This window comes from Meleagris gallopavo, chromosome 14 (genome assembly GCF_905368555.1).
Source record: "Meleagris gallopavo chromosome 14, MGAL_WU_HG_1.1, whole genome shotgun sequence".
Lineage (NCBI taxonomy): Eukaryota > Metazoa > Chordata > Aves > Galliformes > Phasianidae > Meleagris > Meleagris gallopavo.
The window spans coordinates 15336371-15480549 of record NC_139417.1 but is presented as its reverse complement, the minus strand read 5'-3'; the positions used below and the strand labels follow the sequence as shown (position 1 = coordinate 15480549).

Genomic DNA, 144179 nt, shown 5'->3' with positions numbered 1-144179 from the left:
GTGCAGATAAACTTACTCCACTCATCCTTCAAAGGCAGACCCTGGGGGTAAACAGATTGAAACAAGACGAATTCTTGTTCAGTCCAAACACTGAAGGTTGCTTAGTTAAGAGATCACTTTGATATAATTTTTTTTTTTTTTAAGTCTGGGTCTTTTTTTTTTTTTTTGTCTGAGTTTTGTTTTTAAAGTTACTTTGGAGCTTACGAAAGTCACAGCATCACCCTCGCCAACTGCAAACCTTCCAAAAACACCCGGCACCAGGGCAATGAACTTTGGCTTCCTGCATCACCCTGCCCACGCCTGTCGGAGCTAACCTGCAGCCATCCCCAGGCAGCCAGAGAGAGCTCAGCCCTTTGTCTTCCTGCTAGAAAAGCAAGAACATTTGTTATAGTCACAGTGCCAACTCCAGTTCATGGTTCAAATTAGCTAAAGTTTGTTATTTTACACTTTAAGTAGGAGCTGCAACAAACTGCTCACCGGCAGTCCCAGCAATAGTATACAAGCCCCTCTAGGATCCCTTGGAAGAGCTCCTGATGAGTTCACCAATGTTTGTACATTAACCTCTGGGTGAAAAGCCAGCCAGAGGGATGTGAGAACTGCTCCGAGCCCTCCAGAGCATGACATAAAATGATGCAAGTGTGGAAGCTAAGAGAGAAAATGTTGTGCGAGCCCAGAAAAATAATAAAACATTTAAATCCTTAATTGTTTTTCTTGAAGATTTATCCAAAATTGAGCTCTCCTTAAGCTTGTGAGTTTGCAGAGCATTGTCAATAAATTAGATCATGCACACAAGGCAGGGATTTCAAGCCAAAAAGCTCCAGCCGTGAGTCGCTTAATAGCAACACTCCCCAGAAAAACGACTGGAGATGAAGCACAAGATATGTATTAATTATCAATGGTCTAATAGAAAATTTAATGAAGACAAGTATCTTCTTGCACTTTATCCATGATAACCATGATAGTACGTCAGCGAAATGCATACCTTACAATGTGGCGGTGAAATGTCAAGTCTGAGGCCATTATAGCAATTCACCACAATAATGGCTAGCCAATGTATGGACTTGTAGCACTTAATCAAAGTAATGACATTCATCCACAATTATTTATGTTATGGTAACAAAGAGCTGCCAAATGCAAAACAAATGATATGAGGACTTGCAAGTGAATTCCTTCCCGTAAATTCTACTAAGGTTATGCTTAAAGGCCCTCAGGATGGGAGTCTGTATAAATTCAGAGCGTTATCACCGGTGTTGTTATTGTGCCACATTTTACTGCCTATAAGTCGTGAACCCAGTGGTCTAGCAGGGATGGGCTCTTCAGCCAACAGAGTTGTCATGAGACCATTGGAAATGGCCCTGATGTACAATCAGGAAATGTCTGGAGAATTTTATGGAGGGAAAAGAAATGTAAAAGAAGACCTTTGCTTACTTCTGCTTATCAAGGAGAATGCAGAGCTAGTTATATCAACACTTATATGTGTATTTAAAGTACACGAGCAGCCCCCACTTACCACAAAGGGCTTTGGATTGCAGCCATTATAATTGCCAACCATGATTCTCTATTAAATGCAATACTTTTCTTTTAGGGGCATTTATGTGGGTGTTTGTATAAAAACACTGTCAAAAACTAAGAACACCAGTAAATATAAAATGGCAGCATTCAGGTTCAAATGCAATGAACTAATTTATTCTTTTCAACAGTACATCCAACTGTTTTTCAGCACTCACAGATGTCACTGGAACAACTTGAATACAAAAAAAAAAAAACCAAAAAAAAAAAACCAAACAGCCTAAGAACAATATCCTGCACAGAGCAGCTAATATTAATTGCTTTAAAAATGCCCTCTATTAAGCTAAATAATAGCCAAATCTCACTACAGTAAATGCACCCTTATATGATTAAGTATAATTTAACAGAAATATGATTGCATAGTAGAAAACATGAAAATGTTGAAAATGAAGACTTCCCTCCCCCCCCCAGTATATGAATCTCCAAAGAAACACCCAGAAGAGGAAAACAGCCATTAGCCAGTCACTCAGCCACAGAGGCCAAAACTGTGATTGCACTTAACTCTACCACTCTAAGTGAACGTGTTCCCAAGAAAGGAGGCTGCTGGGCTCTCACCACAGGCTCTGGCCACCCTCAATGACCAGGTTGTGACCCGTCATGTAGTCTGAAGCTTCAGAGGCCAAGTAGACAACAGCAGCCTGCAGGTCGGTGACCCGTGCCAGCCTGGCAGCGGGGATGTCTGCCAGCCAGCGTTGCACCAATGGTCGCAGCTCCGGGGAGTGGATGAGCGGCGTGTCCACGATGCCTCTGTGAATAGAACACACGATGTGGATTTAGGAATTTGTTGGTCCAAGTGGAAAGGCAGTACAAGGTGTTAATTCAGAAGGAAAGCCATGGGGAGTAGCATGAAGAGTCTTGGCATTGACTGAAGTTCATAATGCAAACTTCAGCAGCACTGTTTTCCGACTGCCTTCCACTACCACTGGGCAGGCTTAGAGAATTTATTTTAAAAGGAGAACACACACACGCTGTCATCTTAGCTAACAGCAAGACTCCCTAACTTTCGGGTTACTCATCATCAACTCCAATTTACATTTTCTTATAGAAGACAACATGGCATTCAAATCAAAAGTGCCTCCAACCAGGTCTGTCGCTACACTTGGGAACTGCTGTCCTTATTCTGATTTCTCTTTTTGCAGCATGATGTTACACAGCATGTTCATATCCTGCCCAGAAACTGAAAACAGCCCAACTTCCCACACATCGAATACAAGGAAAGCAAATGCCAGCACCTTTCTCAGCCCTGAACTCTTTCCACGCAAAAAAGGAGAGACACATCACAGTGCAATCCCATCAAACAAATACCCCGGCAAAGCATGTACCTGTCTTGCCTGCTTTACATTAATGAGAGACAACACTGTTTATTAAAACTCTGCTAAGTTCATTTTCTCTGGGTGCCCTAAAAATGAGTGATGCTCTGGAAAGCACAATGCAGGGTGAATGTTTGGCTGGCTTTTATGACTTTAACTATGACTGATTTGTCATACTCCTCCTTAACAACATATTTGTATTTTGTGAAATGTATAATTTTTTCAGCCCCTGAACAAATATATTTACATAACTGTGTCTAACGAGAAATTACATTTAACTTCTCAGAAATGACAATAACTAAAACCTGAACTGCCAATTCCACTTCATTAGTGTGGTAGAAATGCATTCCAAATGTTAATAAAAATTCCAACATGCTGATAAATTAGCGCTTCTAAGGAGCATGTGACACCTTGGTTAACATATTCAACCTCAATTATATTTCTCTTCAGCACCCTGTTATCTGGAACCTTTGCTGGCAATCAGAGGTGCTGTTTTTCAGCGGCCAATTTTCTAGATAATGTAGCTTATCAACACTGTGGGTAAACTTGCCAATGAAATCAGGCTGCACTGAACCACACACACGCTAATTGCATCTCTTTTTTATGCATATTTACAGACTGTCACTTCAAAGAAATCAGTGGCCCATTGAGGCAGCCAGTTAGCTGGAAGAATTGCCTCTTGCAAATGAAAATTAGCAAACAAGCTAGTGATAAATATGAAATGAACAAAGTATAAAAATACCCGTTTTGTTCTGAAACTTCATCGGCATCCCAATTTATACTTCCAAGGAAATTATTTTTTGAGACACGCTGGATTCTGGGTATGAGATTTACCTTTTGTTTTAAATGAAGGCTGAAATCTTCTATTTACTCTGTTACAAAGTGGAACTAATTCAGACTTTCCTCCAAACATTTCTGCTTTCATTAATCAGGCAGGATTTAAAGATCAGCTTTATTTTTTATTGTAATTGACAATAAACACTACAGCAGTTCAGAAGCACTGAGCAACGCAGCTTGGTTAGGCTCCGGTGGTATAATAATATCAAACGCATTCCAGCATAGGGCTGCAGATTTTACTTCTTTCCCCTAAGCACAGCTCCTAGTCTCTCCCCTTGCTCACCCAAGCTCCTCAAGAACTGGTTTTCTTCAGAGAGCGCCATGCTTTGAGCAGCAGATGTGGAATACATCGCACTCCGTCCCCCCGCGTGCCTCTCACTGCACTCACAAAACCACCCACATAATCATTCTGGCTTTACACTATCAGACATCAAATTTAAATCCTTATAATTCTGTTGCTTTTTTTTTTTAGTTTTAGCCCAAAGGGAATGCAGATTAGGAAATACGGCATACATTCCTCCAGTACAGCAGATTTCACTAAAAGAGGACGTATTTCAATGTTCGGAAAAACCATCCTTGGTCTGATTTCAGCCAAGGGCTGCACCTCTTGGTTGACCTTTCCCTAAGCTCACATTGAATAGTAAAAATTTTGATGTGTGACAAAACTTCATTACAAATTTTTTTGTTCCATAAATGAGAAAAAAATGTAGCACAAAACTTAAAGTTGCAAACACACATACTGATGGCACTATAAATATTAGGCATGTCATTGATACTACACATCTTCTGGGAAAGCTTTGGTGCCAAGTTGGGCAATTTAATGTTGTTGAACCCTTTTAGGCAGATTTTAGTTGGCTTCTAACCAGTTCCAGCAAAGACAACTGCCAATGCATTAATTCCCTACCTCATCTCGTATGCAGTGCTGAGCCTATCAGTACTTTCTGTTGCATGTCAATGTAGTATCAAACTGCTAGTTCCTTAACATTAGACATGAGCATCAATATTTAATTATTGATACACAGGACAATTTGAGACATTAGAAGAAAGAAGAAAAAAAAAAAACAATTGCCTAAAACATTTCCACTTCGAGAGACACATTAGGAAAAATACCATTTACCAGATACTTAACTGGAATTGTTACGTGCGTTCAATCCCCAAATGAGAGCAAAAAGAGATTCCATCTGTGTGTAACTTGATTTCTTTCAGATGAGTTATTAATTTGAATGAGTTAAGTACACTCCACTTAATCAGGAAGTGTTTAATCAAGAGATCCACTTAATTGGGACATCTCCCAAGGAATTAGATTTAAGTCCAAAGATACTTACCAGCAATGACTGCTGCTTAATGGGGATGGTAATGCCTCTTAATTGGGATGCCTTGAGATGATTCTGGGTTGCTCATTCTCCTGCCATTCCTTCCCCCAAATTTGGGGAGACCCCTATCTGCTTTCTCGCATCTTGTTCGCAGAAGCTGAAAGCATCCTGTTCACACAGTGCCCATTGGTCAAGCATGCTGGCTGCAAAATGAGGCATCCCAACACCATGCGTGCTGAGAACCAAGGTCCCCAAAGTTCCCTGCTTCATCACACCCACCTAACTTGAAGTATCTGCAGGGACCAGAAAAGAGGCAAGCACATGCACCATGAGCAGCTCCCCATTTACTCATGGTCCCCTCTGTGGCCCAAACTGCATGTCTCTTTTGATGAAGTCCAGCACTTTTATTTTGCCTGGCACCAGCTGTGCAATAAGCTAGGAAGCAACAGAATAGACAATGGCCAAGGGACTAAGCACAGAGATTCTTGCTCTGCATGAAACAAGAGGCAAAGTCATAGAATCATAGAATGGCCTGGCTTGAAAAAGACTACAATGACCATCTAGTTCCAACCCCCTGCTATGTGCAGGGTCGTCAACCACCAGGCCAGGCTGCCCAGAGCCACATCCAACTTTGCCTTGAATGCCTCCAGGGATGGGGCATCCATCAGGTTCCTTGGATCCCATGTGATCCAAGGAGCCTCAGTCACTTTCTCCCCATGGGCTTGAGACTTGCCTGGCCAGTGAGAAGAGGATCTTCAATTTTATAAATGTAGTAAATTATGCTAAGGACTCTGCCATAACATTTTATGCATTGATAACTTTTATGCATTGGTCTGCATAAGTTTTATGCACTCGTTAAGAAATTAAGTTGATAAAAAGTGACCAGATAGGAAGAGGAAAAAAGGCCAAAAGGTTTGCATGGTGAAATAATGTTCAAGGCCAGACTGGAGTGCATGGAGCTTCAGGCAGATGTGTGCTGTGAATGCCTTAAAGCATTAAAGAAATCAAGTGTGGGGAGAGCAAAGGACTTAAGGGCACACCTACGTATTTTACTTCTCCAGAGATTATCCAGAGCGAATCTTCCATCACAGCTTCTATCCAGCTCTTGTGCTTCTCGTAGCCCTCAAAATATCTCAAAATGTTGTGCATTACACTGGACATCCACACTCAGATAGACTTGTGCATTTGGAACTTCTTCCTTGCTTTTAGCAAGGGGGATCTGAGCAGTACAAATCACCCTGACCCAGAGCTCCACATGTGTCTGGACAGGAGCGGCTCAACCAAAGCTTTGAAGTAAAACTCTTCAAGGATCTGGGAGCCTTTCAGTCCACGTCCCCAGCTGCATTGGAGAGAAAGAGCTGGAGACATTCAGTACAGCAGAAACCTTTGTCCTTTCTGTGCCCTTCCTGGCTATTACTTTGCAAAGAAAAAGCCCGCTTGCTATCATAGGATTTTGAGCTCAGAGTTAGAGTTAAAGACACGATGATAAAACTGCAACCTCATTTTGGCTTATAAAGTAGAAAAAGAGAAGCATGACTCTCTTTTCCCAATGCTTTGACAACTGCCTTTAAAAGCATAACTTCTTCAAATAAGAATGTAAGTTTCCAACTTACACAAAACAATGAGTTTTGATCATTCAGTGGAGACTTTTAAAATTTATGTAAACCCCTTAAGAATAGGTAATTCCTCCTCTAAGAGCCTTCTCACCTGTCATCACAGTAAATGTGGCATACTATCCCATCTCTGTTGGTAACGATTACCTGTGCATTTGCAGGCACAGTTCCTGCCAGGTCCTGCTGGGCTTCCCTAATTCCCTTCATCTCCCCTGGCTCACAAAAGCCTGTGTAAATTCAGCAGACCTAGTTGTGAGAATGCTATAGCAGAGCTATTAGTACTGGCATGGGGAAAATCCTACTACCAAGTAAGATGCTGTTTAAAGAATCCATGGATCACATCAAGCAAAGGCTGGAGTCACTGCTATAATTAGTAATAAATAATCATAAGGAAGACAGCTAGCACAAGGAAGTGGAGAGTCAAACTGACAGTAAAAACACGGGCACTTGCCATTGAGCTCTGTGTTTTTTTTTCTCTTCCACTTTGTGGATTAAAATATGTAATTTGTTTTTCCTAATTTGACATACATTATAACTTCATTATTACAATTTAACTCCTGGGTTAAAATCCTGCCCTTCTTACTTACTCTGATTGACTTCAACGGTCTACGGAATTTGACCGCTTCCAATTAGTGCTATCCACTTGGGTTTCTGCTTAGCACTATCATGCACTGTTAATTGTTTAATAAAACGACTCTGTTGGTCATGACTGCGAGAAACAGGGAAAGAAAAGATGGCAAGAAAACTTTGCTCTGTGAATAAAAACCGTAAAATAAAACATGCAGCTTTAAGCCTCCAAAAATAAGGAAAATGTAATTTGTAATAAATATAGATATATATTTACAAAATTACACCTGGCCTCCTGCAACTGTCAGAGCTGAACACTATCTCAATTACAGCGCTGCAATGTGGCATTTTAAGTGCCTATATATTTGTCTCAAGCAAAAAGGGGAAAGAAGTATTGTCTATTAAGTGTCAAAAGCCTTTTCTTTAACCGCGGAAGGCTTGGACAGACTAAGGAAATATTTCATCTGGAAGAGAAATGCTAAAAACTACCCTTCACATTATTGGAAAACCTATTATCAAATGCTAAAACCTCTTCTTAAATCCCTGAGTATACACAGCAACAGAGCAGGCTCGGTTATAAGTATTTAAACCTTTGTTAGGGAAAAGACAACATAAAAAGGGATGCAATCCACCTACTAATTAGAAACTTTATTTTCCAAGATACTGCTCATTTGAGCTTTTTAGAACATTTCATTCCCTTTGTACATTCAGAATGAGACTACATTTTACTTACGGGGAAATGCAGTTGACTTTTACTCCTCTGTCAATCCACTCCGTTCCTAACGTCTGCGTTAATTTTACGACCCCGGCTTTGGAGGCATTATACGCCAACTGCTTCTGCGGGTGCGGAACTGGAAGAGATTCAGAAATAGGAAAATATTTATTCTCCTCAAATTAAGGCGTGCAGGGAAGTTGAAGCGCCGTTCCCTGCCTTGAGATGAATTCTTTGGTGGTTTCCCTGATACCAGGCAGGGAGCAACAAGAGTTTAGCCATCACACAGCAAAACTAAATCTGTGTTTGGTCACCTCACATTTTTGCTTCAGCATCTGGGAGAAATGGAGAAAAAAAAGAAATGAACTCAAAACATTCTGTATTTTGGCAAAGCCAAAAGCAGTGTGTTAAGCATATATGCAAGTGTTTGACTTTTTCCAAGAGGGATAAATAATCACATTGATGTTTTCACGTTTACGTTTTATACACATGTATATTTTATGGAAAATATGCATACACTGCAATACTGATATAAAACCATACCACATGATATAATACACATGCATTACAGATTTGCATATAACATACCATATTATACATCTCCCTGGAACAAATTATTCACCTTAATTTTTAAATTATCCACAGTCTGAAGCAAACACATTATCTAATCAGTGTTTGTGTGGATGTGAGCACAGGTGCGTCCCAAAAATCCTGAACACCCACCACTTTCAGAATCTGAAGCTTCTGAAGATGTTTCAGGGATGTCACATGTCAGTCATGGAGGGAAGATGATCGGCTTGCTAATTACAATGTTCAGGCTTGTTAGTGCGGTGTGCTTGGTGGCTCTGCCCCTCTGCCAGCTCTCGTGCTTGCAGTGTTCCCAGAAAGCTGCTTAAGGACAAATCCACAGTGGGTTTAAAGTGCCTTAAACCCATCAGAACCAACCTGAGTCAGTGTGGCTGCTGGGATTTCCACCTGTACATTGTCCCTCTGAGGACTTTTATCTGACCTGCTGGCTATCATGATCTCCTTAAACAAATTTGGTGCAAGGCACTGATGTCATTATGGGACATCAAAGGGTACTTTGTGGAAGTGGGGAAAATCAGTGCTGAATGTCAGTAACCATGCAACAAGCATTGGTGACTTGTACAGTTAGGCAGCTCTGCATCCTGGAAGCCTCTGGTGAAACTCACAACACATGGATAGAAGCACATGGAGTCACTGGCAGTTGACATTACATTGGCCTAACTCATGAAGCTTTGTCGAATTTATGAAGGTGGTGAATAAGTTCCAAACCACCACTGTCTATGGTACCCCAACATCTTCACGACTACTTTTTGTGAAAACAATTATTTTCAAGCGTGTTGATTTCACGAAAAGAACACAGCGACAGAGTTAACCAAGCTCTGAAACAGTGAAGAACCCTGCTGCAAAGTGCTGAGCAAGCCAGTAAGCACCTTTGCCTTGAATCTCAGAACCGTAAAATCATTACAGTTGGAAAGATCATCCAGTCCAACCATCAGCCCCTTCCCAATAACCATGGCCCTCAGTGCCACATATCCCCTTTTCTTGAACACCTCCAGGGACAGTGACTCCACCACCTCTGTGGGCAGCCTGTGCCAATGCCTCACTAAACACAGAATATCTACAAACAGAGATATCTGCAGCATCTACAAATGGAGATAGATATCTACGAATGGATTTGAAGAACATAAAAAATTGTGGCAAGAATTAGTGTTTCCTTTTGCTGCACATGCTGAGGGTATGCTGAGAATTGGGCCTTTTTAGAATTAAAACTATTTGACACTGTCCCCTTTGCCAGCATTTCTTTTGCCCTAATTTTTTGTTCTGTACCAAATGACTCCCATTCCAACCTGCAGAACCCTGCTGCTTTCCATGTCCCCATCACCCCAACAGACACAGTGCTCTGTGTGGGCTCTCGAGCAGGAGTGGTACCTAATTTCCTGATTAATTGCCGCACATCAGCTCCAAGTTATGTACAACTTCGGTAGTTAACCTCACAACCTCCCCAAAGCAGCTCATTGCTAAACTTTCCAAACACGTCTGTCTGTGATAAATCACTGGAAGTTTGCTCAGAGGATAAGAGTTTTGGCACTGTCTCTGCACCTCTTGCCCACACGGGTGAGAGCAGTGGTTACCAGCAATCAGCATTCTGACTTGCGGTGGGGGTGTCAGGATTTACAAGGCTCTCTCCATGTCAGTGCTTTTGTTCATAGGAATGGCTAAAGAAGGTAACCAAGACGGGATATTCTTTTCCTGAGACACACAAAAACTTTGTTGAGCATCAGTACCACCTCCTCCATTCCCTAAGCCACATTTTTGGGTAATGCTTCATAGAGCCACGTATCTTCAACCCTCCAAACCAGAGCCAGTGAATGAAGCCATGCTTCTAGCGGTGTCATCAGGATATCTGAGTTCACAAGGCCTGCATGAAGGGAGAACTCTCACTCCTGTTTCGCATGGAGAAGGCAGGAGGCAAACAGATAAAAATGCTGCCAACATCAGCCACATTACATTTTAAACATCTGACACAATGCTTTTGCTACCTTGTTCAGTGCATAAGGCTTCTCGCCTGACCTTGAGGCAGCCATGTAATGTTAATGAGAAGCGCACACAGAGAGAAGAACAGATCACTTCCCACTAAAGATATTTGCTGTAAAAATTAGAGCTGAGTTCCACCTGTACAAATGGCAGAGCTGCAGCAGCCTCCTCTCTGCTGCTGAAGCATACGTCTGGAATAATTCCAGTCAAACATCAGAATCAACATGCACATATGCAAAATGTATGCAGCCTATCTTCAGTTAATTAAAATTGATTCTGAGCAGTGTATCTGGAAAATAAAAATCACAAACAAAAACCTTTCTATCCTACGAAGAGTCTCCTCATTTTCCTCTATCTCTCAGGAAGGACTCAACCTACAAAAAAAAAAAATATCCCCTAACTATTTCTAGAAACATTTCATACTATGCCAGTTGGCCAACATACTTAAATAACCAACCAACCAACATATTTATTTAACATTCAGCAGATGGACATGATATGAACATCGTGGTTTTCAGTTGTAGTTTTATAACTACTAGATTTTTCTCATGCCAAGATCCAAACAGGTTCAGAAGGTAAACACATCCCTTTGTCTCCTAACTTCTGGCCTACCCATGTCCACGTGCATTAACTTTCAGTGACATTTAAACAGGATGCACAATGCCCCTTTTGGGCTGCACTCAGAGCTGCACTTCATGAGGGTACCTGAAGTCGAAAGCTTTGCAGTCTTTTCAAATCTACTTTTGTTTCAGGAGGTTTTGTTACTCTACAAAGCTGGGGCAGGGGTATGGTGCCTGCGCTTGAGCATAAGTGAAACAGCTGGTAAAGACACTTGACAAAAATTAACAACAATATTATGAATGCACTTTTGAAGAAACATTTAAAGTTACTACGCAATAAACAGAACAGAATGTCACAGAAAGTCAAACTGGGCACTGTAAAAATAAATGTTATTCCCAAGGAAAATAAAAAGACTGCATATTTATGTAACGTTCAGCAGATGGACATGATATTAATACAGGGGTTTTCAGTTGTACTTTTATAGCTACTAGATTTTCTTGCCTAACTTGGCAACCCAAGGCACCATTTGATTTTTGGATTTGGACAATACTGCAACAGATGTCCAGACCAATAAAATAAATTCCTAAAGGGCTATGCTTAATTTGTGTAATTGATCAATTTTTGTTACATGGGCCTCAGTTCACCAGCATGTAACTGCCTTCCAGATTAGCTCAGCAGTAGGGATTTCATTCCATATGTTACAATGGTTTATTGGTGCTTTTGACGACGCTGCTGAATCAGCAGCGTTGGTGGAGACACCTGTTGGCAATGACAATGAAATATAACCACGGTACCGTGGCAAAGAGTGGCACAATAGCTTTTGGGTGTCTTGTAAACATCAGCAGGGCACCACTTTCTGCACTAAAATGCATTTTCCTGAAATTAGTGGGGAATGCACCAGCACCTGTCCCATGCCACCACTGCATCAGGCACAGGGGTGACTCCGCCTCTTCTATAAAAAGCAATAAGTGCTCTAAAACATAGAGGACAGATAAATGTTGAAAAATGATATCAATAAAAATTTTGTAGTACATTTCCTCTAATACAAAATGTCAGTGATTTACTCCTTCCCAATACAGGTTTAATTGATTCAAATAGCATCGGTAGTAATTAAAATATGGATTCTGAAGCACAACTGTTAGCTCTCATCACTCACCTATTAAACTTGCCATAGATGCTGTGTTAATTATCTTCCCATATCCTTGATTCAGCATAATGCGGCCTGCAGCCTGTGACAGAAATTAAAGGAAAGACCAGTGACCCTTTTTGTGATTGTGCTAATAATGACATGATAATAAATTAGTCTTCACTTTTCAGAAGAGTGTATGCTCTCACACATTTTTTTAAGCACTCAATATAAAAACTTGGTATAAAAACGGCTGATGCAGGAAAAATTCCATTGCCATTTTGGACCCACTTTGCTTTTGGCAATTTTTGTTTCTTTTTTTTTTTTTTAAATCGCTGATGCTGGCAATGGCCCCAAAGCTTTCTGCTCTTCAGAAAATGTCAAATAATCACCCTCCCAGAATCAGGCCATTCTTAAGCACCTGAGCTGGAACAACCAATAATGACCAGCTGTTCTGAAAATATTGACCAAAATCTGTAAGTTGATTAATCCCATGAAGTTAACCCCATTATGATGACATTAACAATAAAATGGTGTTAAATCTTGGTAAATTAAACACTAAGAACATTGCTGTCCATTTGCATATCAAACCTGTACAGCATTCCACACTCACTTGGCAGCACAAAAATAGTCCTCGTAAATTGACATTGAAAGTTTTGTCCCATTCTTCTAGTGAAGTATCTTCACTTGCAGAATTCATATTGATTCCAGCATTGTTGCATGCAATGTCAATCGTACCCCATCGAGCTACAATGGTATCAACAATCCTTTGCACATCCTCGGGTTTGCTCACATCTGCTGCAAGGGCAATGCTTTTAATCCCTGAATTAAAACAGGGGTGACGAAGTCAGTATGGGAATTCAGAGAGAGAAAAAACATCAGTTTTATGATTATTTATTAATTCATCTCCGTGCACTATATATCTGTACTTTATATGTATGTATGTATTACATATATATTCCCCACTTTAATTTGCTGCTACACAAACCATAGCCAGTTGTGCATTTGTTACTGCAATGAAATTTAAGTTGCTGACTGGAGTTGGTTTGCCTGTTGGTAGCCAACATAAAACAGATTGAAAGCAGAGCTCAGCGTTCCAGCAGGACGAAGCTGAGAACACTGCACCATCTTCTGTCCAAACACTCAACTGCAGCTTCCCAGCAGGGGAGAAACTCCAGCACTTCCTGGGTGCTGGGGGCCAGAAAGAGCAACTCTGGAACAAGATAAAGCAGTGGGTTCCTTCTTTTGCTCAAATGCAAATACATACATATATATTATACAACACATCTCCGGATGCTACAGAAAGTCAACCAATTTGACCAAAAAAGTATTTTCTTGTTGAACTGCGGTGTGAGGTCGGCATGGAGCTTCAGAGAAAACTAGCCCAGTTTTAGGTGGGAGCTAACTGGAAATACCTGCAGGCTCACAGGTGTGGTGGTCGTGGTACCAAGCCTTACTTGCTACAAATCACACTGTCAGAGTAAGCAGCACAAACATTCTTAAGGGAAAAGATTTGCTGGATATGAAATTATGTAAAAGTTGTGCTTTCCTTTCCTAGAAAAATAATCCAGATGTTGACTATTGCTCCAGTGCTGATTTGTAATTAGCTTCATTTAATTTAATACCAAATTCTGTTTTAAATATCCTTATTATTAAGCCACTGTAACAAGGTTATTGCAAACCGCTGGACTGGGGAAAGATTGTGTGTTATAAGCAGTTCTCCTAGAAAGCAAGAGGAAAAGGTGATTCCTACTGCAGCCAGGAAGGGCTGCCTCATTATTTGCAGTGCTGATTGTCCATGGATGTTTGAGACTATTTGATTGGTACCATACCCATTGTTCATGGACATTTGAGACCATTTGATCAATACCATATGCATACTTCAGCATTCAAGATGTATCTAATCTCCCAGATGATGCTTCATACCTCACTGAATGCTCAGAATCCAGTCTCCAAAGGGCTATGGACACTGCTGTACTATTCCCTCTTGAACATGTACAGAGTTGAGATCCCTCCTCAAAAAAACTTCAAGTATTTCTGAGCAGAAGAGAAGGCTCTCCCAAACAAAGTGTTAAGATGGAGGCAAAGCAATAACAGCCCTGTGACAACCTCCCCATGGAGGGAGCCACCTACAAAAAGAATGCATACTCTGCCACGAAACAAGCCCTCTTATTTTATATCACAGTTTTTATGATAAACATGCTGGAAGAATAAGAATATCTGAACAGCCCACTTTGCTCCTCCTAATTGTTATTGAGACTTAGAGGAAACTGCCATGGTCTTTCTTATTCAATTTACAGACAAAATGGGTGTAACCAAGGGCAACAGAACGAGGCTCTTCACCTGCCCTCCAACTCTCACCCCATTTACAGCTTCATCCTACATGATAGTTCACAAAAACAAGACAAAGGGTGCCATGAGTGTCTAGAGAAGAATTAGTGAAGGCACGCTCATTTCAAACAGTCCCACACTTGACCTTAATCAGCTGATATCTCTGCACTCTGACAGAAGAAAATAAACAGCTTCTTTCTCTCCGCTGATATCCAAACCATCTGATTAAATAAATAAACAAAATAAACAGTGGGAAAATAGCTTAAATCTGTAGTATCAACCAGAAGCAAGAAACACACGGCCCTGCAGCTACACGCATGATGGTATAAAAGCACCTCTTCAGTCTTCAGTTTGTCTTTGTGAAGCTGGTGGGGGCGGTTTTGTGACGAAAGGAGCAGAAGAGGAGCCCCAGTGTGCCTAATCTGCCCTTCTGCAGGGAAGCCCCTCTGCCAGGGGGCTCCATCTCTTGGCTCTCAGCATAAATGGAAGTAATACCTTGCATACAGACAAGAAGATCAGAGGTGACATTGTGGGGAAGGCATTTGCATAGTTTACAGTGAAAATGCACATTTTAAAAATCCCATCAGATTAATTCTTCCCTTAAGGTGGAGGAAGCGGTTCCCCCTGAAGACAGAGGAGTATGTATGGGAAGGTAACCCTTAGGAGTTTTTGGTTCTGTTTCATCATTTTTGGTTCTTCTGTCAGGATCCATTAGCAACAGTTGAAAAAGGTATTCACTCAGGATGTAAAAACAAAGACCCCTGTAGCCAAGGGAGATACACCCGAGATGTCTAACAAAGCTAAAACTGAGATCACAGAGTTTCTGATGTTTAAAATCCATCATGAAATGATGGCACCATCCCGGAAGACAGCAAAGGGCTCCTTGGTATAAGAAGCAAAGTGGATTTAAGAAAGCTAAGTAAAATGTTTTGAATAAGTATTCAGTGTGGGGATGACTTGGGGCGCTGTGTTTCCAACTTTGAGAAAGAGATCCACAAACAAAGAGTGGGGGGAAAAAAAAATCACAGCTCCTTTGTGTCTATTATAGCAGGAAAAATATGTATTAGTACTACAAGTATTGCTTTAATTTACACATATGAATATTGTGAGAGTAAAGCTAGCTGAACCTTTTTGTCAAAATTTATTTCCAACAGAGCACGTTGCTTCTTTGAAGCCAAAGTGTTTCATGGAAATATATTGATTTCAACAAAAGTTTTCAAGGAAAAGCTTCTGAGGTCCAAGCTAGGCACTCTAGTTACCTCTGGAGAGAAAGAGATTGAAAATCTGACCTTTCCAGATCCTTTCCAAGAATGGGCATTTGGATATAATTCCCTTTCACAAAAGCATTACAAAGTTTGGGTTTTGTTCCAACAAGGAATGACAATAAATTTGAAACCTCAAAAACCCTCACGAGATGGAATAGATGTGCCCTGACCAACTGCACTGGTCAAGTTGACAGAGAGTATCTGACCTTGAAAGACAAAGATATGTGAAGACTGAAAAGTGAGATTTTCTTTATTTTAGACTGCAATAATATTTGCAGTGCCTCATGACCCCTCCAACTGCATCACATAACCCCTTCACCACATCCACCTTCTTTGGGCTTGCAACCCACCAGCAAAGGAGCAGAGATAGGACAGCCATTGAAGGACGAATGATCAAACTCCTACTGAAAGTGCCGTGGAGAAAAGTTAAGTTCATTTTCAAATGGACCACTGGCATCCAAAGTCTCATGTCTCTATCAACTATCTCATTTATTTCTGAATAGCTCTGCTTGATATGCAGGATCTCACTGTAAAAAAATATCCAAAAGGCAAGTTAACTTGTAGGGCACAGCTATTGTGTGCCAGGACCATATGGCTTCAGAGCATAAGAAAATAAAAAGCTTCAGGGAAAGAGGGACTAGATGATTTAAGAATTTGTAATAGGAACTGGAGACGCTCTAGTCTGTGTCATTGTTAAGGGATCAGAACAGCAATCAAAGCTTTAACCATTGCACCAATCCTCACTGCAAAGTGTCCTATGCTTACTAAAGCTGGCATTGTACAGACTGGGATCTGTTGTTTCAAGCATCCTCTGCAAAGGCTCAGGATGGTGTCAAAACCTGAAATGAACCATCCCTTGCCCCTTCCCTAGGAAAAAGCTGATAGATGCAGAATGATGAGTAATAGAAATGTATCTGCAAGGGCATGTTTTGCTGGATAATACAGTTTCCAGTTGCACAAACACAGTTTTCATGAATATTTTCCATTTGGCAAAAAAAGCTTTACAGATCTTAAGGCAGAGTGGAGATTTTAATGGGCAGATCATCCACTGGTGATCAAACCCTTTCTGAAACCAGAGTGGACACAAATTCTGTTGTCTGTGTCCAATTGGGACTGTGAAAATTTCCTCGGCAACATTCCATCTTCAGAGGCGATGAAGTAGTGAACTTTGAAGAAAGCTTGGTTGTAATCCCACAAATGGAATTATAAAATGAGTAACACTTCCTTTCTTTTCTCATTAAAATTATATTTCCAGTTTTCTTTTTCCCCTTTGCAAGTTAGCATGACTCTAGGGGGAAATTCAATTTTATGTTACATTTTGTGTTTTTACTGCTAAAATAGAAGTGCCTTCTAGAGGATTTTACCTCTTATTTCGGACTTTAGTTATTATGTCTACTAATATTCTGTTCCTTGTCTGACCTCATATTCATGTTTGAAAGAACTATAGATGGAAGTTTTCAACAATGACTGCCCCAGTTTGAGGACAGTGCCATGCTTACCTTTGAGGTTGAGCTCACACGCCACTGCTTCTGCCTTTGCAAGGACCAGGTCCACCACAGCCACTTTAGCACCAGCTTCTCCCAGCGCGTGAGCAAAGGCCCTCCCGATTCCCTGTCCACCGCCGGTGACATAGGCCACCTTGTCATCCAAACGCAGCCGGTCAAGGATGCGGTTCTTGTTATAACCCCAGAAAACATCATCCCTTATCACTTCTTTCTAAAATAAAGACAGATACACATAGCACAATCTGGGGCAAAGCTCAGTACCAGAACTGCTGTGATGGGCTCTGCCTGTGAGGATGAGGTGAGAACGTGTACAGGGATCCATGTCTTCTTGACCCATTAGTTAATGCAAAGATATGATTAATTAAAGCCAAAAAAAAAAAAAAAAATCCTTACCCCTACTGATATTATTCTCAACAGGAACACCAAGGTGCAAGGCAATGCAGCAGAAGGGCTATGTTTGGGAAGATGCATTGACCACTCCGAATACACGAGAGTAGGGCACAATCCTTCCTGGCCCAGCTTCCCATGGGAGATTATAGAATCATAGAACAGCTTGGGTTGGAAGAAACCTTAAGGATCATCAAGTTCCAACTCTCCTGCCACAGGCAAGGCCACCAACCTCAAGGTCTGGTACTAGACCAGGATACCCAGGACCCCATCCAACCTGGCCTAGAACACCTTCAGGGATGGAGCAAGCATAGCCTCTCTGGACAGCCTGTTCCAGCACCTCACCACTTCCACTGTGAAGAACAATGACATGAGCAGGTATGACCTCTCAGAAAAGACCTGATTAAGTCTTCCAGCTATTTCACTCCCAGGACCAAGTCCTGCCCTCCAGTTCAGCTGCCTCCCGGAAAAAGGAGGCTGAGAGCATGTTTCCAAAGGCAGGATTTGGCTCAAATGCTGTGCAGTCAAAATATCTTCACAGGGCTGGTGCGCAAATAAAGATATCAGCCAATAACTTTAACCAAGCTGTCATCTGATCAGCTGCCATACATCATTTTCCCCTGGCTGGAATCACAATGGAAAATACAAGATGTTTAAAATATTGGTTTTGAAATGCCAGGAATTACTAGTGGATATAGCTTTGGGAGCAGTCAGAAACTGCCAAACAATCAAGACATTTGGGTCTGGATTTACAGAATTGGGCGATTACAATTCCAGATGGGAATTTCATTATAGCTGGATGATGCCCATTATATAAAATGGAATTCCTACAAAAAAAGATAAAATCACCATCTTTTCCATAGGACAAGCTAAATCTGTATGGCGCTAGCAGCACAGCAGAGCATAAGTCTGGGCCCTCAGCAGCAAAACCCTGCTCTTATCACTGTTCTCAGCAAAGTAAAAACTTTCCCAGAAATGTTCACAGAAGAGAAAACACACACCTTTGATTCAATCACTGCATCTGGTGGTACAGGGCTCCTTCGAATGATGCTCAGCCCGCTTTGCACAGGTAAAATTATCTGCAGACATAATGCATAAACAGTTAAGGAAAGTCTTTCCTTCATTAGGCCAGAGCAGTTTTTCTCCTACTGTTATTCTTTAGCTAAAATTCCTTCCAACCCAAATATGTCAGGCATCTATATTTGCTCACATTCTGCTCCCAAACTCCCAACTTCCACAAATGCCAGGAAAAAAAAAAAAAAAGTAATTTTGCCTCTCCATTTCTTAAATGAGTGTCAGCTGCTGAGATCTCTGGGTTTCCACTGCTTGGCTAATGCCGTTATGAAGATATTCCAGAATCATTCTCAGAATTTAGCAAACCATAACAGCTTCACTTCAATGAACACCTCAGTGTTCATCACTATTCACAGGAACCCATAGGTGAATTTCAGTGGGTTTTGACAACTGCCTCTGATACTGTTATAACACTTCAGTGAAAGATGCTCTCAGTGCTGGAGGTTCAACACCGGGATCAAACTATTAAAAAATTAAATACAGAAACAACATGCTGTTTACACTCATTAAATGGCTAATGATAATATTCAGGGCATGGAAAGCCACTGTGAGTCTTTCCCTCTTCTACAAAGAAAAGTCATTGCTCTTGATATTTGATGGTTGAGTTGATGATAGAATAATAGGGTATGATGGAGGCACCTCTAGAGGCTCTCTGTCCTGCAGATAGACAAGGATCTTGAGCTTATGGGGCACAAAGCCCAAATCCTGTATTATGGCAATTGAGAGGAGGCTCTTAGAAGAGTGGGTACATGAGAGTAAGCCTTGTATGCTGGTGCCACTGTGCTGGGGTAGCATTGGTAACAAATGCATTGAAAGCCTCGCTGACTCCTGTTATGCTGTCAATGCCTTGTAGCCTCCAGAGGCTTTAAGCAGAGTGGTGGTTCCTTGGTTATGCTGTAGAGCTGATTATTCACTTCTAAGTGCTCAAATTTAACTTGCCTTTAACACTGGAGATGATGTAGACAGAGAGTAGGGACTTTTGCTGAATATAGAAACTCAGGAAAAGTGAACTATAATAAAACTTGGGTTCGTTTCAGGTTCCTTGAATAATGACACCAACAAAAGAGATTCTGATGAGTACTTTGCAAAATCCATAGATACAGTACCACAGGCAGCCTAACCAATTGCATTGTACCAACCTGCTCAACACGAGGATCTGAATTAATCACTGTATTTAATTTTCTGACAGCTAGTACATTTTCCTCAGATATGTTCTCCAGGTAGACTTGTCCTTTCATGAGTGTATTCTCTACACAGATCATTCCATCCATTCTCAGCAAGTGGTTATCCATGACAAAGCTGTAGTAGTTAACAGCATTCCTTTGATCAGCATCAATAAAGACTATATCAAAGTGCTCATCCTCAGCATGTAATGCCTGGAAAAAAAATGAGGATGGAGAAAACACTAATTATTTACCTGCTGTCTGAATACCAGTTTCAACTTACCATTTAAATGTCCTTTATATAAAAAACTCAAATATGAAGAACTCTGGACTTTTTTATTTTTTATATAAAAACTTTTTTTTTTGGGGGGGGGAAAGGGGGGGCTGAAATTACTTCTGGAGATCTTGGGAGTTTTCCATGCTTCACAAAGAATTCTTCAGCAGCCCCAGTGCCCAGATCTCTGAACCTCTCACAGACAATCAGGATATAACAGATGATTGCTCATCCCAGCTTGTCTAGTTGAGAATCACAGCAGAAACACCTGCACGTTGAGTCAAAGGGGACTGAACCATCAAGGTAAGGGAGAAGACTCACATCAAACCCTGTGGCAGCTGAGCTGCTGCAATAAGCTCTCTCTTCTCAAAAGAGTCACTATTCACAAACCAGAGTGGCAATTGTAACAGTCTTTGGGAAAAAGACATAAGGCTGATCCTGGGAATTGCAAACTAGCGAGTCCCACTTCAATAACAGGCAAATGGTTGAAATCCCAATTAATAATAGAATTATAAAGCACATAAAAGAACAGGTCATGGTAGAGATAAAGCAGCATAGCTCCTGTGAAGGAAAATGATGTTTCTTTAATCTAAAAAAATGCTTTGGGTGGCTCAGCAACAGAGGATAAAAGAGAACTGGCTTCTATCATCTAATTGGATTTTCAGAAATGTGGCACACCTTCCCTCCAAGCAAGCTGCTGATGATAATGTATAAAAGTGTTGATGGATGACCAGATGGGAGCCTTTACAGCCTTCTCCTGTGGCAGTTAATGCACTCGCTGCCCAAGAGCCTGCTATGGAATATTTCAGATTCCATCTGGGACTATTTAACTGCATCTGTGTGCGTTGCAATGAAACAACGGCTCATCCACCTATCTCAGGCAAGCATAAATGCTTTCATGTCTTGGCATTTCAAGTGAAAAGAGGAACAATTATGTTTTCCAGAACTCACTGTTTCTACCACAACTTTTAACAGCAGTCCTTGAGTCCAGATTTCCCTTTTGTGTTTGGAGACACTGTGTACAATGAGTGATGAGTGATCCCCTGAGATGTATGAGAGAAAGCATCAAAACAAATGGCAATGAAATATTTGAAAATCTAATTTGTTTTCAGGAGTGAGGTTGATAGCTCCAAACACAGATTTCAGGAACCTTTCAGAAGCAGAGAGCACACTGTTCTGATGAGAAAATAGCAGGGAGTGGATCACTGAAGCTCTGAATTATTCTATTTTACAAACTGGTGTCATTGTGAGCTTGTTAGTGGTTAAGAAATAAAGCTCGTTTCCCTCTTGGGCGATACTGGTGGAAAGCAGCAGAGACATTTTTGATATGGGGAAGAACATCTTATATCAAACCACAACTCAGCCAGTCTTCCCAATGTCACTGCTTCAGGAGGGGTCAGAGGATTGAAGCTGGGAGGAGGAGTCTGTTGGAAAGAAAGATTAGAGGTCTCATTCTCCAGAGAGAAGAGCCAAAGCAAATTCAAGCAATTACCATGACTTATCACTACTTTCTGACTTGTAACCTTCCTGGGTGGAGGAGGTGGGGGGCAGGTTTTCAGAAGCAGATGTGGCAATCTCTAAACATATGCTACTACTGCTTTGTGCTATGGCTCCCTAATGAAAAAGAATCTCACTTCTATGCAATGGCTTCATTAGGTCCATATGGAGTTGCATAGCTCCTAAGATATTTGTTGGACTTCTTGTTTCAACCCTCTTTCTGTGCTGCCTACTTGCTGACAGCTTATCCCTTTCTTATCTACCTTCTCATGCAGACAAACCATCCTTCAGCATCTCCTCTTTCAGCCCAGGAGGGCCCCTGTGCTCAGTGTGCATCTAGCACAAGCCTGGGTTATCCTTGCACTGCTGGAGGGTGTTTCACTTCACTTTGAGTCCTGAAGAAACAGCCTCAAATTTCTCTTGTCACCTTCCATTTCCTCCAAATCAAACCCTTGGCAGTCTCCTACTCTAATTACATTCTTTGTGTGTTGCAGAGCTTTACAAGACACTAACATGTGTTGTGACAACTTGGGAGTGGATTTTAGATGCTGAGATTTAGGCAAATAGGTCCCATTTTGTCTAGCCTAAGTTATACCACACAGCTTGCATGTGCATCCCCAACTATCCTGTTTCATACACCCCAAACATGTATGGAAAAGTCAGATGTCTAAGGCAGCTGAAGCAGAACTAGACACTTACATAGGAATGCCTGAAAGGCTCCCTTGGAGTTCACACTGGGTCCAAGTGCAGAGCTTCAAGCTTGAAGCAGCTTGATGGAGAGAGCAGGAGAGCTCACTGCTACCCCTCTCAAAATGGGACTGACCACCTTTTTCTTCTCTGTGGGACTGAGCAGATCGTGCCTGCTCCTGCCTGGGACCTCACAGCATGTCAGAGGTCCCTTTGTCCTTTGCTAAGAGAGAGGCAGAGCCCAAACATCTCCAACTGTAAGGAAAGCTGAGATCCAGAAGGAAATAATCTGCCTGCAAAATATCCTGCTGAAACTAATTTCCTGAATGTTTACAGTGCAATCCCTGCTCCTTGCTACAGAGGCATCATAGATGGTAACAGATGGCAAAAAGAAGTGTCTTAATTCAGAGCAAACTTGGCTAAAATTAATGCTTTTGCTTACAGTGAATCATTAACTTCCTTTCAGATTGGAAAAGAAGGGAAAAAAAGGAACTTGTAGCACTGCATTGCACAGAAGAGATGTACCAAGAGCCAGCACAAGAAGGGCACAGCAACACTGTTGACAGATACAGCAAAAGATCAAGGAGAGGACATCCTGAATAAAAACATGAATGAATCTTCTGCCAGACTGAAAGAAAACCCGATTGCAGCTCAGATCAGATACAACATGCTCTCATAAGGCACATACAAACTCAATCAGACACAAACGACTGTCCAGTTCCTTTGAAATGGATCACAGTCAGCATATTTGTAATAAAGACGTACTCAAAACTTATTACCTTCCCTACGCTGTGTTCTTGACCTAAATGCAATAGCAATCCATCCTTAGAGTACACAGAATACATGAAGAAGTACAGCTTCCCTTTAAAACACCATTAGAATATTTTACTGTATGTGGACATACACTCTTGTTACTCCTAAATGCTATTCTATTGAGTACAGTTTATATTCACCGGCAAAGCTAAATCTCTGGGGAAGCCAGAGAGGGAATGCAATTTCTAGTAATAACAGCTCACAACAGTGAATACTATCCACTTATCCCCACAATTTCCAGCTATTTTGGACTCCTTTCTGAATTAACCTTTCATATCAAAAGGAGCAATTCTGCACACTAGAGACTCCGACACAATTTCATGCATAATTTATTCACTCAGTTCAACATTAAACGCAGAGTCCTTGACTTTGTCAAGGTGGATTCTGTTGGCAGACTTCACAAGCAGCAAAACAGGAGAAATGAGATCTGCAGCTCAACCTCTTCACCTATTCTGTCTGGTAAAAGGAGGGAAGAAAGGAAAAAAGAAACCCCCGGCATGCTTACACAATGCCTTGCAATCAGCAGAATCTGCTGCAAACACAGTGCTATTTTCTGTGTTGTGCTTTCGATTTTAAAGTGGAAGGATCGAAATCATGGATGGGAATAATTTGCTGGTAGTTTGCATTCCCCACGGGCTTAATCCTGCTTTCACTGTTCCACCAGATGTCTACTGGGAATTAAAGGGAGCTGTTTGGGAGGGATCAGACCCTTTGCTAACAGCTGATGCAAAGCAAGGCATGTTGCTTAGGCACAGCACTTCAGATTTAAGCAGCTTGTTGGGAAAAGATTTTAAACACTGGTTCAGCACATGCTGGCCCCACTACCTGCAGTTGGGATCAGATCTCTTTAATCTCTCCGTGCCTTTTGGCAGCATTACCCATTTCTGCTTTATTTCTGCTTTCTCTCCCATCTAAGCTGGTCTTCTCTAGGGGGAAAGCAGAGCACTACTCACAGCCTGAGCCTCTTCCATGTGTTCCCACAATGGTGGCCCTGCACCAGACAGATCCCAATGACCACAGCACATCAAGGCCCCAGAGAGGCCACCAAAAGTGTCCCTTCATCATTTGCAATCATTGTCACCAGAGCCCTAGAGGCCAAGTAAAACAATTCTGATTATCGTGGTGCCAATGATAAAATATCTGTCAGATTAAGCAACACAAGTTCAGAGGCCAGTGTGGAAATCCTTCCAGAGAAAAACATCTCAGTGCAGAGATCTCACCAGCCAAACATGAGCATCTCAAGAGATGTTGGAAGCCCCAAGAACCTGTAGAACTGGGGTCAGAACTTGCCTGTGCTTTGCAATAAGAGGCTATAAAATCAATTGCAACATCGTGTGTTAAGGATTTAATTTTCATGTCTTTGCTCCCTTCTTTAATCTCTACACAGCATGTACTCTGCCTGCCTCTAGATATTTCAATTCAGTCACAGTAAGTCAGTTGCACAGAATGGGCACTAGAGAGCAACAGCAATTCAATTAATTTCACACTCACTGCAGGGAGCTGGGATTTTAAATGCTGCACATTGCAGGTGATCTGTAACATTTCATTTATTCATATACTTGGCAAAGCTCTTTGTTTCTTTCTTATCAAACTTGGAGGTCATGAAAGCCAGAGGTTAGGGAGCTCCTGGCTATCTCATTTTGGAAAAAAAAATTAAGATACTTGTTAATGGAAATAAAGTTACAATCAGGCTCACAATGACACGTCCAGATTGAAGATGGAAACATCTCAAATTGGTTTGCAATAATGATAGAAATGCCTTGTATTTAATGAACCTGGCGTTGGCTTCTCATGTTGGCTCTCTGGACCTGCAGCAATGCCATGGAGATCCATAAAATAGAATTAAATATGAAACTCCTCCAGCTTGCTAGGATCCACAAGATTCTCTTGTTCTTGGGACAAAGTCACTACTCAGAATGAAACACATTTATCGAATGTGTCTGTACATCTTAAGCTTATCACATTGCTCTGGAAGTGAAAAACCCAGGGTCTAACTCCTCGTGGTGTTATCACCGGGAGGAAAACAATGACGGGCTGTGGGTGATTTACAGACATCTGCAGGACTTTCCCACTGTTGTGAGCACTGGGGCACCTCCAGCAGTGCACAGTTATGTTTGGAATTAGAGACCCCAATCCAATGAGCACCCAAGTCAAATACAACTCTGCCACCAAAGCCTACATACCTAAATTTAAAGGATTCCTCTGGTCAAAAACCTGTAGTATTTTGGTGAAGAAGGAAAACAAGCTATTTCGTGTGACAGAGCCTCACCGTGCATTATCGTGAATAAGAAATAACTCCAGTGCAAGGTTGTGTTCACATATTAGCGAATGAATTAGGGTCACCATTCAGAATCTTGTGGGCAGGAAATAGGACAGGCTGACCCTGCCCAAACCTCCTTAATCTGCTCTGAACAAGAGCTCCCAAATTCCCCTTCCAACAGACTTTACCTCCAACGTGTCTGCTATCGGTCCCACTCGCATGCTTATCTTTTTACCATCTGAAGAATAATCAAATGCTTCTTGGCTGTTCACTCCGAGATACGGCACTTCTGCACATGCAAAGATTTTGCCATCATCTGGCAATTCTTCTGCGATAGCAAGGATACTGTAACCTTTAAGCTTGCCAATTAATAAAATCTTCCTGGCTCTGATCAGATGAATAAACATCGTAAAAATGTGGCCTGTGGAAAGAAAAGAGTGAAAATATAAAAATAAAATTCTAAGAAAGACAGTTCTTTGTTCACGATGAAAATTAGATGTACCTTTTAAGTGATCATTAAAATAAAATCACATCTTAAAACACTTTCAGATAAGGGTTTAACAACAGAATTGTTCCAAATTTTATCTAAAAAGCAGCAAAAAGACAACAGAATAGAGGGACTAGTTTGAAATGTAGAACCTTTATCATCAATGCTGCTATTGTTCAAGTGCTTGTTAAATAGTGCTTGAAATATTGCATATTTTAACATTCCCCCCATATGAAAATGGCTTTAAGATGTCTCCATATTCTTTCTGGAACCCGGTTAAAAAAAATCACTATATTACCTTGCATTTGCTCTTAGAGTCATTATCCCTAGACAGCACCATCATTTAAGAAATTTATCATCAGTGGTGTCCTTCGAACAATGTATTAGTGTAATACATTATAAGAGTACTTCACTGTGATGATGTATTGCTCAAAGGATGGGAACATCTGGGAAGAATGAATCTAGGAATAGATTTAGTGTAATAAGCTTTATATGAGAATCTAAGCCTGAGTATTGCTATTTGAAAAGGTGAAGTGCTTGGCCACAGACCACCTTCACCACTAAAGCACATAACACCCTAGCAGGCACCACCAAAACAAAACCAAGGCTTTCCCTCTCCCTGCAGTGAGGACAACCATCTCCTTGCTGCTCTGTAAGGGATGGGGACAGCATCATGAAGTAGAGAGGACAGAGAGCACTCATGAGCGTATGTATGAGCATATATGAATGAGCACAAAGGTATGGGGTGGGGAAGGGACAAAATTCATACAAAAGGAAGGTTGGCACTGACAGGAAGATCCTCTTTCTCTTTTTAAGAAATTTTCAAATTTTCTGAACTTTTTCTCTGGCTTTCATCCTATCCCCACTCAAAACAGACTAGAACATGAGGAACTTTGTTTACACTGATCAGGAGCCATTTTATCATTTTGTTTGATCAACTTGCCATTCAAACAGCCAGAAATGTCCTTCTGGAGTGGCTTAACTCTGGCTTTGGTTCCTCCAGCATCTCCTGAGACGTGGGCAGGTGACACTTTTCTGGAAAAAGAAAGACATTTCAATGTTATGGTGGCAACCAAAATCTGAATATCTCACAGAGAATAAAAGAAACAAAAGGAATTCCTGGAGAAAAAGTACCTCTGCTTATGAGCGTGCAAAAGCAGCACAGAGACACCACAAATATCACTGAATTAAAATCCTAGGGGAGCCTGGCTCTGTAATAAGCAAAAGAGATTGGCCATGACTCCTGGCCTTTCTGTGTTGGGTTGGGAAGAGGGGGCTGTGTGTCCAAGGAAGAACACACTCCAAGAAGAGCACTGGGTTCAAACCCAAATCTTTCCCATTGGTACCAAGCAAATGCCTACTGTCTGTTTCAGAGTAAACTGCTCCAGTTTCCAAGGCCAGTTTTTGTTTGATGGTGTGTTTATTTTCCAGCTGAAAAAAAGATTTCATTTCAGAATGGGGCAAGAGAAGTAGAACCTTAAGTTTTCTGCAAGTGAAAAGAAAAATCCTTTCCTCCCAAACTGCTAAGAGAACAGGACACCTCCAGACACTATTTCACAGAACCCAAGTCTGAGAGAAGTCTGGATAAAGCGAGATACTGCCTATTGCAGAGGGAAATAAACAGATGACTGGAAAAAGTCCATAGCCTGAAGACAGATTAGATTACCGTATCTGAAGAAAGCAACCACCAGAAATGGCTGGTGATACTTCTGCAGGCCAGAATTTAGAGTCATTTGAGCTTTTTTATCCCTCCCTCTTCTCCTCCCACCACTCACCAGTAAAATGAGAAAGAATTCATAACCCGTGTCAGCCACACTCAGATAATCCAAGTCTTAAAGAGTAGAACATTTCATATAACCTCTTTTCTGCCCCTCACAAATGCTTTAACAACTTTAATAAGATAATGTATAGCTATTATCATACAGCAAGCGTAAGTCAAACAACTATCAGCTATTATTTCAGCAACAGAACGAACACTCAGTGTTCCCATAATCCACAGCCTGGAACAGTTTACACATTGTCAATTTAAGACAGAACTGGCTTTTTCCACATATCAAAATCTACACTGATAAATGGGAATTTTTCAGCAGACCCCGCATGATTGGGTAACATACTGAAAAAAAGGAAAAAAAAGAATAATGAGGGCTTCAGTTGCACTTCTGAATTAATGATACCTTAAATTAGTTTAATTAATTAGTTTAGTTAGCAGAGTTACTTAGTTAGCAGATTAATTAGTGTTTGTTGAGCGCTGGAGATAAAAGCTGCATTTAAAAGCTGTTATTATAGGGGGAGTCGGAGATTGTGACGCAGGTTTTCGTCATATTTTATTTATCCAAACACTGGTTCGATCCAGGGTTTTCTTGAGTTTTTCAGCCAGCCCTATCTGGAGGCTGGCTTACTTATTTTTCCAAGAATATGGTGCAGTACAGACATTGCCATAGTTAGCAGCAATCAGGTAAAATAACTCACACAATTTACAGCTAGACTTCTTGTTCTCACCTCCTCTCCTCAAGGCCATGGGTGCACTCAGACACACACGTCAGTGCAAGTGTCATGATATATTCGGACACAGTCAATTCTCATTCTCCTCCTTTCCTCTGCTATCCACATTTATGGCACATTTTGAACAGAGAATCTAGAAACATATTCAGAAAATCAGAGAAGAAAAGCACAAAGCTACAAAAGGGGATCCATACCTCTTCGAAGTTGCCATTGTAACCAAATAAGGGTCCAGTCCAAGGGCAACAACAAGAGCTTTCTGTAAGTAATTCTTGAGTTGTTCAGGTACACGAGAATCATTGAGGGCTATTTCTTGGGCTTTAAGAAGGTTCTCTGCAATGCTTCCCATCGGGGTTTCTGAAATGGAAAAGAAAAGAAAGAACACTGAAAACTATTCAAATCAGCAGACATTTAGACCAAAAATCATACATAGTACAGGTTTTTGAACAAATATGGAAACAGCCATGGAAAGTTTCTCAAACTGAAAAGAATACATACTTCTAATTCACTTCTCTTTGGCTCCTGGTGAGCTGTGATAACATGGAGTGAGATGCAGTTCTGAAAAATTCCCCATTCCTCAAGTGTCAGAGCACGTGTGGGGTTATGAAAGCACCGGTGAGAGCAGCTCTGAGGCACATGGCAAACCAGCTGTATGCACACCCGGGGTGGAGAAATTGCCCCCGGCAGGATTTTATTCTCTGTGGCAGAAAAGCTGCTGAAAACAAAGTGATGCAGGCCAGAGCCACCATCAAGGACATGTTTCCTCAGGAGGACTGGCCCGGACCAGCCCAGCAGCTGTGGGGCCATCCACGACACGTACCTCTGACTTCTCTCTTCTCCATTTCTTTACTATTTACCCGAAATGCCACCCTGGATGTACTCATCAAACATCGGGTCTCACTGGTGTCCTACCTGCTGCCATTGCCTTGCTGACGATCTGGTGTTAGCTTCTAGCCAGATGGTAGCAGGACAGAAGAATGTCATTTTATTTTTTTAATATCTTTTCTATCTGAGGGCTTCAGGGGAAAAATCTGAGGTGGATACATGGAGCAACTCCACCTTCTCAACCAGAGACATGAGGATAGTCAGGTCTTCTCATTAAGGATGGAACAACATTGAGTGTCTCCTACTTCATGTCTTTGGAAATGGGGAAAGGTCTCAACCTCCACAAAGGGCTGCTTCTCAGAGCAGGGCATCTCAGCTTTCTGTAGATATTAAGAGAACAACACTGTCTTTTGGGACAACTTCACTTGTTTTCATTACTCAAGCTACAAACAACAGGAATGCAGACCAGGAAAATAAATAACACATGTTCATTTTACACGGGCATTGTCCTAATGGAGAAGACTTGGAGGTCACCTATACAGCACCATACTCCTGGCAGCAGCCCAGCCTTACACAGAAGAAAAGCAGATTTTGAGTAGATAGAGCAGCCCCTGATTTACAGCTCACGTTGGTATCTCACCATCAGGGGCAGCTCGCTCCTCTTTCAGCAATTTCTAAATTAATGGTCAGTACAGAAGTAACCACTGCTTTCCCGGACCTTGCTAGTTTGTTGGCTTCAGCAAACCCCCCACAGCCCAGCTATGTGCTGTGTGACAACGCAGTGTCTTTCTGCAACATTTTCACCACCTCCAGGCTCCTGCCACGTGTTTGCAAGATGCTGGGTGTCAGGAGCTGCCTTCTCCATCAGCTCCCTGCCAAGCACTCTGAGGCTTTCTGCTAATTTAGCGGAAAAAACACGTGTTTATAATCCATGTCAGATTTCAGCAATCAACATGTTTCACTCCTCGATGAGTAACAGAAAAGGATGCGCTGTCACTCAGGGAGGGGGAAAAGATTTACCTCCAGCTGTTTTGTAACCTGTGTTGTAACACCAACTGCAAGCATCACGAAGTGCTCCCAGACAGCAGCAACATGCAGTACATGCCAAAATCAACTCCACACCAAGGATTATACAATCTTTTCAAGAAGTGCTGCCTTTTTTTTTTTTTCACAGCCCTGGTGATGCTTAGGGCCAACAGCAGAGGTCAGAATTGCCTTCGTTTATGCAAGGGCCTGACAAGCTGGAGCAGAGCCTGGGGCTGGCTGCTCTCAGGACTCTGAGCAATAAGGTGAAGGAAAATTTATGCAACTGCATTTTTTCCTGTGTAACTCCAGGGAAAGCCCTTCTGTTTTAGTGCACAGCTTTGCAGCTGGACCATCGTAAGCACTAAGTTATATCGCCTGGTTTCTTACCCGCGGTTCTATCTATGCACAGACATCTTCCCAACCTAATTGTGCATCTTCTTTTCATGAATATAGGGAATAAAATCTTCTACTCTACAGGTGAAACCAAACCTTTCCAGGATGAGTTTAGATGGCGTTTACTTGGATGGGGGGAACTCAACCAGGAAAGAGGAGGATGTTGTACTGTTTGCAGGGAGCTGCCCAGTAAAAAGCATGGAATGGTGACGAACATGCAAAAAATGAGTCTGAATTTGATAAAAGCCAAGCAAAGATGCTGCATCCAGAGATGTGAGACTGAGTATTTCCCATTTGGGGCCATCCTTCCAGACTTCACATTGATTGTGCAGCCCCAGTGTTGATTGGGAAGAGCTCTGCTCCTGGCCATGCGGAGCACAAGCACCCCAGGTGCCTTTGGTAGGAGCTGCCTGGCATTGAACACCTGCAAATCTGATAAAACCTTGGACGTGGAAGCCTCATATAATCTTCCCAAGCAATTGCAGCTGTTATATTTACCAGTTCATCTCAGGCATCAATAAAGCTTATCGCAACACTCACCACTTTCTCTTAGTGTATGATTACAGTAAGAGCTTACAGTAGGGATTCTCAGGAGTCGCTGACAGAGGATATGCAAAGTATACCTTTATTTTTGTACATAACAAAGGATGCCGTGTGGCAGTGGGAAGCCATACACACTAACAGCCGGTTCCAAAGCCTGAGGGAGTCTAAGGGAGCCCTTCGACAGCTTCAAGGAGCTTCAAATCTGTCTGTGTTCGGAGCAGCCCAAGTTCCCACGAGTTGGTTTTAGAAAATGGCCAAAAGAGGCAGCAAATATCTCACTGCATGTGCCATGCCCAGCATACTCAGTTACCAGAGCTAGCACAAAGGCAGAAAACACACTGGTATAAAACAAGCATCTCAATCCATCCAAAATTACAGCCAGATGTCCTCTTGGCACTGCAATGTCTACTCTCCAACTCACCATGCTCTCATTTCCTCATTCCTTTTTCCCAGTTCAGACCTTTTCCTCCCACTTCAGGTCCACGAAGACCTCCCTCACAGCTCCAAACACTTCTCCCCACACATGCCTTTCTCTATTCCTTTCTGCCAAGCCACAGAGCCTGGGAGGCAGTCCTGGAGCCAGGTTTGACACATCCCATGGTGTCCCCTCCTGGCACACCTCCTCTCCTGGCGGAACCCAGCCAGTCTCCTGAACTCTTCTTCTCACTCAAGGCACCAAAACCCTTTTGTACACCTAGCCCAGCTGTCATCCTGGCTGTCATGTGGCACTCATGCCAGTTTTGCTTGTTAGGTGAAAATCTCTCCCTGCCGGAGAAATCAGAAAGCACCCATGGACCACCTTAGTCACCAGTTTGCAAACACTTAGGAGCAGCTAAAGGCTAAAGCATGCACGGAGGGCTGCAAGCCCCAAGCAGGAAGGTTACCTGCAAGACGCTGCATGTTGCTTCTTGTCCCTCAATGTGGCAGGTTGAGGTTCCTGGTGAGTGGTTGAGCTTCTTGTTGCAATGCAGCTCTGCCTCACGTTGGGCTGCTCCCGGCCAGCTGTGAGATCCAACGGCGTCTGACACTGGAGAAAGGGGGAAAAAAAAGGCAACTTTCAGTGCCTGTGCTTTATGTAACAGCAGTGTTCACATCCGGACCTGGGGAAGCTGCTGGTTCTCAAGGAGATAATCAGCAATTTCATAATATAGCATAGACATGCCCCAGCTAAGCCATCAGGTGTGGAACTGCAAATGCCCCAGGACTTTGAACCCCTGCTTATTTCAAGTTGCCCATAGAGGAGGTTACCCCACACAGCACCCTGTGCATCTCCTGCCTGGGAGAAACACAACTCACATCCAAGTTTGTCCCGTGAGCCAAAGCTGCTACAGCTGGGGTGGCACATGGAGGTGGCAGCCTTTGGCCACAACAAACAGGATGAACTTGGAAAATATGTTTGTCACCTTCTGAAATGAAATACAAGTCATTTAGATGCCCCCTAAACAGATTTAAAAAATATAAACGGAAAATAAGTGAATGCTCAGGACAAAAGAGTAGAAGAAAAGCAAATAAAAGAAGTCCCAATAGTCAGTAGATTGCTATTAATCAAAACAAATAAACAAGATGTAGAGGGCAGATCTCCTTGCATGCCTAAGATTATTCCAGTTTATAATTTAGTAAACAACAAACTGCATTAAACCTGCAGCCTCTGTAGAAAGAGATGCAAATTGTGTTTGTATTGGGAGTTAAAATTTCAGATGAGTATTTGATAAACAGGCTAAGAGCTCTAACATGCCACCTATTCCTCCCTCCACTAGCTTTGGAGGTGACTTTGAGCATGGTGTTTCTGTTCTGGTGGACTCTGTTCTCCTATTCCATAAAATGGGGATAACATCTTATCCCTTCTGTGAAGTGCTTTGCCACCTGCAGATGAAGCCAGCAGAGAGCTCCATGTTAGGTGGTATTCCCTCCATGGAGCAGCAGTGCACGACTTTAGGGGACTTTGTTCTTGCATCTCTTTCCCAAACTGAACTTTGATTTAAATCTAGGTTCCTTGATGAGTTTGGCTGCCATTAAGCCTTCAAAGCAACAAGACCTAGCTTTTGCTCAGCAGCAAGAAGAACAATATTTCCCAACCTCTGCTTTTACACCTGTTATCAATTTTCCTGGGTTTTCTTTCTGCTTTCAGAGGACAGCTTTCTGAGAAATAGCCGAGGAGAAGGCAAAGATGAGTCTGTACTTCCAGGCCTTGCTGGTGAAATCACGCCAGGGACCCATCCCCTGGAGCCCTCCGCACAGCACCCCTATGCCTTTGGGTTGGGGCAGTAGGCTCTGCCCATCAGTTTAGGAGGAGATCTGGCATCCTCTGAACACAGCTGAGTGAAAACTGCAGCATGAGTCCAGCAGATCAGGAGAAGGTTCTGTAACTCAGACCTAATTTTTCCCTTTGTGGGAAAAGTTCAGTACATTAGAGTCCCAGGGAAGCTGGGCAAATGAATCAAAACTCTGCTCATCCCCCAAACAGCCCTTCTGGGATCAAACAGCCTCTGATTGCTTTTTGGAACCTATAATTATATCTGAAAACAACAACAACAAAAAAACTCTTTTCATTGCTTAATGCAAAGCTGGGAATGGAAGCTCAAAGCAGCCAGTGTCGAATCCATCCTTGAGCTCCACTCCCATCTCCCTCTCATAAGAGCAGGTCAGAGCCCCAGAGTCTCCATGCAAAAGGAAAGAAGTTCCTTAACAGCACTGAAGATCACAGAATTTGCTTTCATAACATCGAATTTGCTGTAAGGCATCATGTTAGGTATTAATCCACAGTCTCCCATTGTACTCCTTAGGCATTATAAAACTAGCTGATTATACAACCCCATCCCAGAGCCTGCACGTGTCTTCGGATGCTCCTCACACTCCTAACTCACATCTCAGATTAGATAATCTTTGTTTTATAATTGCTCTCCATGCCACCTCCCTTTCCAACATCTGGTCACCTGGAGACTTTAAAAAGCACCTCAAAGACACCAAGCTACATGAGATCTCCTAGCAGAGGTTTGACTTTCCTAGAAACATGCCGTTGTCAGAAGAGGGTTTTGTGCCGATGGCTGCGGCCGCAGCGCCCGAGGAGCCCCAGCAGACAGACTTCCAACTGGTGCGAGTCAAGAGCACGTGGTGCCGGGTCAAGAAAGGAGAAACCCTTTCTGATCTTGAGGACGAGATCATTCTTTCCGAAGCAAAAATGTAAGTATAGGAGCTCACATTGCTCCCAGTACATTGGTGATAGGGCTGGACGGCTCTGGCTGTACAAAGTGTTTCCCTAATGGGATGCACCTCAGTTGAGCTATCCTTCAACAAGGGAATGTTCAGCTGCAAATTCTCTGCTGTTTTCATACAGCTGAGGGGCTGTGATTGGTGTTGGTTGTGCCATCCAAAGCCAATTCCGCCAACTAACATCCAAAATTGCCAGGTCTCTTAAGGGTCACATGCTAGAGATGAATGCAGGTGCAGCAAAATTACAAACTGAAGACATACATTTGTGCATTAAAATGAGCACAATAATACTTTCAGTAATATTGTGTTTTAAAAGGTCAGAAGAATTTTTTGGAAGGAATAAATCCACAGTGCTTTTCTTTAACATTTAAAAGAGTTAGTGCCAGATTCAGAAGTTTTGTGTTAAAGAAAGCAGAGAAGTGCCCCTGAGACCTGTAAGAGGATGCTCAGGCATGTGGAAAGAAATCAGGCATGTAGAGAAACCTGATTATCCAATGAGTCATCCATTCATTCAGAAAACAAATTGAAGTTTCACAGAAACTTTCAATTTTTCTCCAGCTGCAGATGAAGAGTCTCATAAAATACACTTCACCGTTTCTTTTTTGCTATTATTAAGTAACTCTCAAGTCGCTTTCTTTCCCTGTCTAGGAGCACTTCCTTTTTCTATCATGTTTGTTTTGAGAAACATCAATTCACTCTTACCAATATATGGTAGAGATACTGCTTTCGTGGAGGTTTGTGTGTGGATGTGTGAAGGCAGATGGGAGTAAGTCAACTCTTACCATCAAAATCTACCAGGAAGACGAGGTTTCCTTGATAAAATCTTTGAAAAAACATTGAGAATCACTTCTCCTTTCCCTTCTGGGAAACTGAAATTATTGGTCTGGGGTTTTCTGGTGTTTTGTTGACAAATGAGAACTGGAAGGGAAATTTCTTATTTCTTCAACACTTATGGTTCTGTTTTGTCATTGTCACATGGAATTTCATCCATCTGACTTTTCACTTAAATATGATGAGGTTTATCCATCTTGCGGCCCCACGATTGTGCAGTGCACAGACAGAGATGCCACATGTTCCCCACCTTTGGTTACCTCCTTAAACCAGTTCAGACATGCAGGGTATAAAAGAGAAATACAATGATTGCAATCTATGTTTTCTCATCCTTGCCAGAGGTGAATGTGTCTCTGAAGGTGGGATTTCCTGGACAGTTGAAGCTCCCATCTATTTCTGCTACAAAGTGGTAGAAACACACAACATTCTGGATCCCTCTAACACTACTCTTCTCTGGGGTCACACCACTGACACCCAGCAACTCGAGCTAACCACTAATGGCAAAAGGAGGCTGAGGCGCTTTATCGTCATAGATGAAGTCGTGGATGAACTTTATGGCTCCAAAGTCCGGCGTTACTTTGAAGAGAACAACGTGCAGCACAAAATCCTCGCCCTGCCTACCACAGAAGAAACGAAATCCATGGACCTGGTCTTGAACATCCTGCAAGAAGTACAGAACTTCAGCATTGACAGGCGAACAGAGCCCATCATTGCCATTGGAGGAGGTGTTTGCCTGGACATTGTGGGGTTAGCTGCTTCCCTCTATAGAAGACGCACCCCTTACATCCGCGTCCCAACCACCCTCCTCTCCTACGTTGATGCCAGCGTGGGAGCAAAGAATGGAGTGAACTTCCTCCAGTGCAAGAACAAGCTTGGGGGCTACACCCCCCCAGTAGCTAGCTTTCTGGATAGATCCTTCATTCAGAGCATTCCCCGGCGACACATCTCCAATGGCCTTGGCGAAATCTTAAAGGTATGAACTCCTGCAACTGCAGCTTTTAATCCTGAAATAATGGTAAGATATTTGTCAGCATCTACAGCATTATTTAGGCAGCCTCGTGGACTCCAAGGTGGGCCACCAAGTCTGCAATGGTACTTGTAACTCTCTGTATATGTATCTATATAGTATATTTATATATCCATATAGCTATATATCTACATAGCTATATGCATCTACACAGTTACAGCCACTAAATTTGCTAACTTTTTCCTTTACACACAATGTAAACAAACTCCCAAACTCAAAGCCTGACAGACAAAAGGCACAGCCAGGTAAGAAAGAGACTGACCCATAGCACATTTAAATGAACTGCTCGCAAACGATTTGAGGCTCATTATTCTGGGGATTAATAATCTGCAAGATCATGCGCACCTACCTCGAGGGGTATGATGATTGGGGCCAATCAATCTCCTATGAAACAAATTCTACTTCTAAAATTACCTGGGAAGTGCGCTGTAAATGGTTTTATGCCTGAAGAGCTTGGAAAACTTTTGATGAAGCTGCTCAAGTGTATTAGAATAAAAGCTCATCAGTAGTATTCTTCTGTGTTTGCACCGTGGGAACTTCCTGAGGATATCTGGAAACTTTTGGCAGGCACTGGGAAACCCAGTTTCCAATGCAGGAGGGCTGTAATGGCAGTCAGAAAGGGACCAAAAAAAATCCTTTCTGAATCCTCATATTCTGTATATTCCAGTAGTTTCCCAACTTTTCTTCCCTAAAGAGTAGAATTTGCCCTTGTGCCAAATGCACAGGTATTTCTTTGCCAACATGCAATTACATACAATTACATACAATTGTACTTCACTCTATTGAAACACTCTATTGTCAGCAGCACATACAAGGATCACGTAGTTGTTTATGATTACCTCTTCTGTTCTTTAATCTAGATGGCACTCATGAAGCACAAAGGGCTGTTTGACCTGCTCAAGAGCCATGGCAAATACCTGCTGGACACCAAGTTCCAGTCTTACAGTGGCTCTGCCAACCGTGGGGACGCTGCACTGCAGACCACCAGGATTGCCATTGAAACCATGCTGGAGGAGCTGGCTCCCAACCTTTGGGAAGATGACCTGGACAGACTGGTGGATTTTGGTCACCTTATAAGCCCAGAGCTGGAAATGGTGAGTGACAAGCTTCATGCTGCATTACCTCATTAAAAAAAAAAAAAAAAAAAAAAGTCATATTCAAACAGCAACATGAAAACTTGGTGTAAATGTAGCTCAGCCAAACACAATAACTGCATAAACAACTGAAGAGCACCCAATACAACCAGCCTGGTCCTGCTGGTCCCTGGCTCAGGGAATGCATTTTGCTGCCCCATTTCCCCCAGAGCCCAGCTGTGTTTCTTATTTAGGAAGTTGCTATTGCTTTCTTGCCAAGCATTTACCAAGGCACAGAGGTGACCAGGTTTCAGAGGATCCATTAGAAACCACTAGCACTAACTATAGGAGTGCAAAGGCACAGAGACCACAGCCCATATTGCTGGGGGGAAAATTGCCGCTGAGAAATGAGTGGGGAGATCCAGCGCTTATGCAAAATTCAGAGCTCTTCTCTCCATCCTATTGTGCACTTCATCAGTAATTTGAACAGGAGGAGAATTGGATCCTGGATCCCTGTGGGAGATATAACATGCCATTAATCACATGTAAAAGAGACCATCCTTTGCAAACCATAAATCACAAAGTACTGACCCCCAGCATACACACGCTACTACAGCTCGGAGCTGAAAGTTAATTTTCATGGGTTCTTTAGGAAATAAGTAGTTATTCATATACTTGGCAACCTAACCCTTTTCTCCCACCTCCCCTTTGCTCCATTTCAGAGGGTTTTGCCATCGCTGATGCACGGAGAAGCCGTGACCATTGACATGGCATTCATGACGTACGTGGCCCACATGCGGGGGCTGATCACGGCGGATGAGAAGGAGCAGATCATCCAGTGTATGCGGGGCCTGGAGCTGCCCGTGTGGCACGGTGCCTGCAGCTGGGCCCTCATCCAGGCGGCGCTGAGGGAGCGCCTGCAGCACGGAGGGGGGCAGCCCCGCATGCCGCTGCCCACCGGCCTCGGCGTGGCAGGTACAAAGCGTGGGGATGTGCTGAAGAGGTGTTTGTGGTGCTTCCTTAGCATCTCAGCAATCCTGCTGGGAGGCTGAGCCCTCCTGCGTGGGTCTTAAGAATGGACCAAGAGCCAGTGGGTCACATCATGGCAGCCTGCAGCTCCCTCATAAGGGCAGGCGCTGATCTCTGCTCTCTCTGGTTGGGTGTTAGGGAAAGGTGGGCACGGCCGAAGCTCAGGGAGTGCTGGGACATCTCTCTCAGCCATAGGGTTTGAGTATGGAACCAGGAGCTGGATGGGCACTGACCGGTTCTGCTTTGCAAACCAACAGCCTAGACACAGTGCTAGGACAGGCAAACCATCAGAGTCATACAAGGAAAAAGACCCTTCATTATACTTGAAAATAGTTGTTAAGTTGTCCTCGCTGAAAGGAATTTAATATATCTAGAACTAATTCTGGAAAACAAAATATTTGTTCAGCAACTCAGGTGAGATATTCTTACCTATAAAACGTTAAAAAAAATCTTAATGCAGAAGCAATGCATAGGACCAGGCTGCAGCCTTACATCCATACCCAGAATATTTCCACTAACCTCAGCCTCTGAGCACTCGCAAGAAACCAGGCTCTTATAAACTGCTCAGAGGAGCTGCCCTCCTCCTAGCGAATTATCATGAACAAGCAGGAGAAGCTTCCCTGGACACCCAGCTAACTCCAGGCTTTGTTTTACAGAGATATTCAATGACATCAGCGAGGAGACGCTGAAAGGTGCCTACAAGCTGTGGGTTAAGGACTGCAGGACGGTGCTGGAAGAGGGGACAGCCAACCTGTGAGCGCTGCACAGCTGTGCTCAGCATCCTGCCTGCTCCCGGAGCTGCTCAACACCATGGGTGGGTAGGCAGGGCTGAATTTAAGGCAGAATGAATACAGCAGCATGAATTCCTGCAGAATTACGAAAGCCTCTGAGCTCTCTGAAGCAAGTATATCAGCCTAGTTTGCCTACTGTGATTGCTGTAGTTGGAAAGAAATTTGTTAGAGCTGTGTTGTGCTCACAAAGGGATCACAATGCCCATGCTGTAGTTCTTAGCAGCCTTGTGTCTCCTTTGGTAGGAAGTGGGACTTGTTCCCTTCATTGGTTAATCCATGGCCTTGTCCAGCACTGTCCCACTGCTGCCCGTTGGGCCCTGCAGTCAATAGGCGTAGCTGGCTGTTAGACCATAGAAAAGAAGCAGAATATTATGAAGTCACCAAATAAAATTCCCATGCCATATCAAACTGGGGTGCATCCCTCAGAATTTGGCATTCTGAGTTCATTTTCTTGGCACATTCAAAATTGCAAAAGCCAGAAATAACAGTGGGCTTTTCCCACTGCAGGTGGGAAGGATCACTGGGGGCAGCCAAGAGAAGTCAGGGGACACCCAGTAAGTTTGTCACCTCCGAGCAGCCTCAGTACCACATCAAGGGTCCTGGCAGGCACAGGACAGGCAATGTATCACATGCTGATTGTGGAAAATGTAAAGGCAATGTCATCCTTCTCTCTGGAGGTTGAATCAAAAGAATCACAATCCACAAACAGCCTCTGAATTATTTACAGCATTATTGTTTGTTTCTTTCTTTCTATCTTATCAGTTTGTGCTGATGTACTGGATTCTGTTTTGCTGAAGCAATAAAAGCTATTAATACTGGACAACTTTTAGAATAATGATTCCATTGCTGCATGCAACACGTGTGTGTATGTGTGCACATGCTCAAGAGACAGATTGATGAACATCCACTCCATCACTCATTGTGAACATTTAGAGACCCAAAGGCACTCCGGCCCCATGGGAGGCCAACTCTGCACAGCCCAACAGGAAGGAACCCAAAGATCCACAACTTACATTCCCACCAGAAGCCCAACAGCTAAGGGCCATTTGATGCTGGTGATGGGGACACAGCTTTGGGTCACTGCCAGCTGTCCCCACACACAGGCCCTCAGGAACGGGTATGTATGTAACACATCACAGGAGCCAGAGCTCAATTAAGACTGAAAAAAACAACACCAATTATTATTTTATCCTCCTCCTCCTTCAGGTGACAGAATACAATCAACCTCTGACATGCTTGGTTGCTTAGCAGCAGACAGCCACATTTTTAATTACATACTAAAATATGCTAAAGAACATAAAAAGGCTGTGTGACTAATACATGTGTATCAAGAAAGGCATGTGACAGCAACTAAATTGCTTCAGCATCTGATAAAGAGTGCCTCTGCCAGGCTTGTCTCTGAAAGATCAGGGGAAGGAGGCAGAAAATATTATTAATAAAGCAGGAGCTTTTTAAAATACACCTCATTGCATGGAATATATTTGTGCGTGCACACGCACGTCTAGTATGGATTCATTTATTTTCATTTATTCAGTTTTAATTCCTGCTTTTCAAATTGAACTATCATCATTAAACCTAGAAACATCTTATTTTCCCATTACCTTCTATGGTGCATTGCTTCAAGATGCAGAAAGTCATGCGGGACCCAGCTGCACTCTGCCCAACGCAAGTTCTTTGTAGAGCTGTTTGCACAACATTGCATCAGTGGGGGGAGAGCCTTTGGGGATCCTTTACTATGTGCATGTTCTGAAGCCACTTCTGTCCCATCTGTCTGTTCTGCAAAGCTTCTCAGCTGTTCTCAGGGCTCTGATACTTGTTAATGACCAACTGTACAACAGTTATTACTTGTGACTATCAATAGCAGTGTTCAACATACTTACGTAGAACAGGGATCAGGCCAGGGGTCTGGAACAGATGCAGAAAGAATCTGGCTAAATGTATTTAAATTGGCTGAGCAAACATCTCCGAGCACAGCAGCAGCTGCAGGAGATGCTGTGGGTCTGCAGGCACTGAGGTGCAGCCAGCATCATTACTGAGCTCTGAGCCCACTGAAGGAAGCTGCCCTCATTAAATCTGTACACCCACTGTTCCCACTGCTTTAATGAACGGCCAACGCTCCATCCAAATAGGACAGGGGGGACACCAAGTCCCTTGGGAGGAAAGCATGACATGGGGATGAGCACTGCATGGTCCAGCCCTGCAGTTCAGCATCTCAATGCCCACAGCTGGTCTTCCCTGCAAGACAGACCCTACCTGTGCTGGCAATGCTGGCAACCTCCATCCATTGTCATCTCCTGTACAGAATTTTTCAGTCTTGTCCAAAGGAAATAAAAGGCTCCTAACAAGCACTGATGCCATCTTTCACTGGAATAGACCGACCAACATCTTACAGCTATTAACCTAGCCAAGTTTTCTTCCTATTCCTCTCGTGGTCCTGCAATCCAGCCACAATGCATAAAGATAGCAGAGCTGCTCCCACCACCACCAGCAAGAAATGAACTCCCAAAATGCTGACAGAGTTGATCCCACGCAAGCCAAAATATACCAAACCATTCCAACTTAACCTAGAAAAAGCCATCCTGTGTTTCTAACAACCAAACTGACCGTTGCAGAACTACACGACCACATCCTAACAGCAAACTGAACTTCTAAAGGGGCAGCCCTACAAAGCCTGTTGGAAGCACTCACAACATCTAACTCAAATACCCTCTGCAAAGAGTGTGCAGCACTTTTCTGCTTCTTCCTAGCAAAGTCAGGTGGATCGATTTGTTTGCAGATTAAACTAACTTAACAAGCATTTTGTGTACCCCAATAGACTGGATTTTCAAGAGGCCAATTTCAAAAGTTCTGTTCATTTTGTTGTAATTATTTCAGGCTCGAAAGCCCTGAGACAACACATTAACTACACCTGCTGCTACATACAGCAATGTCCACAGAGAAGGCGAGGACTGCATGGTGTGAGCACAGCCTGTGGAGGAACAGGACTGGGATGAATGAGAGCAACATCTGCAACAGGAAAGTGATGAGGGTGGAAGACAAAACAAATGTCATCTCCTCATCAGCGCTGGCTGTAGCTCTAGGCATGATCCAGGAGGTTTTGGGGGCGAGCAGCAGTCAGGCTGCACAGGACTCCTGCAGGGGATGTGGCCCAGCAGCAGTGACAGTGGGACAGCTGTGGGTGTCCCAAGGCATTGCCAAGCCCGTGCCTGGCATGTGGAGGTGGTGGTCTGGGCAGATGGCCCCTTGGGGTATGAGGCCAAAGAGCCCAGTGAAGGAGACAGACAGAATGACACAGGTCCACATTTTGTTCTTTACACTGGGCCATAATTTTGGGTCAATCTGGTAGACAGGTTTTAGAGTTAAACGTTGCTTTCTAGCATGTATTTCCCAAGCGGGATCTGTTCCACAGCTCCAGCCCCTGGTGCTACAGCAATACACACACAACTGGACAGCCCTGGTGCAGCCAGATCTGCGGGGTGACATTGGGCACATGGAGACACTCACTGCCAGGCCATGGACACAGGAGCATGGCTGGGACTTCGAACGCACAAAGAAATCAACAAGGTTCACTTACACAGAAAACGAGTGGCTTACACAGACGTATGTGAAAAACCAAATGCTTTAATCCATCTATCAAGAACAACAGTTCAAATTATTTCATTGGATACATTAATATTGATCCATAATTTACAGTGCTATGGACCATACACAAATTATTGCTGCAGTCAACAGCAGATGAATATCAACATTACAGTACCAAGCATTATAGCAAGAGGCAGTAATTAATGTCACTTCTTCAAGAAATATAGGTATTTATACTATTATCAACATCAGCTTCCCCCCCAGTGCATTTTATGTCAAACAAATATAAACGTAAGTGCATTATTTTGTGCTTTGTGCTTTCCTTGCGTACCTTTTTTGCTTTTACAGGTTGTAAGAGTTAAATATTGCTTTCTAGGCCAAAAGCAGAAAGGAAGAACTCCACGGTGCTCTGCACGTTCCTGGTGGTAGCATAGCTTTGGCAAAGTGAGAACTGGTCAGCACCCCAACCCCTAGGGCCCAGTGTCACACACAATGTCATCAGAGAGGCAGAGGGACAACAACTGTCCATCTTGCTCCATCTCTGCCTCTAATTGCTGTCTCTGCCCTCTGTTTGGTATCCCCTGTAAAATATCACAGTCATACACATCCCACAATGCACAGAAGGGGAATAACATCACCAAGTACCCAAGAGGTCTGCATCTCCTGGAGATGCCCCCACTGCACAAGGAACGTGTCTCCACTCAAAAATGAGAAAACTCAGAGGGCTGCAGCCTACAGGAACGGGTGGGGGAACAACAAACTGTCACAGTTGAGTTGTGTGTTACCCCAGAGCAACACAGCACACAGAACGCGTGGTCCCACTGCTGCAGTCACTGTCACTTTTAGCAAGAAACACAGCTCTTGATACAACAGCTTGGAGTCCTAACTCACCTCCACACAGCACAGAGCCAAAAATTCAGAAGTCAGGGCTGCCACTGAGTACCAGTGGTTTCATGTAAGCATGAAGAGTATTTGTATACCACAGTTTAGACTTCAGTTTCTGAATGACCAGCATAGACATCAAACTAAAAGCCTTATTCAATATACTCAGTGGTTTTCAGTTTCTACACCCATGGGAGCACACCCTGATTTCACTGCATAACACTACAGAACTGCCCCATTTTAAGGTACCCTTTACCAACAGGAAAGGTAATGCAGCCCTGTGTTACAGCCACAATCATGTCATGTCACAGCCCTGATCTTCTTCACCTGCCACCATTAGCAAACAGCAACACCAGAAGTTCATACCTGCACACTCAGCCTGGAGCTGCAGAAACAGAGCACCTCCTGCCCTGAGTACCCAGATGGATGTAGCACATCCTCTCCGGGCCAGAGCTTCACCCACCAAAGGAAAGACACAGTTCCAAAAACTGTCTGGGGCGAGGCATCGTTATCACATAACTCCAGTTCCTCCTTCAAAAAAGCCACAGCCCAGCAGCTGCATCCAGGCTAATGCAGGGACAGAGCAACCCCAAAGCACTATCACAGAAAGCTGCAACCCTGCCGAGCCCCACGACCGCTGCTGCCAGCACCAGGAGTCACGGGGCCGGGCACTCCAAGGATGCCTTTGTAGGAAAAATGCTCATCTGAGAGCTCGGGGAGCCCCAGCACAGCTACAGAACTCCCCAGCTACAGTGCTGCCCCATCCCTGTCAATTCACATTGAAGTTCTGAACACTGCAACCGTTGTGACCACGGTTTCCTTACAGAGCCTGCCAAACTGGCACTCAAGTCATTAACTGTTCTGCTATGTTGTTTTAGGTTTTTTTTTATTTTATTCTCTATCATTTCCAGTGTAGCACAAAGGAGAATGGGAAGCTCTTGTTTTCTACACATAGGCACCACGCCATACTTCAACCTCCTACAAACAACACCCTTTGCTCTCTCCTATGTCACACTTCAGTCAGTGCTAGTCGGGGAAGACTACAACTAGAGTTTAAGGCACTTCATTCTGAATGAGATATGCTTGCCTGCCACTTGCAAGTCATTTGTAGGCTGCTATTGAGAAATCCATTCAACCAGTTTAGCTCCTAACACCATATGTCATCTCTGTAAAACATCTAGGCTTGATATAATACAAGTATAACTACTGTTATTGCATAGGACTACACTTGAGTAGATAATGCACCAAACTACTTTTACAACATTGTTGCATGTTAAAAATTAATAACATTGTTATCAAGTAACAGTTATTTGCAGATACAGTAATTTACTCTTTTTTTTTGTTTTTGTTTTTTGTCGTTGTTTTTGTGTTTTTTTTTTTTTAATGTCAGCGCCAGTGCTGAAATAAAACACAAATTACTATGACGGGTATATCTACTACATAGTTATGTTTCCAAGCATATTACTACTTCTTCTGTATCACTAAAAATAAATACGTAAGTTCAGTTTCTCTACAAGTTTTGTTTATTACCTAATCTACATTTGAACTCTACCTTAAACGTGTTTAAAAACATTTTCAAAGTGAGACTGTAATATACAAAATATTTTCAAAATCTCTCTTAAAACACAGAACCCTGCATAAAAGCTTCCTTTCAAGTGTTTACAAAGAACGCAGAAAACTTCCAATGAGTTTTTAAAATGTCAAAAAAAGAAATGTTGCAATATTAAGAGGCAAATTCTTACAAAGGAAATACAAATATATTTAAAACGAAAGGCTGAAGGTAACTGAGGAACCCATGCAAATCAGAATAAACTGTACAATGCAATTTAAAAAAAAACAAAGCCAATTAGATATGTACAACGTAATGTGCCCAGCTGTTAAAACCTATCAATTATTATCGTCCAAAGAGTGCATACCAACCCATAGTGCTCCTTTCTTGGTTTACTGGTGGCAAGTCATCAATGCCTGTTATAAAACAAAACTAAAATCTAAAAGAAAGTCGTACCATGATCAAAAGGAAAACCCAAATCAGCTCAGAGTAAAATCAAAGAGCACTCTGAGGAAGAGACTCACATCTCCCTGTAATTTCTATTTCATTTTCAGCAAGAGCTTTTTATATCACCATCAACACAAAGAGGATTTCTTAACACTTTTGTTATTTCTTGTATTCCGAATAGAACAGAGTGGTTTGCTTTTTTTCTTCCCTAAATACTTGTCTATAAGGATCAAAGTTTGAGAGACACTGTATCTTTAAGGCAGCACTATTAAATCAATACAATTACAAATTGGACTTCTTTTTTGGTATCTTTACATTCTGTAACTTTACATTTTGTCTCCACGTAAATAGGTTGCATTTACAATTCTATGACTCTCCTTCCCCCCGAACAGAAGCAGACTCGTCATTTGTAATTCTATTGCTTTGAGTAGATTTGACCAGTTCAAAAGTTCTCGGCGAATCCAGTTCACAGATACTGTACATATGCTGTACAATATAATCGGAGGCATTGGTAGTTTTAAAATAGAATATACAAGTTTCTTCACAAAAATTCTAAAAAAAATCCTATATATATAATATATACACACACGCACACACTGGGCTACTGATGAAGCACAAGAAAAAAAAATCAAAAAATTTCTACAAAAGGCAAAATATTTAATCTACTGATCAAGAACCAAAGCAGTTTATGAAAGGTGTGCCAAGTATTTGCTAACAAGCATGATCAGTGTCCTCCATGCTCACACTGCTCCGCCTGCTACTCGTTTTTGATGCACCAGGAGACACAGAAGAAAGCAGTGGGTCGGTTACTCCTACAGGGGAGAGGGTATCGTCCATCAAGATATCTTCCAGTTTGGATCCCATTTTTGCAGGAACACTGTAAGTGCCAGTTGGTTCAGTCACATTTCCGAGGTTGTCACTGAAGGTGATGGTACCATCAGTGAGATCAAGGGTGGTAGTGCAAGACAGGTCTGTGTGGTGCGGCATGAGGTCTTGGTTGCAGTTGTCCAGCACAGGTTCTTGTTTGATGACCCTGTTGACCATATCAGGGGAGCAAAGGCCTGTGGATGGAACAAGGGACAGTCCATGTGCCCGAGCTTGCATCTCAAGTTCCTGGGAAAGAGGATAAAAAGGGAAATTAACAATCTGAAAGCAAGATCTGTCATCTGATGATCTCGTGTAACCTGACCTACAGTTTTCTTTTGTTGGACACAAACTGCTTCCTCCTTTTCTGATAGTAGCAAACATCTGCACCTTGCATACTCTTACCCTGCAGATTTTCATCCAAATAATATTCTCCTGAAGAGGTGGATGAATACTACTGAATACAGGTCCTTCACAGTTCTCAGAATCCACCTCAACGCCCTGCAGAACAGATGCATTCCCCTCAGGCCCCTTCTAAAACCAGCATCATGCTTTAGAAGCTTGACACTGGAAGAGCTGAAAAAAAACTGAAATAGCAGAAACAGAGGCTACGTGCTTTTTAAAAGTTGTATAGGAAAGTAGAGTTTGTCCATATGAGGTGGCTACTTCCAGCTGCAACACTGCAATGCACGCTTCTCACTCTGAAGCTCTCGTAAAGGGGAAAGTGAAGAGGTCAGCCAGAACTGAGCAATATTACTCCTGCACTAAAAATATACAGGAAAGTCATAGGAAGGCTTTGGAGTTCACACAAAGTTTCAAAGAACCCTGCTTGTAAAAGGCTTCAAGCCCACTCTCCTATTTCATCACAGATGCATTTGACTGAAGGCAGGTAATGAAACAAGTAAGTGCCCTTTTTCAAATATGGCAGTAAGAGAGATGTTTTGCTTCTATTTATGCATTACGTTAAGCAGTCACAATCACTGCTGTGATTGCCCTGTTCCTGGATATTCTTATCACTGAGGCTGATTAACAGCCCTTTCCATTTCCACACTAAGACAACAAGCTTGTAATGGCATGCTGTAGGATCAGAGAAGGTAGAAGCAGCAGCAATTCCACCAGATAATGTGCCAAAATCAGAGTACACAGGAGCTCTTTATTCCACAGTCAATCACAATCAACACAAAAAGGGAAAATACAGACTTCAGGTTATTTGCTGGAAGATATATTTCCCATTATTCAAGGGTTAGGTTTTTTTTTTTTTAAATATTATTTTGATTGAAGAAGGAACCAGAGCACATGGGTAAAGGAAAAGAAGATGAAAGATGCTTAAAAAGTGATCTGACTTAGCCCTGCAGAAGAAGGGCCCATGTTTTTTATCTTCTCACTCGAGCAAACAGACTGCTCAGTGAAGTACAAAAGCTGTGCTGAAGCTCATGCCAGGCTGTTCTATTTTTAAAGCTGTTTGCTGCCACATTTGACTCTCAGGTATTTCTAGCTTCGTTATCTGCTTTGTGGATTAGCTGTGGCTCAGGGCTCTCCTGTAGCAAGCCTGGCACACAGCAACCTGCCTGCAGAGGGCTTCAGCTGTTTGTTTGGTGTGCTTGATTTGTGTGTGCATGACTTGTATTTTTTACTTTTGAAAACTAATGGATCCTGCTTTACTTCCTAAAAATCCTGCGGCCATCTCAGCACTGGTTACCACGAATTAGAATTGTGGCTCTCCATAGCCCAAATTCCTACTAACAAGCTTCAGTCACAACTATTTGCAGCCGCCCACTACAACACCAAGAGAATTGGCAAATTATTTATCAGCAAACCTGTATTCTGAGCAGCAGGTGCCTGTTGGCATGTTCCAATTTCTTCTGTCTGTTCTCAAGTTCCTTTGTGCGTTGCTGTTCTCTTTGCAGCTTACGGATGTAGTCCACTGATGCTTTTAGAATAGTTCCCTTATTCCATCGCATATCCCTTTGAAATCAACACAAAAGGAAAAGCTAAGACTCTCAGGGAGACTTCATGTGGAAGTCAGTGCCTTCATACCAGCAGCTAGGATTACACCCCACGTTATATAATATTCCTGCCAAGCTGATGAATGCAGAAGGCTTTTGAAATGCGCTAGAGGGGGCCAGAGCACAGCTCTTGCAAGGCAAATCGCAGTGAGCACAGTCCCAGATGAAGGATGCAGAGCCCGAGCACTGCTCAAGAGGTTTGGGCTTCCCATAGCCTGTGCCCTCTGCTCTGGGAACAGCACTGCACAGAGGGATGAAGTCCTGAGCTCCTTCCCCTTTTCTCTGTGCAACAACAGCAAAAAAAAAAAAAAAAAGCCACAATACACCACTCAAGAAAATCATACTGCTTGCTCTATGGGTGATTGCCTGATTTCAGCTGGGTAATTAAAAGACTGCAAGGGTTCTTGCATTCATAAAGGCACATTTATGTGCCTTATGAGCTGGTGCTTCTGTAGAAAGAGTCATGAGGTCCTCGAGCTTGCAGTAATCCTTCTGGCAGCACTGTATCACAGCTGTGTTATAGCAGGGAGAAAAAAGTCCAACACAGCAGAGAATTTGGGAGCTTTAAACTTAACTAAAAACACAAATGTCAAGTTGTAACCTAGGTGTGAAGCTCCTTCAGTGAGGGGCACATGGCTCCCATACTGCCTCTCCCACATATTCCCACCACACACAGAGATTGCCTGCATCACCTTCTTTCCCACACTGACTTTTTAAAATAAAGTTCAGTATTGATTATCAGACCAAAGATCCACCTGTTCTGTAGGCTGATTATACATAATATTGCCTTGCCTTAGAGGAAGCTAAAGGGCCTCTAAGGAAGTAGCTATAAGTTAAAAAATAATGGAAGTTCTCCCCCAAAGCCTCAATGATTCTGATTCAAATGCTGCTTTTTCAAGCTCTGGGGTGAGAAGGGCTCCTTGCTTTTGAACCAGCATTAACTAAAAGTTAACACAAGTCAGTAACGCTGAAATCACCTAAAGGAACTACAACCAGCCTTTCTGGGAACTTACCACAAACACTTATTTGTGTTTTCATGCTTTAAAACTTTTTCCTCTCTCCCCTAAGATTTTTTTTTTTTTTTTTCTTTCAACACCTCCCTCCCACAGACCCCTGGGGCACATTATACTTACGGGTCATTTGACTTGGGTATCAAGGTGCCCAATTCTTTTATACGATCATTAATATTAAATCTTCTTCTTCGTTCAACTTTAGGAAAAACAGCACAAATGTTACAAGCAATATTCACTTAATTACAAAGTAGAAAGCTTCTCATTAAAGAGTTCTTTAAACTCCTTTGAAATTATTCCTGAAGCTTAAAATCTAGTAGCACAGTAAATTATTTTGCTCTCCTACTCATGGACACACTGAAGCAGAAGTTCTATCTGTACTTTAAAAGTGTGGGGCTTTTGAAGTGGCAAATCTAAAATGAGACTGAAAATATGATGGTTGTTAACATACGACGCCAAGAAGAATGAGAAATGTATGTTTTCCAAGGGAAAAGTATAACAAAATCCAGAGACAGGAGTTTATACACTCAAGGAAATCCCAGAGCAGGAAAAGGAACACAAAATGTAGACTTGCTTATATAGAATCAGAATCCTTAGAGTTGGAAGGGACCTCTAAAGGCCACCTAGCCCAACACCCTGCAATGAACAGGGACACAATATGTACTCTTTGAGTACACATGTCAAGCATCAGTGAGCGTACTCAGTGTAACACTATAAACTGACCATATATCTTAAATTTAAGATAATTTTTAAGTCAAATAGTGCAAGATGAAATTTGTTAAAAGCAATTGGGTTAGATGTTGCTCTCAGTGTCTCTGCTGACAGCAACACCTTTGAGTGCATGCTTTGAGAAAGTCCAAATAAACAGAATCCTACTTTGAATGATACCACTTACTAAAGTTTTTTCCAAAAAAAAAAGTGGAAGTTGAATAGTAGTTTTAAGCACACTATTCAAGAGGATTAGAGATGTTTTATTTATGGGAATAATATAATGAACCACTACTACAAACTTCATGGAGGACATCACTGGGACATATAAATCTAGCACTTCGATACTTAAAGCCTGAAATATTTACTAAAATTTAAAAGTTAAAAATGAAGAATTAAACTTACTCAAGTTGTGATTGTCTTTCTTTTGCCTCTCCTTAGCCAGTGCTCTTGCTTCTGACTCTGTAGGAAAAATACATGCTGTGCATGTGAATGAAGTAATTAGAATTAAAGCAATTCAAACATAACACTTCAGTTGTGAAACATTAGAGAAAGAAGATTGATTATAAATTATCAAATAAATCATTACACTCTCCCCAAGAAGTGAGGAGGGCCTGTAACAAGCTGTGCTTACTAAAACCCAGTGCTGGTATTCAGCTTAACCTGCAGAGCCTTCTGTTCCCACATTTCCTACGCTGACTTTCATGATGAGAGCATTTCTCACGGAGGCCTGGATTCAGCAGGGCATTTGAGGACAACGTGTTGCTGAAATGCAACATACCTTTCTCCTACGTACACATGCAGACAACACACTCACATGCTGAACTAGAGGAACAACATGCTTATTGCATTGCTCCCAGCACAGGATGTGAAGCAGCCGGGAGTCAGCAGCTCTTCTCATCGGAATTGAGACTATGCCCTTTCATGGCAATACATGCACATCACCACAATACTGAAGGTATAACTTTAGTGACCTACTAAAAATGCTGTGTTTTCAGTTCTCATTTGATCTTACATTTCTCCAACAATTTCAACTATTTTAACATTTATTCTAATTCATTTTAAACTTTTGAAAAAGGTGTGGTAAAGTCCTTAAATCTTCACTCAAATGAGATCTTTTCCTGTATTATTTTCTTTTTAATGGAATATGAATTAGATCTCATTCAATCCACAAGAACTGGTGGCATTTCCTTTGGAGCACTGAAAGCTGGCTACCCCAGCATTACATGCAGTGTAACAAGACATATGCTTCCCAATGAAACACTCCCAAAGGATCCCAAAAAAGCTTGAAAGATTATGGCATGTCTTAAAGAAATCTGGACTTAATCTGACATTGCTGTACGAAACCAGACATGAGGTTTGTAAGGACAAAACTGATTGAAACTGCACTTGAGGCTGAGCAGGATTCCCATTTAGTGCTTCAGTAACTACAGCTGACAACTCATAACAACCATCAACATGAGATGCTGAGATAATAGAATTGATTTTTTCCTTTCTTTATCATTTTGATGTTTACACGCTAGGATGAAGAAAGGTTTTTGACAAATGCTAGATTTTAATATTGCAAGCTAGCTCCAATTTAGTTCCTACAGCATTATCAAGAAATAGAGAACCAAAAACTATTCCACACTTGTACACATACAGATTAAACTACAGTCTCTATGGAAAACTTCTGTGGTACATAAGAAGAAATCTTTCTCACCTAGACTTATGTCTGCAATACCATACGGATATAAGAGTCACTAGTTGTCAGAAAATACTATCAATAGTCAAAGGCTTGGCCAGATCAATATCAAAGCAACTGCTGTTAAATTTGAGTTTAATTACTAAACTTCTTGTAAGTTAAATGTAATCTGCTACCACTTGTTTTGAAAAGAAAAAGAACTCATCTAAATCGTTTCTGTTTACAGGTAAAGGCTGAATGTTGACATTTGACGTTCAGGTCTATTTTGACAAACTGAGGACTTCCATAAAACCATTTCACCCATTTGTTTTCCACCTTCTTCTGCCTTCTTCACCCAAAGTATTACACAATCATTTGCAGTGAATCCACCAGACTAGATATCTGGCAAGCTGGGTGTTTAGCTCACAGTCTACAGCTGCCTGTAACTTTTTATAACTGGAGCAATTAAGCCGTGCGTAACGTAGGACCTTGAGTAGATCTCATCCCCCCCCACCCTCCTCTTAACATAGTTAAGTATGGTGATCAAGTTTCTCTAACTGCCACAAGTCATTGTGCAGTTAGTGTATCTTCCTTTGGTGCTGAACTCAAATTCTGTGCAGTTGTATAAACCCAAATATCCACCAGCTCAGAAATGTGGCATTTCCTCCTGAGAAGCTGACTCCTGGGTTATTAAAATTGCTCTACTTGAACTAATTCCTGACCAGAACCTGCTCTGCAACTGAGTTAGCCTGTGAGTTTTCACATCAGCAACAGCACAATCTCAGCTGGGCTTAAGAACAACCATTTGTGGATATTAAGGTGATTTTGTAACTGGTTCTCCAACAGATCTATATTTATCTTTTGCAGACAAGTTTGCTTTGTATATTGTATCCTACATGTGGTTGCATGCTTTTATCTACAGGCAAAACAAAACAGTAAAAATAAAATAGGCTCGAGAACATGGAACTTCCCTTCTAATCCTTTAAACTACATTAGTAACGTCCCCGTTTCCTCCTCTTAACTCCTGCAGCCTATTCAGATGAGATCAACTTCACTACTGGAAGAAATGATGTGACAAGAACTTCAAAGGACACTTCATTTTCACCTCAATTTAAAATATTTTTAAGTGCCACATTTCACATTACGTAGGACACTGACTCCTAGATTTCACAAGTTATTTGTTCATTGCTGTCCCCTACTAGAAGAAAGCCTCACCATGCAGTATTCCTCAGCATGAATCCCAGAGAGACTCCAGGTGTCAACTTGTTAATTTTTAACACTGACCAAAGATACAGGCTCAAACTAGGAGAGAGCTCTGCAAGAGTTGCATGCAAGTTTCCTGTGACACGTTTCAAATGAGCAAATCTGACTCCAATAATTAAGGATTTTGTCTTAATTTGTCACAGTGAACCCACACCTAACACAAATACAAACTGTATTGCCAGGTAATGTATTTGCTGCTAAGAAATTGGCTGCAAAGGAAAACATAGCTTTTCGTCCATATTTTCTTTACTGTAACAGAGATTATGTCCAGGATCACTTGAATTCAAAACAATTACACCATACCTCCAAGGTGGTATTTTAGATGTATTTACCTGTGAGCTCCCTTTTTATATTAGGAAGATTAGCTGGACAGGAGTTGCTGATGTTAAGTCCTGGAGGAGGCATGCTTTGGTTGCCATAAAGGTCAATCAAATTCCCAGACACTGGTAACTGGAAAAGATAAACAAGGAGAATGATCATTTAGTTTGCCCTTATAAAAAGCTTTGCACGGAAGAAATGAGTTGACCTCTCCTAAGAAATCTGTGCAAACAGAGTTTGCAATAAGGTCAGTAACAGTTATGCATAATGCATGGGCATGAGGAATAAACCACCTACACTGGGAAAGCTCTGTTCTCTCTTTCTTCTGAAAGTGCAGACATTTCTCTTTTTTTCTTTTAAAGGAAGCACAGCTCAATTGAAGTTACAAAGTCTTAAAAAAGAAGAGGTAACACTGGCTGTCAGTAATGCGGTATTGTTCCCTCTTATCTTTCAGTGTACTTTGCCCTCATCACTTCTCTTATGCAAAAAATCTGAAAGAGCCTACAGAAAGAGGATGCCTCCTTTTCCAGCACCATGCGAGTTGATGTGCTTAGCAAGTTGTTACCTGCTTGACAGAAGACACTATTCATCAATCACATTCTTCATGAGACTTGAAAGCTCCTTGCACAGAAAACATTTTGTAAGTTTCAAGTCAATTTGCTTTTCACCTTGCTTAACAAAAATAAGCACCAGTTGGAAGAAGATGATTCTGACATTACGTTTCTTCACTTATTCATTCTGTTATTCATATTTAGGAATGTTTGAACGATGAGATTTGTGAAGAAATACTAAGAAATCATTCCAATAAGACTGATCAGAACTACCCCTTTCCATTCAAATGTAAACCTAAAGAAATTTACATTTATCCTGAGTGGATTATTTTACCTGTCTACTCTTTGTTTTCAAACTAGCTTTTGAGAAGACAGGTGTAAAACATTTTCATATCTTATCTGAGTGGCAACACTTATCTTTGCTGTAGAGAAAACCAGTCCCTCTGAGACACTGATCCTGCACTGATCAGAATATTAACTTTACACCCATGTAAATAATGCTGTGGAATACAATGGAGTGAGTCACAGCACAGACTATTAAACTCCTACTGACGGTCCTTGACAGACTGAAACATAAGAAAATTTATCTGCCATTTAGAGCTACCACAAGAAACAAAGCTGATATGCATTCATTAAAGCACCATCACCTAGAAGACACACTGAGATTTGTTGAGACAAAACCTAAGCAGACAGTGGCCAACAGTAAAAACGAAGTCCTCTGGTTGAGTCGTTAGGTGACAGAGGGAAAATGTACCTGAATTCTCACCAAGATCTATGCTACGAATCCATGAGCTCCCTTAGCTTCTGAATTCAAATTAGAATTGTGTATTAAAAACACAGCAAATAAATCTAAGGTCCCAGCTGTCCTTCATAATGGCCCTTCCTAGTTGTGGCACATCTGCATTAATGCCACTGCAACCATAATCTCACTTGCTACTCTACAAGGCTCATCCTCATATCTTTTGGTCCTTCAATACATCCGAGACAGGAGCAGCACCAGCGTCATACAGCCTTCTGACTTGGATATATTTTTTCTATTCATGCTTTTAAGTACAGTGAGAGCACAAAGGACTTGTTTATAGGCCCAGAACTTGACATTCAGATCAAGACATGAAATCTAATTAGGAATTTCAGGGGGGAAAAAAAATTCCTCTGAAAAAAATGGAAATTAGCATCTCAAACCCTGGGTGAAGCATTCAGCTTATAACGAAACATGGAGAACAATCAAGGTCACCAAGCTGACTTGATGCAAGATGGACTCTGCCTGCTACAAAAGGTTTGTGATGTCCCCATGCAAGCACCATATTTGTTAACACTTAGATTTTTGTGTAAGGTTCTGTAAAGTAATCACTGGAAGGATCCTGTTAGCCAGGATGTAGTGCATTGTTCTCTTACTTATCTATAAGCACGTGCTCAGTGACAGTTTCTGAAATATGACTGCTACTTTTGGGGTTCAGCTTCCATAAGGAAGTCACATGTAGAAGTGGAGCAGCATGCACATGCTAGAAGTTATCAGCTGGATGAACGAGCTGCCATTTCAACTCAACATACACAAGTACTTTATACATTACCTAGATGTGACTTAGTAATTGAATTGCTAAGTAGAAAACCCTCTCAGCAAAACCAGTGACCATTCTGTGACACCTTTCAGCACAGAAGCAAAGCTGGTTAACCTGTGACCCAGTACTCAAGTTTACAAATACATCCCTAGGCAGTTTACTGCAAGGAGCCCTCTTCAATTAAGAGGTACTTGGAAACGTCCCTCAGCTTGTTCTACACATAAACCCCTGATTTTGCTTATCAATTAAGTACTGTTACCAAATGTAACAAACCAGTCCTTTCATTCTTTGTTGGTTACAGAACAATAGCAGCCTTTGTTGCAGTCTCAGCACAGCTATTTATAGGTTGCATCTCTTTAGACCATTTCCTCTCTTGATTTTTTTTCTACCTCTGCTTAGCTCAGTCTACAGACATTTATTCCTCATTAGTAAAATATTGTGTTTTAAGAGCTAAATCCTATTCCAAAAGAAAAGTGTTTGTTGCATCAGGTTTATTTTTTCCCCAAACCTATTTTCAGAAACATGGCTTTATTTCCATCACTTCAAGACTGGTACCAGGTTAATTCAGGACTGGTACCAGGTTAATTCAGGACTGAAATATGCTGCTTTTTTTTTTTTTAATCCAGCGGTTTAAGAGTATTAGTATATTTAGTTCTGCTATTACATATCCTTTCTTTACATCCACATCACATTAACAATTTCTGAAAGACTAATTTAAGTGGAAAGCATGATGCTGCTCTTAGTTAATTCAAACAACTTGAGCAGTTCAAGTTTAAAAGTCACTTCAACTTCTTTTAAATGGATCTGCACCTCTTCTAAGAATGAAAAGGCTGGCAACAGGAAAGAGAAACGATCCGATAGCAAATTTGCATGTGGACTGGTAAAAGCACAAAGCAAACACAGATCAGGAAGTCTTTATAATGTTTACTGTCATACAGCATGAAGGAAAGACTATCCAAAATACTGACTACGTGGGCTCCTGGCACTGAATGCTGTTACGTGTTACTCTGGAAGCAAAGAACCACTGCTGAAGTCCCTGTAAAATGAGAATGGAAGAGAAGCACAAACAAGTTTGAGTTTCCTCTCATTTAATGGGTCCTAATCCAGTGGAACTTCAGAGAAAGGACTGCAGACAAATTCAAACCCTTAGAGAAAATAATGAGCATCTTGAAAATTTTTCCCTTTTCATGGGTTTTTAAGTTTTTCTCTCAAATGCCTGGACTTATGCTCTTTTGAAGTCATCTTTAATTTAAGTTCTTTCCAGTAGGACACAGCAGTTATTTCTCAGTCCACTCAAAGGGTACTGTTTAATGAGGGAGTCTGTTGGGTCATTTCCTGTGGTATGTCCCATGCCTCCAAGAGGGCTGTGGGAATCTGTGGGAGCATGGCACTAGGCTACATGACATCAGACAATTACTGACAGCAAACGTAAACCTGTGCTGCTAAATTGATGCTATGTGGTGAGCTGTAAATTTTGGCACTAGATAAAAAAAGAACCAGACGCCAGCACTGGCTGACATCTACTCAGCCAGATCTAACAGCACTTAAGCCGAAAGCAAAAAATTTACTAGAGCTACCCCCTCCAAAAGATCAAAATAAGATTATGCCAGAAGTACGATTATGTTAATGCTCGCAGCAATGTGAAACAGCAAACAGAAATGGCAACATAGAGGTAGCATGCCACCCTCCCTTGCTCATCAATCTACACATCTCTGCACTCTTGCCTTTTGTCCCAGGCTTCCTACACCCCTTCCTCCCTTGTTCAGTTTTTAAGCTTTATTTCTTCACCTTTGATTTGTTTTGTGGAGGTTTTTCTTTGCCTTTTTTTTTTTTTTATGTTCGTTTGTTCTCTGTTTAAACTTTGTACCATGTTTGCTGTCATCTAACTAAGGTGTTCACTTGGAATCAGGCTAAGCTAAGGAAATGATCTTGAAGCTTCACAGTGGCATGACAACAGGTTTGGACAAGGATGCTAAAACATGCCTAAGTATAGTATTCAGTTTCTTACGTTCACACATGGGCCACCAGAGGCTCCTTCCAGGTTTTCTGAAGTCAACTTTGATGTCCATTAACACAACCATTAACATCAGTGGATATAAGCTTATTTCTGTTAGTTCAATTCACTCCACTGCTACAATCTTCTCACTGGCTAACTTGAATTCAAAATAAGAAAAACAGAATTGTCCTTTGTATTCCTTCTTCCTGACTCCAGCATTTTTAAGCTCATGTTTTTCACTGCAACTGTGTATGTTAACATTCTCAAAGAGAACCTTGCTACAGGACAGCACGACAACCACTAATAAATTGCTCAGAGAAGAAGTAGTTACACTTGTTTTGCGTTCTCTTCAGGAGCAGCAGCTAGGCTTAATAGGCAAAGCAAAAGACCATTGTACCGTATTTGCCATTTGCAAGGCTGGGTCCATCAAGCCAAGGATTTCTTCATTGTAACTTGATTCCAGACTAATTATGTCATCGATCACATCATCCATCTGCAGCAGTAAAGGAGAACAATGAAAAATAAAAGTTATATAAAAACAATAAAACTTACAAAATCGTTAACCAACAAGATACAAAGGTCTAACAGAGCACTTCAGCAACGTGCTGGTTCTCCGCAGTCTGGGCCAAAGCAGAGGAGGTTTCTGCCACTCTGCTATATTCCAAATCCAATCCCACTATCCAGCCAGGGAGACAGACCACGACAAAGCTTGAGGCTTCATGATCTAACCCACGTCTCCAATCAGCAGTTACTAGATTATTATACAAGCTATTCCTACCTGGAAAAGCACAGAATATTGAGGCCTGTGTGAGTCATACAGAGCGTGAAACACTCTTCCCTGATTCTGTACAAGTCCCAACACTTTCCCATCACCAAACACAGGGCTCCAGCTCTGCCTGCCCACCTTTGGTCTCAGCCAAAGTGGGTAAAAACCCATGTACAGACAGCAATGCTTGAGGCCCAGTATCCTCAGGAGGAAGGAAATAAAACTAAGGCTTGCTGGTGAAAGGCTGCCCTTCTTCAACAGTGGAGTTATTTGACATAATATGCCCTCCCAGGAAGCACCACCCAAGAGCAGCTCAGTGATAATACTATGTGATGCAAGAAATCTTCTGGAAGATTCTTCTGCAGGATCCTGCACAGTCTGGAGAAACATTGTCTTCCAAGCACCCACTAAGATGCTCTGAGTTGTCTTACAGATTGTCTATTTCTTTTTTCTCTATGTAGAGCTTAAATGGCAGTAAAAAATAAAACAAGCAAAACTGATGATTGAAATAGTAGTTTAGGGAGCTTTCAAATCAGCACAAGAAGGTATGGCCAAGAATGAATAACACTGGCTCACTGGAAGTAAGGGCAAGAAAAGAATCGACATGCACAGCCCACCTGAAGTCTTGTAACTAGAATAAAAAACATTTTGCTCAAAATAATAATTAGAAATAAGAAGTAAAAAAAAAAAGACATCACAGATCGATTAAAGCTGTTTCTCTCTTCTCCCCCCATAAGTGCATAAATTACACAGAAACGGGGTCTTCCAAACTATCAAGGCAGCAACGCATACATGCAATTTTAGGAAAATTGATTTAGAAAGACTTCCTGGAATAAGATCCTAAAGCATGCTTGATATTGTTATTCTGCTGTAGCACTACAGTTCTAGAAAAGCATTAAGCCTTTTTCAGGTTGTTGATGCTAATATGCAAGGATACAGCAGATTTATAATTTAAGAATTTTTTTGTTGTTGTTTTACATTCAACTTCTTAAAAACATTAGTGGGCAAGTTTAGAATTTATCATCACTTCAAATAAATATTCTCATCAGAAAGCGTTCAGTGCTCCAAGTCCTGTGTCATCCAGTACCTGCATGCATGATGCTCGTGAGTGGGTATTCAGAGCCGGGCACTCACTCTCGACCCTGCTTTGCTCTTCAAATTTATAAAATCCCTGCAGAAATAAAAAGGAAAAAAAGAAGAAAAAAAAGCAAAGCATGGATCTGAGTTCATGGCACAGTCTCAGTCCCAAAAAGAACACAATTTAAATGTTGTCATGCACACACGGGCCTGATGACACAGTAAAGCAAAGCTGTAAATAACTTGAGGGAAAAAAAATATTTGGGTACAACTGAGATGGATCTTTGATTTTCACTTCTTTTGAAGCCATGGAGCACAAGTACATTCTCTCGCATGTGTGAAAACAATTTTGCAATAACTGTTATCCAGCTTGGAAAAACGTTTTCCTTTAGCAGAGAGTGCATCTGTATTAAAACTCCAGCACAAAGGCTTGGGGACGAGGGCAGCTCTACAATTCTCTTGTTTGTCAAGATGCAAAATTATTAACATGATTCTTGTAACTGCTGTTATCTTTCACTTAATCTCCCTTCTGCACCTGAGCACATAAAACATCCACCTCAGGTTTTGCCAGCAAAGATTAAGATGGAGAATGACTTCTGTGCATAGGCTACAGAAGTTTCATATTTGCAGCACTGAGCATCAAAACAGCAAATCAGTAACATCTAAGGACATGTTAGCTGAGATCATCTGGCATTCCAGCTAAGCAAGAGACTTGTTCAGGTTTTACTGCAAAAATTTCTAAAAACTCTAAAAATCTCACCAAAAAAGATCTGAATTTTTCAGTTATTATTTATGTTCTTTGCTCTCCCTATAGTGAATGAGCCATAAATAACATTATTCCAGAAAGCTACAGCTTACAAAACTGCTTTGTACTCTCCAAAGGTCAATTATTCATTGTGTGCATCAAGCAAGCGAGAAGAAAAAGTTTTAATAAGTATAAACTAGATAAAATAGTTTATAGAGGAAGTTACAGCCAGTTTTTCTGCCCAAACATTGTATACAAATATATTCACCAGGGAGACAGGGAAGTAGTAATTGCATTTTCCAGTGAAAAAGTTCAGAAAATGAGCCAAACGTAACCCAACGATGAGCAAATACGGTTCGAAACAGAAAGAAGGCAGAACGCGATTCTATTTCAGTGAAGAATATACACAATGAGAGCGTATTACCTCTTTTTCACAGTTGGAGTTGAGGGTGAGCATAGCCATTGGACTGTTGGGTGCGCTGCTCCCAGTTCCAGGCGGCATGACATGATCACCAGGCTGGTTTGGACATGGCAAGCTCAGGGCTTGGTTGGCATGTTTATTTGCTAGAGTGGTAGAGAGGTACTGCTTTACCTGCTGCCGCTGGGCTTGCTGAATATGGTACTTGGTTGGATTCTCAAGGTGAGTCTGCACCTATATGACAGGAGTTAAGAGAGCTTTATTGTTTTACAGCGTAATTACATGTGGAACCAAGCTGGCCTATACGTTTGTGACATACACCAGCCCAGCAGCATTTGATTCAAAGTACAAACCTGTGCCGTTCCAAGGAACTCAGCGCTTTGCTAATTCACATTCAGTGGCGAAGAATGAGTTTATGAGATAATGTTTCAATAACTGTCCTAATGGTAAACCAACAAGTTCCAATTACTCTTCTACATAACAAGATTTATCACTTAAAATCCATGCTTGGGCTTTCCAGTTTACACAGATACTCCAGGAATGGCACTTCTCTGTTTAGACCTTCAGATACACGACGCTTATTTTTACACAAAGGTGGAGAAATAAGCAGCATAGCAGGACTTGTTTTACTCGTTGATAGCCTCCAACTAAAACCAAATTGGATCAATTGCTATCTGTCAGCAAATTTGAACTAAAGAACAAATTACATTATTTAGTTTACATTCAATTTTTTTTTTAAATATCAAATGCATTATTTGGGAAAAAAAAAAAAAAGAAGAATTTTTGCCTCCAGATTATTCATCTCTCAGATATATGGCCTAAATCATATACAGTCACTAAGACAGTCTGTTTAACAACACATTATACAAATGCAATGCAAGATAAGAAGTGTCTCAGGTCAAATCAAGCATAATATAGAATATTCCATATTTTATATTTGTAAATGTATCTATCACACTGAACTATTCTCATTCAGCTTAAGTAAGCAAGAGAAAAAGGTCTTATTTTTCATGCAAAAAATTTCACCTATATCTTGGAAACGCTATCATGTTTCTTTTATCATTAACAGCTATATCAAAAGGTACAGAAACTGAGATATAATAATACTCTGAAATGTTTTTTGTATCGAAGAGTTCTATTAAAGCAACTTCTATTGCCATTACAACTGACATGCATGTCCCCCATTCATTTTTGTGGAAGAAATTAAATAAAGCATACTAGACATCAGAGAAAAAGGATTTCCTGTATATTTAAGCCTTCTTAGCAACAGGTTTTAAAGTCAGTCTGCAAATAACAACTCACCTGATAATGATTATACTCAAGCATTTCCAGCATAATACTTATACGATTGTGAGAGAAGTGACTGCAGTATCCTTTTCTTTTATGCTACTCCAGTCAGAGACTCATGCATGGAAGCACCATGAAAAAGCTGCCCCAAACCAGAAGCACTTGAATGCCACTGCCCAGACTTATAGTAACCTACGCTAATTAGCCACGCATGTAGAGAAACAAACAGTTCACAAGAGCTCTTCTTGGAGCCGTGCAAGTTTAGCCCTAAGAATTGGTATTTTTTCCCCTGGCTTTGACGTCATGCTTTTTCATAAACATAAAAGGACCTTTTAAGTGATGGGCTATCAAAGTCAGATTGACAGTTCGCTCAAGGCTAACTCGCAATTCATCTTTCGTTCCAGTCATACTAATAGACAATGGTATTTTTCTTTAGCACTAAGGTTAAAAGTTTTTAAGTACAGAGTAGGAAACAACCAAACAAACCCCACTAGCCAACCACAAACCCACCAGCCATGGGGCACACTGGGAAAAGCTGTGGGGCTGCAGAGGTCTGTCCTTAGCCCAGAGCCACAGCCACCCATCACCCGGCTTCACACAGGACCTGCAGCTCAGCAGGAGGATTTCAAGGTGCTGAGCCACCTCTTCAGCCTCCCTCATCATCCACGTTAACTCTATCTTACCATACAGCTGGAAGAGGTTTCCCAGTTTAGGAACAGCTGACAATAGGCTAAAGCACATCCTGGATATCTCTTCATCCACACTGCCCCATTACTGCCCCCAGTCATAGAACACCCTGAGTTGGAAGGGACCCATAAGGATCACCGAGTCCTCTCCCAGCACCTTTCAGCCTTTCCTTATCCCTTCTACCCGACAGAAGTGCTGTGCCAAAGCACAGAGTCGCTCTGCTTGAGTTATTTTCCAAAGTCTGCTGCACAGCAAAGCATACTCAAGATAGCATTTCTGGAGAGCTTAATCTGATTTGTTGCACTAAATCGCAGTGCAACTCAATACACAAGTCTACTGTGATAAGAACAGCACTCGCTTTGTTGGTCCCCAGCTACATAATCAATTTTCCTATCACCACCAGTAAGAGTTATGCTACCCAGATAAATCTATTTTTCACTTTATCTACTCCAAAGATGAAAAATTAAGTTGCAGTAAATGAGTTGATTTCTGTAACTCTTATCTTAGAATGTATTACTCTGACAATAGACCCTGCTCATCTGACAGCATTTGCACACAGTCCTTTTCCTCCATCAGCATCAGACATCACTTATGCTCTCACCCTGCCTGGGTGACAATACAGAACAAAATCTGCATCGCTCACGCTCCCAGGAGAAGGAGCAGAAAAATTCCAAGATCCAGATGTCCACCAACAGAAGACTGCATGTTCTGTGTTTTTTTTGTTGTTTTGTTTTTTAGCAGGCTGTGCCCCAGGCCTTCCTCTGTCACCTCTTTTCTCCCCCTTTAATCTCCATCATTCTGCTGGCAGATAACACAACCTATTGCCCTCAGTCCCTGTGCCAAAAAGCACCTGGCCAGGCCTATATTGAGACCCAGGGCATGACATTTGGGCAAAGCTCATCCAGCAGAAGTGTTTCAAGAGAGTTCGGGCCTTGCCAATTTGAACTAGGACAGAACATACATTCTAAGAGCAGACGGTAAAAATCCAAAATTCCCAGCTCTCAACTGGTGAGATACAGCTGCAAGAGACTTCCAGTAATCTGCTGGGATGTCCTACATCTCCCTGGTACCCCACAAGCAGGGAAGGAGCACATCTGAGTTGCTGAATCACATACATAAGAAGATCCTTCATCAAAAACACCACTAAGCCTTTCTGTGAGAGCAAAGCCAAACCACTGAATGCTTCATTTACGTAGAGACAGGCTCGGGCACAGGAACATAGCGGAGATTTAGAGGAGTGTCAACGGTTTACGGGCTGGTTCGGCCCGGTTCCGTGACTAGAAGGGCGGAGGGATCCGCGGATCCGCGCCCCCGGAAAAAAAAAAAAAATAAGGGACCCCGAAATAATTGAAAACAGTGGCAACAATCTGAGGTAAAACAAAGTAATTTACTAAATATGGTATCAACAGAATTTTATAAGGAGAGAGAATGTGAAATTGATGGTGGATCGGCCTTACCACAACGCTGAGATGAGAAGCGCAGGCAGAGAAGCGCAGGCGAGAAGCGCAGGCAGAGAAGCGCAAGCGAAGCAGCGCAGGCAGAGAAGCGCAAGCGAAGCAGCGCAGGCAGAGAAGAGAGCATCAGGTGACCTTGCCGGGAGTTATATCTCCTCGCTGACCGCAAAGCCCCCTGGGGAAACGTAGCTGCTCTTCTCCGCTGGACAGGCACCCGGAACTTGAGCATCAGCAGTCAAACCCCCAGTACATTGCATGATGTTATGATGTGGAATACCGATAATGAAAAATCATGAAACCATGACATTCCACCCCTTATTCCACATCACTACATCATGCTTAATATAGACAAACAAAATATAAACACACGCACTAGGAATTACTGACTGCACTCCCTCAACATCAAGTTCCCTTGCGGTACACATTGAACATCCCCGTTTTCCTGCATCACCCACCAAGTGGACCCAGGTCCCTGGGCAAAAACAGTTCCACGAAGAGGTTTGTCCTTCTCAGAGGCTGGAATAACCCAAACTGCCTTTCCCAACATATTCTTTACATGTACAACAGGGACTTTATCTCCCTCTACGGTATGTAGGGAGCTGGACTGGGTTGGACCACCACGATTGATAGATCCTCTGGTATTGACTAACCAGGTGGCTTCTGCCAAATGCTTCTCCCAGTGCTTAAATGTACCGCCTCCCATTGCTTTCAGCATAGTTTTTAACAACCCATTGTATCGTTCAATCTTACCTGAGGCCGGTGCATGGTAGGGAATATGGTAAATCCACTCAATACCATGACCTTTAGCCCAGGTACCTACAAGAGAATTTTTAAAATGAGTCCCATTATCTGACTCAATTCTTTCTGGGGTACCATGTCGCCACAGGACTTGTGTCTCAAGACCTAGTATGGTATTTCGGGCGGTAGCGTGGGGTACTGCATAGGTTTCAAGCCACCCAGTTGTTGCCTCCACCATGGTGAGCACATAACGCTTACCATTACGAGATCGTGGCAAGGTGATATAATCAACCTGCCATGCCTCCCCATATTTGTACTTTTGCCATCGCCCTTCCTCCCAGAGAGGTTTCATTCTCTTGGCTTGTTTAATTGTGGCACACGTGTCACAGTCGTGAATGATTTGCGCAATAGCATCCATAGTTAAATCCACCCCTCGGTCTCTAGCCCACTTATATGTCGCATCTCTCCCTTGATGGCCTGAGGTCTCATGGGCCCATCGGGCTAGAAATAATTCACCCTTGTTCTGCCAGTCCAGATCTATTTGGGCCACCTCAATTCTGGCAGCTCTGTCTACCTGATGGTTATTTTGCTGCTCTTCAGTAGCCCTATTCTTGGGCACATGGGCATCTACGTGACGCACCTTTATAACCATATTCTTTATTCGGGCAGCAATATCTTTCCACAGGTCAGCAGCCCAAATAGGTTTACCCTTTCTTTGCCAGTTGTTTTGCTCCCACTGCTGTAACCACCCCCATAGAGCATTTGCCACCATCCACGAGTCAGTGTAAACATAAAGCATTGGCCACCTCTCCCGTTCAGCAACATCCAAGGCCAGTTGGACAGCCTTTACCTCTGCAAATTGGCTCGATTCTCCTTTTCCTTCAGTGGCCTCTGCAACTTGTCGTGTGGGGCTCCACACAGCGGCTTTCCATCTACGGTGTTTCCCCACAATACAACACGATCCATCTGTGAATAGGGCATATGTCTTCTCATTTTCGGGTAGTTCATTATATGGTGGGGCCTCTTTAGCACGTGATATCTCTTCTGCTGGTGGTGTTCCAAACTTTTTGCCTTCAGGCCAGTCCATGATCACCTCTAGGATTCCTGGACGGTTGAGATTCCCCATCCGCGCTCGCTGCGTAATCAGCGCAATCCACTTACTCCAAGTGGCATCAGTAGCATGATGGGTGGAGGGACCCTTTCCCTTGAACATCCAGTTCAGCACTGGCAGTCGAGGTGCCAGAAGGAGCTGTGTTTCTGTACCGATTACTTCGGAAGCAGCCCGAACCCCCTCATACGCGGCTAAGATCTCCTTCTCAGTTGGAGTGTAGCACTCTTCAGACCCTCTGTACGCCCGACTCCAGAATCCCAGGGGTCGGCCTCGGGTCTCTCCTGAGGCTCTTTGCCACAAACTCCAAGTGGGACCTTTCTCTCCAGCAGCAGTGTAGAGGATGTTCTTCGCATCCTGTTCCATCCGTACTGGCCCCAGGGCCACGGCACGGGCTATCTCTTGTTTAATCTGCTCAAAAGCCTGCTGCTGCTCAGGACCCCACATAAAATCATTCTTCTTCCGTGTCACCTGATAAAGGGGGCTTACAATGAGGCTGTAGTTTGGAACATGCATTCTCCAAAAACCCACTACACCCAGGAACGATTGTGTCTCTTTCTTATTAGTGGGTGGAGACATGGCACTGATTTTGTTGATCACATCTGTTGGGATGTGACGACGGCCATCTTGCCACTTTATACCTAGGAACTGAATTTCCTGGGCAGGCCCTTTCACTTTGCTTCGCTTAATAGCGAAACCAGCACGCAGAAGGATCTGGATTATTTGCTCTCCTTTCTCAAAAACTTCCTTTGCTGTGTTGCCCCACACGATGATGTCATCAATATACTGTAAGTGCTCAGGAGCACCTCCCTGTTCCAGTGCAGCTTGGATCAACCCATGGCAAATGGTTGGGCTATGTTTCCACCCCTGGGGCAAACGATTCCAGGTATACTGAATGCCCCTCCAGGTGAAAGCAAACTGTGGCCTAGATTCTTTGGTCAAAGGAATGGAGAAAAAGGCGTTAGCAATATCAATGGTGGCGTACCATTTGGCTGCCTTTGACTCCAATTCATATTGGAGTTCTAACATATCTGGCACAGCAGCACTCAATGGGGGTGTGACTTCATTCAGGCCACGGTAGTCCACCGTCAGCCTCCATTCTCCACTGGCTTTACGCACTGGCCATATGGGGCTGTTAAAAGGTGAGTGAGTCTTGCTAATCACTCCCTGATTCTCTAGTTGGTGAATCAGCTTCTGAATGGGGAGCAAGGAATCCCTGTTGGTGCGGTACTGCCGTCTGTGCACCGTTTTTGTAGCAATCGGTACTTGTTGCTCTTTCACTCGTAGCAACCCCACGGCAGATGGATCTTCTGACAGGCCAGGCAAAATAGACAACTGCTTAACACCTTCTGTGTCTACAGCAGCTATTCCAAAGGCCCATCGATACCCTTTGGGATCCTTAAAATATCCCCTTCTGAGGTAATCAATACCAAGTATGCATGGAGCCCCTGGGCCAGTCACAATAGGGTGTTTTTGCCAGTCTTTACCAGTGAGGCTGATTTCGGCCTCCAACATAGTCAGCTCTTGGGAACCTCCAGTCACCCCATGAATATAAATTGATTTTGTCCCTTGGTGACTCGAGGGCATTAGAGTGCACTGTGCACCAGTATCCACCAGGGCCTTATATTTTCGTGATTCTGATGTGCCAGGCCATCTAATCCACACAGTCCAATAAACTCTATTATCCCTTTCCCCCCCCTGGCTGGGGGCAGGGCCCCTCTATTTGTTACCTTCACTGTCTGCAGCAACTGGAGCAATCACCTTTTTAGAGAAGTTCACCTTGGTGGTTGATTTGTCTTGTAACTCTCTTACCCGTGCTTGAAGTACAGGAGTAGGTTGTTTATGCCACTCCTTCATATCTTCTCCGTGGTCACGTAGGTAATGCCACAAGGCAAAACGTGATGTGGTCTTACTGTTGTCACTTGCTCGAGCAGGAGAACGTCTTCTTTTGATGGCTGAGACATTAGATGCCACCGGCTGGGAGGAAATCAAGTTGATGAGCCCCTCCAATAGGCTGTTTTGGGAATTCTGGTCCCCATTTGATGTATCCGTTACCTCCATGGATTTATCAGCTTCAGGCACAGTTGATAGTTTGTCTATTATATCTTCTTGTTTGTTTTCCATTCTGTCCAGCTTTTCAGCTACCTTTGTAATGGCTGAAACACAAGCTCGCAGAGGGCTTAAATGTAACTCAAAGTCTTGAAGTTTATTAACCAATTCACTTATAAGGGGTCTTCTTTCCCCTCTGCCATACATTGCTGCAAATGTGCTGGCGTACCTTTCTGGTGCGGTCTTTGTGAATGTACGCCACATGTTTGGTGTACACCTGACTCTCTCGGGATCATGCTCTTGGTCTGGCTCGTCAGGAATGAAATCGGGGCTATGTAGCATTTCCACCACAGCATATTCTCTTAAATAACAGATGCCTTCTTCCATATCAGCCCATTTCTTTTTCTCAGGCATCAGATCATCTTTGAAGGGGTATCTTTCTTTTACAGCTAACAACATCCGCTTCCAGAGGGTAAAGGCCTGGTTCTGGCATGTACTAATACCTCTGTCAATGGCTGAGTCCCTGGCAATGCCACCCAGTTGGCGAGCTTCTCTACTATCCAGCCACACACTGTTGGCCCCATTGTCCCAACATCGAAGTAACCAAGTGGCAATAGGCTCATTTGGGTGACGTGAAAAGTCTTTTCTCAGACTTCGAATTTCATTCATTTTCAGAGATCGATCAACAATAGTAACGATATCTTGCTCACCTCTTACTCTTTCGGGACTTCTTGTTGCCCTCATTGGCGCCGGTGACCGTGGTCTTACTGAGGGCCCCTCCCCTGGACTTAGGGGTGCTTCTTGTGGATCTTGGAGCCACTCCTCTGGACCTCTCTCCTCTTCTTTCTTCTCTTCTAACTGAGTCGAGATTCGTTTCATTTTCCGTCCTCTTACAGGGGCAAGTGACATCAATTGTGGTGCTTCTTGTAGTTGATCAGGTTGGTCAGTTCCAATGCTCTCATCCTCCAGTTCAGCTCGGAGCCTGTCTCGTTCGATTATGAGAGTATCTAGCTCAGATTGGAGGGTGTCTTGTTGAGATTGAAGACTGTTGAGTTTGGATTGCAGGGAGTCTCTCTCAATTCGGAGGGCATCTCTCTCAGATTGGAGGCTGTTTCTCTCGACCAGGAGACTCTCTCGCTCATTTTGCACTGTTTCCCTGAGACTCTCCTTTTCAATTTCACAAACTCTCTCCCTCTCCAGGATAGTATTGAATAAGGCCCGGTAAGCATTAGCCAGGCCCCAAATAATTTGGGCCTCCTCAGATCTTCCTGAGCCGCGACATTCCTGTCTCAAATATCTGTTTAAATTTTCAGGGTCTTTCAGGTGTTCTGGAGTAAAGTTCCATGACACCGAAGATTTCCATCTCTCTAAAGTCTCACCCAGGCCTCTCCACATTCCCTGCCACTCAGTATTTACTGGTTTTGGGGCAGACTTCCTCAAAATATAATAAATACTAATAATAAGTGAAATGGTGAGCAGTACATTCACGGAGATTAATAACGTGATCAGGTGAGCATTGAAAATCCGCATAAAGAATTCAAAGGAGAGGCTGGAAACCTGCTTAAAAATCCCCAACCCTGTAAAATTAGCAGCTCCCTCTGGAATGGTATGCCACATAATATGCAGATGCCACATAGTTATTTCCATCCATGTTTTCAATTGGCTATATATACCTATTGCTCCATAGAGCAAAGTGGTGAACTTAATTAAGGCCCAGTATGTTTTTAGCATTAAGAAAGAAGAGACAGTGGCATGCAGCCCCTTAAAAGGCAGTTTCAGTAGAGAAAGCATTTTTTCTCTTTTTTTTTTCTTTTACAGAAACAAGATAGCAAGGCTCAAAGTTTACAAATATCCTAGAGTATTGGCCGTCCGCCTGGACTTTTCAAGGTCACGCTTTCAGACAGTACTGGTGAAACAGATAAACTTTCCCAATGAAGCTGTCTGAGAGCGGAGAGAGAGATTTGTTCAAAAAGCTAAAAAGCAACTGTTGCCCGCATTCTCCACCAAGAATGTCAACGGTTTACGGGCTGGTTCGGCCCGGTTCCGTGACTAGAAGGGCGGAGGGATCCGCGGATCCGCGCCCCCGGAAAAAAAAAAAAAATAAGGGACCCCGAAATAATTGAAAACAGTGGCAACAATCTGAGGTAAAACAAAGTAATTTACTAAATATGGTATCAACAGAATTTTATAAGGAGAGAGAATGTGAAATTGATGGTGGATCGGCCTTACCACAACGCTGAGATGAGAAGCGCAGGCAGAGAAGCGCAGGCGAGAAGCGCAGGCAGAGAAGCGCAAGCGAAGCAGCGCAGGCAGAGAAGCGCAAGCGAAGCAGCGCAGGCAGAGAAGAGAGCATCAGGTGACCTTGCCGGGAGTTATATCTCCTCGCTGACCGCAAAGCCCCCTGGGGAAACGTAGCTGCTCTTCTCCGCTGGACAGGCACCCGGAACTTGAGCATCAGCAGTCAAACCCCCAGTACATTGCATGATGTTATGATGTGGAATACCGATAATGAAAAATCATGAAACCATGACAAGGAGACAGATAACCAAGTGAGAGGAATAATCTTCCCCTCATCCCCACACTTATTTTATTTTAATTAAAAGACCATTTGTTTCAAGTAAATTGCCTTAGGACTTTCAGTTAATAATCACAAATAAAATACCTTTTGAACAATTTTCTCCCTTCAATAGAACTTTTTGTTGCTTAGACAGCTAAATGTCATGGGATTTTTAAAAAAGGTTAAAATTCTGTGTTAACAATTAATGGTACACAAAGAAAAATGATCTAAAACCACATCCAGCAGCATGTTTTGTAAGGCTTCAGCTAGGCGCACTGCACCAGAAAGCCGCTCAACAGCTGGGCCAGCCCTTCAAAGTTACTTTTTAAAGCTGCTTTGATCCATCACATTTGGAGATGACAAAAACTAACAGCAGCAAACACTTTTCAAGCACTATTTCAATGAAACAGAAAGCTGTCCTAACAGGTGCCTCTCATTTCTCATGAGAAAAAGACTGAGAACAACACAAGAATCAGTGCCTCTTGCATTCAGATAACTTCATTTTACTGTCAAAACATGTATACCTGGTTAACTTGATTTTGAGCAGCTGGCAAATTAGTCTTAAACCTACATAACCATTCCTATGGGTTTTCTTGTTGTGCTTAAGTTAACTTCTCCTTACGTTTTCTAATCCAGGTTCAATATTCTGCAAGTAATATCCACCACTGATTGATCTGCTGAAATCTTAAATACCATATACAACTTCAATTATTTCATTAAAATACCAATCATGGGTTTCACTGAAATACCAGGAGGAACACTATCTGGCTCCAAAACTCAAACAACTAGCAAGACAAGCCTCAAAGACATCTTCCCACATACAGCATTCAAATATTAAGCAACAGCTTCACTTCTTTCCCTTTAAGGGCATCGGTGTTCTAAGTAGCTTCACATTAGAAGTTCTCCACTGGCCTTTGGAAACCTTATCACTCCTCCAAGATGAAACAGCTACTTCACTTGAAATATAATCAAAACATAGTTGATAGTATTGCAGTACACATTATTGCCCATAGAGCTGCTGAGAATTCGGAAACAGATAAATCTATTAAATAACTTCTCTGGCTGGTGTTCTACCATTCCACCCACCTTTTTAGAGGATATTTGCTCCCTTTCGTTCAGTCTATAATGCATGTACAGTGACTAGAAGAATGCAGATGGGAAAGCCCAAGAAGAAACGAAACCTGATAAGCTACTTTTATTAACAGGCAAAAAGAGTATTTTATCTTAGGACATAGTCAATGCAAAGAAGTGACATCAATTAATGCTTAATAAAACCCCTCTGAACATAAAGACCCAAGGCAGGTACAAAAAGACTATTTAAGATCCAACAGTATGATTGCAATCTAAGTACATCCAATAGACATCTTTTAACACACAGCTATAAAAATGAAAAGGCACATTGTCCAGAATGAACTGGGAGTTGTTTTGCCCATCACCAAAAATTCCTCTGTGTAATTTGACATTTTCCTCCAAGGGAAAGACATGGAAGCAGATGAAAAGAACAAAGTATTTTGTGAATTAGTATTTAAAAACTGTGCTTTAGATACAGAAGCACATGACAACATTACCTAAAGAAATTAAAGAAAGGTTAACCTATCTGCCTAAGACAACTGGAATTGATGTAATTTGCAGATTAGTGACATGCTAGCTGCCGTTTCACAAGTGTGGTCTTCAGACCTCATCCTTTGAACAGCAACAGTTTTCTGATAGGAAACAAACATTTCTGCTGCTTACTTCTGGATGTATGTGCTATATATTTTTATTTTACATACTTTACTAATAGGGAATCAGAAACTATTTTACACTTCAAGACAGACAAATAATTGACTTCATCAAATGCCAGATACCAATAGGTTTCACATACACCAGGTGCTTTGGAATGTAAATGCTTTATGACTTACAGAAACCAGTATCAGCCACAAGACTGCATCTGAAAAGCAAGCTTGAATTACTGCCAAGGTAAAGAAAAAAATAACATGATTCAAGCACTTCAGATCTACATCCATTTCTGCCCTTCTCCTTCTCACCTGCACTAGAATCTTTGAGATTGCTTGCTGCACACATTAGGGTGTGAAAGACTCCCCCCTACACAAAGGGATAGAAACAAAGCGGTTTCATAAGCTCTCTTGCAAGACCTGTAGGTCATTAGCTTACAAGGAAGCAGAACCATAGGACTAGACATTTGAGTTGCCTGGAAGCCAGTACAGATGGTCTGAAACCACCTCTGTTCCTAGCTTATCTCGGAAAGCCTTTCATAGCCGAAGCAATATCTCCCAGCCATCACACAGCAGAACCAACATAAGATTTATCTGGACCACTAACATAGTTTGCTATTGACTTGAAAGAGTCACTTCAGAGAGGTTAAAATATTTGTCTAACTTTATCTTCCTCCTAAGGTTGCCAAGCACAGTGCCAGCTTTGACCTGCAGTCACATATTTAGAACTGAACAAGACTATCAAGTTACATGGCACTGCAGTTACTGACTCCATCTCCCCTCCAACCCCCAGTAACTCTTGCTAGACCTGCACACCCCAGCACTCCCAGGTTTCTGGTTCACTGCACATCTTTAAACTGCTTAATTCTACTGCACTTCTCAGGGCAGGAGAGAAATACAGAATGGTGACCCTTCTCCTTAGAAGTGTCTTGACAAACCAGAACACAACTTAAAGCAATGAACATTTGTATGTACAAGCAATTCAGAGATCATCCTGGATGGAAGTATAAAACCCACAGATGAGACAGCATGCGTTTAAGGTATACAGAAGGAAGAACATCAATCTCAAATCCCAGAATGCTGTGAGGAGACATGCTGTCCAGGTGAGAAGCAGCACTGCCCTACAGGCCCCGTTCTGCTAAGGTTGATCAGCTGTGAACATGACAAATTTTCACCCAGTAAATCTACTTAGTCTTTGCATGGACTTAACACGTATCATGCAACACTGACAGCTCAGAAAGCAAATGGTATCCTGGGCTCCATCAGAAGAGGGGTGGCCAGCAGGGACAGAAAGGTCCCCCTCTACTCTGTTCTTGTGAAGCCCCATCTGGAGTACTGTGTCCACGTCTGGAGCCCCCAGTACAAGAAAGACAGGGAGCTGTTGGAGAGGGTCCAGAGGAGAACCACAAAGACGATCAGGGGACTGGAGCACCTCCCCTACGAAGACAGGCTGAGGGAGCTGGGTTTGTTCAGCCTGGAGAAAAAAAGCGGCTGTGGGGTGACCTCATTGCAGCCTTCAGAACCTAAAGGGAGCCTACACACACAGGAGGGGAAATCAACTCTTTGAAAGGGTAGATAACAGCAGGACAAGGGGAAATGGTTTTAAGCTGAGGGAGGGAAGATTTAGGTTGGACGTCAGGGGGAAGTTCTTTACTATGAGAGTGGTGAGGAGCTGGAACAGCTGCCCAGAGAGGCTGTGGATGCCCTGTCCCTAGAGGTGTTCAAGGCCAGGTTGGATGGGGCCCTGGGCAGCCTGGTCTAGTATTAAATGGGGAGCTTGGTAGCCCTGCATGTGGCAGAGGGGTTGGAGACTCATGATCCTCGAGGTCCCTTCCAACCCTGCCATTCTGTGATTCTGTGACTTCACACAGGTGAAACTAAAGCTAAAATAGGTAATTTCGCTCAAACAGTATACGATAGAGAAAAAAAAAAACACCACCAAACAAACACTGCTTTCTAAAAACTTCATACCCTCAACACTGGTCTTATGAGTTTGCTACAGGGTTTGAGAAAAGTTGCTCTGTTTAATAGCCTACAAGATGCAGTTTCAAGCCAAGACAACTTTACAGTTTGAGGAATATTATCTTCAGCTCTTTGAGCTTAAATAAGGAGAGTGCTTGATTTATAGGTCTTACAAATCCACAAATCTAGCTTGTAAGAATGAAGCGAAGTTCAGAATACTGCCCACGGGCTACTGAAGTACTTACTTGCAGAATTTCAACATACAGCGAAGGAATGCAAGATGGAGAGAGATGTGAAGATGGCACTAGATCAAAACTCATTTAATAGCCAAAAGCCACAATGAAAATCATACTTGTATCTTCCTCTTTTTGAATAGAAGTTACTTGTAAACTCAGATACAATTCTTGGTTTATTATATTCAAGAGGAAAAACCTGCTCTGGAGACATGCTGCCCATCAGGAAATCTCCACTTGTTGCACACAACTAAAAATGATCTAGGTGAAGCTACACTCATTGCTGACACAATTTCAGGGACTGGCAGCATGCTCTCAAGGTCACTTACAAAGCAGACATCGAGAGCACATCACTAATCACGAACAACATTTGAAAATACTGAAGGTAAACTGCACTGTACATGCAGTGTCTGGCCTATACCGTTAACTGAAAAACCTTCCTTCTGAAACTTGCTTAATTCTGAAAGGACCACTTCTTTTAACAAATTGCTTAGCACCACACTGCTGCACAGCACAAAGAACACTTGTTTTAGAAGGCACTTGTTTGGAGGCTATCTGCTTTATGACAGTGCCATGAGAAAAACTTAGCAAGAGAATGAAGATTTTGTTAATTCAAAATGGTTTTGTGTGATAAACTGCCCTGAGATTCTACATGTCACAGTTAATAAAGAATTAGAAAGACTCTACTGGGCTCTGTAAAACTTTGCCTACAGCCTACAATGTCTCATGGCAGCCCCAGTATGGAAGACTTGAATAAGCCAAAGAATAAAGCAGTCTAAATGCATCCATTTTATTCACACTATTAATACAATCCCTGGAAATAGTCTAAAATTATTTAAAAAAATATAGCTGACTTCATTTAAGTGAAGGAAACGCAAGCTGGCTTACCACTGAACTGCTTGATTTTTATCCTTCTGTTCAACGAGGTGCAATGTTATTTATGGCTGTATTAAATCTACTGGGTTGTAATAAAACAGTTTCAGTAGCTCAGAGCGCTCAATCATCACGCTCAGTAATGTAAGACAATCCAAGTCACCTTCATGCAAACTCAGCTGGCTGCGACCTGAAGCATTCTGCTAAATACCAGAATTGGCATTTTTCTGCTACTTTGGCAAGACACAAAGGTGTGTGCCAAGAGGCAAGGCACTGCTCCAAAGGAGAAAATTAACCCAATCAGCCAAGTTGATGCCATAGAGCATCAAAACTGAAAACCTGCACTGTCGGCATTACTTTTTCAAGGGAGCAGAGTGCTCATGTCCCTGACACTTCCATTAAGCAATATTACATATTCTATTTCCTGACATCTCACTCACAGAGAAGGTGTGCCTACTGTGATGTCAGCTCTAACAAGAGACTAACGGTAACAAAAATAAGAAATTACATGTTTTGTTATGTTTGGCACTCTAATTTTAAACCACAGTGAAACGTGGGGGTTTTGTTCATTCTTAGCTAAAGGAATACTGCCATAATACTTTCGTATCACAAAGATGTATTTATGGCTAATAGCTATTACATTGCATGACCTCACCTCCATACTCCATGAACTTATTCTTGTAACAGCCAGATGGTAGTTATTTCCTGGCTCCCAGGAAGAAGACAGACTAGCAGAGGCTCATTCAATAAAGGACAGCAACATTTCAGCCCTTTATAGATCTCAAGCCCGGCATATGTAAGAGATACAGCATCATGATCTATTTTATAATGACAAAAACAACATCCAGCCACTCAGCCACTTTTGTAACCTTCCCCACACCTGCCTTTCCATGTCTTGCAGACGTGAGCTGTTGAAAACTCTTCTCCTTGTGTTATTTCACATATGGTAGATAAATAATTCATTACACTGTGGAATGAGAAGCTCTTGTCCACAGAAGTGACCCTTGCTCAGGCTGAAGGAAGGAGAACTTGCAGCACAATCAGCTGAACTGGTGAAATCTTTTGACAAAAATTCAGCTAGCTGTCATTAGCCTTGTTTAGCCAACCGTAACAAGAAACTGCAGTCGGAAGCATTACTTCAACAGATACTGGACAACAACAGTCCCTGTAGGAATACTTAAAGACTGTGAAAATTATGTTATATAAAAAAAGATGTCCAAATCTTCTGCATTTCCAGCACATAGACATGCCCTACAAGAGCAGCAGCCTTTTCAGCCTTGCAAGGGCCTGCGAGCTCTCAATGCCCTATTGCAGAGTACTGCTGGTGCCAGCATTAGGACTCTCTTTACAGGACATGAATCGGAACTTTATAATGTGGCACCACCACAAATTCCACCTTCCCAAGCACTTTACAGAAAACCCTTTTTAATGGTTTCATCTGAACTTCAAGAAAAAAGCTGAAGTCAACATCTCACCAGGAGAGGCACATTCATGAGATACAAAGCTGGGTGTGTGCTATCAGCCCAGATCTCCAAAGGTTAGCTGCAGAGGAGGATTGCCAAGAAATTCAGAAGTGTTGGTTTTGTCAGAAGATCAAAATGTCTCTTGAGACATCCAGGGCCTCCAGGCTTGGTCTCAAAAGAATCCTGTTTTAAATCACACTTGACCCATGCTAATTTAACCCTCGAAATGCTATTACAGGAACAGAACTATGTTCTCAAAGGGAAACAGACGGTATCTCCTGGTCAAGCCACATTTATGTGAAAAATATACACCTCACTTTTTGCCACTGGAAAATACAGATAACACTGCATGTACCTCATGAAATATCTTTCACTACTGATGGATAGTAAGTTTTGGCTACCCAAGAGACAGGAAGGAAACACAGCCCAACAAAAGGCAAGCAGGCTCTGGACAGTTAGATGAATGTAATTAGAGATTAGATGCGGACTAACTAGATGCTAACTCTCTCCTCCCATTTTCCTTACCTTATTTTATATTTGAAGTATAAACCCATTTCAGTATATCACTATAAGATAGAATAGTTTTCAGAGGAGATCTTAATGCTTTAAAAATGCAAATAAGCTCACACTGAACTGTGTTTCTTTTACATGAAAGTTTGAACATGGGAAAACTAAACGGCACTAGGAACCAGAGTAGATGCCAGCATATCCATAACAGCCAACAGTGGGGTTGGACACCAGCAAATCTACTCACAGCTGATACCCAGGACCCCATAGCTTGATGTACATTTGCAACACAGTGCAATACACAGAGCTGTGCAGGGAAATAGCTCAGGATGCCACGTGCATTGCAAAGATGTTCACATCAGGCTGGCTCCAGACTGGTCTCCTAGTCATGGCTGGAGAGAAGGAGGGCTCCTTGCTTAGTGTCCTCTGACACAAACATAACTAGTACTCATCAAAAAAAATAAACTTCTAGTAAGCAGGGACAATAGGAAATTTACTGACAAAGCAGGTTGCTGTTCATGCTAAGGACTGCCAGTTCTGCTTCTGCCTTACTCCAGCTTATAGACAGCTGGAAGCAATAGTTAGCTGAGACATGTTGTCTAGAATTACAGCCACTAGAGAGGGAAGTGCAATGCTAGACTAGCTGTGGTTCTCAAACAGTTATCTGCCCCTAGTCCCTGGTACACACTGCATCCAAAGCAGAGAATCTAGATGCTCTGCTTGCATCACACTAAGCGACCAGGATGGGTTCAGTCATGGCAGCCTGCTAAACTTGTCCTACCAGCTTCGGTCAACGCAGATAAGAGGAATTAATAGCAATTCCTGGAGAAGGTGGAAGCTCAAAGATAAAGGCTTTCTAAAGGCAAGTGCTGCGAGCAACCTGAGCTCAGGCAGAAGCCTTGTCTGAAAGCATTCCCTTCATTACTTACATCAAACACTCCTGGGAAAAGCAGAAAGCCAATTCTGAGCAGCAATCCCATAGGAAATGGCACTTAGCACAGAACGACCACTTGTTCAGTGAGAAGCACTCCAGAGCAGATGGCACCACTCTTCTACCCTCCAAAAGCCAACGCAGATCAGAAAAGCACAAACTCTTTTGAAAAGCCACAGTAGCGTGATTAAATACTATTTTTCCTTTTACACAACAAACCATACAGGGCTGAACCCTTAAGGAATACATGAACTTTCATGTGAAAGGAGCCCATTAACTGCTGCACAACCAATGGTGCTTGTGGGCCACAATTCATTTCCTTTTAGAAAGCTTACAATTGCTGCACATAACTGCTGACTCATTCAAGGTCATTTTACTCCTTCCCTGAACAAACTGTTTCTTTGAGTCCCAGCCTACCGTGGTATTTCAGAAGACTGTCATTTCAGTGGGAGCATGGAAGCAGAATTTTGTTAGCTTGTGCTACACTTCAAGGATTCAATATTACTTCAAACGTAAGCCAGAAATATGTTTTTCTGAAAGTACTATTTATTATGAAAATAGAACTTAGCAGGCTGGAGAAAAGATATTATTACATTTCACTGGGTCATTTTAAACAAGCCTACAAGAATTTCCAAAGTCCTCTTAAAGTGCATTTTATAGACATGCCAAATTTTTATATGGGTATCAAATGGATTCCAAGAAGCCTAATCTTCATACAACAATCAGTTAAATAGTAAAATAGCACTAGACTGCTCAAACGAAGATTTTTCAGTTAACAAGTTATGATAATAATGATGATTGCTGCATTGTTCTTAAACTTAAGTCTCACTTGTAAGAATTTCTATTCAATGAGAGAAGAATCAACTTTGTGTTAACGATAGCAGAGCACTGCACAGCTTCAATAAAACAGCCCCAGTCTGCACGAGGTTGTAACAGCAGTAAGAGAAGTTCTGCTCCACCAGTTCTGAAAAAGAGGGCTTCCAGTAGTTGCCTGTTTATCTCTTTCTCTGAAAATAATTTCCTAATTATCTGTGAAGTCCACAATGTTTTGGTTGTTTCAACCAGGAATTTCCAGGTGATTTTTAGGAAGAAAGTCTGAAATAAAAGCTTTCATTCGCTCAATGTACAAACTTCCTTCCACATTTACAGCTCATTTCTGATTTGATTAAGAACAGATACGATTCTAGTATCACTGCAAGTGTAGCTTAATATAGTAATTCAGTGGAAGGCCTTTCACCGTAACTAGGAAGAAAAAAAAAGAAGTCACTGTCAGAGAAGGAAGAATACCCTGAAATTTGATGTGAGGATTTTCTAGAGGTTACAGCAAGGAACTTGAGTCTTTTAAAGATGCTCAAGTGCTCAGCAGCTTCTGAGATCCAAAGCCCCATCCAGCTACAGCCACACAGCTCCTTCCCAAGCCGCTGCGGCTCAGCAGTCTGTCACACTCCTGTGCCCTATGATGCTTTTTGGTGAGCAGATATGCCTATGTTATTGTTCAAAAGGAGAGGACAGATGGATAGATACAAGACTTACATTGACCCAAGACAGAAAAATCGCTCTTTGAAACTTGGTGGGTTTTTAAACACAGAAGACACATTCCTGCTGATGTCAGTGTGTTCATTTTGAGACGATGCTGATTCCAATCAAGTCAAGAACAAGAATTCTGTTGTCAGAAGCCAGAGCTTTCAGTAAACGAGGTGCCTGAAGACGCCTCATGGCTTTTGGGTTGTGTAAGCTACATTAATTGTTGAATACAGAGATATTTACTAAATTTTTTCCAGAAAGTTACTATAAATTCTTTTAAATGATTTTCTCTTCACCTTGCAAAAAGGACGGTGTGCGTAGAAAGAATGAAAAGCAAACAGCAATGCACAAGTACAGGCTATCATAACATGCTTGCTCTACCTGGCCTCGGTCCTTTAGCCCTAAATGCAACTAGAAATGAAAAGCACGCATCCAGCACTGAGGAAAAAGTAGAAGGAAGAAATCTGACACCACCAAGAGCTGGAAGTTACCAGGTAGGTGGGAAAAAAAGGTGTCAGCAGTGTCAGAAACAAAGCAATGAAAACGATTACATGCACTGGAAGTCAGATCAGAGCCAAGTGCAACATACTACCATTAAGTATACGCAGTTCAACACAGTATAAGCCCCAAACTAGCTAAAAAGGAACTTAACACTAACATTGTCTGTAAAAAAAAAAAAAAACAACAAAAAAAACAAAAACCCACAGGATTTGTAGCGCAAAGCAGGAAAGAGAAGAATAATTCAATGCAATACAGCTGTGTCACACAGCTGGTATGAACAGGAAACATTCAGTGGAAAATGCACTCCTGTTTTATCATTTTTGCTTTTTTCCCTCCTAAGCATTCAAGTTGTACTTGCTGAACAGGTTTTCTGCTTCAATGGGATGCCACCAGCAGACGTTCAGACTTTCCACATTCAATCAGTTAACAGCTTAAAGACACCACTGAGATATTAGTTGGTGGAAACAAAACACAGTGATACAAACATCATGATTAGAATAATGTGTGAAAGCCAGTTGCTGTCACTTCACTATTAGCCTTCATCAGAGAAGGGAACAGTCTAGAAAGGCAACTTTCACAAGCATCTGAAAGCTTTCCCAATAGACACTCTTGGAAACTGCAATGCCATCTGCTGAGAGATTATGAAAGTGCAATGCAATGAATGACTCCTGAAGTGTTCTGCAGCACTTAGAGCTTTTTGTATGCTAGTTTAATTGCTGTAATACCAGTGCTGAAACACATGCTGCTTGGGGTCAAGTTCAAAAGAAAAAATTGCTTAAATTGGAAAAATTATCCTAGAGTTTTCAAAGAACTGAAACAGCACAGCCTGCTGATAATTAAACAAGGCAAAGACACTAAATAACAGAGGCCCACAATACAAATATTGTTCCAAAATGCTGAAAGGATAAGGGTATGATATGGGACACCCAAATTATTAATTTGGCTTATACATTCTAAACATCGGTATTACATAAAAAATAAAATCTAAGATACTCTATTTTGAGCTCTATATCATTACAAACTTGAAAAATTGGATATAGGTCTAGGCTGATTATACAACAGATATATATTAACAAGTCTCAAAAAAATTGGTTAGTGGAACTGGCACCCAATGGAAGCTCAGCTGCAGGGCTGAGCTGTTATCCCAACAAGCCAATTCTCCCCATGTGTTCAAAAGCAACAAGATAATCTTGTAGTTGGCAATGAAAGAATTGCTGAGAATCAAGGAACGGTACGGTAATGATTCTACAAAGGCCACCATATTATTTAATTTAACAATCTGCCAAGTATGTAAAATCGGGCATTTTGTTTTGCTGGGTCACAACAAAAAGTTGTGGAAGCTCCCGAAGAACGAGCACCAGCCCATGGCATGCATGGAAGATGAGCAAGGAAGGTGTTGTTTCATAGTTGCACTAAAGCGCTATATCCAATTCTGCCCCCAAAGGTAGTATGATAAAAGGTTTAAAGGTCTTCTAAAGGATTAGTTCTTCTGAAGGAGTTAAGATCTGCCAAGTCCAAGATTCAACGTCTAAGCAGAATGCTTACACAGTCTGCTTTTCCACAAGCCCACAACAGTTTCTGGAGTGTTGCAATCCTGGTCTGCCATTAATTATTAACTGAAGATTTACAGTAACAATGGTTTAATTCTTGAAGTCAGACAGACAGACCTAACCAGACCCACTGGCTAGCAACTGACTTGTTCTTTTGGTTTAAGAACAAGAAGTGAACCTGGCATCTATCTCAGGGGTATAAAGGGTTAAAGCAACTACTCATTTCCTCATCTGGCCTACTACTATTGTAAAGTCAGTCTTCAGCTGAATTCCATCAAGCCATGCTTTCTTAACACAAGCTGACATGTTCCTCTTCAAGATCTTGGGATGTTTTTCTCCTCTCTGTCTCCTCTCAGTAGTAGACATTAGAAACAAATACACCCTAAAAGCCAAATGGTAATCCAAAAGCAAAGTAATATTTAATAATCTGGGGAAGGAAGGGGGGGAGGGGGGAGGAATGGAATTATTTTGTTTTTAAAAAGCAAAATACACTTGCCAGGTCCTTTACAGACAACACAATGCTGGGTTTTGTTTCAAGTTCATAACTCAGTTCTTAAAGTAGTTGATAATGAACCAGCAGGCATTATTTTAAATCAACTAGTTTTATTAAATGAGCCAGAAAGGAAAGAGGCAGGGCTAATTACCAACATTCCTTGATGAATTACCTAGCGGTGTGTGGTAAATCTCTGGACGTCTTTGTCTTTATCCCCAAATTTATCCCTTACTTATTTCTCAAGAGGTTAAAGGACATGGGGCTAATTAAGGAACCAATCCAATGACAGACAGAATCATTCAAGGTAAGGCTGGTTTCTGCTCTTTCAAGCTTTTGCATCTCTGCCTGGTACTTCTTAATCTATTTTTTTTTTCCTTAATATTACTGCCAGGGAGGGGGAGGAAAAGTGCTAATCTTGTCACGGTCAGGCAGGTTGAAATTGCCATGCAGTGCTGGGCAAAATGCTACATATTTGTAATTTAGCCAATAAGAAATTCCTTAAGCCTCTCCTGAATGGCAGGAATGTCTCTAGCTTGTCACTTTGAATTCATTCACTATACAGGTTCAGCGTCTCGGAGAATAATGCTGCCAAACTAGCTGAAGAACTGAAATATTTGTGCGTATACATAATGCCTAAAGATTACTTTAAGCAGATCTAAGTTTTCACATTTTAACATTTAACGTCTATCAAAGCTGTCAACAGAGGCCTCCCCAGACCTCCACATGACTCTCCCTGTTCTCCAGCTCTGTGGGGGCTCTGGGCACTGCTTTCTGCCCAAGGAAACCATGGAGGCAACAAGCACAACTGCACTGAGCAGCACTGCCCCTTTCCACGATCCGGGTTCAACCAGTACAGTGTAGTAAGATGGGTTTTTTTAATTAACTTTGGCTGAAAAAGCACAGCCTTCTACAACCTGCTACCTGGTGGGCTGCAGAAACTCCTCTGTGCTTCTAAGAGCCACGGCTATGAGTTCCTACAAAACTTTGAGAAGATAACTCATCTTCTGCAGTTCCAAAGCAGCCCCTGACACATAATGAGCCTCAGCTTTCCCAAAGCCTGTAACTCAGACATCAGAAAACACGACAGAAAGAAAACTTTGAAGCAGTAACTGACCCAACTTGGCAAGTTCCCCTTACCTTTGGAGAGGTTATCATGCTTCATCTTTGTCAGGAGTGTTATTTTAAGCTACCAAGTAGGTCTGGCCCTTCAGCACACCCATGCAGAGTGCCAGCTAAATCGTCACAGCAGCACACTGCCTTGTTGGAACACGCTGTCTGTGTGCAAGGCACCAGCTCTACGAGGAGCAGCAGCAGCTTTACAGCTCCTTGCTCTGTCCACTGCACTATTCCCCCCAGAAAACACCCAAACCTGGTAACCTCTGTATTAAAAAAAGATTCTACATTTCATGTCTTGTCCAACTACAGACATTACCACCAGTTCTTATTCTGGAGTAGCTTACAGCTCACTAAGCAAGCCCGAGAGATGCTTCTACTTACGTAAAGGTTTAGAAGGCAAGACAGGCTTCAGAGGTTCTGTAGTTAAAAGCTAGTTTTCCTTAACAAAGAATTTGCTGTAGGCTTCAGCTATGCTCACTGACTCTGCTACGCTTGCTCTGTAGTTCACCAAGTGAACTTGTTCTGGCAAATCACTTCTCTAAGTTACAATTGCAAATACAAGCCATACTTATTTAACATACTGGCACACACCACTATCTCCTATTGTCAGGTTCGATTAAATTAACTTGGAACCAGATAAGCATTCCCACAAACACACACACTAGCAGATGCTACCATGCACTTATCTTGACATCCCATTGTTCCTGTTCTTCAGAACTGTAAGATAGGTCTGCTATACAATGGAGTTTCATGGTACTTACTATACAAGGAGTACTATTTCTAACTGCCCGGCCTTCTCTGGTAACTGAAGGACTACATCAACACCCTGGGTCACTGTTTGCAATAGAGCACACTGCAAAAAAGATGAGAAGGTGGTATTTTTTGATATACATCCATAATCATTAACACCACTCAGAAGGCACGCGTGGCATTTCAAATGCACAGAAATACAGGGTGTCTGATGCAAAGAGCTTCTCATGGCAGTGCATTTAAAATCTGAATGAACAACGCCATGAGGGTTAAGCAAGAGGCCAGAGAGAGCTCCTGAACCACTGGGCTCCTGCTGGCTCTGGATAAGCTGCTGCAAGGCAAAAGATAACATGAACTACAGTGATTGCAGGGATGGCACTAGGGAAGATGAATGGACTTGTGTTGGTAAGCCCACAAACACTGCCCTACAATGGGCAAACACTCTTGGAATGATGAAGTAAGGACAAAAATACAACAAAGAGTGTCTGGGTCCAGTATTTGAGAAGATGTTTAAGGAAAACAAGCCACAATGACAACACACAGCAGTCAAGAGCTGTATTTTTAGCTCCAAAGGAGCAGTTAACATCCACCATGAGGAAGCCCACCTAGGCTGCAAGGCAGAATGAATCCTAAGTGAGGTCCTCTGTGACAGATAAATGTTTAAAGTACCCAGCATATTACAAGCATTGTATGCCACCAGTGACTCAGCAGGCAGAACACTTATTTTAGAATAAGCTGCTCATAGAGAAAGGAGATGGGGAGTGGGTGAGAAGGGAGCATTAAAGCTAGCATCATCAGAATGCAGTTACAGTAGATGCTCCCCACATGTAAGTGTCAGCCGCCAGGACTACAGGTGAAAAAACAGTTCTGTGATAGCAAAAAGGAAGTCCAGAAGCAGAGCAGAAACAAAGAACCCCTTGTGACATCCTTCTGCAGCATCACTCCTCAACCACTAGGATATGGATGAGGAAGATGCTTAGAGCTAAATTAGCCTTTATGCCTGCGAAATTAACGTCATTAGTGAAGAAGGACAACTGAAAGCCCTAATAAACCCTCCTCCTGCTATCAGAAGAGATGTTATTTCAAATGAAATAGACCTGCTCCTAGTCCATCTCATAATTACATTTTACAAAGCAACACGAAATTTAAATTCCAACAGGTTATTTCCTACCTTGCCAAGCTACATTACTTAGCAGAGAAATGATGCAATAAGAAGTCATTACTCAATAAAATAAAATCCTATTTATTCATATACCCTTGAATGTAATGACCACATTATGTAATGTAGAGATTCCTATGCAGTGTGACATAGGTTAATATGAATTACTCTTTCCGTGCTGTTTTAGATGACATCATAAGCATCTTGGAAATAGAAAATGCAAGCTCATCAACAGTTTCAGCTTCTTTTTAAGCTAGTCATCCCAAACTACCATCTTCAGACATGCAAGTACTATTCCCCTAATACTGGGAGATACAGGAGACAGAGCAAGTCACACTGTGTAATTACAAAATACAAACAGGAAATTTAGCAAGTTGGTTTTTCTGTTTGGTTAGGGCTCTTAATGTGATTTTAAGTTCTACAAAAATCAACCAAAGCCAACTACATAAAACAGCTGCTACTTTTGGTGCTTTGGCCTGTGAAGTAACATTCAGAAAGCTCTCTCAAAGAAAACTGCCTCGCAGATTAACACTTCTGAAAGACAAAAAGGCCACTTTTACACTATCTCATTCTTTAAGGTCACTAAATCCAGACCATCTGGATATTAGAATTACCACATGTAGTTCCCTATTCATTTAATTAAAAACGCTGTTAGGCTCATACGGACAATTTGTCTACAGCTAAAAACAACTGAAGTGTAAGAAGCAGCTCCAGGGAAGTGATGTCACCAGCACAGCATCCTTCAGGCACAGCTGGCTGGCAGCCTATCGGCACCAGGGAGATCCCCATTTACTGTTAGGCACAACTTCTGAGCCAAGCAGCAAAGCAGTCTCTTGTCTCGTGCACAGCAAGAGATCACAAGGATGTGGTTTCACTCCTGTTGCCTGTTAGCTATGTAAATGCAGGCGACAGGCAGGCAGAGGCTGTTTTATTCCATCAGGTAGCTCGCGTTTCCCCAACCACTACACTTCAGTGCACGGTTCTCTGTTTCCAAAAGGCATTTGTTGCAAGGCATTACTTTCAATTTACAAACCAGGTAAGCATCTGTTTGCTAGTTTTTCCTCTGAGGTCAAGCACATTGCCTTTGGGGCACAAGCAGAGTGCCAAGGAGGTGCCCTCTCTCCTGCCAAGAGGAAGGAATGGGGACAGATGCTTCCTCTAGGACCCCAAATGATAAAGATTCAAGTCTGAATCCTTCGCATCCTCCCCTTCTCTCTCATGTAAAGAGGTAGCAGTAAAATGGGCAATGTAAATGACTGCTAAAACTTCAAGACACTACACACCTATCATCAGGAGGTAAACATGTTCCTATAAGCTTTCAAAGATATTTAGAAAAGGAAAAAAAAAACATTTCATGCCATGATGAATTAGGATGAAATTATCAAAAAATACAATTATTTAACCAAAAGTACTGTGAACAGAAAATTACCTCATATCACCTACATACCTGCTAGATTCACATTGTAACTAGGGTGTCATAATTCAGAAAGAAATTTAGCAACTTCAAGATGCACAAACGTTAAAACAAAATAGCTTCTCCCAGTCAGTTTCAGACTCTTTGATATGTGCACACATGCCAAAATTACATGCACTTCCTTCAAAAACTAAATACATAATTGATAATCAGTTTAACTCCTACACTTTAGGTTGTCTGGAGTATATTCTAGTATTCCTGCAGTATTACCAACAGCACTGTCAACACAACATCATATCGTGGATCCAGTAAATGAGAAGAACTTGCAACTCTTCAATAAAACAGTCACACAGACTGCCTTGAAATACTGAGCCTGCAACTCTGTTTTAAGCTTAAATCTTCGAATATACATCACTAATACAGAACAGTGATGGGCAAAATACAAGAACGAATTGTAAGCCAGTTAACTTATCTGGTAAAAAATATGCTTATTGACTGAAAGAAATTACTAAATATAAAACTGCAATAAAAAGATATTGGAAAAAAGATATTAGTATATTTGCAATAATGCAAAGCAAACAGATAACTTTGCAAAATAAATGAAAATTTTATTCTTACAAGATCTATCATCATATTTTTCCATTACTTTTTATGCTCTTTTACTAACATTTTCACACTGCTTTACTCTAAATGGACTTACTCTGAATAAGAAATTATCTCTTTTCTTCTAGTTGTTCAAGATTTCCTTTGAGTAATTAGCAAGCTACATCCCCTTTGACAGAGAGATACTAACAAGCTCCTACAGCTTCCAGTAGGACAAGGAACCCAAAGCTACTAACAGCAAACAAGTCATTTAAGCAAAAAAGGATTACCAAGGCTTGTTGCAAGGGGCTGGAAACTCACCGTATTTCAGATTAAGGCTTTCTGAGAAGCCTCTTTGCAATGAGTTTTGATTCAATTTTTAAAAGCACATGTATATATTTTTTATTATTTCTAAAATGAAATATTGACTTGAGTATTTATCAATACATTTCTTCCTTTTGAAAACCACTGAGTGTCAGAAAGAGCGAACAATGGCTTCCAATGGGAAAACAACAGAAACAGGAGTTTCGTAACAAAACCTCTTTCCCAAGATCTTGAAGTTTAAAGAAAAAAAGAGGCTACAAGCTAATAAGATTTTCAATCTTGAATACTGGGACACCAAACAAATCTGCAAATCAAGCCAAAGCGAAACTTATTTGCAAGATTTTGGTCCTGGAATTATTTCTCCCACATCCCTATTGCACAAAGCCCATTTTGGCGAGTGAGCGTAGAATGCAGGGACGCAACGTACCTTGAGGACCTCCATGGGTACCTGCGTGGCAGGGGGCAGGCTGGCGGGCACGCTGACGTTGATGGCAGGTGTCTGACTGACGGGAACTCTCTGTTGCATGAACTGGGCTGCTTGCTGCTTCTGCTGCTGCTCCCGACGCTCCTGCTCCTGCATCTGCTCACGCATGAGCTGCTGCCGTAGCAGGATTCGTGAGGTCATGCTGGAGGAGCTTAAGGGAGGCTTGGAAGCGCCAGGATGCTCGGAATTGCTGTGGGAAGAGCAGAGAGAGATGGCTCAGCTTCTACCAGTGGCTCCATTGATGCCAGCCTCAGGGTTTGCAGAACCGCAGAGCAGAATCCAAACGGAAATGCTGCACTAAGACGTGTGTATGGCTGACCTACTGAAGGTACTTAGCAGCTGCATTGTGCTGCCTTAACTTGACTGCAACCAACCACTTCTAAACACCAATATCCAGCTGGAAAACGTGCCTCACTATTTCAAGTTTTACAGCAACCTACCATGAGAAAAGCCAGTGATCTTATAGATAGCAGCAGGCACTCATAATTTTTTAAATATTTGTATTTTTTAAATGAAAAGAATTAATTGCGTTCATTGAGAGGAACAGACAATACTCCGGGTCTAATCATCTAGCTCAGAATAAATAAATCTACCTCTTGCATGAAAGCAGCCACCCTTCCCAAAACCCGCTGAGCCAGTTGGGTTAATAATGAATATTGCTAATCTGCAATATTCAAGAGCCATCAACACTGGGCAAGCACAGCACTTTGCTGTAAACGCAGAGACATCTTCTGAAACAATCCATCATTTTGTTCACCCCCAAAAGTAAGACTCCATTTATAAGACATTTCTATAAAGTGGAACTCTTAAGGCAGGTTAAACACCAATCTACACATCCTTTAAGGGAGGGGAGTCAGAAGCAGCTAGGAATCCATGACTCCATGGACCAAACAGGTACACAGCATGCCTGAAAAGCAGCAGGGAAACTCCACCTCTGGCTCCTGAGTTTCGGTACTACCTGCACAATGCTGCTGAGGCAGCTCACAGTGCAGCTCAGGGCCCAGCATCCCTCCAGCTCTTGTCTCAGGACCGTAGCCACTGAGAGCCTGACCAACAGGAGCACTGCTGAAGGCTTGTGCAGTTTGTTTAGGATCAATGTTGTGCTCACAGTGAAAATGTGATAGGAGGGCTCATGCTTACTCTCACCAGAGATCAGACTTTGCTCTTCCATAGCACACGTTCTGGGGGCAGGGAGGGAGCAGAGGGAGGAGACAGCCTCACTATTTAAGACCTGTCAGGTTGAAACATTCACAGAGACACTGATCCTTTTGATAAAACAAGAGAAAACCTTTGTGGTGAAACTAATGCAGCTGTGGAATAATCGCACTAATTAGCTGCTCAGGACAAGTCAACGACTGTGATACTTGCAAAAACACCACCCTCCCAATTAATACACAGCATTCTCCCATCAGAACCTTGCAGCCAGTTTCTTGGCTACTCCGCATCTGAGCAAACATCGGAGCCATTCAGAGTCCCCGTCCAGCTTGGAAACATGCATTTCCCTAACTAGGAGAATTACAGAGCTCCAAAAAGGCTTCCAAATCATTCTGATTGTATACACCCAACCAGTAAAAAAAGATATTGTGCCTGCACCCCCAGTATAGTTATATTTATGGACTATATACATGTATAACTGAAGTGCCAACATTTCCTACCTGCACTCCCAATGGTTCTGCTCCCACACCTCACTTTAATGGTCCACTGTTATAGAAAAGCACAAAACAAGTGCTGAAATGCTGCTTTTAAGGAAGGACTCATTCCTCACATTAAATAAAAAACTTACTTTGTGTCAGTTTAAGCACACTTCTCATTAGTGTACTATTGGCATTTTTTACAGACACCTAATGCTGCAAAATTGATAACCCAACAGTTCCTTCCAACTTCTCTTGTTCTGAACTGCTTCTCTGCCTAACAAAGCCTAGAGTAATAAAACTGCCTCAGCAGATCATTCTTGTATTTAAAATTTTAGGGAACACGAGGGATTTCTACTGCATTTTCAATAGCCCCTGTGAGGAGCCTTGCCTTTCTCAGATGATTACTGTGCTCATGTCATATTGCTCTACAGCCATCCCTACAACTTCCTGCAGATAGTGCACCCCTGAATCGTTGATTAAAAAGAATGAAAAGTCTTTAACTACTGTCTTTAAAGAAAAAAAATATCCCAGAAGATACTGTTTTGCCAAATTCTTCCCCAAAAGACAAACACTTTTCCAGGCTCTACTGCAATTCTGCTCAACATTCTGATTATTCACTGGAGAAAAAGAATAGCGTAGGTGTAATTAACCAGGTAATGCAAGAACGAGCAATGTACTCTTTAACAACCATCACAATAAGAACAGACACTGGCCAGAGGAAGAAGAGCCTGATCTTTCATCCAAACCACCAGATTTTGGGGCCAGCTGAGGGAGAAAACAAGCTTGTGAGATTACGGAATGTCCTGTTCATCCTTATTGCAAAGCAGAAGCCAGAAAGCAATGTAGCTTAACAGCATTAGTGAGCTCAGCAGGCACATCACTGTGTTGTGTGTGCACGGTGATGTTACACGGCACAGAGACCAACTGAGTTGTTCCAGACATGAAGTGCCCTGTGCTGCTATCAGGCACTACCTGCCAGACAGAATGCCCAGTTCATGAGGAAAATGGACAAACAAAGCAGTTCAGATTTGCCATTATTTATCACCTGAGGAAGTTTTTGGTCTACGCATGACCCCCTCTACACACTAAGCTGATACAGCTTTCCTTCTACTTGCTGCAATTCAGTAAGAGCAGTTTAGAGAAATGTGGAAACAGAAGCGTTTGAAATTTCCCCAGTATTTCATTCTCTAAGCCCATCCCACGCAAAACTCAGCCTTCATTCCCCACACCATGCACTCCTTTTAGCAGCATGATGCATCGACTGAATGGAAGGTAGTTGGGGTTTCTTCACCACGTATTCTTTGGAAAGCAAAGATGAAAAGCTTTGTCAGAAAAATCAGTTTTCTAACAAAAAAAAAAAAAAAGCCATAACCAAAATTCAATATTGATGTCAAAGGCTTAGTCAAAAGCATACTGAATAAAATCATACTTTGAAAGCTGCTTGACCTTTAAGCTTTGCCGCACGAGCAGATCTTCCCTCAGTACTGAGCATGGAGAGATACACCGCAGTACGATGCAGAACCCAGACACGTGGATTTGGAGCTCACATACATGAACTGACTCAGCCAGGCATTACACAGTCAGTAACAGAACCCACACGGGCAATTGATACTCAGTGTGATTGAGATACTTCCTGCAAACACAGTCTACAGATATCCTTTAATTGCAATAAACGAAACCGACTCATCCTTTTAATTGATGTATGATTAAACCAGTTATCTATTAGCAGTCTAATAAGCATAGTGTAATACACGCAGAGTTATTAGTTATGAATGTCATATGCCTATTCAATTAATCATTAAGTGATAACATTTTAACAAATAAAACTAAATTACATATCCTTTGCATAGATGCCTGGGAAATGTTAGTTACTGTATGCATACATTATAATGCAGATAGTTGTTGCATAATAAAAAGCAACTGGTTAGATTAAAATCAAGTTTAATTTCACTGCTATCAACTCAAGTGATTAAAGAGACCATATATTTTAAAGCCTAATTCATCTTTCCAGATGGGTACCGAATATTTCATTTCTGTCCCCACGGACAAAACACCAAACTAGTCTCTTGCTAGGCAGTTTTGTTTTCAGATCCTTATAAATTCAACCAACAGGATCTCTAGTTTACATGCATTACGCTTCTGGTTTACACACAATATTTTGCACTATCCATGTACTTGTTAAGAAATCTGGAACTGGAGTTTTGTCTGTCTAAGGCCCGTAAGTTGGAATAAAACATTACAACAGTTAAAAACATATGCCAACTACTCAAACACAAAGCTTTTCCAAATTATTTTTTATTAAAACAAACAAAAAAACCACCACACACCTGTTCTCCCATCATTATCATGTATTCTAGCAACAGCCTGGGATATTTTGCTCCAGACAGGATCTGACAAATGAATACCTGAAGTGTTTCAGCTAAGCTTATGCACAGCTGACCTACGTGTCAGAGAAGGTGACATTCAGCAGAAGATGTTCTGAAGACACCATGAAACACATCCAGATCTGACATTTTTGTGATGATTTCTCATCTCTGAGACCAGCCAAGAAAAGCAGATATAGTACCTCTAGAAACCCATGGAGCTGCACCATCTCTCACAGATCAGAGTAAAAACAGTATGTGATTTAAATACCTATATTTCGTGCCATTATCCTTACTCCATTCATCATTATTTACAAAGAAAAGCAAGGTATCCACACTGAAGTATCTGACATCAGCTCAAGGCTAGGCTGATCCTTCCAGCAAGCAGATGAAAGCTCACCAACACAATTCAAACATCTGGCCTGACCTACAGAAGGCACTGTCAGAAGCAACTAACACAACTCCCCTTCCAACACTCCTGTTCAACGAGTGCCATCGTTTCTCTCATAACTAGGTTTATCTACACAGATACCATTTGCAGTCCCTCTAGCAGTAAACACCTCAGGACACAGTTGCCAGTAGCATATATGTTAGCAGCACCTAACCCAACCTGTCAGTCAGCATCACTGTTTGCCACACAGGTAACAGAAAACAGAAGGATATCGTATGAGAACAAAATCAAAATTAACACAAGGGGGAGCAGATTAATAAAAATGAAAAGTCTCTTCCATCTTCAGTCATCACAATGGACTTTACTTACAGGAGAAGTACCACAGCATTTTCCCTGCACCACTTCGTGCTTCATTCCTAAAATTTAATAATTGATTGTTACAGTGACCATTCAGAAAGCCAATTGGTTGGCACTGAATTAACATATCAATGTAAAAAAAAAAAAAAAAAAGAGTTGGCACCCTTTAATGTCCTTTGTTGTCTGTCAAGGGCAGAGCAGAAAGCCTGACAATTACATAAACAGCACAGAGGCCTTTATCAGCCTTTACAATAAAGCAACAACTGTGTTTCAACCCTCTTTATTAAGGGTTTCTGCACTTGAAGGTTACATGTGTGAAGAGATACACTGCGTGGTTTTGCTCCATCATCATCAACACCAACATTTTTCTCTCCCTCCAGCTTTCCAACCCTGGCCTGGCCCACCATCACATGCCCACCCCCAAGCAGTCAGTCTGCAGAGGGGAAGACGTGAAGCCCTCAGCCCCCAATGCAGGTCCACGACCAGGAGCTCAAGGCTGAGTTACATACATATTAAGTTTAGGAGCTGCACTTGTCTGTGGTTCTGAGTGTTCCTTTATTTATTAATGTAAAGATAATTTAACCCTCCACCTTTTTAAGTAGCTGCACACCACTTAGTAGTTTTCCATTTTTTTTCCTGTCTTTAAAGCACACTTTCACATGCTGCTGAGCATAATGCTTTCTTAACTTAATGAAAACCTCACTCATGACCCAGCACCACTCAGTAAATAATTAAGCTCTGGAGGTGGCTTTCGCATGAGTGTTGACTTAATAAAATGCCACAAGTTGATCTGCTCGAATGCCCATTTACTTGGGGACACAGCTTTTGGTATATACAGCTTAGAAACTTGATCCCCACCAGAGTGGGGAACCAGGCAGAACTGAGGCCCTGGTAATACCCAACCCCTGGGATCAGCGCAGGCAGGCCTGTGCAACCAAGCATCTACTGAGGAGATGCTTCAGATGGCCCCAGTAGGCTCCAGGCAGCCCAGGCACTCTGAGTTGGGTATTGCACAAACTACCAACTGCAACAGGCCCAAGGCAAGGAACAGATGTGTTCCATCAAGGCCTGTGGGAAGCTGAAGGAAAAACCCAGCGGTGCTGTGGGGCCATACCACAGAGCTGGGGCTTGCCCTGCCCTCAAACCTATCCCCAGGAGCAGGAGATATGCTCTGGTGTTGAAAGCACTTATCCCATTCATTAATTAAAAGGAGTGTGATTAGGGCAATAACACCATCAGAGGGATGAGTGGACAAGAGCACAGTTTTCTCAGGATCTTTATCAACAAAAGGGAACAGATGGGTACAAGACAACCTGCTTTCTGGAGGATAACTCCTGCATATCTAAATTTCTCTTCAGTGAAACTGCACCTTGGTTTGGAAGGGACCTTAGAGACCCTGAAGTTCCAACCTCCTGCTGCAGGCAAAGTTGCCAACCCCTATATCAGGCAGCAGTTCAGGATGCCTAGGGCCTCATACAGCCTGGCTCTGCACGTCTCCAGGGATGTGGCATCCACAGTTACCTTGAGCAGCCTGTGCCAGCACCTCACCATCCTCCCAGTGAAAAGTTTCCCCTGACATCCAATCTAAATCTCCCCTTTTCTAGTTTAAAACTGATCCCTCATCCTATTGCTACAAGGTTGTGTTTGGTTCTCTTTCTCAAACTTTTAAAGTCATCACAAACAGGGAAAGAAAAAAAAAAAAACAGAAGACAGATTTACCTTTTGCTTAATAGAGTGAATAGTCACCTTGCAAAAGACTTTTTGAGCTATTTCAGACGCTGCTTGCCTTTTATCTGTATTACCTCTCTAAAGAACTCTGCACGCATTTGCAAAACATTCTACAACAAAAAAAACAGATAGCTTCAACAACCAAAAAGTGATAAAATAAAAAGCAAGGAGATAACACTCCATTAATAACCTTTGTAGTTCTTGATTTTGCAATGCAGAATTTACTTGCTTTTATCTGGGTAAATAGAGAAGATAACACTGTCGCCAATAGGGAAGATGAAGCACATCACCACACTTTTTGATACTTTTTAACTACATGGACCCAAAATCTGACTTCACATTCCTTTCTCATTGCATCTAAATTTAGACGACGTATGAACCTCACAGTCAGCTCACAAGCTTATCCAAAAGACCCACAGCAAACAAAGCTCAGACATGTAGTGCTCACAGTTTGTACACCTTGTTCACCTGCTCAGAAACTCTTCAAGCTGAGAACACAGCAGGTTTTCCAAGATTTGCAGGAACTCAATCATTCCCAATCTGAACATCTCTCTGTTCATCCCTGATTTTCTGCTTACTGACTCTGCTTGTCAATGCACTAGTTAATTCTTTCCAAAGAACGCAGAGGGCAGCCTAAAACCTCATCTCGCACAGATGACATCCTCCTTCTGGTATGCTGAGCAAACAGGATCTTAAGAAGTAAAAGAGAAAGTGTTTATGGAAGATTTGCCTTAAATGATCAAAACCCCCAACATACATAATGAAAACCACAAGGTGAATTTTCATTGCTTGTGACAGGTCTGTTATCAGTGTGTATGACTCGCTCATTACAGCAAATACAAAATGCAAGAGAAAAAAAAAAAACCTAACATCACTGAGAACTCCAGCATTAAAATCACCTTGGATAGATATTACGCAAACTTCCACTTCAATCTGTAGCCGCAGGGCTAGTTGGTCATTACAGGATCTGATCAGGGAGTGTGTGTAGCAACTTTCTAAAAAAAAACTGCAGAAACCAATTCCTCAGTGTCCACATGTTTTAAACAAATTTAGCATTACAGTCTTTAAGAATTACTTATAGTTCTACATTTTTTGGCTATTTGTGGAAGAATTACTGGGACAAAGAGGATTATTTTACTGTACAGGCTGAACTGCTGAGGGGAAAAAAGGCCTTCATTCAGCAACATTTGCTTCGCTTACCATTTGGATATTTACACTGCAATTGCAATTTGCAGTAGCAGGACAGATGTACCACTCCTGCTGCCTTTGGTATTCACAGTGCAAGAGCAGTATTGAGTATTGGGTATTCACAAGTGCACAGATAGCAAGGTGGAAAAAGCTCTAGCTGTCCACATAAAAAAGTAGTAGTGATGTTTACAAGTGCTAATTGAGGCCAAGTAAGTAAGGCAGATGTGAACTTCACATCCAGTGAAGCATATTCTGGCATATTCATTCACTGGAAGCAGTGCAAAACAACTATTGAAGAGATGGCCTTCAACTCCTCTGTGCAGGTTATTTAATGCAATCAGCAAAGTCCCTGATGTGAGGTAATCTCAAATCAAGGCTCCTGTAGAAAGCAGGAGCCAGCAGTCTATCAGTTAAAGCTGCAATACTATCAGGGGATCCAGCAGCATCCTCATTAGAACCACATTCAGCATGACATCCACTGCTCCACAGTACCTCTTCTTCCCTGCTAAGGACTGGCTCCAAGTCTGTCTAGCAGAACACCCCGAAACAGGATAGGAGCAAGTCAAGAATGTTAGGAGGCCTCCTTAAACAAGCTTCCAAACTCCAATCACTCCCAGCTCAGGGATTTCCCAAAATGGGTATCCTTTCTGTGTGCTTACAGCCCTCAAGTGCATGCTGTAGGTCATGTCAGTCTCACCTCGGGTTTTGCTCTGCAGCTGGCACAAGATGGCTGGGGTAAGGCAGTGTGGACTAGAGGACCTCTTCATCTGCTGTCTAACAGCCATAGCTCTATTTTAAGTTCATGGCATCTAGATGAACCACAGCCTTTAAATCAATATGAAGGACTTTTGTGAATGTCTGGACTACTGGGGAATGGGCATCTGCAGCAATGCTCAGCCAATTCCCCAAATTTCTTTAAAAAAAAAATTCTGCATCTTGTTTCTAGTCAGAAACTGTTCATGAATAACACCAAGGAGAGAGAAAGAAGATCATCTTACACTTCATGTGGCATGTAAATAACAGAAATAAGAAATAATCAAGAACATGATAAAAAATGAAGTCTCATTCAAAGCAATGTTTATACCTTTTGATTTTAGAAAGTGCCAATATATACAAGGAAAGATCCTCCCCAAATCTATTCAGGAGTATTCTTGAGAACTCGATAAAGACAGCCTGCTGTTACATTGCCTTAATTTTTTTTCATATTTTCCTACTGTTCTGCAGGTGACTTACATTGCACCTAAAGAGAGACATCAGAAAAGATCCTCAGAAACAACTCTGTGCAACCAAATACATTATTGGAAATTAATACAGCTGCAGTCCTACGAGAAGATTATATTAAAACCATTCAGCAGACACTGAGTTTTGCAGTCCTGTGACAACTAAGACATGACACCTATGTAACATGCTCACAGACCTGCTGCATGAATACCACTTCTCACTTTTCCAAACACACTGCAGCTACTGAATTCCTTTTGAAGAAAAGCTGCCAAGTCAAAATTATTTACAAGCTTTTTTTCTCAGACCTTCTTAATTCCTTCTGCACTGCCAGAAGCACAGCACTTGAATGGCTAGTTCTATTCAAAGATACAGCTATATTTGTTGTGCAGCTACTGCAAACTCCTGAATCATGCAGCAGGGGTAAGTGCCAGAATATGCTTCACTGGACATGAAGTTCACATCTGCCTTACTTAGTAGGACAAAGAATATTAAAGGCAGGCACTTAGTTTATAACTAATAAATCCTGCAAAGACTATAGTTAATAATGAATTCTTGCAAGAGGGTTTTGCTTAATCTGGTGTATTTACTGCTTATGACCTTGGCAAAGTACCTGTGGGAGAACACACCAACACTGTGCAGCAATCCTCACCTTCTCTTACATTAGGCTCCAACAGAGGACTACAGAACATTACATAAGTCAACCAGTTTTACAAACCTGCAATAAAGTCACCTGGAGATTATGGACAGTTCCAGAATTGCCGGAGCCCTGTAGTCAATGGGATATTGACAATGGGGGAGAAAACACACAGGTTTCTGGGTTCAGAATTTCCCACAGATCTCAAAGAGCCACCACTACCACTAATGGCACATTTGGCCAACCGGTCTTTGGCAATCTTTTCCAAGACAGGAAACATGATTTTGAGTAAGGACGGAACATCAGGGGAAATTAAGAAAAAAAAAAAATCTTTCCTTCACTATCTACAGTAGAAAACTGGATTAGATCACAGTAGCCTGTTCTGGCCATTATCTATTTGCTCAATTTAACTATAAATTAGTAGATGACTGATGGTTAGTTGCCAAATCTGCATCTAATACAAAGAGGATATCTATCCCATCCTTTTAAAGGCTGCTGCAGAGTCCCATTCAGGAATTACAATTGGATTTCCAAGTACTCGGGGGGAAAAAAAGAACATGCCTATTTTTAGCAACCTCCAGAACAAACAAGATGATTTCTTGTTCTTGTTTTGTCTTTAAGAGCAGACAGTAATGCAAGTATAAACGGACAACACATTTTATCTACCACTTACTTTTTAGATTTAAGATTGCACAAGTCAGGAAGAGTCAAAATATATTTTTCCTTAATTAGAATTATCTTTATATATTGTTATGCTCCTGCATCTCTTCTCTTTGCTTTCCTTCTCTTGGCAGACGTATAGTCTAGCCACACAACTCCTAACCTTAATAGAAGGAACATATTTGAGGAATGACGTTAGAGACAACTTAAAATGTTACTAAATCCAGTATGAACCTCCTTGCTTGCCAGGCTATATACATACACTCACACGAAAGTCATATCCGCTTGTAGAACACCAAAGTTATTCAATTAACACTTGCACAGTTAAGGTGCTTGCAATCCTATTTCACGGATTTCCAAAAACCACAGAACAGGAGTATGGAAAGTCATCTGCAGGATTTCTTCTTTTGTTAGCTCCCAGATGTCTCATTTTATACACTAGATGGAGCTTTGTCCCCTGTTTCCCCCCAGCCTGTCAGTTTGCACTGCGTTATTTGCAGTCTTATGCAGCGTGGATAAAAAGGGTAAAGAGGTAAAGGGTGAAGCGCTCTCATCACCCCAACTAAACTGAGCACACATAACTGCCCCAGGAGCACCATGGCATCAAGTGAGCATGTAGGCTCTAACAGCACCCTCTCTGCTTCTGCCTTCCCCTCCCTGGTTTGAATGTTTATTCATTTTACAGAGAATAAAGCATTTTAACAACTCCATGTACAACCCTGCTGCAGCTCCCACCAGCCCCTTCCCTGGCCATGAGGCACTACCTTGAGTTCTCACCAGAACATTGGAGTGACCTTGCTGCTTTCTCTTCCCTTATAAAGGAACAGTATTTTAACTCCTTACCAGATTACACACCTGAATTGCTTGCTAGCTTTCCTGGATCTTCCTTTTTATTCCCACTTATTTTCTTTTAACATAAGCTCTTCCATCTCTTCACTAGTAACCTCAGCTATCTGCATCTAATACCACTGCTAAGGCTCCAGCCTTGGATCCACTGACGCTTTCAGGAAACAACACCAAACAGAGTAAAACTCTCCTTAACTTACATCTTTGATATCTGGAATATTTTTTCAAGAGCAACAGTTAATCCTTTGTGAACCCCACTATGCATTTTAATAGGAAACAGCAGTATGAGAAAACTAGCCTGATTCTGGTGGGCTGCTACAACTCTGTTCAGGTTTTCCAAAGCACTCCAAGTTGCGCTCCACCATCAGTATTTCAATGAGGAATTTTAAACTCAATGGGACAGAAAAAAGGCCAGGTGAATGAATTATTCCTAATATCATCAATGTCCAGCACTGCAACAGCAGTTGCAGGCTGCATCAGGCAAGGTCACACGAAAGAAGAGCAAAACATTGGTGTTGTTGGTAAATGACACCTGTGTAAGACTTCATGGGCAAAGGCTCATGCCTGGACACTCTGCTCAAGAACAAGAAACTGAAACGATGAGAGGAACAGAGCCCACTTTATAGTGGGAAGCTAAAGAAAAGTTTGGCATTTTAATCTTACAAAACAGGGAGGTTGACAGGGATGAGTGTTGCTGTCTATAAATACTGCAGAGAAACAAACACCCAGAAAAGAACAACCTTGGCATTACCCCAAGTGATATGAACCAGCTATGAGTAAGATTAAATTAGAACCAGTTATATTCTGAGAAGTCCAGTCCTGAAACAGTCTTCAGCTGGAGGACTATTGAAGGAACAACATGCATTGCTTCAAGAATCTCACTGCAGAACGAAGCAGCCAGTAACCAACAACAGGCTGTGGAAGATGCCCTCCGGCCACAGTGGGATAGACACAGGACAGAGCACACTTGCAGAGCAGAAGTGCTAGAATTTAGCACTGTATTAAACTGTAGCCTATACATACATCAGCACAGCCAAACGCTGTACTTCTGGAAGCTAAGCAGGCTTCTCAGCAGGTCACACCAACATACAGATGTTCTTCTAGAACTAACAGCAAGTTTCAGACGTGAATTAAATACTACTCTTTTCACTTGGCATGCTGGACAGGCTGGAAAGTAAGCGTCAGCAGTCCTCATGCTGCAATTTCTTGGAACCATCCTTTTCACTCTTGCCATCAGCTCTGGGACTGCCCGCATTCTCCCGTGCATCGACCCAGCCCAGTGAGCCACAGTTCAGAAGTGGGGAACTGCAGCAGTAAATAACATCTCAAAAATGCAACCGCTCCTTTTCGTCTCATGTGGAAACAACTTGAGTGCCTACATCACTGCTTTGCAAACAAGTGCCTGTAGTTCAGCTGACTGCACTTTCTAAGGCTGGCCGTTATGCTTTTTGCTCAATTTCTGCCCCAAACAACATGGGGGGGGGTTGGTCAGCGCTGCCATGATTTGGTGCAGCCACACATTTAAAGCAACTAAGTCAAAGAATAAGACCAACTTCAAGTACAAACATTAGAAAGAGGACTGAAAATGGATTACAAATAATGGTCATTTTTTGTCACGCAAAGATTCCTCCAAGTCAGTACTTCTTAAATACACAAAAACCCCCCAGCAAGAGGTACAAGGGACTGACATCAGAGTGCACAAAGGAAGCTAGAGTTAGAAAAGCGTGGGAGCAGGTGATGAAAATCAGAATATGTTATTCATTAACATTGGAGCTAGCTGTCCTATTTTCTTTCTGTCAACCCCACCACACTACCCAGTTTAACTGGCCTGCCAAGTCAGCTCCAGAAAGCTTTCACTAAACCAAACATTATAGATCACCCGTTTTTGGCAGATCTGCTTCTTTTTTCACCCGAGGAACAGCACAAAAAACAAAAGCACTCCAACCACACTTTGTTCTCCTTGAGGCTTCCCCTGGTTTCCACACAACAGCCAGGCCAGGGGCACCTCTAACAGCAAGCTGGAGAGCTAAAAATCAGTCAAATGTGTTTTAAAAGTTGTATGCATGTCATAAACATGTTGACTTACAGCAGATTCCGATAGAGGGAGAAAGCTCTCAATTCCTTCCTAGGAAGTTAGCTTTGCAAGGAGAACTAAAAGTCAGCTCACCTTCAAGAGTCTTACCACACACCTTCATTTGCTGTTCCACATCAGCACAAAACCCCAAATCTTTGGCATCTCCTTTCTGTTGGACATACCAGGTTTGCAGTCCAAGATTTGAAGTGAATGTCAGAACAGAATGAACAGCTTCACTGGCCATGTTTGTACCCAGACTAGAAACGAGAACATCAGCTTCCAATGCTCTTTTAATATCTTGGATTTTGTTTTTTTCCCCCTTCTAGAAGGATACAAAATGCCACTACACAGCCTGAATAACACCCTCCTGTCTGGCAGAGCAAGCACTTTCTTAGAACACTGACATTAGTTCAAGCTGACAGGACCTCAAAATATACAGTGTTAACCAGAAATAAATGTGTTTCATTTTCTTTATGTTCTATTATGTCTATATACAAGTTGCTTGAAACTGGTCTTTAACATACGAATGTTTAGATACAAGTTTTCAAAGCAAACAGGTTTAGTACTACTAAAGAGCCAGCACATTAAATCTTCCCAGGCTGAGAGTCAAAAATTCCCCTTAAATGAGAGCAAAAAAGCCCAAGGCAAAAGTCAGCTTTCACCACACACCTCTGCAGAGCCATTACAATGAAGCATTATCAAGCACCTGCAAAGGAGGCATTCAAGACTGATTGCAGGTATCTTACAATCAATAAAACCATGCTACAGCTATTACGTCAGGTAAGTTGGATCCTTCCTTATTTAAGGAAAGCCCTCAATATAATGCTAGGACAAAGGGCAATAAAAGGCTGAAATGGCAATAAGTGCAGATGATAGCAGCGTGAGGGGGCTGGAAAGCTCTTTCCCTGCCCATGTAAGTGCCAGACTGCAGGCAGTAGGAACACTTCCCACCTGAGGGGCACAGCAATTGTGCTCCAGAAGCCCTAAGAAGTCACTTTGGTTTGACACAGGCCTATATGCTTTCAGTTCAGTGGGCCTGTACGTTCTCAGTTCAGCTGCAGCTGCTTCAAAACGCAAGATTTCTAACCAACTTATCATATTCCCATTGCATTGTTCAACGGTGGCATCATTTCATGAACTGCTGGAGTACTACCCCTCATGAAACAATACCCAAGAGCTTCTCTGCAATAACGATTTCCATCACCTCAAGAAAACAAAACAACCCCTCCTCCCCCCAAGCCCCCCCCCTCCCAAAAAAAAGGCTTGGCAGATAACTGTGACACATTCTAGACTGAGGTTCATCCACATCATTTTCATTCAGAATTAAAAGCAGCGAAACCTTTTAGAACTTAAAGCATGCAAACAAGGCAAAAGCCATTTAAAATGCCTACATCAGATATTTTTCCCCATTCCAATTACAGGGGTGACTGTAACTGTTTCAAAGGGAGTTGGGGACCTTCAGATGCACGGGAAGAAGATAAGGAAATTCTTGTGATCTCAAAATCTTTTGCATAAAAGAAAAAAGGAAGAATGAAAAGAAAAAACTGAGCAGATTAAGAAAATCCTCCTGAAAAATCAGAAAGCCCTGCTAAACACTCTGTAAATACACCACCAAATGTGACATTCTTCCCATTCTATCAGTCTACTCCCAGAAATCTTGGCACCTGAGAGCAAAACATTATTCCATGCAGGCAAGAGAGAAGGCATGTTTTGTGAATAAATATTTTGCAGAAAAAAAAAGGCATGAAAAAGACATTTACAATTTTAATAAAAATAAAACATAAAAGTTACTTAAATTACTTAATCTATACCCTTACACGGCAGTTAATAACCATAAATACAGATAAGACCTTTTATTCAGCTATCACGTTAAATTTCAAGTGTCTGTAAGCAGTCTGATAAAACAGCTCACTTATTCCCCCCTTGCTTATCTGCTATCTAAAACCACTGACAATATCATCTCAGACACAAGAAAAACACTTGGAACTTCCTACACCATTGCTCAGCCATTCCAACAGACTTCAATGCACAAATAGGAGTTTTCATCCTCCACTCCTGCTTTCTATTTAGGTTCGTTATATTTAAGGGGTGTTTTGGGAAGTCAGCATCTTCATCACACAGACATCCGAGCAAATACCAATTTTCAAGAGTTACTTGGAAAAGTTTCTGCCCCTTTTTCAAGATACGCTTCTCAAGATATTTGTCCTGGTAACTTGAGGATTTAAAGTCAGGTTGCAAGACCAGATTCTTAACTGGTGAAGGACTGGGGAAACAAAGAGACTGATTTAAATACGTTTATAAAGCAGCAAACTTTCACCAAGCATTTAATTACAATGCTGAACTCAAGCTGACTTCAGCACATCATAACCAAGTAACTGGGGACGTTGTTCCAAAACTGAGGGCATCAGCAGGCTTGTTTCATTCTTAATTCTATGTTTTCAGCTGCAAACTCACCTGCTCTCAGTACACCTGAGAAAACTGCACTGGAGCAGCAATCTCAAGGCAAGGTGAATCCCCAGCATGGGCAGCATCAGCTCTGCAACTCACAGCACACACAACAGTGTGAACCATGGAACCAAATGGCTGAACATCAAAGCACATAAAAAGGTCGTGTGCATGCTTGCTAGGCTTCTGCAGAGAGGAAACAAAGCAAGGAGCAAGGAAACATTTACCAGCATCTGTTTTTTGTTGGTTTTGGTGCTTTTATGTCAGATAGTTTTTAATTTTTTTCTTTTCTGATGGGAGTACAGAGTTGGAAATCACAAACCAAGAGGACTCCAGCTCTGTCTATACTGAAAGCCAACTACAGGAGCTCAGATGTAAGCCCAGTGGCATGCTGGAGCCAGGAGCAGCACCTTGCTGTACTCCGCCCTGTACTCTACTGAAGCTCAGAAAAAACAAATGACTGAGAACTTACCTGGAGAGCTCATCCTTATACTCTACAATCCAGCACGGCAGAGGCTGGCGAGGGGCAGATGTGATGCTGGTGGCCACCAAAGCAAAGGGCTGTGCAGAGAGGTGCCAGTAAGATCTCAGACCCAGCTGTGCTCCTACTGCTAGCACTCGCCCCACCGCCCCGCTGCTACCTCTGTCTGCCCTCACTACAAGACTTCTGCAAATGAAAACAGATGAGTAAGTGCTGCTGCTATAGCAAACTTCCATGCCAATGGTCACTAATAATAGCTTTGTTCCTTTTATCACTAAACTAAAACAAAAAAAGAGTTTAAATGCTCGTAAAAAACGTGCATGGCCAAAGGTTTCCCATACACAGGTTTCTCCAAGCTTAGTATGGAGCTCTCAAACCTTGCAGGTATGAACACAATGTGAAGCAATCTCATGTTCAGTTAAAGAGTAAAATAAATCAGGAAGAAAATAATCAGAGAATCAAAGAAAATATAAGAATTTCATGATTATAAAATGCCATTATATAGAGTTTCAGGTTGTTGGTTTTTGTGTTTTTTTTTCCCCATAAAAAGCATCTAAAGAGATTTCTCGTAAGAAGCCCCAGTGCAAGGGATGAACAAACTCAGGAGGACAAGTGACACTGAAAACCCTTCCCCTGTGCAAACTCTGAACTTTTTCTCCCTACAACAAAATTGGCTACAGTAAAAGTAACCGTCTTGCAAATCAATCCTGTTATCAGAAAGTCTGCCAAGCCTTTTTTCCTGCAGCTCTCCACCACAGGATCTTCTCCCTGGCTACAGCAGCTGCAGCCCTAGGGACGCCCTGCACCTGGCTTTGTGCTGCTGGGAAGCTGCTCTGAAATTATGCCTGAGCATTTCCATGCTGTGAAAAGCATCCTGAAGCTTCTCGTCCTTTTTTGTTGGCTTTTTTTTTTTCCCCCCCCAATAGATTATTTTCTACCATTGGGTTGGCTGTCACTGACCATCACACAGTGAATGATTTCTTTTTTTTTTTTTTAAAAAAAAAAAAAAACAGGAAGCAACTAAGCCAGAGGCAGCAAAAGCATCCTCTTGTTGTTGTGAGAGCCCTTTTCTTTCTTTTTTTTTTTTTTAAAGTTTATTTGAACAGTGTCACCATGAAAGAGCTTACAACAATGCCTGTTACAAAATAGGAAGTTCAATTGTTAGGCAAGCTTCGCCTGCATAACTCCACCAGTCTAGAGAGGATATGACGGGCATGTCCAGGACAAAGGGCTATACTCAGCCACCCCACACATCGCTTTCAGGCCTGGGTTTCTGCAACTGACTTACTTCAGAACTGAAGTCTGCTTGTCTGCCTTCAGCTGTTAAAAGTGGTCTTCAAATTGCATCAACACGACTTAAGTTATCATTTAAGTTGCAAGTTTCAAAGGCAAACAACTTCTCCAAGCCTACAGAGATCCCTAGAAGCAGCTCTGCAGAGATGTACTTCAAACCACGTTATCCGTCACAGAGGCAGAGCCCTGACAGCCCTTCATTGCAATAATCCTACTGGATCCATGGCAATCTGGGCTAAGCATGGCTCTCAGAACTACACCTGCAGATAACAGCAACACAAGCAGCTGAGCAACTGCAATCCAGGAACGTGCAAGTGAATCATTAACGAGCACTGATGTCTCATTATTCACTGTGGATATAGAGCTACCGTGGGTAAGATTTGTTTCTAAAAAAAGAAGAGCAGCCAACAAACATGAGTACGAACAGATTCATGCAAACCCAATACAATGCAAGGAGGGAAGAGGAGGGCACAGCCATCGCACCCGGGGCCACGCAGGGAGCAACGCTTTGCCCCACCAGAAATGATTAACTCACCCACAAACACTGGACAGCTGCCAGACCAGAGATACAAAGCCATACCCAACAGCCCCACAGTAACAGCGTGACCTTTAGGCGAGGGTCTCTGTGCCCCTTCGCCCGTTTTCTACAAGAAATGCTCTCAGGGCTTTCTCTCCACGTGCTTGCTGCCCATGCTGCTGAATGCAAGCAACAGAACCGAGCCAACATCCTCAGCCAACCTGTGGGTATGACAAGCACAGAAATGCTTCACCAGAACCAGAAAGCTGTGCTAAAGCACAGCTTTGGCCCATCAGGTACCATTCATTCCCAGCTGTACCTCTTCATTAAGCAAACAACGGGAGAAAGCCATTCATTTCACCCGGATGGTTTACAAGGCATCCAAGAGGAAAAGCTTGTGCAACAGGAAATAAAGTAGGTTTTGTGAACTGTTACCCACTGAACAGGTGGCATGGGTTTGTTAATATGGGTTGAAATTAATTATTTTCATAAACACACCAACTGGGGCAGAAAATGACCCAATGAGCAAAGCAAGCAAAGCAGAGCAAATAAGGCAGCAGGAGCCGGGGCTGCAGTTTCAAACTGTTCACATCGAGAGCGCTCAGGTTAGAGATTAGGGCTGAAGAATAAGAACTCATTAGCTCTTCTCTAGGGTTCACAATTTGAATCTGACAAAACACACACTTCAGTGCTTCCAAGCTTAGCAAAAATTCCAGCAGGGTCACAGAAGATGCTATTTATAGCTGCCTTAATCTCTGTACACTCAAACACAGCTGAAGTGCGTACACATATTTTGTGAGCACTTAGACAAAAAAAAAAATCTTTGTTACTGAAAACTTAATCAGCCACAAGTTCTAAAAATGTAAATGAGTTTTTCCTCACAGCGTTAGCTACTTCTCACTGAGCTGCAAAGGAAAACAGACGATAGCTTTTCCAACCAAAATTGTTACCGGAAAAAATGGGTCCTGGAAAATATTCAGTGACAAAACTGAGAAGTCAGAATGTGGAAAGTTGCATGGCAATTAATTTCTTCAATAGGAAACCAACTCTTTTTGCACCTATCAGTACAAGTGAGGTGCTCTGAAACCTTGTCCATCCACGCTCGGGTGCAGCAGCTCAGCCTGCAAGCTGCCAGGCCCTCTGCAAGCTGGGGAACAACCTCCCCACAGCCCTGCTGCGTGAGCTCACTGCTCACACACTGCCACAGCCAGGGCTCTGCGCTGGGAACGTGCCCAAGTGCAGAAGATCACAGGATCGTTAGGGCTGGAAAAGACCATTAGGATCCCCAAGGCCAACACCAACCCACCCACTGGCCACATCCCTCAGAGCCACCTCTCCACATGACTCCCATGGTGAGCCCACTTCCCCGGGCAGCCTGTGCCTCGCCATTCCTTCCGATAAGAGCTTTTTCCTGTGCACAGAACTGACACAGCAGCCGACCTACGTTGCTGTAAGAGTCTACACTTGGCACAGAAACACCGCAGCTTAGCCTCTGTCTCTTCAATGACAGATCACCTACTTAAAAGCGTGGAAACATTTTATTAATACAAGTTACAAAAGTTTCACCCATGGCATAAGGGATGAAAAACAATGTAGCACAGGTGTTACACCACCCCTAGGGAGACACACACAAACATTCACAGCTGCAACAAGACTCTCTGATGGCCAATAGGTGACCCAGGAGTTTATCACTAACCATACTGCACACAGACCATGTACTCACAGGGTCTTTGCTATCATATTTTCATTACCACTCATACATAAGTTTGCCTGTTGAACTACTGTAGCTTTCAGACATGCAGAGGACAAAGGATCCTGCTATCCAAACACTTTCAATGAAATTAAATGGAGATGTGATCTCAACTTCTAGTACTGCTGACAACCACCAGTACCTGGTGCAGAACAGCACGTGCAGACAGCAGCTCCCACTGACTGCCTCCTTCCAACACTGACAGACCAAAGCTGAGCATCACAACATGACAGACTGCTGGGACCCCTCCTTCCCCACCCCCAACCCAAAATAAATTTCTGGTGAGTCAGCCCTCAGCATTTTTCCTGCTCAAACAACACGCAATTCCTTTAGCATGCTGATACTCCACATCAGTGCCACTGCTGAAGATCACTGTTTCATTATCCCTAAACAAGTTTAAGAAAAAATTATAGGTTCCAAGAGCATGGCAAAGAATCTCATTTACCAAATGCTACTCTACATCATCAATGCACTGCACTTAAGGCTTTGAATTAGTAGCTACAGAGCATTGAAAACAGAAGTACTTTACCAATATACATACATTGGAACTGTTAAGCAGAATCAACCAGAATCTCCTCTTGCCTTTCTATAAGCACTATAAATCTTCCAGCAGTCATAGCTCATAACCAGCAGCCAGTTCTCTTAGGGTATACCTCAAAGAAACTTGATGTACATCCAAACTTCTGCAAGGTTGCTACTTTCTGGTGGATGCATCTTTCATTTTCCCTAAGAGTACAAATCATGTTCTGGAAAGGCTACAGCATGCCAGGGATGCTTAAAATAGAAAGGCTGCAGCTAGCGATACTGCAAACACAAATCCAGCCTCCGGTGTGTGGTGGGAGGCACAGCAGCAATGTGGATCCAGAGCAGCACTGGTCATCCAATGCTGCCAGCGAGCTCCTGGCAGCTCCCTAAATGCAAGCAGAGAGTGGGAACAGCCATCTAACAGCCTGCATCTGCACAATACCAATGAAATGAGTTGTGACAAATTCACAGCACCATTCTAATCCTCCGGCTGTAGTGTTACTAAATTTAGGAGTTTCAACGCAGGAAGGGAGGTAGAAGAGCTGCAAAGTTGCTTTAGTAAGGCAGCAGTCAGAATCAAGTGCAAAATCTGTGCAATTGTGACCTTTCTCTGCAAGAGGTGCACATGCAGTTGGTAGCTCAGACATCACGCACGGCCGCCGCTCCTGCATGAACAGGGAAAAGCACAGCCTCTGTGTAATGGGACCTTAGAAGAGGATACAAACAGAACCAAGAGCCTCAGAGCAAAAAGCTGGGTGAAGAGAGGCTACAGCTCTCTGAATTCAAACACTGAAGTCTGCTTAAGAATATTAGATGTCAAAGTTATCAAAGCCTGCCAGTCAGAACGGTGCCCAAGCCTAATGTAATGTCATGGTTATTTCTGTCCCTGACTCCAGCTATATCTGTGCTCCTTGAAGCATTTTAAGGGAAACAAACAAACACACTGCAGGGACCAGAGCAGAGGGTGCATCAGACAGTCTATTTCAGAGCCCAGCCTTGGTGCACCACTGAGTCAGTAAGCAATTCCAGGTCAACACAGCCCAAAGTATATACTGAGAAACCCTCTTTTTAAGCATTTTTTAACTACTGTTCCTATGAGACAAAAACCAAGCAATTCCTCATAAACTGAGAATAATTTAGCAAGCCTCATTTAGAAAATGAGAAGAAAAAAAAAACCTTCACCTACAAGGTGACCAAATGCTCAGCTATGCAGTCACCCTGCCAGCAGCCAGGGGCACTTGAGCCCAGCATCCATCTGGCAGTGTCATTCAAGCCACCCGGTCCACAGCTCCATGTCTTGACAGCAAGTCTTCTCAAACTTCTGAGAACAACATTCCCATCTCTCTGGTTACTGTTTAGCACATCAGTGACTGAGGGAGATACCGCTGTCCTGGTACTTGCCTCTGATTTCAATGCACTGCTGCTGGCAAGAATGCCAATATTAATGATAATTTAAAAAATAAAGACAAAGTTAATCAGCCTTAGGACTGAGACTACAAATAAAGCCTGAATTTTGGAAGGTTAAGAATGGACACCTGCCATTTAGCTGCTTGATCTCTGCTCAGCATGCACTGCCATACCAAGCACTTAACTCCCAGCATCCTTCTTGCAAACTACACACACTTCAAACTAAAAGTGCATTCACCGTGACATTACTGAGAGTTCCAATTTCATGCAGAAACCAAATAGACCTCCTTGATGAAGACAGCAGAGCTTGCTCCCCAAGGACAGCTGCTCCCAGGCTCATGGGAGCCTTCCAGCAGCAGCTCATCCTGGGGCAGGGCTGCAGCATAGTTCTGGTGCTCACAGGGGGATGATCCAACCCAGAGCAACATGTCCTCAAGCAGACAAGGTCAAACCCTGAGCGTGTCTGCTCAGTACTTCATAGCAACACAGAAGTAGCATGCTGCTGAAGCTGGTTTCATCTTAAATAGACCACAAATTGGTGAAGAAATGAACCCCATGCAAATCATGTGTCTTATTTTTTAGTCTTATCAGGAAAAAACAAGCCCACCCTCCTCTCTCCTTCCGTTCTGCTCTCCCAGCTCTCTGTTTCTCTGCCCCAAGCTGAGGATGGCAGACTGCAGGCAACATGGGACAAACATGAGCATCCACACCTAGAAATGTTTGAGTATTTGGGGTCAGAACTCAGTGCCTCAAAGCAGACAGCCCTTGTTCAATCTCAACAGTGTTCAGCACATCTCCTTCACCTTCCCCAAATACATAAGAAATCAAGTCAGATGGCCATGGGACACATCCACAAAGCACTTCCTAAGAGCAGCTGATGAATAAGTCCACTCACCTGAAGCATCAGAAGTTATATTCTTGCAATAACACAGAGCAATGTTCTCACAGCCCCGATAATCACAGGATATGAGCAATCCCAGAGACTGCTTCTTAGATCAACAGAAACACTTTGGAGAGGGGTTCGAGAGAAAAGGAAACCTCCAGTGGGCAAATTCTTCCTATGGCCCACAGGTACTACCATCCAAGTTCCAAAATAGCCCTTTTCATTTTGCTGTTTCTCACAAAAGACAGAAACAGAGCACAGAAAAGGAAAGGACAATGAACATTATTTTTCCATCGTGAACTCAGCACAGTCGTATTCCAGGTCTAGCACCTCTGGCATCTACTTGTTCATATAACTGAAAGAACACTATCAGAAAATGCTTGCTTAAAGGTAGATCAAATCTAAAATACTGTTAAGGAGGGAGCTGTGCCACAGTACATCAACAGATGGACCAGTATGAACAACGCCAAGATTCTTCACCTGCCATTGGCTGTATAAACTAAGAAGGTGCTCTTATGAAAGAACTGAACTCTCATTAAGAACTAATAATTTAGCCATAAAAACATTAATTGATGCCTTCTCAATATATTTTGCAGAAGTTCAGATCTTAGATGCAAAACCAATATTGCTTAAATCTGATTTCTGTTGGGGGTGGGGGGGGAAAGGGAGGGCAGGAAATAATGGATCATTTATGGAAAAAAATAAACCTAAATCCATCAAGCCCTCATTTACAATCCAGCTGACAAGTTTTCCTTAATTGTATGATGGGAACATGGATAAATGAAGTTACTACATCTGAATACCTTCCCTTTCTATTACAGAGGCACGACAAGGTTTTAAGAACACTCATGTCTTCGTGCTGAATGCTAGTGATCCCACCACTAGCCAAAGGAGCAAGCAATTCTTAGTGTACGGAGCACAAATAAGTCACAGTGAGAGGCCAGCTACAAGCACACGTTATGGCTGTTTGTACTGTGGCCATAAAAACAGGCTGACAGAGGATAAAGGGGGAAAAAAACCAAACAAGGCAGAGAGGTCAGAACACCTTACTTTCCTATCCACTGTGGGCAAAGGACCACGTAGGAAAGCACTTCTCAGAACCTTCCATAGACAGGTACTACAGGAAGATCCTTCCCCAGTGTCCCCATGAATAAGCAGCAGTCTGGTCTGTGGTTGTGCTGCTTGCTCTGGCTCCCCATCACTCCAGCTCAGCTTTTCCTACCCACCAAAGCACATCACTGCTGGTAAGCCTAAGGACTTGCTTACTGGTAATGGTATTGCACTGCAGGATCAAGTAAGCTCTGCCTGTGCAGGGGAAGGGTTGTTTATGTTCTGCAATATTTTGTAATAGCACCTCATTTACAGAAGCTCACAGGAGAGTTTTGCTTGGTGACTCTATTAATAGATGAAATAACAACAGGACTTGGCAAGGACAAGGGCTCAGTTCCTGATTGCTGCCGTTCCATATTACCTGAGGGTTAGTGCTCCCTTTTGCTGCTTGTTTCCACATTTGCAAAGCAGAAATAATGATAAAGGCACTTTTTGAATTAGAAAACACAGCCGCTGTTGTCCAAGCACAAACAATGGTCCCTGTTCTAAAGAAAATGGAAAGAAGCCAACTATTTGGATGTATAAACCAAGCATAGCTTCACTGAGAGTACAAAGTCTGGTATAAAGTGCGTGGCAGGCTCAGGGTGCTCCAGCAACACTGGCATTAAAAAAACACACACACACACACACACACACACACACACACACACACACACACACACACACACACACACACACACAGGCCCCCAGCTTGCTCCTGCCTCCCTCCCAGCAGCATCTTCATACACTCAGCGTTCCACTGCCCAAGATGCTAAGCACTAGCTGAGCTGAAGCTCCAGACTAAAAGGCAAAATAATTACAGCACGTATTTGGGATGCTGGAAGATTTGCTTTCTTATTCACAGCATGTTACATTTGCCTCTACAGCTTTTCCTCTGCTCCTTGCCTAGCTGTGAACCGAAACCAGTTAAGTAACAGTACCCATCACCCTCGATGATGCAGAGTTTCTAATGAGGGACTTCCCAAGAAAATAACACTCAGACTTTGAGTAATAATTATTCACGCATGTTATAAATAAACACAGCTCCTAATAATTTTAATTAGATAGTTTCCACCATGAAGTTATGTCCTCCTGAAACACTTACATTGCAAAAAGAAACCACGCATCATTCCTTACAGAGATGGAGGAGTCGGAGGGAGCAGCCAAAGCCAAAATGGACTTGCTGAAGGTCTCTTACTACAGCTTTCTTCTTTCAGACTCAGTCAAAAATTATTACTATAGAGCTCTTCCTCCCTTGGAAGTAAAGAGGAATACTCAGCTACACATTTTCCATACTAAAATTAGTAATAAATTCATTATGATGCAACAAGATCAACAGACAGAAGCTTTCTACAGCTTCATAGCTGATCATCTTTTCACTCTTCCTCCCTACACTCCATGTCACAGAACCCACCCTTTGTTTTCTATCAGCAGTGTTGATTTTACGCAGTGTGCTTTCTGCTGCAACAAGTCCAGGAGCAACTCTGCTTGCCAATTTACCCTCCTTGCTGGCAACCTGAAGTCCTTGAAGGAAAGAACGGAAGACTGATGAGATGCTCTGAAGAGAAAAAGGTACTGAAGGGACGGGGCAAAAGGCAGCAGTGCTAGAAAAGCAAGCAAGGTAGGCAGAGGCAGGGAGTTGCATCTGTCTGAAGGCTTCCCGAGATGACTCACCCACGTCTCTGCTCCTCTCTCCACCTCAGCCCAGCGTTGGATCAGTGGGCAGTGCTGTGCATCAGGAAGAAAGGGTGGAGCTGGCAGAACATTTCCTGGGCAATCACAGCAATCTGCAGCCTGTTTGTCTGCCCCGCGCAAATTACAAGAGCATCTCCACTACTCAAACAATACAGCATGCAAGAACACCCTGAGAGCTGCTCCTGCAGCCCTCCGTTGCCAGGATGAAAGAGATTAAGAGGCGAGCAAGGCAAGAGCTGGAGTAAAATGCATCCACTGGAGACACCACGGGTTCATTCGGTAAAGAAACCATGTTCTTGTACACCACTGAGACAGCCCTAAAACATGACAGCAATTTGCTGCCAGCCCCTCAGCTCCCAGCACAGTTCATTAACACGACCATTTTGAAATGCTCATGAGGATAAGGATGATGAAAAAGCACTCTGTTGGACAGGGTGGGTGAGCACACAGCAAAAGCTTCAGGAAGGAGCTGCAGAAGTGCTGTAAAGAGAAATTGATTTGGAACAGTGACCTCAGAAGGTGAGTAGGGAAGAAGGTGAAAGGCACATCACAGCTGTGGTAGCCAGTTAACTTCAAGCAAGAATCCCTCCAGGACAGAACAACAAGCACAGGGACTCTGTGGGTTCAGAAGAGGGACGTCACAGAGCAAATTCTCCAGGCCACAGATACATCTGACGTACTCAATTACTGTACTAGAAAGGGATAAAAGTCTCATAAAAAGCAAAGAGGGGGACTAAGATAGCACAGGGAGGTTAAGTGGAGACTCACCTTGACATCAGCTCACCCAATCCCTCACATCTGCTTTAGATCCCCCCAACCAATGCTCCTGTGTGACCAGACTGCCTGCTGCTGCCCTGCCTCATTTCCTCTGAAACACGGCTCCCATTATTGTGCTGCCTTCTCCCATGTATCCAACCAATACCTTCACATCCTGTGCTGTTCACCTTTCTCATCCTCTTTTCATCCTCATAGCAGAGCTATTACTTACAACACTCCTAATCACGTTTAATTGGGGTATGTTCTATGCAAGAGATCTATAATCTTCAAAGCATCTTCCAAACAAACTACAGCAGATTTCCCCCTCTGCTCAAGGCATTTGGCAAGAGCATAGAAGCAGACATTACACCAAGTGGTCTTTTTGTTTCCATTCCTTGAGTCACAACCCTATGCATCAGAGATGGATTTCACGCCTATCTGGGATGAATGAGCTTTCCTCAATGTTTGTAACATGCAAAAGAAGAAAGCAGCAAGGGGAACGTATGACTCACCAAGTATTTGCTAATCTATAGCCCATCTTCTGAAGTTATTACATTTGTATCGTATTTCAGAGAAAGATGCAGATTTTCAATGCTTATCTCAGACCTACAGCACAGAGCACACTATCATTATGGGTTACCACAGCTACTGAAAGGAACAAACCCAAGCATAGTAACCTTCCCAAGGAACTGAACACACCAAGTCACCCAGATCAGGCAGAAATAAGAGAGTTATCCCTCAACAATGGCATACTCATTGGTTAAAGGCTTTATTTTCTGGATTTTATTATAAACCCTGCTCTCTCCTACCGGATATAAAGACAAAGTCTACAAGAATTTTATTTTTACATTTTTTAAATCACCAAAATTCTGTTCAGGCTTCCAGAATGATCTTGTTATCTTCTCCCATCTCATGTATCTTCAGAGGTATTTGGCACAAAAGGAGGCAACGCCTCTCTTACAGCTGAGCAGATAACCAGTCTTGCTCGGCTGTCTGAATCAGTGTTTTAAATTAAGCACAAGAATATGGAAAATCCCAAACTTCCCTTTGCTTCCCCATACTCCTACTCCCTTGTTTCAATGGGGGAAGTCCTACAAACCTTCACGGAGCAGCTCTGGGCACAACAGGCCCCAGGCTCCTTGTCCCACCCACCCCTGGTTCCCAAAGCCATTGCATAAAGTGACTTGGGAGGCAAACCTGGATGCAGGGGCAGGTCTGCAAGTTGGCACTCATTATGGAGTAAAGAGGGTGTAATGCATACTGCTGGACTGGGTATGGTTCTAAGTTTAGAGAATCCTGTAAGTGTTCCAGCACATTTTCCTTCTGTTTTAGGAAATACCGATTTTGCTGCAAATGCTGTTGCAGCATGTAATAACTGAGCAAGATAAATCACAGAATCATTAAGGTTGCAAAAGACCAGTAAGATCACCAAGTCCAACCGTCAGTCAATGCCTACCACTCCCACCAACCATGTCCCTCAAGACCACAACTATAGAACACCCCCAGAGACAGTGACTCCATCCCCTCCCAAGTCAGCCTGTGCCAATCCCACCTTTGGGAAAAAGTGAAGTTTTAAACCGATGAAAAAACTCAGTGAAACTCTTGGAGGAAGGGAAGGTAGGCAAGGAGGCTGGGCTTCACACAGCTGATGATACCAACAAACCAGATATCAGACTAAAGAGATGAGAGAAAAATCACATCATCAGTTCTACCAGCTATCATCAAGTACCTTAAAAGAAATTCCAAAAGCAGGGAAGTATTTTCTTGCTGCTACTGAGAGAACAGATGAATTTGGGAGGCTCATAAGTAGATAACCTTCTTCACACATGCTCTTTGCTCACAGCAAAGCACTTATCCCCCCTAAGGCACTCAGGCCCCACTACAGCACTTGGAAAACAGCAGCACTGCCTGAACCAACAGCACCTGGTAACCACCGAGTCTATCCTCATTAACTCTGCTTAAAAACCACAGTTTCACACCCTAGGAAGTTCTGCTGCATAGAGAACAAGGAGAGGCAGCCTTCAATTAACACCTCCCTTCTTGTTTAAGGACAGTTCTGTGTAATTACTGGGATGGAGTTCTGTTTGCTTCGCTCATGAGAGCACTCCATTTCTCTTAGTGGGAAAACTCAGAATTCAGCTGTGTTCAACCAAGCTGCAGATTTGACTTCTGTTGCTCAGTGGCTTTAAAACCTTTGACATGAAGGCTGCATCTCGTGCTAAGGCATCACCTTCCTCCTCACCAGGTAAATTCTGCACTGGGTAACAGCTGCAGAAGAGTTGGACGACTATCATATATGAACCAAACTACTGAAAATAAGCAGACTGATCTGTTATTCCCATTCTTGCCAGCAAGTGTTGCTGTTTACCAAGGGAAAGCAAGAATGGAGGGGAAAAAAAAAAAAAAGAATAAAAAAAAGCTATTGCTAAACTTCCTTATTGTGTTTATATCCAAATTCTTCTGTGCAGAGTTCTGATTCATCAGTTGGAATTCAGTGCAGCCTCAGAAAAGCATGCTTTGATACCCTCGGAGAGCAGAAAGCTTGCAGATTAGTTTCTGCAAAACAAAACAAAACAAAAAAGTCTGAAGATGCATACAGTCTTCTGCAGTGCAGATAAGCACATTGCAAATGCCTGAGGAGAAAATTTGTGTGGGGAGATAACTGCAGAAACTATTCTTAGCAATGCAGTTCTGCATCTGTTAAACTAACTCTGCCGGCGCTGCGTTGAAAATTCATATTCACTAACACGTGCCCCAAATGTTGTGAAAAGGCTACTATTTTAAATTCAGTTTTATATAACCTGAAACATCTCTGAGAACTCAAGCAGGTATTTTCATTGCTTTTTCTTATCTTAACATGACTGCCACACAGCCAGAGATAAGACCACGTCCCAAATCAGCAACAGGCCATGATGACACATGTAGAAAAGGAGCAGAGCCCAAGCAGTGGTCTCCAGCACTGGGCTCATCAGCATCATCCAGGGCTGTGCGTGGGCATCAGAAACGTGCAAGTTAAAAGCACAGCAGAAGGCACAGCACAGCCTGATCTCCCATAGAAACAGACTGCACAGAGTTTAGCTTCAGTACTTTTTAACTACTGAAGTACTTTTCAACTTGAAAAACAACTTCTGGTAGAATAAAAAGTTGGTTGCAGACTTTTTTTTTTTTTTTTCCATCCTAAAATTAGTGGTCTTCAAAGTTCTCCCATTGCAGTTTACTTTTGGACACTGCAAAGCTGGGCAGAAGCTCTCCCTGATGCATCTCCAGTGCCTCTCAAGCCAAGCCAAGCAGAAACCACAGCATTATATGCCCGGTTGTAATGCCTTTTCTAATGGTTATGCCTCTATTGTACTGAGCAGAACCAGAGCCCTCCACGCACTTACAAACAATTGCTGTGAAAGTACTGCCAGATGGAAGGAGAACAATCACTCAGTACTTGGCCAAGGTTTTGTGAAAAAGAGAACCGTGAGCAGGGCAAACCTCACCTCTAAATCTGGATTTAAAATCTCACCCAATGGCTGGAAGCAGCATCTTTGGACACTGCATGAAGAGCACCATGGGCTCTTCTTGCAACATTTTGTTAAGTGACCAGATGCAAGTGTTACCAGCACGCTAGGAGTAACTGAAGCCTTCACTTGTAGAACTGCAGAGAAATCAAAGCCTATGGTTCTAATTGGAAAAAAAAAAAACAACTCAGGAACTCCATCAAAACAGTTTTCTGGTCAGTTGAGAGTGACACAGGCTAATGCTGCTTCTAGCTGTCCAACCAACTTACACTTTCTTCCTTCTGGCCCCCACAACTCATAACTCTGGTACACATTTTTAAAGACGGTTTCCCCCTTTAACCATTCTTAAAGTCTCTTTGCAAAAGCTGATGGTACGCACAAGGCTGCACGGCAGTTGCAAAGAAAGTATTTTTCCTGCTAACTCATCTTCATGGTAACAGTCAGAAATACCCTCCAGTAACCTGCACACGTCAACAAGCTTTGTTACAGCCCAGAATTTTTGTTGTAACAGTTATTTCACAAGCCTGTGATGGGACTGTACATTCTGGCAGTGTCAAATACATTTCCTTTTATTACAGAATCCATTTTGAAGCCATCAGAAGTCTCATTTGTAAGCTAGCAGTGCTATATTTAGATTACTTGCATTACAGATCTATTTCTTTCCCTGATGCTGCGGAAGTGACAAAAGATGGGGCAGCACCTCAAACTGCAGGGCAGCTTTTCAAATGATGGAAAAGGTTTAATTTCTTGGAGAACATTATTACACATCCTGAATACACCCGTGGCTGTTCCATTATCTACATCTGATCTTTCATTTTCAAAGAGAAGCTTAAACAGATTCGACATTGTTTATGTACTTTGTTTCTTTGTTCTGCTTTAATTGTCCTACTTTTAAGTCTTCATTAAAGTTTACGCTCTTGAAATTTGAGTGGGACTTGGACACAGCACGTCAATACCAAATCTACCACATACTTGGCCAAGAGAGGCCAACTCACCTTAACTCCTTCGTTCTTCTCCACTGAAGGCAAAAATACCTCCCAGGTACCTCAACCAAGCTGAGGGGAGCAGGAGATGCTCACAAAATGCCTTCTAGCCCTCTACCTCCCTCCACACACAGCCTTTCAGAAGTTCTGAGCTAAGCCGTTTTAACATGTATGCTGAAGTACAGTGAAGTGGGCTTTGAGAGTCAAAATCTGACAGATAGCTGATGGAAGGAAAGATTTCGGTTACAATGGAAATAATAACCTAAGAGACAACACAAGCTTCCTGTGCATGCAATGATGAGCACAGCTAGGCATGAGAGCCATCTCAATAAACTCTAACCCAAACTAATAAACATGACTGACAAGATAACGACCAATCCTTCAACTAAAGCAAGGCATCCAAGAGCTCTTCCACGTGGACTCGGAGATTCAGATGTCTCTGATTGAGTTCTCAACTCAGATGAGCTTTTTCATCAGTCCTGGATTAGCTAGCTCATTTACCTCCTCAGAATAAATGACAGCCAAGTTTTTCTTGACTAAAACCTGCTCTGCAGCTGAGAGTACTACCAAGGCCTACCCAAACACTTGGTACAAATAAACTGGGGGAGGATTGCATATTAGTTCCCAGATCTCTGAATACTTTGGGTTTGATTTGCTTGTTTTTTTTTTTGAGTGGGGGAGCATTGTTCCAATATTTTCCTAAAATTATGGCAGCAGAACAGAATGTGAAGCTGGGTGGCATGTAGCTGCCAACAAATCAGGCATTTGCAGTGATTCATTAAGTCCAGGCTTTGATGAGTAGTTCCTGATTTTGAAATAACTAAAGAAAGAAGGAACCAGATGTCAAACCTGCCAAAGCTCAGCCAATTGGTATCCAAATTCCAGATGCTGGGCAAATGTACAAAATAAGTAGAATTCCACATTTCTACCCAGCTCAGCACCCTGCCTCCAACAGACAAGCACACAACCTTGGCAACCCTGTCCATGAGAGGAGGTTGGAGCTGTGTGATCTTTGAGGTCCCTTCCACCTTAAGCCATTCTACAATTCTACAAACCTGCCTGCTGCCCCGTGCCTCTCCAACACCCACTATTACCTCCACAGCCTTCTGGGACAACCAAATCCAGGAGATGACTATTTGCTTAAATTTACTTCTTCCCTCACAAACCAGTATTACTGTGTTTCCTATACTTAATTTTATTCTAATTCTGATAGGTAAAACGATGTTTTGGTTGTTTGCATCTTGAAGGTAGCAGGACAGAATAAACTAAGTGAACAGCCACAGGCTAAGTAGAATTTTAATGTTTCAGCATTTGCATTCAATCATAGTTTAACTTCTCTGTGCTTTTTCCAAATGAAAACATTATCATAATTTCATATAGTCGAACCCTGATCTAATGGTCTGGATTTTTTTTTGCTGAACCTTTTTCCAGGCTTCCACCCTCCCTTTCCTCAGAGAAAAGGTCTTTAGAAAGTTTTTATTAGACATAATTTAGTCTGCTATAGCTATTTCCAGATGGTCTCTAATGATATGAATTTATACACTCACTATGAGTTTTCCAATAGGGAAGAAATAAATGGAAACAGGAGAGGATTCCTAAAGCAAGAATCTCATCTAGGACCTCAGGAGGTATGCCGCTCCATTTCTTCTAATAAACTACACGATTGGATCTAATTCACAGAGATACCACAGACTCCTGGTGACTTCACCCTTGTCTCTAACCCAAATGGCTTTTCATGGAAAGAGGGCCACATCACAGGCAGGTATGCAGCCTGTTGGCACGCCTCACTGCAATCTACCGCCTGAAAATCCAGCCATCAGCGTATGGAGGATTTGGAGCAAGCGCTACTATTTTTATTGCACATCATCTTTTCTGAGTTATCATTTTCCCTGCGTTACAAGGCATTTGGCAAAGCAGACAGAAGACTGAATCAGGATCAAGAATTTCTGAACAGACCTCAGCCACGCTTTCGGCACGGCAGTGCTTTTTTTCCCCCCTCTACAGACCCCTTGTCCTGCTGCACATGGCTCGGCACACACAGCTCCTGGGATTACTTTTGAGCCTCTCCTTTTCTCTGGAAGAAGCTCTGATAGAGCACATAAGGCAGGTCATATGTACAGAGAGCCCGGAAGGTCAGGAGGCAGATCTCCAGGTTCTTGTCTAAGGCCAGAAGCCTCAGTAAAGCCACTATTTTCCTGTTTTCATTACAACAGGTTTTGACACTTCTCCAAATGCACTACTGCCTTGTTGCATCACATCTGAACTGACATTTTGCATCTGTCCTCAGCTCTGCTGCCGTCAGTCTCGGAACCATAGTGAGTTTTACTGGCTGCCCAAGGAGACAGGGCTGGCATCCAGAACCACAGACTCTTGAAATCTGAGAAGAAACGTTACAAGCAAGTCACCAGCTTTAGCAAAAGCCAGGATTTGATTCACAGCTTTTATTAATTTGAAGAGGTCCACGAGCACTGAAGATCTGCCTGCAGAACTTTTATATGCAGCGTTGCATAAAGAAAGTAAACAGACGTGGTTCTGGGGCATATACAAGCAGAGCAGGAGCATTACATCACCATGGATGACTTCCTGGAACAACCAGGAAACCACAAGATCCAAAGGGATCGTGGGGCAACCTGGAAGGTAAAGGCTGCTGAAAGAAGGATGTAAGCAGCAGAATGCCAGACGCACAGGTGCCAGGTACCTATATGGGATGCTGACAGGTACTCAGGGAGCAAGGACTCCTTGCTGCACTGGCAGCACTGCCTCATGCTTTCCTCTTGCAGCCCTCTGTTTCCCATACCTTCCTCTCAGGTTGCAGATTTGCTGTGAAGCACCTCCGTACCCAAGGCTCGTATACATCTCGCAGCAACACAGGTGTCCCCAAGCAGGGATCCTGAGAGTTAAAGTAGGATAAATCACAACTGCAGAGCAAAGCTGTTTATAGAGAACTTTCTTGTTGGAACTTACCAGATATACTGCTGGAAAAATAACATCACATTTCATCATAATTTCCCTGATGTGTGCCAACTACAGAGGAGCCTTCTTGAACCTTCTGAAGCATCCTGTATCAAAGTCCCAGGCAAATACACAAAGCTACTGAAGAGTAACAAAGTTTACATCCTGATTAATTGTTCTGGATGAAAATATGGGCTCTGACATAATGTAACTGCTATTTTGGCACTACTTTTGAGGAGCATGAGTAAGCAGCCTCTCCTAATTGATGTGCAAATCCTGGAGTGGGTAGTAACTGCATAATAGCTTCATGTTGTCTTCAGAAAGCTAACACAGATGTGAACCCTGCTAAACTAGTTCACAGTTACCAGCCATGGCTACACACTGAAAGAATTCAATCCTGTTTCATCCATTATACACATTTTCTGTCTCCCATGGAAAACACATTTGTCTCCTATGGAAAACGAATTAACACAGGATGGATTGGACATCACAGCCACAATCAAAGCAACTGACTCCAGATCTGGATGGTGGCAGGGAGACTCAAGTAGCCAACCTAAACACCTTGGTTTAACAAGTTACCATTCAGCAGCTGAGGAGCAAGCACAGCCACGTGTGCTGTTAGATCAGAGCAAATGTGTACTAAGACAGTTTAGCCTACGGCCAGAGAGGTTTCTTTTAACAAGCATTACATCATATTTGCTACGAACCAGGACTTTGCACATAGATAACTACCACAGCATAGCTGACATCAGTAAATTATTACACGGAATTAACTCAACTATGCACGAGCCATAAGATGATTAGCTCGGTGATTCAGTACATTTGGGATGTGACGCCTATAGAACAGCATAAAGCTTGTGAGGGAAGCCCTGTCAGGTTACCAGAATGCTGGCATTACCACTCTCTCATTTAAGAGACTCAGTACATTAAAAATCGATGACAAAGTCATCAAACCGAACTCATTCATTTCATTGAACGTAGGCATGATACACGTCATGCTTCCCACAGGAATACTGGCTTTAAGGCAGCAACATTCAGCCATGTACAAACCAAGCACAGGCCAGTTGTAGCCACAGATCGCTTTTACTTTGATTTTAAATCAGTGGTACAGTTTTATGTCCCACCAAATTCTATGTAAATGCAAGCTGCTATGGAAGGAGGAGACCTACCCTCCATCCCTGGAGGCATTCAAGGCCAGGCTGGATGTGGCTCTGGGCAGCCCAGTCTGTTGGTTGGTGACCCCGCACGTAGCAGGGGGGTTGAAACTAGAAGAGCATTGTTGTCCTTTTCAACCCAGGCCATTCCATGATTCTACGTACGGTCCTCAACCCTCCTTGGGTTGGGTCTTCTCACTGCACAGCCACAGCACAGTGCTGTGAGCTGAAGGAAAACATGACTTTTTTTGGACACATGTGGACCTTTCCGACTGCCTCAGAGTGGGGAGCTGCCACACCTCCTCACTCCTTCAGCAGGGAGGGAGCGGACCTGTGGCTGGAGGCAAAGCTGGGCATGGCCATCCCTCCCAGCAGCAGCCTGTAGCCGCAGGACACCAGGTGTAGCCCAAAGTCACGCCGCGAGCAGCGCAGAGTCCTGCTGGCAAGCAGGAGATGAACTTTTACCCCAAATTACTGCTTGGAAGTAAAGTAGTTAAGTAACAGATAAGAAGCTATATTTTTTCCCCTCCTTGAATCACTCAGAAGTTAGAAATGATTGAGGCTTGGATTCCACGTATCCATGCTATATGGGACATGGCTGGGAGAACACTGAACCTCCACTCCAGCATGTTTACCTCTGAAATGTACTGGAGGAGACTTAGCATGAGGATGTTTTGCTCTGGAGCACATTTAGGGCTGCAGTCTGAGCACTGCGCTGGCATGGCAGCTGCCTGCTGCTACTGCCTGCTCTCCCAGCTCCTCTCCATCACACCCTGTGAGCCAACAGCATGAGGGAAATGCTGGGGCACAAGAAAGCAAGTCAGCCTCTACAACTCAATGAGATGTTATCCCTCCAGTCCTGGAAAGCGTAGAGCCATGGGTACTATTGCAATGATGGGCCAGCTCTAAGCCTGGAATTTTCTGGGGAAAGGCAGAACTGTGGGAGCAGTTCCACAGTCCTCTTGGCATTTCTCATCCAACATCTGAACACACTGCACCTCCTGGCAACTGTGTCGTCACTGTCACCCAAAAGCACATTGCAGAAAAGGCTGTACCATTGGCTGAGTGCAACTACAAGTCAGTGTGCAACAAGCGAAATCCATTATTCAGTTCCCATTTAAAACAGAATATTCCTCAACTATCCAAATGCAGAAGCAAAGCAGTGCCTTCAGAATTAAACTCTTAATTAAGAAGTGGGCATTTAACACAGTTCCCTGTAAACTGCATATAATCCAATTTCTGCACTTTCCTGTTTCCATTTCTCATTACTGAGCATCTTTCATGTTTTAATTCACATGACACTAGATGTGCTGCACTAAACAAACAACTTCTGAACTTCAGAATAACATGGAGGTTAATTACTAAACCAGATTTTTAAGTGAGAGTAAAACTCTATTAATGCCTAAAGCAATGCTAAGCCTGACAACTTAATTGAAGTTTAGCACTGCAGAGTTAAACTGCCTGGAGAGCTTCACTAAGCGGCAGCTCACACAATGACTTAGCCCACCCAGCTCAGGGTCTCAGCTTGTCTCAGAGCTTCTAAGCAGCAGAAAGACATCAGCCCTCTCCCCCAGAACATGATGCTCTGGGAAAACACCCACCCTGAGTTTTCTGCTCATTTCTCAACAATTACTGGAAATGCAGAAGGAACAAAAACTGGAGCAATAAACATGGTTTATTATCCATACTTCATGTTCTGCTATTCCCAGTCAACTACAGTTACCAAAACATGCCAGAGCCTGACAATACAGCACAAACTGGAGCCTGTACAGTCAGCACACATTCACTGCTCTGATACCAAGCAAAGACTGCTGTGGCACGGAACAGCACCCGGCTCTTCTTTGTGATCAACAGCCCTGTTAAAGATTTGTGTTTAATTTCTGCAAGCTCTCCAGTTTGCTGGTCCCTAAGCTGCCAAAAGCAAGTCACCAAACACTAAAATGTAGCCCTGGATAGCTTCACACAGGATAACCAATGCCAGAACAGTCAAGATACTCAACTGCATATGTTATTTGTTGAACAAATGTACGCTGTCCTGAGGAACACAGAAGCAGTTCTATGTTACAAAAGGCACTGAAGAACACATTCTAGAATTATCCCTAAAGCAAGAAATGTCCAAAGTTCATGTTTACTATTTTAAAAGCAATTTTAACTTCGTATATGAATTCATAACAGACAAGTTAGTGCTGGTGCATCAAAGAGCTGGAATATTTTAGTCAACAGCCTTGTGGAATTATTATTACACATGTTAAGCAGTGCTGATAACATCACAGGCAATGAGCATCTGACAGGAGCTTTGCACAAACAGCACTGAGGCACAGCTCTGTGCACTGGACACCTCCGCATCAAAGCTGAAGTGCTCATTACATGCTTTGCAGCTCTGCCATGTAGGAGAACAACACAGTGAAGAACCAGCTGAGATGGAGTCAAAACAAAGAAGCCACCTCCAAGGGGAGGCAAAGGATACAAGGATTGCCCACCCTACCAATGCCTGGACAACTGCTTGATTGAATGACCAAATGCAACAGTTTAAATTAAGAAATAACTCCCCTTGTCCAGCTTACAAAAGCAAAGCTGAAACAGCACAACTGAGGTGAAATGATTCGGCCCCTTCAAACCAACAGTAATACAAAGTTCAACACAGCGATACAAAACTCAACAAGTAGTTTCTATCTGAGCTAGGCACAAGAGAAGCAAAAATAAACAAACATACACCAGCTTTATAGTGTGCATGCATGGACAAATGCTGGAACAGGTTCCCTAGAGAAGCTGTGAGGTCTCCACCTTTGGAAGAACCCAATGCCAACAAGTGGCTCCAAGCTGGACTCAATGAAATGACTCCTCACAGCCACCAAGAAAAACTGATGACTCTTGAAAATAGCTTTATTCCAAACGTGCAGAACTTTTCCATTCTGATCTGAGAGTAGCCAGCAGCAGAGCTCCCATTCAGAATGCTGCAGTCACAAACTGCTCCTTCTTCTGGATGAACCCCACACCAGAACGTGCCAATATCACGGGCACACAAAGCATTCAAAGAATCATTCATCACCATTTAGGCAAATCTAACTGCCTCTCCCCCCAACGCCTACAACCTACCAACGCTGAGAATGTTATCTCTTCCCTTCATCTCACTCAAAATAAAATTAAACAACACAAACCAATGTTATCATCAGGACATCAGAAACTAAATGGGTGCTTAACTCTTTCTGGAGGGAAAGAAATGTCTGATTGATGGTGGTCTTCCTGTTGAGCATCTCATGTCAAAAAGACAATGCATTTATCTTTTCCTAGGACGATTTCCTACTTTTCTTTCTTATGCATGGAAGTGGAATACACCAAATCATGGCATCAGGCTCAGAAGTCCATTGGATTTAACAACCATACACTGAAAACTCATCTCCCAATCCAACGCCATTTTTAAGCCATGTGTTGAAACCTCAGCACAGCAGCACAGCTCCTGCACTACAGGTTTGCTGGATCAGGGATGGGGGACTCCAACATATTTGTTACCCGAGGGCTGCAACAAGTTTAAACCTATGATTACAAAGCCAATTGATTTAATTCAGAGTCTGAAATAAAGAAGACATGGAAGGGTTTTTCTGAACTGCAGTTTAATTAAGAAAAGCCTTTAAGCATATGCTTAACTTTAGCATGCGCTTACACTTTCCTGACTTGCAACTCCCACTATACAAAAGATTCAAAGTACATTAGGGAAAGAAAGAAAAAGCCCTACAGGAGGCATTTGCTCAGGGAAAATGCTTTTGGGAGAGACCGTATAGCATTTTAATATGTTGAGTACCTTTAAGATTTCAAATAAGCAGAAGTTGCTTCTAAAATTCCAGGCCATAAACCAGCCCATATTTAACTTCTTGAATTTTAACTCGAATTCTCATCTTCATCAAGCAAGATGCCAAGAAACAGAACAGAGCCTGTTACCAAGACCTTAGATAAAATTCAGTTAAATTATCCAGATGGTTTCCATTCCACAGAAAATACTAAAGCAGCAGTTTGCCGAGCACAGCATTCTCTAAATGCACAAAATAAAGTGAAAACAATACACAAGTGGAACGTGCAAATGCTGAACCAGTTATATTTTTGTTCCAGCAGAAATGCAATACAATCAGTACCATCTTGCAGTTCCAGAGCACCCATCTTTCTGCTGCCGAATGATTTTGGGTGCTGCAAAGGGAGCTCTGCAGGCTACTAAAGTCTCACCAAATGCATGCAGTTTCTAATTTCATCGCTGATTTCCCATATACAGAAGATAGGAACTATATTTCCATCAGAGCTCCCAAAGCCAAGCTTTCCTTATAGCACTGCATGAAGTCAAACGGCGCCTACTGAACGTCTTCTGTACTTGGGATGAGTCTGCAAGCAGCCAAATTTAGTAGTTCCCAAAAGCACAGCCTGATACTGCAGCACTTCAATACAGGGAATAGCGATTGCAAAATCGGAATTTCAAGAGATGTGAGAGTCCTTGCCACAAGAAAGAAGTAAACACAGTAATAAAGTCAATAATAAAAACACTGAAAACAGAAATAAAAACAGATACTGTGACTTTCTACATGGTGTTACTTCAAAAACCTGGTCTTCCTCGATGCGAAAGTATTAAATGACAGATGTGAAACACGCATCGGGTAATGGCATGACAGCACCCAAAATCATTCAAATCTAACAGCAGAACTTCATTTCATTTCAAGATTGACATTTCTGCCTGCAGCATCACCACGAAGCAGTGCTGCTACCTCCCAGATGATCCCAAGGGAGGAAGGTTCCATGCAGCTCTCTGTGGCACACAAAACAGTCAGCCCAGCCCCAGCATCAGTAGGGCCGGCAGCTCCTGGGATCACTTTGTGTGGTAAATACCAAAAGCCGTGTTAGCTGGGAACCAAATTATCACTTGCAGAATAGTTTTGCAATTAGATTGAAACTGTAAATTGTGCAACAAGCTAAACTCAAAAAAACAAGTCTGTGACAGAACAAGATTATGGTCTATCTCCTGCCTTGCTCACTTCACTCCTTGGAAATTACCCATTTTTACAGATTCTAGCTTCTCCTGCTGCACTGCACACTGTTTCACATTCCTAAAAGGTGAAGTGCTTTCAAGAAGTGACCTGTATGTGCCTTCACTCCTCATATTCTTCTCTACCAATACAAACTGCTAAGAGAAGCCCTTCAATCACCAATTTCAGAGTCAGTTTCCTCACCCCTTGCTAACCCCTCTGCTTCCCATAACTATAGCAATGTCTTGCCTTCATCCCACTGCCTGTGCCACAAACATCACCCCTCAGGGCTCACGCAGCTCCCTGTACTTCAAGCTGTGACCCCAATTGCTGAAACTTGGCTAACAGCCTTTAGGGAACAGATGGGGCTGAAAAATTCGTGAGCACGTCCTCCATGCTTCCTGGTAGAGCTGCTCCACTCCAAAAAAAAAATCATTTTCTGAAGCAGGATGAGAACAATCCCAGGTAGATGCTCACTAAGCCACTCCTGCTCCTACCAGCTCAATGAACATTACACAAGGCAAAATGGAGTAGCTCCTGTTGAAGACACACGTTGAAAAAGCCACGGCTCATTGGTTTGAACAGAGTGGTGGTCACACTGAATACAAACATGAATGTCTGCAGTATATATCCTTACATCCCCCACTAGCTGACTCAGGTCTGATGAGACTGGCAGCCTGGTCCGATGAGAAATGTCCCTGCCTGGAGCACAGGGACCAAACCAGGTGATTCTGAAAAGTCCCTTCCAGCACAAACCACTCCATGATTCCCTGAAGCCACATTTTCCCCACACATTCTGTAATGAATATAAACACCCACTTCACATGGGTGTATTTTCTGTTGGTTTTGCAGGGTTTTTTTTTTTTGTTCTTTTTTTGGTTGTTATTTTTTCATTGCTGTTTTCCCCCCCTCCCCCCCCCCCCCCCAATTCCACTAAGGAGCAGAACACACAAAAATGAGATGATGCAATACAAAACCAAAGGAACATAGCCGTAGGTGCCCAACAGGATGTGACAGGTGGACAAGCAAGCAAGCAGAACGGGAGGATGAGGTCACAAAATAAGCAGTTACACAGCACACCACTAATCTTAGATTCCAAACTCATTATGCACAAAACTAACAAACAAAGGAGCAGCTTAACAGATTTACACCGTGCTTCTCCAAGGGTGGAATATCAGATAGTGACATTCGTCTTACAACAGCAATAAACAAACAAGAAATCCCCACAACTCATAACTGTGCCCATTCCTTCACTAGGCAAACTGATGTCCGGGATGAGCTTGCTAAAACTGTAAATATTTGGTACAAACAAAGATTGCAGAGCAGAAACCCAAACAATAGTTAATGGCATCCCAAGAGACACACTGCAGAGGCCTCACGCTTCTCTGTGGTCCTAGCAGCCCAGAGCAAGTTTCCCCCTTTGCTTCTCTGTAAGATTACCTCCCTCCTGCATGTTGGCATATCTCATCTCTGATTTCACACCCCGAGGTCGTAACTTATTTATTTAGAGTGAAGTACACAAGCACTGTAAGAAGGAAGGGGTTGCTTTGTGCCCTCTCCCTCTGTTCTGCTACTCTGACTTTACAGCCTTGTTTTTTATCACCACGCAGGTTCACGTCCAGAAAAAGCACTTCCAAAATAAATCTTGTTTTACACAAACTCTCCTTCTTTATTTAGAGAAACCTCAAAGAATCCTGAAAAGAAGCAATGAACGTACACAAAGCAGGCTGAGCCCAGCTCTCCTACTCGAGATCTCTCAACCACCCCCTTTCAGCTCCCGGCACTATCTCAGCTTGGCAGTGTGTGAAGCTCCAAGACCACAGCCCCCTCCTGCCCCCACTCCTCACCTCTAATGTCTGGCAGCTCCAAGTCTCTGCTCCCATTTCCTCACCCTGAAGCAGCTTACAGTTGAGTTAGCTCCATCCCAAGCCTTTTAGCTGCCTTCTTCTAGTCCGGAAAGAATCACAGTAACTCCTATTTTCTGTATGTGTTTACATGTTACAACAGGATGGCTGGGAGTAAGATTAGTAAAGATCGTTAATCATCCCTTTCTCCATTCTCTGAAGCATCCCTCATTCAGAACATTCCAGTGGTTCCCACTTCTTTTTCTCGTTACTCCTCTGGTTTCTCTGATCCCAAAATCCCTGCCCTGCCAGGTTTCTACTCTTTGCATAGCACTTTGTGCTGAAGAAGAGGAATGGTGTCATAGCATCCACACTTTGAAACTACAGTACCTCTTATTGGCCTAATGCTTAGAGACACATCAACTTGGCAAGCCTCCAGCGCCTAAAATATCTCAAAGCTGATTAGCATCTTTCCATCTACCCAAAACACTAATTTTCCCAATGCAAAGTCCTTTTCTCTTCAAATTCGTCTCAAGTAAATCATTTAATGGAACAGCAGGCCAAACCATGCACACCAATGAAATTCTAAGCAGATACAAACCTTCCTGCTTCCTACAACTTCAGCCCTCTTGTCTCTTCACTCTTTGCAACCAGTAGGTGAAGAAAGCCAGGCTGGCTCAACCCAACAAGCCACACCAGTCTACTGATAATAGGATCACTAAGGTTGGAAAAGACCACTAAGATCACCTAATCCAATCCCAACACCCCCCCACCACGGCCACTGACACATCCCTCAGTGCCACATCTACCTTTTTCCTGGACACCTCCAGGGATGGTGATCCCACCACTATGCCAATGCCTCACCACTCTGAGAACAAGTTCTTCCTAATATCCAACCTGACGCACAGCAACCAATGAAAGCAGCAGCTTGAGAGAGATTTAAGTTCATTTTGTGTCCAAAGAACAGCCACGAAGGGAAACAGAACATACCTGTGAAACTAGCTCATGGTTTTTTGGGAAGCGTTTAAAAGGATGAATCCAAGAGATTGCCACATTGCCTCAAATGTGACAGTTGTTCTTAGCTGAAACATTCTCACTGAATAGTGACTGCAGGATCACCCTCCAGCTGCACAAAACTAAACCCAAAATACACTGGGTATAGAAAAAAGAAAAAGAAACAGGGTATCCATTTGTCCTTAATGCTCTTCTCCTCCAAGTAATACACAATTCCCGAAACAAACTCCCCATGTCTGCAGATGCACGTCTGCTTAAATTGTGAAAGCATAATCTTCATGGAACTGATTAAAAAAAAAAAAAAAAAACTTGTTTACTGCTAAAGGCTACTAATTACAATATTAAAATAGTAGCCCAAACCCAGCATTAAGCTCGCGTTCTGCTTTACATAGCAGTACAGGCACCAATCATCGCAGCGAGCAGCCCTGCTGGCTGACGCTGGAAGCTGTAATTATATACAGCAGCAACACATTTCTGCCCTCAACCTGCCTGGCCGGTCCTCGCAGCAGCTGCTGGCAGCAGGGCAGGGCAAGGGGCTGCACATTAGTTGCTCAGAACCATCAAGCACTGAAGGAAAAAGCACAACCCACCCGGCCACGGCTGCATGCTGAGAAGAGAGCTGCTAGCACAAACACAACAGCAGCCCTTGCAGCAGAGATGCTACCAGAAAAAGTGAGCATCATCCAAGCACACTGTTAGTGGTTGAAGTATTAACTAGCAGTTGCATTCTAAGCCTTTCTTATCCACGTTCACAAGTCTTTTACGTGGAGCAGCAATACCTATACCATGCTGGAAGAACAGCCTGTTTAAAATCCTTACTTTCAGGTGAAGCCCATAGACATCAACAGCCAGGCTCCTGTGAGTCACAAGGTGACACTGTGGCCAACATTACGAGGACAGAGTGCTTTGAGAAGACACACAAAGCTGTGCCTCTTGCCATCCCTGGGCACGAAGGCTGAGGGCACACTGCAGCCCTCACTGGATGCACTATTTCAGTCCTGAAGCTCAAATCAGCAGCAGCATTTTACAGCTGCTGTGGGTGAAGCAATAGCATTATTTTATCATGAGTCTAGAATACGATGCTTTTTCCTAAGCTGTTCTCCCCCCCAAAATGAAATGAAGTGTGAAATTATATGCAAATCAGTAGCTGCCTTGTGCTTCCCAGCAGCAAAACAGTAACTAGTATAACATATAGTGATGGTAGTTAACAGTACAGCAAGATCTGCCAGGCTACTCTGCCTCATCACATCGTATTTGATCCAGCAAAAATGATAGGAAAACACAATAAATTTTTATCAAGTACAAACACTACTATGATATATTTTGAAAACTTTTAGAATCTTAAATAGAAAGAGACAGACAATAATGGCCAAGGGCCCGAGCAGCTTAATGAAAGCTGGACTCTCATTTTGTTCCCGGAGCTGAAATGGCAGACTGTGCTCCAAAGACAATTAGCAGTCAACGTGCCATTTCAATTTTAGCAGAAAAGTAAACAGAAAATTATTCTCATTTCACTCTCAACATCTCAAAGGGGCTCATTAGGGAACACGAACAGAAACAGGGGTTGTCTCCTGTACCCTCATTTTTAACAGCTGTACTGATTTCTTCTTATTAAACTTCTAATCTTAGAGTGTACAGATGATAAAAATTTATTAGTAAGATAATGCATCCAAGGGTCTCTTTTGCTCTCTTCTTCTAGATCCTGACCACACAGTGCAGCAGGAGTTGGTCACACTGCCTCCAACAGTTCTGGAACAGCCCTCTGAGACCATCACAAAGAGTGCAACATACAAACACACAGCACAGAATGAGCTCCATGGAAAAACAGACCAACTCCAGTTGTAACCCGGGTTCTCAAAATCATTGTTAGCCAGCAAGGGAGGCTCAGCAGTGAGGCACGGATTTACTTCATGTAGATTGTGTGGACTCACAAGGAATGCAGCCAATAGTTTGATAAATGCATCTGCCCAAAGGTGCAGAGTCAGTGCAGTCAGCTCCGTCCCAAAATATCTGCGTGCTGCATGATGAGCTTGGCAGCCAAACACAGTTCTCCTGAGAAAAGCAGGCTGGGGAAGTGAAAAGGTAATGTTTAATAGCTCCTATCAAAGCAAATGCTGAACAGAATTTCATGGGCTATTTCTGTTTCTGTGCTAAACAGCAAAGGCCTACTGCAAATAGCAGAGAGCGTTCCTCTAAAGAGAAAAGGTCACAGGAATCTTTCACAATGGAAAATGCTCTGTTACACAGATCAGTACCAGCTCCTAATACAAAAGAAATACCATTTTTCTGTGCAACTTCTTATTGTCTCCATATGTTTACACAACAGAGATGCCAATTGCAGCCTTTCCTTTCAAGTCTGTTTTCAAAAATAAAAGAATAAAGAATATTTGGCTAATAGGGTTTCCTTCGAGTGAAGAGAACGTGAGGTGCAGAACAAACGTGAGATTACTGACTCACAGAAACGCCGTGGAAGACATTTCAAAGACACAGACCTCTAGCTCAGCTCTGCTCCCACTGCCCTCAGCTCAGGCTCTTACCATTGCCTTCAGCCAACACGAGCTGCATACCGCTTCCAACTCAGACATTATTACCTTTCAGTTTAAAATACATAACGATCCTCATAACAGAGTGAAAAGCATTTCAGGAACTTTTTAAATCTGTTCCTCCAAGATACATTTTTATTTTTTTAAGCACGCTGAGACACAGTTCCTGGATGGGAGCACATGTGACCAGTTCTAAATAAAGTCTATTTTCCACTTCTTGCACAACTGGAACAGATGTAAGCAGTAGCCTGAACAAACTGCATTGCAGAACCTAACCAGAATATAAAACACTCAAATAAGATCCGTAAATAGCAGTGCTATAAAGACTACCTCCAGTAAAGCACAAATTCAGTGCTGAGAAGCCTCAATGTAATCAAATCCAAATTTAATCACGCTGCAAAGTTCATTTGCAAAATTAAATTTGATCATCTGCAGATTGAGGCACTTCAGAAGAGTCCTGTTGGGCTCCACAATAAGCACACATCTCAGAAACGTTTGCCTCTGGTTACATTAACATTTCCTCAACAAACACTGGGCATTACGAGGAAAGCTGTTATTAAATTCGGTCTTCAGCACTCAGCACAGTACCAGGAGAAAGCCAGTGCTCTCCAGGGGATCCCAGCTGGGCAGAGGGGAGGTAAAAGCAGATGGAAGTAAGGTACCGACAGCTTACATCACTGCCGCAGCAATGACAAACTCTACAGCTCAATGCTATTGCTCATAAAGCAAGAACAAGCTTCCTCTACAAGTAACACACAACTTAAAAGCATTTCCTAATAATTTTTTCCACTAAAAATAACTCCGGTAGCTGCATCGTTCCAAACCAGTCTGAATATAAACTGGCTGCAAAAGGGTAAAAGAAAATAGCACAACCAGTAGCAACCTAACTGCAGGTATGTGGCTTTATTTAGAGCAAGGAAGTAAATGACAACAGCTGATAATTATGGCCTGGCACTTCAGAGGCAGCTCACACCAATGCACACACATTACAGAGAATCAAGAAAACAGAGCATTTGAATCTTTTTTTTTTTTTCCCTCAATTTTTTTTGGCCAATATTTGGGTCAGTTCAGTGCACTCTGTGCACCTCAGTGGGTCAAGCTGTGCCTTCAGTGGTACTCAATCAATATCCACCCAAAGGGAAACGTGTACAGAACAGGGCAGGAGCCGGGTCAATAAGTGGTAACAGCATGCAGAATAGGCAAGAGGACAAAGTAAATATTACAGCAACCGCGAGCAACAGCAGCAGGCTGCGAGGCCTTCGCTTAAGATCCCAGTTTGATACCCAAGGTAGAGCTTTAACAAGTCAAATGATTTAAAGAAACCGCGTTAGTACTGTGACAGATGTACTGTAACTGTGTTCTGGTGGCTGCGTGCAGAGGTGACATCTGTGTTTATTTCTGGCAATCGCTGATTACTTTCTTCAATTGATTGTCTGAAAATAAAACTCCACCCATTTCACTGTGCACTGCTTACACCAAAAAGGAAACCTTATTTACCTGCTCATTACACAAGCACGTATGTACTCAAGAGTGTGTACTTATAAATTGGTCTCCAAAAATAAGGCAGCAGAGGAATGAAGTACAAATGTGAAGAGGGGGAAGGAAACCATGCCCAGCCACAGAGACATGAGTTCAAATCCAGTTTCCTCCCACAGCGAGGAGTCACTCTGGAGAAACCAAAGCGACCAAACCATCATCTCAGTTTTCAAAGATGTTCAACCACAACAAATTCCAGAGAACCCTAAGTGTATCTAGCACTTTGTACAAGAAGCTAGGTTCTTACAGACCTGGAGAGCTTAGGAAACGTGGTTGGAAATGATGCATCTTTGCCCAATGAGTTCTCTTCGTCCTTTGTGATTAAAGCTTTTTGCTGACATTTTTCCCTGGCCTCTAGCATTCAGTTGTGGCTTGGCCTAACTTCGTACAGTATTTACAGCAAAAAGCTTTTGTTATTGGACCCCTGGTGGCTTTGGATTGCAGACTTGAATTATGAAATATGGATGGACTAACTGAGAGGGCACATCAACAAGGAGGAATATCGAGCTGGATGTCATACACCAGAAAACAAGCAACTGGGGAAGATGCAAGGAGAACATGAACTGAACAAGGGGCAGCCAGGACCAAGTTCAAGTGCCAATAAAACATTTCTTCTTGAAATGTCAATGTAACACAAGTGTAATGTACATACAAGGTCAGAGCCACTGGCACTGCTATGTACTGCTGAGTGGTGTGGCTTTTTCTATCTACTCACAATTTCAGTACTATGAGTAAGCTGAGAATGCTTCTCACTTCTTATTGTTAAAAAGCATCAGAGAAAGTCCTGAATGTCGCTAGGAAATCAGCAGTTCTCACCAGGGAAAGTAGCAGATCACTATTAAGCCCCATCTCCTAATACCAGTGCTTGCCTCTGTTCTGCCTGCACCCCTGGGTAAAGCTGTAGAGGAGACTGTAAGAAAGCAGTTCTCGTGGCTACAGCCACATTATGACACCATTTGAACCTGGTGCTGTGCTATTACCCTGATTGCATTACAGGAGAAAGCAGCACAGTGATGCTGGATTCCCCAACAATCACCCATCAGGCTTGGTTCAGACCTGAGCAGCATTGAAGGACTACTGAAATCCCCATAGATTATAATCTGCATGCTATGAAGCAAGCAGGCTTGTGAGCAACTTCTGCCACCCATTATCAGGTTCCATCAGTATGGATCTGGAGCTAGGTTTATATGGACCTTGCAGGGATGTCTGGGTCCTTGACCCTTCAGCTCCAGCAGGGCCAGGAGATGCTGGGACTCACCTGGAGGTGACAGCTGCACACAAGGCAGCAGGCGACATAGCAAGGTCAGCATACAAGCCAACATGCTGGGGAAAGTCAGGGAAGCCCAAAGTGACAGCAAGGCAGCACATCACAAGAGCCAAGAGCGCTTGTAACATTTGTGCAACTTACAGATTACGGAGGAGATGATTGCAAAGGGACAAAACTGTAGCACACACCAGCCAGAACCTGAGGCTGCCACAATCCGGGCTGATAGCTGTGAATTGGTGACCTGCACGGTGACTGCTACAACACGGTCACTGTCCCCACACCACCCCAGCTGCCTCCACAGCAGCAGGTCCACCTCCTCTGCACCCTTCACGTCTTTCATTATGAGACTGCCGTGTTTCTTCAGCACTCAGAGCATGATCAAGAATTCATCTGAAGTCAGTCTGACATGCAACGCAATCCAAGTTCATTCCAGCAGTTTTTAATATTTACCTTCCCATTCATTTTCCGGCTACACACACAGCCGGACGCAGAGCATTGTTCAGAAGCACAAGCCGTGACTGTGAAAGCAGGCTAACAGCCCCGGCTGCAATGAGATCCACCCATAGCAGAACCTGGTGCTGAGGTGAGGGTTCACTCCTGGCCCTGAGCTCAGAGTAGAGGCACACAGAAAGCAGAGGAGGGCTCAGGGTACCTGGGGGCACTTCCAGCACGAGTGAAATCGAGCACCGTAATACACCACAAGAAATAGAACTCTGTGTGGTTTTATTCCCCTTTAAAAAAAAAAAATACCTAAGCGACACAGCCGCTTCAGATAAGAATAAAGTGCGGATCTGCAGGAAGAAAAAAAAAAAGACAACACTTCAGGAAGAAGCTGACACACCTCGCCGAAAGTTTCCAATCCCCAGCGCTCACTCGCACATAACACACCTGCTTTCAAAGTCAAATGAAAGAGATCGGCCCGGAACGCGAGACCTTGCGGCGACCGAGCAGCCAACGCGCAAAGCTCGGACCGCATCTCAGCGCCTGTCCCCGTCCGGCCGGGGCTGCGGGACTCGACGGGGCCGTGCAGTGCAGTGCAGGGCAAAGCAGAGCAAAGCAGTGCAGTGCAGGGCAAAGAGTGCAGTGCAGCCGGCCCCGTGCCCCGCCGACAATGCCCTTTACATAATGGCACGGCGGGGACGGGCCCGCCCCGCGCAGGCCGAACAAAACTGCCATTCTTGCAGGAAGCACCGGCTCAATGGCTGCTTTTAACGCGCTGCTCCGCGGGACGTTCCCCTCCGGTGCCGTTTATCGCGGCCGCTCCCAACCCGTTCCCTTCCCCCAGGCCCCGATCCACGCCAGGACGGCGCGTCCTCCGCGGCCCGGCCGCCGCCGCCCACCTGCTTTTAAGCGGCTGACTCTTCAGCTCGTAGTACGTCTTGGGCTCCTCGTGGAACTCCTCTCCCACCTCGAAGTCCGGCACGATCCCCGACTCCGCCTGCATCGTCGCCGCCGCGAGAGGAGAGCCGCGAGGTGACCGCCGCTCCGCTCCGAGCCGCGCCGCTCCCGCACGCCCACAGCGCCGCGTCCGCCCCGCCCGGTACTGAGTCCGCCCCGGGGCCGGGCCGCCGCCTCCGCCCGCCGCAACGCTACGGCTCGAGCCCCACAGCCGTGCCCACCTGCGGCCCCTCGGCCCCCGCCCCGCTCTGTGCTCGGGGCGTGACGTCACGGGGCTCTGAGCGCAGCTGGGCGTGACGTCACCGCCCCTTTGCGAGGCGGGGCTTTCCGTGACGTCCCGAAAATCCGCGTTTCGGGGTCAAAGTGGAAAAGTACGAGCTGGGGGCCGGCCCTTGTTAGCGGGACGGGCTCGGCGTGCGGTGAGAGGCGGGAGGGACGCTCTGAATGCAAACGATGTGCAGGGAAAGTGTCGAGGCGGCGCGGAGTGAGGTTTGTGGTAACACACGCAAAATGCCGGGGATTCCCGTACCAGGACGGGGTGAATTTCCAGCACAGCAATTTCAATTCAAGTTTTACATGCATTTATAAATGAGCAAAAAAAAAAAAAAAAAAACCAACCCATAAACATCGCTGAGAAAGGTGTGGTAAAATTACTTAAAAAAAAAAACAGCGCGGTTTCAATTGTTTGCAGCAGAAATCCTGAGAAGTACGCCAGATGGATTGCTGCAGAAGCGGGGAAACAAGCAAGCATCCCATCCCAGATCTCTGGCTGAAGGAGCACAGAAAAGCAAGCATCCCATCCCAGAGCTCTGCACAAAGGGATGCTGTGACTGCAACAGCCTGGCTGACTGCTCACATCACACCCCACGCCAGCAAAGTTGAGCACAAATATCAGCATTGGGTCCCAAATGGCTCTGCAGCCTCCAAACTCCATGTAGTGACTGCACAGCAAGAGCAATTACTTTGCTGAATCTGAATCAGAGGCGACAACTTGGATGGGGCCCCGAAGAGTGTTCTTTTGAGCCCACATTGGCAGATGGTGGGGATAGCTATGAGGAGCTGTGGGCTTGCTAACTGCTTTGGGGGAAAAAAAGGAGGGAGAAAAAGCAACCACCAAACAAACAAACAGTGAGAACAACCTGCAAAAAGCCCACTGCCAAGCTGTACTTCCAGCTGAGCTCCTTGAGATCAATGAGATGCTTTTGTGAGTGAAGAATGGTGCAAGGAAGCATGGAGCAAGACGCAGCTGGTTGTAAGGCTTCTCTTCTATTTTTCTAGGTGCAAAAATGATATATTCTGCTGTTCAAAATGTACAGCATATGAGGTTTCAGCTTTGTTTTAATTATAGCACTAGTTCTAAAGATCCAGTATGCAAATCAATGTCCTAGGCAATGACACTGCTCGAGAGATATTGCAGCTTCAGTAGCAGCATGCGCACAGCTCACAGCACAGAGAACACTGCCTTTCCTTTCATCACCCCACAAAGCCCTTATTTCTGTCTTCCACCCCATTTCTGGGCCAGCACACAGTTGGTGTTCAGTGGGCAATATCTCACTGCACCTGGGCTAATTGGGACCTTGACAGCGTTCTGCTGAGTCACAAAAAGTTCTTCTCATAATAGATTGGTGTTTATAATTCTCTTGCAGAGCTTATCTTTCAGAGCAAAGGAACAATACTTCCCCAGGCCGAAGCGGGAAATTGGTACATAAATACACCCCCAAACAAACACAGTGCTTGAAGGTGAACCTATTATGCCAATATTGCAGTTAATTTGCTATAAAAATAAAGGAAATTAAACTCGAAAGAGATATTTGGTGAAATTAAAGAAGAAGTGGCTGTTGTGCTGTCACGAGTTCTAGATTTCTGTAGAGCAATTCTATGGAGCATTGAGTGTTTTTCAGTTGTGGATGTCCAGCTGCTTTAGGGAAGTGGGGAAGAGCAATTACTGACAAAGTGGAAAACAAAACACGAAAAAGGTCATTGGTCACACATCAAATCAGTGGCAGAAGTTGAGTTTTATTGCACTGATTACATTACATATATAATCCCACTGAGACCTTTCCCATGTAGGTTTTCTGTGGCATTATCATTCCTCCAAGGGCCATGACCACTCTCACAGCCACGTAGCCTTGGGCAGCAAGCACGTTGAGCAGAGCTGCTTTATTGTAACGATTATTTTCCCCTCGATGGTTACTCCTTGCCACCCTCATTTGTAGCAGTTTCGCTTACAGATCCCACAAGTTGTATTTTTCTTCTCCTGACCTACAACTGCCATTTGAAACAGTTCTCCCATCAGTACTGTCACTCAAAGTGCAGTTTGGGGATCTCTAGTGACATCAGGAGCAGCAACATCATTTGGTATCTCTGTCAGTAGGCAAAACATTTGCCACCCAACTCAGCAGAGTTCCTAGTTTGAAAGAATTTCCCCACAGCAACTGTTTGTGCATTCATCTGAAGGGAAAAGGAAGCAGTCAGTGCTGCTATTCAAAAAAGCAAACAGGCATGTGACAATTTTGAAGAAAGTTCCCAGGCCTTAGCACTCATACTCAGTACTGTATGCTGTGAGATCTGGGATGAGAACAGCATTACTCCAGCAGATTGAGGCAAGAAATTGTTTCTACCTTCTCTCTCTACTGGGCAGAATGCTCCGACATACAAGCCACAGAGAGTGCAATAATTCCACGTGGTTCATTTGCATGCAGGGTTTGCCAGACACCAGAAGCAGACAGATGTTTTGGGGGAATCCAACAATTTTTTTTCGAGAGAGAATAACAGGCTGGGTGCCCCACATCCAGGCAGGACAGCTCACCCCACCCAGCGTGGGGCCACTTCTAAAAACATTCCCTGCGAGATTTGCATCTGCTTCTCGTAGAAAAAGTTTCTTGTTCTCTCATGAGCACCCCAGGATAGATAAGCAGAAGTCATATTTTAAAATAGAGCTTCTAAGACTACTTCATCATACTTGGAACAAAGTCTAAAATGTTGTCAGTCCCAGGCTGGTTTTATCAGCAGAACTGAAGGTGATTAATTCTGCAGCTGGGCTCCTGAATGAATTCTATTCCTTTAATGAGTCATTCACTAATCCCTAGCCCTTTCTTTCTTCATCTCTACCATATTCTTCTGTACTTAAATGGGTAGGTGACAGAAAAATTCAAGGGGAACTACACATTATCCTTAAGGGTTTGATTTTCATGCGTTCCTCTTTCCGGATGCTATCTCATGACACGGGTTAGCAACAGCAGTGGTAGCACAAACAGAAGCTGCAACAGCAATGTCATCCTGACTCTGCTTTAGGAAACATAAAAAAAATCCTTGCCTGGGGTTTCAGTCATTCCCTCCAGTTCTTGTTCAAAAGACTGGCTTTCAAGATTTCCACAGTTAAGAGAGTGAACAGATGCTGCTAGCTCCAGGCAGACAGTGCTGGAGGTCACCACATCTCTGTGCAGTGAGGAGCTGCAGATCCTGTAGCCAAGTGGGATTGGGCTGTAGGCAGCCTGGTCTACTGAGAGGTGTCTCTGCCCGTGGGACAGCGTTGGAAATGGATGATCTTTAAGGTCCTTTCCAGCTCAAGCCGTTCTATGATTCTATCATCTTCCCTGGCCTGGGGTGGGACTGCAGGATGGAGAAGAGACATCTGAGGGTTTTCCTCTTGGATCCATGGCCAGCAGAGGACCTGGGGGGCTACCTCTGAGAGAGCAGCAGCAGAGTGAGACACCACGTGCTGCCACTCAACAGTGACATTTGGGCTGGGAACAAACCTTAAAAACTCAGTAAAAGCAATGGAATAAAGCTTGTGGGGACAACCTTATTTGGTGCAACAAATCTGCTGAATTTAACTGGCGCAAAGGCCGCAGCAGATGTAGATAAACCAAGTTAAATTCTAACACTGATTTAATATAATTTGGTACAGCATCAGTGCTAGTGAAACTGATTGTAGAGTTAATTGGTTTCAGTAAGTTTGCCCCAAGTACAGGCACTGGCTTAACTAGACTGCTTGAATCTCAGCTCTGCCAGATTTTCCCTGTTGTATTTAAACCAGCACAACCTGTAGGGACATGTGAGCGACTGCTTTTAACAGGGAGCAAAGTGCATCAAAAAAAGAGGACTTGGCCCAGGAATGCTGGTCACAGGCACCTTATTCTTAGCTTTCCTCAGAAACTGTGTCATCTTAACATCAACAACACTTAGGTCTAAATTTGTTCCTGAAAATCCTATTATAAAAGGTGAAACCAAAATCACATTTTTTTTCCCAAAATATGCATAATCTAATCAATTTAGGGGGAAGGTGTTTGTTCTGTCTCCCCACTGCCCAATAACAGTTTTGAATGGAAAGCCATTTTTTTCCTCAGTAAGAACTTTCTACAGCTTTCTATTTTGATACAGACCTGTGAATGCTTCCCAAGCTTCATCTGTCTTTGAGAGAGACTTCATTACAAGTGCTATTTGGAGAACAAAACTTCCATTATTTTTAAGAGTTTAAGGTTATACACTAGAAATACAAACGTCTGTACTTAGTAGTCACAAGCTTGCATACTAAGGTCCTCATTTCCTGATTCACATCAGGCCTTTACACATGTTCCATGAAGCACAAACCCTCTCAAAATGTCTTAGTGTACACATTCCCCACCTAAAGTCAGAATCCCTTTGATTTTTCTCATTGTCCATATTTCCACAATCCTTTTCTTTAACTCCAAACTGCACGGAGATAATTGGTACCATAAAAGATCCAAGCTGTATAGAAGGAAAAGATTCCCAAAACTCTTCTTGAGTCATCATTTAGTGCTCTGTTCATAATGTGTCTACTGCAGAAATATGAACAGGGATTTAATACTTTTTTTCCTCTTTTCTCTCAGTGGGTTGCCATTGCTCTGACAAGAGGCAATGTAAGTCTGTGTCATTGCCTCCATCTACCTGGAATGGAGAATTTGCTAGAGGGATCTTTTCTGTGAAGGCAAGAGACATGGTTTAAAAAAGTAGGCTTTGTCAGACCCATTGTGAAGGAGAGCACCTGATAGTCACAAAAACGTGTCAAAGACCTGGTTTTGAGATGCTTGCATTCCAGCTGAAACTGACATACAACCATAAAGAGAGGATGCCCCTTCTCCCAGTATAAATCCAAGGACAAATTTGAATGTTTACGTCAAGTGTATCCATACACAAAGCAAAAATTAGGCAGCTTGCACACCAGTCAGCAATATGCCTTTGTGTCTTCAGGTTCACCCTTCTGTGCACTTATCAACTCTCACTCTCCATTTCTCTGCTCCGTGGTCATCCAGCACTTGTTACCATTCATTTTGGTCTGCGAAGAGGGAGGGCACAATGCACTTTGGGAGAAAGTCATTGTATACCAAAACCATAACCTATAGGTCAGCCACATGCAAGGCAATGACCCCAACAGCAGAGCGTGAACCACTGCTTTTGAAGCATTCACTCTGGCAACCCTTTGGGAAGCAGTGATGTCAACATGACTTGGTTTATTAGGAGAGTTGAAAAAGAACACGATTGCCTGGACCAAATTTTACACAGTTAGGTCATTAGAATATACAGGAACAGACAAGAGCTTAGCTTTCCACATCCTTCTAAATGACGTACAGCGAGAACCGTGTATTCAAGCTGCTTCACATGGCCTCAATTACTTGGCAGAGCAGCTTTCATAGACATGGCTAAAGTGAGTTGTCTTCCCTCCAAGGAGCTATTCAATAAGAAAGCCAGACCTGGAGTTCATGCTGCCTACTTTCCCAGAAGTTAATGCCATTACTGTGGCAAAATGAAATAAAAAGTGCACTCTGTTCTGTTGTGGGAGAATGGAGAAAATACCCTCTAGTGATTTTCATTAAAATGTCATTGCACAGCAAGCCTTAACACAAAGTTATTTGCAACATGGAAAGCCCCTGCTCAGCAGCATACTAAGTGTACTAGATAGGTGTGAGCTCAGAGCAGCCAGATTTGCCTGGCTGAGTTACCTCCACACGTTCACCTGGACTGTCCCTGATAAAGACGGAGGGTTCTGTGCTGGGCTTGGAGCTCTCATCTGCCTGCTAGTGCCTGAGCAGGGCAGCACAGCTGCTCTGACCCAGAACTGTAAATGATTACCAAGAAGTCCAGTACTTGCCTCACACCCACAACTGCAAGCAATCACTTCAGCCACAATCATTGCCAACATCTCCATAAGTCTTTTACATAAAATGCATTATTTATATTTTCTCCATATTATTAGCAAAAGGTGCAGTCTCCGGCACTTTCTTGTATCCGAAGTGTTCATAAAGCTTTCCTTGATGTTAGCAAGTCTATTAATAAGAGCTGCAAGCAATCAGAGCTGCTCCACCAGCCTGGGAGAGGGAGTGTTGATGACATTGTGTTCCAGCTGAAAGTCATGCAAAACTCTCTACACCTTCTTCTGAAAGATGTCGGCCTCATCAGCAAATGCAAATGTGCAATTACAGCACCTCATAATTATTGGGAAGTTGCAGGCCCCATTAGCACTGCAGATCCAAGCAAGCAGGATTCTTGCCCGGCTTGGATGCCATCAGTACAGTTCAGCAGCAGATCCACATGCAAAGAGGACTTAATCTTAGGCCCACCTGTACAAGTGTGTTGTGCCCCTCTGGGTTTCTGCTGTGTGGCTGAGCACACATCAAGCACTTCCCTGCTTGTCTGCCATCAGGGCCAACAGGACAAGCAGAGCAGCCTTTGCTATGGGTTACAGCAGTAAGACTGTTCTTTAGTGTCTGCAGATGCATTTGAAACCCCATATCAGCACTCTAGGGAGATGCTGTCTGAGCTCATTGCAGTGTTAGCACTGGAAAGAACTTGTAGGCCTCATTAAGAAATAGTTCTGTTCTTGAGTCTGTCTTGCTTTTTTTAAAGCACTCAGGAGACAACAAAACCGCGTTTCCTCTTCACACTCAATTTTGTGACTGGGAGCCTGAATGTTCACTGCCAGATGTTGCCCTGTTTTCATGCAATCTGTGCAACAAGCACCGATGCCAGCAGCTACGATAGCCTACGATGTCGGTG

At 42.8% G+C, this 144179-nt stretch overlaps 2 protein-coding genes across 11 annotated transcripts; both read right to left on the bottom strand.

Annotated features, from left to right (window-relative positions):
* Positions 1 to 1423: 1423 nt before the first annotated feature.
* LOC100539521 (uncharacterized) lies at positions 1424 to 25847 on the bottom strand. The gene is made up of 8 exons (XM_019620218.3): positions 25615 to 25847; positions 19872 to 20108; positions 18660 to 18737; positions 17266 to 17482; positions 12784 to 12992; positions 12201 to 12273; positions 7943 to 8060; positions 1424 to 2316 (listed from the first exon to the last, which is right to left on the bottom strand). Exons 1-8 carry the CDS (start codon positions 25831 to 25833, stop codon positions 2121 to 2123), a joined length of 1347 nt encoding a protein of 448 aa, XP_019475763.3. The 5' UTR covers positions 25834 to 25847; the 3' UTR covers positions 1424 to 2120.
* Positions 25848 to 42761: 16914 nt separating this feature from the next.
* MITF (melanocyte inducing transcription factor) lies at positions 42762 to 137503 on the bottom strand. 10 transcript variants are annotated; one of them, XM_003210181.5, is made up of 10 exons: positions 137105 to 137503; positions 87969 to 88215; positions 60571 to 60798; positions 59412 to 59495; positions 57956 to 58051; positions 53467 to 53584; positions 50614 to 50688; positions 49624 to 49699; positions 48302 to 48449; positions 42762 to 46733 (listed from the first exon to the last, which is right to left on the bottom strand). In XM_003210181.5, exons 1-10 carry the CDS (start codon positions 137206 to 137208, stop codon positions 46332 to 46334), a joined length of 1578 nt encoding a protein of 525 aa, XP_003210229.2. In that variant the 5' UTR covers positions 137209 to 137503; the 3' UTR covers positions 42762 to 46331. The 10 variants fall into 10 exon arrangements, with proteins under 10 accessions (XP_003210229.2, XP_010717018.1, XP_085092407.1 ...); XM_010718716.4 differs by having other exon boundaries at positions 50614 to 50670; positions 137105 to 137498; XM_085236281.1 differs by lacking the exon at positions 137105 to 137503 and adding an exon at positions 104039 to 104213 and having other exon boundaries at positions 50614 to 50670.
* Between the last annotated feature and the right edge of the window lie 6676 nt (positions 137504 to 144179).

What these genes read in the sequence shown, in the direction of transcription:
- LOC100539521 (XM_019620218.3), bottom strand. Translation starts at nt 25,833, where the DNA reads ATGTTTATTCATCTGATCAGAGCCAGGAAGATTTTATTAATTGGCAAG. An exon ending in GACTATTTTTGTGCTGCCAA is followed by an intron (nt 12,274 to 12,783) that starts GTGAGTGTGGAA and finishes TTTCTGTCACAG; the next exon opens with GCTGCAGGCCGCATTATGCT. An exon ending in AAAGTCAACTGCATTTCCCC is followed by an intron (nt 2,317 to 7,942) that starts GTAAGTAAAATG and finishes TTCTATTCACAG; the next exon opens with AGGCATCGTGGACACGCCGC.
- MITF (XM_085236276.1), bottom strand. Translation starts at nt 67,425, where the DNA reads ATGCCCTCGAGTCACCAAGGGACAAAATCAATTTATATTCATGGGGTG. An exon ending in TATAAAAAGGGAGCTCACAG is followed by an intron (nt 50,689 to 53,466) that starts GTAAATACATCT and finishes TCACATGCACAG; the next exon opens with CATGTATTTTTCCTACAGAG. An exon ending in GAAAGACAATCACAACTTGA is followed by an intron (nt 49,700 to 50,613) that starts GTAAGTTTAATT and finishes TTTTTCCTAAAG; the next exon opens with TTGAACGAAGAAGAAGATTT.